Below are 144179 nucleotides of genomic sequence, written 5' to 3'. Positions count from 1 at the left end.
TTAGAATCGATGGCGACAAATTGTAAGATAGTCACAGATGTGGTGTTCGTTTTCTGAAGTATCATTTTTATGCTTTATGGCATTTTGCAAAAGCCGATAAAGATTTTACGTAAATTGAATATTTACGACTGAAAAGTTTTCACTGATATTGTATTGATGAGTGCCAACACAAACTTTTATAATTATCAGTAGCGTAATTTTTATAATATGACAATTTAAAAATTGCGATTATTTGGCACATTTTTCGATCGCGCGCAAATAAGTCAGTTGTACGTGACAGCAGCCGCCGCGCGGACGTCGTTCATGGCCGCCGTCCGGACGGCATATGAAATTTGTGGCAGTGTAGCCGCTACTCGGAAGTCGGCGACCTCTGCTGACTTTAGCTGAACTTCGGTTCGGACAACTTCCAGAGAGTGTAGTGCAAGCATAACAGGTTTTCTGTATTTTTCCTTCAATATTTTTATACTAACGTATAATTTTATTTTATTACTATTTTTTTTTATCGTATAACTTTATAATAAAAAATAATATAAGAACTAGCTTGACATTTTTTGCTATAAATAACACTGTAAATATTTCTCTAAATATAAAAAGTAATTTTATTAAATACTTTAATACTTTTAGACAAAAATTTAAATTTTTATAACCATATTTTTTATATAATATATTTTTTTCGTTGGCAAAAATTTTATATTGCTTTTAAAATATATTATTGTATAACACTAGATTGAACATGCATTATTCACATATTCGTAGTCATTTAATATTCCAAATTTGGGGGTTCACAAGTAAATTTAAATCGAGATTATTTAAAATAGTGCTATAAAAAAACTTCAGGCAAAAAAATAGTGCAAATAAAAAACAATGAGAAGTTTTTTTTATTTTTTCTAGTCCACCATACATTTAATCCATCTATTTAAAATGTTTGAAGCTCCTAATCAATAGCATTCAAATATGTGATATTTTTTGTTGTTGTATAGATATAAGATATTCTCTATAAACCGAAGTAGCTCATGATTATAGAATTTTCAATACCTTATATGTGAAATTGGTAAAATTTAGGTAAGCTTATAATATATTGTGGTACATTGAAATTATTATTATATAATTATAGCTAATTTTTCTCTCTCACACACAATAGAAATTAAAATACACTTAGGTCCATATGTGATTTAAACCCAAGGCTCTCAGGTTAATAGTCAGCAACCTATACCACTTGTCTATTAAACAATTTCAACTTTTACATGTTAAAGAATTGTTTTGACTATTAAGTTTAGCTTTATTATTAGTGATAACTTTTCTGATTTATAACAATTACACGATTGATATATTGTTATTACTTGTAGTACATGTAGTAAATAATCAGAAGCGTATTTCAGTGCATCGATCGTCATAAACGTAATCCAAAAACCGCAGCCGACCGTTTGGAATGTGACAGGCGGCTAACAAAAGAACAGCTGAATTGCATGCTCCAATCTCTCTGGCACACTATAGCCAGCGACCAATCGCATGGACTTAATCCAAACTTTAACATAGGGCATTGGAAACGATCCATAAAGGTTTCATTACAAATGCCGTTTCGCAACAATACGAGAGGACATCGTAATCTGTATACGAATTGATTACACGTTCAAATCGACGTCAAAGTAAGGGTCAAATTTGAACTAGTTGACAATGTATTTATAATACTAAAAAATAAATGATTAATATGTTTAAGATAAATATATGTTTAAATGCAAATGTTAATAAGCTACGCAATTTATTTTTTAGACAATGATGAAAAATAATAAAATAAATTTCATTCAAGTAGTGGTGGTAGATAGATTGGTATTCTTATCTAGTTTAGAAAAATATTTACTATTGTATTTATTTGCATCTATTTTTTGAAATTAATATTATGACGTCGGTGGTTCGGCGCCAACGTAAACCAACGATCTAATTTTTGATCGTTTACGCCGCCATCGAATCGTTTTAAACTCATTAAAAACGGAAGACGTTGCTTATAAAACGAGAAAAGGCATGTAAATATTTACGCACAAAGCACGCTCCGGCGAGAATCATAAACGTTTAATTCGGGGTGTTATGTTGACGTGTTCATGCGTGATTCCTTTTGAAAGCGTTTTTGTGTTCCCTCGTGCTGTCTTTTAAAATACGATCTTAAATTTATACTAATTACTAATGCCACGTTCACACGAGTCAGTTTTTGTCATCAATTCGTCTGTCAACTGACTGGTCGAGCTGCCTAGTAAATTGATTTATTGAACTCCGCTTTTATTTATTTTTCTGTTCATTTTTAAATGTAAAAATCAATATTTCACATCGCTATTTATATTAGGGAACGTATCTCATTTGTCTGTATGTCCACGATCGTTTAAAAAATAATAAGAAGCATTCCTTACTGTATTTTATAATTTATGTATATGTAAAAAATATTTTAGTAACTAAATAATTATCCGTTTATTTAAAATAACTGAAACTTGTTTCATTGTTCCGAAGTCAATGGCAATAAAACATATGCCGAAAATATTTTTTTTATTATTAATATTATATATTCATATAAATTATCACAGATATTTGAAGAAACGTAGATGTTGCATTAAATGGTTGAGTTGAAATAAAAGGTCTTGGAAGTCGGAGAATATTCGCTGGCGCGTCGAGTTGTATTATTGTCGGCTGTGATTTCTGTAAAATGGCTGGGATTGTCGTGATTGCGGTGCTCTTTGGACGATCCGCTTATATATTTCGTATCGATGTGGTCTATTGGCTCGTTTTTGCTGCTGTGATTTCATAGTATATCTTATTGCTTAACATCTGCGTCTTTCACCGCGTCTTTGCTTCTGTGACATGAATTGAATGAATAAAATATGAATTGGGTTAAAACCACTGACTGAGAAACGATGGTAATGAAATAATATAGCTCAAATTAAAAATTATAAAATAAATAAATTATTCCTTAGTTTTATATTCAAAGGAGCAGCCAAAATTAAAAAAAAACTGTTTTGATTTAAATTTCTTTAATATTTATCTTTTTGTGTTTTTATATTTTTATATATGCGTTGCTCTGTTTTGTCGTTGCGCCGTTTTTTTTGCGCTATTTGTAGCTGCGCCTTTTTGTCCGTGCTCTTTTGTCTGCGCTATTTTGTCTTGCGCTTTTTTTATAGTTCTTAAAAAATAACCAATGCTATGAGCATAATTGAAACAATAAAAGTTGAAGCATAGGAAATTATTATTAAATAAAAACTTAAAAAATAAACAAGAATTAAAAATATTTCTGTGTATACAATTTTGTTTTATATATATTGACATTTTCATTTTCAAGAGGGTTATGATTTTTTTATTTAAAAAATATAATTTAAATTTCATTCAAATTTATATTGATAAATATTTATACCCTCTACTTTTTTCTATATATTATTTTTACTGAAACTTCAACTTTTTTTTTATTAGTTGTCATTTTTAAGTAAGGTCATTAACAAAGCAATTGATATAAAGATATTGAGAAAATCTGTTTTTAAAATAAATTTTATGTCGATTTATTTTAAACTAAATCAGTTATAGTTCCTATTTCATTAGATCACAGATTATTATAAAAAAATATTAAAAATTATTTTCTATTGAAAAACATTTTTTTATCTTGATACATTTTTTTCTATGTTATTTTTACGTTAAGTTATGAAATACAAAATGTTTTAAATAGCCGCCACTATAAAACACTATCGAACTGGCTGAAAACCTTAGTTGAAATTATCGCAAAATCAATTTTTAAATCAAATTTTATGGCAATGCGATTAAAAATACCAAACAAATGTTAATTTTTCTTATGTCACTTGTTTATTCTAATTATTAATAGACATTAAAATAAAATAGTTAAATTAAATTTTATGAAAAAAAAAATATTATGTATATTTCATTAAATACCACGCTTCACGTAGTATCCATATCGTCTTAAAGATCGGGTTGTACTCTTTGTATTCAGATAACTGCTTAGATAGACTTATTGAGTCAGGTGAATTACAGTCGATTAGGCATAGGTTTGCTTAGTGCGGGCTTCGATTCCAAATCGGGAGCAAAGTGGTAAAGTTTCTGAGTGAAGATCCTGATGTAAGCGTAATTAACTTTAATCTCGAAAATGTTGCCTACTATGATTTTGAGAAAATAAATCATTTAAATTTCTGATCGCTTAAAGTTGGAGTCAGACTATTTGTGATTAAAAAAGATCTTGTAGGACTGTATCTGTATTTGGTTAATAGAAATTAAAAAAAATATAAAATTAGCAATGTCTTGATTTTATGGAATGTGAAATTTTGAGTTCAGATGCCTAAGAAATATGTAATGTTTTGTATTTGGCATCGACATATTTGGCTTTGGTCACGTATTTTTGGGTTAAGGCTGGTAATAAATATACTGTCTAATGACCGCTTAGATATGCAATCGTTTCTTTTACGCTGATGAAAAAATTATGAAAGTCCAAAATACACTAAATAAATCAATCGAATAGTTTCTTAGAAACAATTACGCGTGATGTAAAAATAGTCTTAAAATATAAATTAGGGCAAAGTTACTAAAAAAAATTAATTCGGTTAAATACAATATTTAAAATTGATTTTTAGTATATTCATATTATTTTTTGTTGTACAAAAAATGACGGCAGTATTAAGATCGCATGCCACGCCAAGACTGATCTGAGATTTTATGTATTATGGCTTCACCCGCTAGCTGCATAAAAACATTGAATTTTCGATAAAAAAATATGATAACATTAGTACGAGATAATTTTTTTTAATATATTTTTTTGATTTATCTCCGGCACATATAGCAGAAGCATAAGCTATTTTACTCACTGTGAATTGTATATACACAGATGTATAATATATATATTATATATATAAATACAATATTTTTATATTAATTATTATATATAAAGAATACTCCTATCGAACCATACAATAATTATACGTAGAAGCAAACCGAACGTCGACTAAGTGCCGTGTAAACGAGAATAATTCGGTTGTTTTTGGCACAGAAGCTTCTGCCGTCCACCGATGTTTTTCTTCCGCATGCTACATGGAACAATTCCGTCGGTATTTTTTTTCTCTTTTTCTTCTTACCCGCCAAGAATAGATTTCGGGCAATATTCGCGATCCATTTTATCACCCGCGTTACGCCCTTTAAAGTCTCGGCAAAATTTTTCCCTCGACTCGGAAATTGCCATTGCCCCAAGACCGAGCGATCAAATTGACAACGGTGATTTACATACATATATAATATATTTTATTGGGTTGAGTAATAAGTAGACGCGTTTTTCTCTCAACTCCCTTGAGGTTTACCAATACCGGAAATTTCTTTTACTAGTCCCCGTCGATTTCTTAAATAAAAATAAATACAAATTTTATCTGCGCTGCTGAATCATACCCGATAGTTTATTGCCATAATAGCAGATTTGAAATAAAGTATCAACTCCAAATATTTTTTTTTATGTTATCTTATAATAAATATATTATTAAAACAGATCGCTAACAAATTTCGATACTCTTCTTTAGCAATATTAACTTTAGGTTTAAAATTACCTTAACGGATCAATCGAATTTGATGCTGATGCAATACAATTTAAAAACCAAATTTTAGAATGCAAATACAGACATAAAAACGCTATTGTTTAACTTGCAAAAGAATTTCGGTCTTACGGTATTATTATATAAATTATATTTATTTTTATAATATACTATTGATTTTATATACAATTCTCATATTCTACACTTAATCAAAATCTTTGATTTATTCTACGTAGCAATAAACATTGGGATCATATTATTGCGTTAAAAATGCTTGTAATTATTTTTGATTTCTTCAGTAGTTCCATAAGCACCTGTTTTGTAATTAAATCATACTTCGAGGGTTTTTTTAAGGAAAAGGTTATTTTTAATTATTAAGCTATTATTTTCTTCAAAGAGAAGTCGAATCAAAAATTACTATTTTTGACGACGACGATGCTGGAAGAAGTTAAAAAACTTTTCTTAGGTGTTTATGGTTTTTATTATTTCTTGCCTATTTTATTTTCTTTAGTTTAATGTGTGGTATATGCATATGTGATTGTGGAATTCTTTTGTTTCCTTGCAGAGAGAATAACTTGTATGTTTAGTTGAAGCTAAATTTTTCAGGTACTCTTTTGATTGATTCTTTATGGCAGCAAATAAAATGGTCAGATTTTAAATCAAATAACGCCAGAATAGATCAAATGGATATAATAAAAAAGCATACTGTCAGAATTAAAATAGTGAGTGGCCATAATTATATTATTCAAGGTTAGAATAAGTATAAAATGGATAGAAAAAATAAAATAATAAAAAACGATGGTTTGGGTGCAAATAAATATTAAAAAAATATAAATATAAATGGGCAATAAATTATATATTTTAGAAATATCTTGAATTAAATGTATTCATTTCTGAGCGAGTCAGAAACGAATATATTTAATTGTAGCTAAGACGCGAAGGTATTTAAAGCGACAAACGAAGCGGGAATAACGACAGAGCGGCAATGGAGAGCACGCCTGGTTTGTTGTGTGGATATATGATTATGTTGCGAGGTTAAACAAACAATTTCTTAATAAAACACCTTAATATTGGGCATGTATTATTATTCTGATCATCTGTCATAATAAAGCTGACCTTGAGGTTAAAATACAGAGCATATAATATAAATACTGACTGAAAAAAAAAAAATTATTCATTTGTAAAAACAATTCCCACTATTTAATATAAATTCCGACTAATTAGTATGACTGCTGTTTTTCTGACCGATGTTTTCTGACTTTTTAATATAAATTTTGACCCGTGTTATATAAATTCTGACCACAACCGTGACTGACTCGAAAAATACGAGCCATTCTTTATGTCACTTAGGAGTTGTTTTAACTCTTTCGTTGATTTATTTCGTGAGGTTTTAATTTGCGGTTTCCATGTTAGTTTTTTAAAGACTCATACACAAAATAAAATTGAATCAGATTTTTCATAATTAGGTCTCGTTGAAATTCAATCCTCACAAAATATTTATTTTGACAGTTATCTGCCACTTTAACGCTCATCTTTTTAAACTTATGAAATCATAGCTGATTATTATTAGTTTATAGTATTAATACCATAAACTTCGCAAATGTTGTCTTAGTCGCATTTATTCCATTTTAAAAATATAAATAAAATGTTTCTTAATGACAATTAAACCCATTTATAAAGCTACCTTTTTTTTTTCTACATAAAAAATAAGTAAAACAGAATTATAGGCCTGTGGTATTTTACAGCACTAGCCAATGTATTCGAAATCATTTACTTTAATATGTATGCTTCAAACCATATCAAAGGATACTTGATTTATTGATCAACAGCATGGTTTTCTTTTATCGAGATCTGTAGCAGTGAAATTTTTATCGAAAAATAATAATATAGGCAATTAATTAAATGTTATATACGTTGATTTTGATAAGGCTATAAAGATAAAGTTTGCCATGCCTTAAGTCTTAAAAATATGTATAGGTTTAGGTTCTCTCATGTCATACATTTTCAATATGGGCAAAACAAGGTCTTACCATTATTGTATACAATTTAATCTGTGATCAGACCAAATGTACCAAAATATACAATCACTTAGTACTCAATTTTTTGTTGCAATTTATTGAGTCTATATACAAAGACAGATCTAAACTTTCGCTCATATTCATTTTTGCAGTTTCGGCGATGAGGTCAAGATTGACCCAGAGCTTCGGCCGAGTACCGCAGCTATTTCAGGAATGCCATATCCCGACCAACAGTCACTTTCCGTTTCGAATAGTTGGCAGCCGATGGCAACTGTCCCCGCTCTTGAAATGTCAGCGAGGATTACATGTGCCACTCGTTCGATTATTTCTATACCTCGCTGATTGAATCTGACTTCGCGGCCAAGGCGCGGGGTTTTCGGCTCTTTACCGCGTAGATTAGATTAATCTGGAAAATAAGTAAAATAATACGTCAAATTTTCGCGACGGGCCAAGTTTTTATTTTATTATGTATGAGTATGTCTGCTTTAAATAAATCATAGGTATGCGAGCTAGGAGCACAATGGAACGAGAGCGTCTTCAGAATGCTTCTGGCGCAAGCTCTATGAGAGATTTAAAAGTGGAAAATAACATTATTATATTGCTACATAAGTCCTATTTTTTGTTTGGGTATTTTATTTTTAGACAATAGTATTTTTGAAATGCCACAGCAGCATTATAACATACAAAGTTATTCTTTCCATTAGTAATAAAGTATTTAAATTAATAAATTAAAAATATATTAAGATAAAATCATAATGTTATAGTAGAGCATTTTCAATCGATTTAAAGATAATAAATATACCAACAAATTATAAATGTTTTAGTTTAATCTAATTTAGTTAGTCTGTAATATTTAGCTGCTCGCTTATCATAGTTTGAGTACATAAAAAAATAGTTCATCGTGAAAGGCATTGACGTACATCCTTAACTTATCTTTGGATCAGGGAGTTTATTTTGTTACGGGTAAAAAATTAGTTATTGTTATTATTTAATGCATTGGGCAACAATTAGTAGATGCTCTCTGATGATGCATCCGCAGGCTACTAACGTTTCCAAAGTGGATTTGCTCTGAATTACAGAAATCAGAGTGGACAAGTAAATGCGAAGAGAGAAGCGGCGGCGTCTGCAATCTTCGATGGCTTAAAATTGCGTCGGTCTCTTCTTGATTAAATTCCAGGTTGAATAGCTTTTAAAATTAGGATGCCTTAAGCTATGAAATGAAAGTTTAAGTGTTTATACTAGTGAAATAAGTATTTTTGAAAGTCTTATACGAGGTGTTTAACCCTTTAAGTATTTGTTAGTATACAGCCGGTAATGATTTAGTTAATTTTAAGTATTTTTCCAAAATTATTACTGATTTTATTTATTTAATATTGTTTTATATTGCATTGCAAAAATCTGTGCTTCCCAACGATTAATTGCTTTAATCTCTTTTTTTGTATTAGTATTTTATGATAATTTATTTTAACAGATTTTTATTATTCAATTTCGTTCGGCTTTTGTGTATTTTTTTATCAAATCAGAGGCTTTCAATATTTTATATGAAATTATTATAAAATATTTTTTGTTATGTTCATTTATTTCGTACTCTATAATTTATTGGAATTATTATTTAAAAAAATCATATTCGGCAAATCAAATAAAAAATTGTTATATAATTGATTTTATTTATTTAGTTATATATGTAAATATATACTATCAGGGGTACCTCAAAACAGTAAAAGATCGACCGCCGTACATGTACGGCGATACCGCTCAAAGTGACTCTTGGTTGTCTTGTTGTGTTTTTGTATTTATATCCGCTCTTTTATGATGAAACAACCAATCGCAGAATAGTGACGTTTATTTAAAACAAATTACCATTAGCCTCTAAAGCAGATTAAGAACGGCAATTTTAAGAGCAAACCCGAATGCACACGCTATTTTTCTTAACATACATCTCAGTTTGACCGGAACTGTTCCGGTATCAAAGTATGGTCCCAGTGTCCTGGTCAGTTTGGTAGCAATTATATACGCAACACTAAAAGTAAGGCCGACACTCCGCTTCATTGAAACTTTTAAGACCTAATATAGATCGCGTCGCGAATTTGATACTTAAGGGGAAAGAAAAACGAAACTGTTGCAAAAATCAATGTATTCAAAAAAATTGTTTATTAAAGTAGTGAGTGGAAAAGTTTTTTGGTCAACAAAATATGACACTTGATAAATACAAATTGCGAAAAAAATGGATACAATTAAGAGTTATTTAAAAGTATTACTACGTAATTATTGATTTTGGTTAATTTCACTTTTATTGGAACAAAATTTTTGGAGTCCAATATAGCTTTAAAAAATAGTTAAAAGTATAATATTAAAGAAATCAGAAATTATAGGTATAAGTTAATAGTTTTACGATGGTTTTATAATTAAAAAAAAAATAAAAAACGAAAAAAAAATTTAAAGTAAAAATAGTTACTTACGGTGTACCACAGGGGTTCAAATTGGAACCATTATTTTTTTAATATATACTATTGATATAAAATGTAAAATACATATGTTTGCACACGATATTTTTATTTATTGCATAAGTAATGATGTTAAAAAAGTTGTAGATAATTTAAATAACGAGTTAAGTATCACAGAAAGATGGTTAAAAATAGTGTGTTTAAACTAAATTAGAATAAAATTAAATATATGATTAGGAATTTTATAGATATGTTAAATATTAATTTAAAAATAGCTGATAATTTGAAATATTTAAGAGTTATTTTAGTTACAAAAATTAATTTTATTGATCATTATAATTAATTAATAATTATAATAAGTACTTACATAACTTTTTTTATAATAAATATTTATTGATATTATTTTATTGAAATAAACATTATTTGTGTTTTAGCTATATATAATCTGTATATTCTGAATCGATAAAATATATATATAGTACAAAATAAGTGGAAGAGGGTTGTTTTTATTGTCACTAACCTTTAAGTGAAATTGATTGGCGATAATATGTCAGATCTCGAAGATTTTTCTGTCTAGAATATAAATACATAAATACAATAAAAAAAGCAGACGTCCAAATCACTAATACCACAATAGAGTAAAACGTAACACAAATAAATGCCACGAGTAATTTTGCCATCAACATTAAATAAAACATGTGAAATGCAAACCTTTGCATATGCTAAAGTGAATATTTATTTTTCAGTGAAATTATATTTTCACTAGCAATAAAAAAAATTTATTAGCTTGACCAGTAAAAATAAAACAAACAAATAATTTGTTTCATTTGTAGATTATATTTATATACGTTAAACTAAATATGTTTTTTTTTTTTATTATTAACTGCCGAAAAAAGCACACATTTTCAAGATATTTGTTCAATTATCAAATTTGGTTAAAAAGCATTTTTGAGGGTTTAAGAAAATTAGGGGTACAGCCCGTCCAAGATATGAACGCTCATCGTCATAGTATTGGTGAGAGAATATAATATGTGAAATTACAAGTACAAATATTTTTTACTTTTTTAATTTAATTTGTTGAGGAAAGTGTAAAATATCACTTTCTTACTTTTTTTGTTTATTTATATACATATTTAACTCAATAACATGAAAGCAGTTTTGGTATCACTCTCCAGGTTGAATATCTGTTCAATATAATATTTTTTAAAATACCAATAGAATATTACAGGAATTGTTTTATTGTTTACAAAATACCACAACATGACAATAATTTATAATATAAATATAACACATTATAATTTTTAATTCAATTTTCAACGTATGGTCACCCTACCCTTAAAAAAGCCCTGATTTCGTATTTGTAACGTTCTCCTATCGGTTTAAACAAATTCGCGGAAAACTATGTATGTATGCATGCATGTGTACACGCACCTTTATTTACAATACAACGATGATGAGCGTTAACATCTTGGACGGGCTATACATGCTATATGCTATGCTATATGAATGAGACTCAAGGTGAACTCTAGTTAGAATTTTTATGGGATTGTAACGAGGTTTGGGTGGTCCAAAATCCTTTACGCTATTGTGTTGTTTCCTTGTGATGAATGCTTATTTTGGTCACAGTAAAAAACCGTAAGTTTTGAGTCAACTGTGTGTCCTTAATAGACAGTTAAATATATATTTTTAAAACTAAATAACCTGTGAAAATAATAATATATGTAGGAAAGATGCTACTCTGTGAAAAATATATATTTTAGTAACCAATGAAAGATGTAAACTTTCATTAAGAAAATCTTTTGTTTATTAATTTTTTGTTCTGTCACGTGCGGCGCTTCGTCTATAACGCTTAAGGTTTGCCGGACAGATATCCTGTGTGGATGACTCGAAGCCTGCAAAGCGGTTAACTTATATTAAGCCCGAGGGTAAACGATGCTTGGTACACTATAACTATGATTAGATGCCTTTATAAAGATTTTTAAATGCTTGCCAGTATAGCCCATTAAAAACTTAATCAAAAAGAAATGTTTTTGTTAAACAGTTGAACTGTCAAATCGGCAATGTTTATAGATAAATCTATTTTTTTTAATAAAAACGGTAATTTTTAAAATATCAGTTAGCATGAGGATGAGCTGTATACCTGTATATAATGTATGTTTATTGATACATATATATTTGTATATAGTTAATAATTATATACATACACATTTAAGCTTTCTGATAGAAGTGAAAAACACAATATATCGCTACGACGTTGTCTATATTTTGAGTCCCAAAGAGAAAATATATGTATATAATAGTAGCATGTATAAAGTAAATACGCGAATAACGTTTCGAAGCGACGATCGTGTTGCAAGAAGATTCTTATGCGCCATTTAATCGCCCAGTAAATATACTCGAAGCGCCATTATCATAACGCATTCGTATTTCCGTTTCCGCGAAAGACCCCCGGCTCGTTTGCACGAAGCAAACAAATTCGTTTATCTCGGGCGGACGTGAAATAATTTTAATTCTGTACAAAAACAACAATTTAACCTTCTGCACTTGAGCATTTTTTATAAATTTCAACAATCATCCAAACATTACACAAACTCATCAATGATAACAAATCGACTCAATGAATTTCTCCTCTTACGAAAGAGTAACAAATCGTCTCAATCGAAGCTAAACATCCGAGTTTGCTAATGTCCATTTCGGCAATTAATTACCGCCAGATTTTGGCCGGTCAGATTTTCGGTCCAATTAATCCGTAGGCAGTTAATAATCAAAGGACCGCATCGCCCGGAATCGAGCCGCGGTTTGGCAACATCTAAACACGCACTCTATATTGTCAACGCTGCCGATGGTATATGTCCGCGTTGCTGACTAATTGCCGGCAATTTTAGACATGTCGGCCTGGCCTTTCTAAGAAATTAACTACGTCTAAAGAAACTTTCGGACCGATGAAAAACCCTCGCGGGAATCGGAAATCGATGAATCTAGTCCATTACTCAATGACGAAGCCATAGTATATTTTTTATATTGGAATGAATATGAGAGAAAATAATTGTAGAATAACAAAAAAACTAAAAATAATATACTTGAACTTCATTTAAATAAATTATAAAAATGTATGTATAATATTAAATGAAGTGCATGGATTACAATCACCTTAAAGAGCTTATTTTCAGGTCAATAAAATTGGTATATTAGAAAGATTACTGTCAAATAAAATAGAAATAAAAACTTAACAATATTTAAATTTAAATTTATTTCTAAAAAAAATATTTCACAAATTCATACCCTGTTTTAGATAAAAAGTTGTTTTTAAACCTGTGAAAGAGCAAAAATTTTTGATTAAAAATTTTTTAATTTATAGTTTGCTTTAAATGAAAAGTCAAGCTTACTTTTATTTAAAAATTCCTGAACTACATGAAACATAGTATAAGGCTGAATATTTCTGACTTTTCACAAATTTATGGAGTAAAAAAATGTCAAATTCATAGATATTTATATTGGTTTTTGAGCTTTTAATCTAAAACATTTTTACCTCTATATATGAGTTTCTGAGGTATAGATTTTTGTAAATGAGTGTATTAAAATGATTTTATAACTATACTATACCCTAATGATACTTTGTCCTATAAAAATGGCCACAACTAATAGGAAAAAAATTAAACATATATAAAATATTGATATATCTAATTGTACTATTTTATTTTATAGCATTAGAACGATGTCAGCACAAAAAGGTTAAATTAATTTTAGTAAACAAATTTTCAGATTTTAATCCGAGTAACTGGATTACATAAAACATCAGTAATAGGCTGAACATTTCTGACTCTTTACAAATTTATAGAGTGAAAAAATCTCAAACATTTATTTAAATTGATTTTTGAGCTTTTAATCTAAAACATTTCCACCTCTATATGTGAGTTTCTGAGGTGTAGATTTTAAAAAATTAGTATAGTAAAGGATTTTAGAATTAAAATATCTGAATGATAGTGATATTTTAATATAATACTTACATATATCAAATTTTGATACATCTGATTCTATTATTTTATTTTATGGCTTTAAAACGATATCAGCACAAATAGATATTTTGGGTCTAAGCAATGTACAAAATAAATATATTTTACACATGTTCTAATCGACAATTTTATCGGGTGTATGGTTTTTGAAATTTATAATAACAAATTTTCAGTTTTTCACGCGTTTAAAACTTAAAAATATGTGGATTAAAAAAAATCTGATTCTTATATTTTGAAAAATAAAAATTTGCAGTCAGAAAAAATAATTTATTAAAGCTAGTTTACAACAAAATTAATTTTTTTAAAACCTTGTAAAAGGCTGAAAGTGTACATTTAGAAAAATTTCTGATTTTCTACATATTAATAGTCCGTTTAAAGTAATAAAATAGACAAATGTTTCGAGGAAAAAACCTCTTTTAATAAAGGCTGAAAATTTTGTGTTTCTGATTCAATGGCTCAAAATCTAAAAATTTTAACGAAATGTGTAGCCTGTTTCAGATAAATTGTTAAAAATATATAAAAAAAAATGCTAATTCTTTCTCGGCTTTAAAAGGTTAATACTTTTTTGGCAAACAAATTTCTCACAAACGCATAATCTGTCTTCATCAGATTATTCAGAAAAATATTGTTTATTTTAGATTAACGGATTTTTTACCATTTTTTACAATTTTTGAAGAAAAGGATTCTCTATGTAAACAAACAAAATATTTTCAACAATGTATGTATGGAATTTTTTATCCTCTGGCATAAATCTATGATTCGAGCAAAAAACACATAATAAAGGTTAAAAATTTTTAGATTTGAAGGCTAAACATTTTTTACACAGAACTTTTCTTGGTTTTTCAAAAATGTTAAGCTTGTTTTAAATACATTTTAAAAAATATATTTTCTAAGCATTCCAAAAATATTTTTTAAAACAGAATTTTAGAAAAAAAAATTTTTTTGCTAAACAATTTAAAAAAAAAAAAAATATTTTCAATTTAAAATAAACTCTAAATTAGTTAAAAATCTTAAATATATCCAAGACTACAAAGTTGCATCTTTTTGCAGGTGTTTTGAATCTAAAAAGATGGATTTTTAAAATTGAAATTTTTCAAATCATATAATCTGTTTTAAGCAAAAAAAATAATTGAAAATTAAAAATTTTAAAATACGTCTAAACCTACTAACAAATATGTAAAATAAACAATCAGATTATTTAGAAATTTACGGCAGATTTTTTTAAATGTCTGTGAACTATATTAAAAAAAATGTAATCTACATTTAAAAAAACTATATTTATTTTTGAATTTTGCAAAAATATTATTTGGTTTATATAAAAAATAATATAATATCAACTTTAATATTTTTTTTGATAAAAATTGAAAAAACTTTTTTTTTAACCAGTATAAAAGCGAAATATTTGACTTAGTATTTAATTTTAGACTATAACTATCTGTAAAAGCAAAAAGTACTAAATTTTTTAGCTTTTGACATGTATTTCAAGCCCAAAAAATGTAGAAGACTGAATTTCAGTCAAATTTATAACTTATTTTAAACAAGCAATTATTCTTAAAACACATGTAAGTGACTAATACTATTTCGACGATAAAATTTTGCTTTCTCACTAATGTTTAGTCTGTTTTAGATGTAACAATAGAATTATATTAGTGCTAAAAATATTTTCAGCTCAAAAAATAAACTATAAATTAAAACCAAATATTATACATAATTTTTTAGTAATATATCTGCTGTCTTATTAAAAAAAATATTGCCTTCTAATATTTTAATATCATTGATAAGTTAATTTAAATATATTAAATTAACACAATTTGATAATATAATTATATATTTATAATTATATTTTGATCTTATAGACACAATAGAAAATAAAAATACTAGGGTTATTATGGGATTGGAACAAAGGTCTTTTATGTAGTATAGTCAGCGACTGTACCACATGTTAATCGTTTTGATATGGTTGTTCGTAACTAAACACACGTTAAGCTTAAGAGTTTTAAACGCTATGACTGGCATTTAGTTTATTAAAATAACATTGTTTGCCTAAAATTGGTTGAATTTTAATAGATAATTATTTTGTTGATTCTGCTCAAAAGTATGATTTTTATTATTATTAACAAGTAATAAAATTCATAAAATATTTGGAATAGAACTATGATAATTATAATATCATGTCAGTATAAATGGTAAATATATAGTATGCGTACAATTTTGTTAAACTGTATTTAAAAAAAAAAATTGTGATATTTTTAATGTTGATTTTTATTTTATTAATGATCTGATCTAACAAGGTTCGTGAATATTTTAAAATTAAATAAAAAATGTGCATACAGATTTTTTTTCAATAATCCAAAATTAATTATTTATGAGTGGATACTAAATTTACTTTCTTTTAAAATATTATTAATCGTCCGGGAGAGTTCGTAAGCGGCGAGGCACCTAGGCGGCTCTCGACAGAATATTTTTGCATAGATCAAAATTAAATTATTCCCTAGGCCGGATGTTGGGCTGAAAGGTTCGGAACACTTCCGCCGGAGCAAATTGAATTGTACCGCGGAGCCAATTAACGGATTTCGCCGCCTCAATCTCTATAAAGCCTGGGAAATTCTTACTAGGGTCTCTAAACGCTTTGCACAATATCGACCCAGAGGGGCAAAGGACACAAAGTGTGGCCGAGGCCACTTATTTTAGATTTGTTTTCTTATACAATGATAGCGATTTTACTAGTGCCAATTTATAAAAAAATAATACAGAAACCTAATATGCTATGTCGGACTTCGGAGTGTATTTTAAGATTGACTTATAATTACCTTAGAACATTTTTTTCATAGTAATTATACAATTATAAAATAATTTTACGGACAATTATCGTGATTACATATAATTATAATACACAAAAAATGACATAAAATACAAAGTTTTACTACAACCGTATTATTATTTTGTAACTGGACAAACAGAAGCCATAAAATTGAACCATCTGAGTAAATTAATCAAACATAATACATACAAGTAAGTATTAACCACCATAATAAAAGCTTGGGAATCGATAACATTTATATTATAAAATATTTATTCGATCATAATTAGAGGGAATCGATGACATCAATATAATTAATTTATTGATTTTTTTTATTGTTATTTAAATTTAATTGATTATTTTAAAAAATAAAACATAGCCAATAATTGAATAAAGTTTCATATTAAACAAATTAAAATATTCATTTTTTATGTGTTACTAACTAAAAACGTTACACATGGATCTGCGCGTTTTTAGTAATCGTTAAAATAAACTAGTCATGTATCAAAATACACATTTGAAACACGGTGTAGTTTGACAATTAAATTTCATTGATTTACGCGTATTGTTCGCTCGTATAAAAAAACTAAAATATTTTTTTTTTATCAAGTATATAAATTAAAGAAACGACATTTTTGGATTGCATGTATGTATATGGAATAAATGATACAAAATTTAATTTTTTTAAAATAAACATATAATCTTATTATTAAATAAATAAACGAATAACTGAAGAGAGCTTCGTTAAAATATACGATTATATCATATGTATATATTAAAAATTAGAAAATATAAAAATAAAAATAATATAAATTATATTTACCTCGCAAAATAAGGTTTTCATCGCTTTTCTTTTATTATACATGACGACCCATTTCTTACTATACGTGAAGATATTTATAATGGAAATAGTGGCATCGTCACGATATATTATGTCGTTTCGAGTCGTATGATATTTTTATTGTTCCTAAAGGAATCTTGAACGTGACACTTGCAATAAAATATTTTAATACCAACTTATCACATTACATATTAAATAATAACAAAAAAAATAGTCAACGGTAATATATGTGAAGAAAATGTTTACATAACCTTATAAGTAGGCGTTTGATGTTTGTTTTTTATATTGCGAGAGACCACTTGAAGTAAAGTGGACGTTGAGTCGTTTTCATCCACTTGAATTTTTTAGAAATAAAAAATATATAATGATCGCTTGACTGTCGTAATTCGAGAATATTTTTCGCTTGTATATATTGTACATAATTGCTTTGATGATACGAAGCGCTTGGGTCGCGATGGTTTAGCCCCCCTGACGACCATCAATTGGACACTTTCGACCCCACGTCCAGTGTCGGATTAGAGAGGATCATTACCAAAGTGAAAATATTATTTTTCCGTCCGTTTCATGCGGTCACTCTCGGACATTTGTCAAACACAGGGACAAACCATTATTGCTATTTATTTTATGTATGAACTCCACACATACATATATGTATGTACGTTTAATAATTTTGTCTTTGCAATTATATAAAAGCAGTATATGTGTATATAGTAATGTGGATAGCATTTTATTTACCCTGTGCAAGGCTTTGTTTTTAGATCCTTTGATCTAATTTTAACAAATGTTCCATTATTTACAAACAAAAAAATTGTCCTGACTGGTGTGTCAGGATGATTATTTTTACAGAAGGTAAAGCATATTCGTTAAATATATTTTTATTGTGCAACAATTTCGATACAGAACACGTACTTTGAATAGTTGAAAATAATAAATAAAATATAAGACATTTATATCAATACAATTTAGTGAAATCGACTAATATATAAAATATGTTAATATATAAACTTAATTGAAATGCCTTTTTGACGACTAAATTATTTCAAAAATACTTCATTAAAACTTTTAATCGTCTTGCTATTGACAAAATATATTTAAGTAACCATGTAAAAAATGGATATTAAATTCTATGTTAGTCTTGCCTCTGTTGCGCTTTTATAATAAATGTATTGCTTATTTATTTTATTAAATTTACTTTATGATACCTATTTTAAATGTGATATATTAGATTTAACTTATAATTCCCGACAGACCCGTCAGATTTTTTCCATCCAAAATCTCGTATATTATCCTAGCGTCGTAAACTTTCGCGGCTTTACGCTCGTGATAAAGGAAGCTTTTGATAAACTTGAATTAAACACTGGGTACGTATAAGTGGAACTTTGTCAGTTTATAAACAAATTTTGCCTATTTTGGAACGACGTGCCCAGAATATTGTCTACAAAGTGTCCTAAGCTAGACTTACAGGAATATGCAAATTATTCGTTATACGCGCGCGTGTGTGTGTTTATTATACAATATATAATATATAGGGAAAGGGGGAAATGGGTTAAAACGCGTGTGTTTATCTTTCTTACTCTATTCATATTGTATAGTTTGTATTAATGTTCTACATGCTGTCTAAAACTCGGCCTGCGGCACAATTTTGTGTGTCCCGGCTGACTTATGCTTTTCTTAAGGTAACCAAACGTACCGAATTACGCGGGACTATTTAAGATCCATCATTAGAAAATGGCCTATGAAAATCTCGAATAGGCAAAATTTCTTGGATTAGTCTCGGATTTTAAAGGCTTTAAAAGAAAAGTCTAGGTTGGTCTAAAACTCATTTCTAGTAACTTTAATCCTAGTATAAACTAATTGCTAATGGTAATACTAGACCATTATAGGGCGTAGACTACAGAGTAAATTTAGTGTTCTGATTAATCTCTGATGACTACTAGGCTCTCGATTGCATTTGAAGATAATTGTTGAACTGCTGCTGAGCTACCGAAGTTAAAATATCCTCTCTTAAGTAAAGTACTTGCTTTGACTCCTATAAAAATGAACGAAGAGACTGTTTAGTCAGTGTCCTTTGCGTGGTCAATTGAGCTGATAAAGGAGTGTTATATATATATATATATATATATATATATATATATATTTTAAGGAAGAAGCAGCTTAATCGATATCGTATGCTAATTTCTATGGGGCTTATAAATAAATTTTTCTTTTTGACCTGTGGAATGCAATTGGAATTCGTCCATTGGCGTAATCTTTTGCACCTTTAGTAAACTTGCTAATGGAATGCGAACCTTTTGATTCATGTGCCAATGTAATTTATTTTTCGATAGAAACTATTGTATTTCTGTGACCCTATAACGTACCTATTGCGGCTCTTATATATCGGGAATTGTATACGAGCATATGCTATTGCGATGTTGTAATATTTTCATTGATGTAATTTCTTATACCTTATCTATGTATTTTCTTTAAATAAAATGAACCTTTATTCAAGCGTTATGCATTTTTAAATCAGCAACATTAATGTTTTCGGGCTATTAGGCAGTGGAGTTAAAATGGCAGGTTTTGAAAATCAGAAAGTCTTTCCTGGAGTGTCGAGTTGTATTTTTGTCAGGTGTGATTTTTTTGAAGTGGGTGGAACTATTGATGCGGTCTTTTGTGACTCCGTGGCATCTTAGATGTAGTCTTTATTTTGCGTCTCTCTCTTTCTCTCTCTTTGTGATTTAGTTTTATATATATTTTGTTGCTGGTTTTAGACAGCTCTATCTAATCGCAGATGAGTACGTTTGCGGGTCAACTGCACCGCTAATTAGAAACACCCACAAAATATGTTCACGCCTTAAAAATAAACGGTCTAAATGGCCACTCCGGCGATCAGTAACAGAGAAGTAGAAAAACAATAGTAATATGTGCATCCTTTCCAAGCAAAGAGTGATTAACGTCTTGGAATGGATTTGCTATTTTGTGGTCCATGTAATATTTTCTATTATTAATGCAATTGTTTTGTCAAAAAATCAATCTTCCATTGTTGTAGATATACTGTTGTGGCCCAAATTTCGAGACTCTTGCCCTCTGAATCATAAAAAATATGGTTCCAAAATATGGTTCCATTATCTGGAATCCAAGCAAAGCAAAGTACTCCTTGCATTTCACTGCATTCTCTGTGTAGCATCTACTCAATGAAACACTAGCTTTAATGTGCCCTAAAGAATCGCGATCGCGTCCCTTATTCATGCCTGTTGCGGCCAGGACGTCTCTTCTTGCACAAGCCATATAGCTTTTTAACTAATATTTTTTAGGTGTGCGACGAAACATATGTTTTTTTAATCTTTAATTGTGTAATTATAGTTTGTTAAAAATATGAAACCTTTGCTAATTAAACTATGACGGCAAACTTTTTACTATTGCATTGAATTGCGTTTGAGAAATTCCATTAAAGAATCAACATTTTTTTCTTGCTATTTATTAGACTTTAACAAGTGCTTGTATTATTTACGTAATTGCTAAGAACAGAGCTCAATAAAAAGTATATCCTACAGGGCGACCGACCGATCACAGGGAAGAATTTTATTCGCAATTGATCACGTGTCTAACGATGGCTTATTTTTTGTCGACGAGCTAATATTTGTATCGTAAAATTGTTCATAAATTCATAAGCGTGTATATTGTTAATCTGTCATATATTTTTTTGTCTTTAACAATAGTTTTAATTTTCATTTCAGTCACTTTTACCAAAAAAATAGTGTCAAAATCACAAAAACGAGAAAGAATATATAATTTTAATAATATTAAAGTATTTTTTTTCATATATATAAACGTTAAAATATTAATATTATTATTTTACCTGTTGTTATTTATTATAAAAAATATTGTATTTTGTTTAAAAATCATTTTATTGAAGAATTTTGGTCAACGACATTAGTCATCCTTTTTAAATTCGTCTATTTTATTAATTCCCTCAAAGAAGTTATTTGTGACTTTTATGAAACGAAAACCTTTTTGGCTCTTGTGTCTTATTTATATAATTCTTAGAACCGTTACAAAGAGGCAATTAGAGCGTTGTTTTAGATTGCTTTCGCGGTATTTTTTTTTTTCATGACGAAATGAAAGATCCTTCGTTGCGAGGCAATATTTTCGAAATATAATAACAATCTTTTGCAAACTCACACCACAGCCCCCTTGTAATATCGAGTGTGTTTCTTGTAAAAATATTTCGCTTTCCTGAAACGAGCTCCTATAAAAGATGGTTTGGAATTTTTGAAAAGATGGGATGGATGTGACAAATACTAACACATTATATTGTGTTCTTAAACTTCGCATAAGATAAAAAGCCAACTAACATTTAAAAAAATCTTATAATGTTTGGACCTTGTAAAATAATATATTATCTGAAAAATAGCAATTTCTATTCAATCAAAACACAGTAAAAAATATTGATCATTAAAAATATTTTTTTATCCTTACTATATATTCTTTATCGCATTTTAAGTTTTAGTAAAAAAGTTTAAGATAATATATTTAATCACAGTACGACATTATGTAATAATATTTCATTAAAAATTTCATATGTGTAATAAAGTTACTCGCATAATAAGCTTACGAAGTAAGCGGTCGAACTTAGTCGAGCACATGAACCCACGGTCCATTGTTTCTGACTGAACTTAGAAGTGATCTGTAAACAAGGGCTCGTCATTTGAGGACATTTACCCTTGAGGTGATATAATTATTCCGAGTCTTGTTTACTCTTCACTCTTTCGCCCCTTGAAAGGCGCCATAATTCACTTTGAATGAAGTCATAATTTTTTGGGTAAACGTTTGCGAAAGGTGTGTTCCAATTGGCCGTAAACACGGTAAAATCTATAGGTAATGTTTACAATGGGATAAGGGTGAATGGGCATACACCTAATATTAGTTATGTTATGATATAAATACCTCTATGTTATATACCGTTATGAGCCTTATATATTAACACTTGAAGGTTTACTCAATTCCGGTCAACAAATTAAGAAGTTATACATAATTAAATTTATCCGAGAGCAAAATAATATATAATAATATACTAAACAATTTCAAACTTAATTAATAAAGTAATATTTAGAATGGTTTATATTATTTATTTTATATTGATAATAATATTAAAATTTACTGTATGTATTAAACATTCTTGAACATCGTCATTGGATTTGGATCTTTTTAATAAGAATTACTTGTTTAGTTTTAGTGGAAAATATTAACTTTTTTATTGTTATTAATAAAATATTCCATAGTAATAATAAGGTATTAATTTTCTGTAGTTTTATTATAATTTAAATTTTGACTAAAATATTTTAAATATAATTGTATATTTTTTGGCATTAAATAAATATTTTAAATTATTAAAATATTATTAATACGTATATAATTTTCACTAAACAATCAATATACATATCTTATACGAAAAGTCTTCAATTAATAATAATATTTATAAGTCATATAATTGCAAATGTTGTATTGTTTAATTTCGTTTCGCTTTGATCTTTTCGCCCGTAGCTATCAGGAAATTATTCTCATGGATGACTTTGCGCTTGATATTACCGTACATTATTATATATTTTATTATCTTTACTCGTTTTTAATGTGGTATAAATCATTATTAAATTAAATATGATTACAAAGTATCTAATAAAATATTGTAATTATCAAACTTTTCATATAAATATTTTAATTATATTTTTTTTTCATTCTAACACAACGCACATAAATGCGCGTTGGAATTTTATGCGCCTTTCGATATTGTTTAGTAACAAATATTATTATCTAAATATATTCACACATGTTGTTATTGTGTAATTGAAGAATGTGAGTTAACCCATTAATGTTTTAGTTGTAATAAAAACAATAATATAAAATAAACCTAAATATCATTCACTCATCGCTGTATTCAAATATATACAGCACCGAAAGATCTTCACGTATGTTCGTGAAAAAAAAGTTATCGATCACACACACTTACCTTATGGACTTTTTCTCGAGTTAATTCTATCTTGAGAAGCTTTTCGGGATTTTTCTCAACAGCGACCCACTTGCACATGGCTGCTACCAGAGAACTGGCCCCGTTCTTGGGCGGCGCCCCTATTATAGCGCCCCCGTTGCGCTCCTTATTATGTAAAATGCCTCATTCAGTGCTTCCACGTGCCGTAACCCTCCGGCCATTTTTTCGGGCTTGGGCAAACACAAAAAAGCGAAAAGAAACACAACTGGTTGCAACTAGGAATTCTATATCGAATTTTCTTAACCGAGATTTCCCGGAAAATTTTGTAAAAAAAAAAAAAATAGCTTAAAAATATTTTTTTAGTCACTTGTATTTTAGTGATTAAAAAATTCGGTTATTTCGATTTTAAGATGAAAAATAAGCAAATATGAATTTTTTTTATTATAAGCTTAGAACGAGTAGTAATGTAACAGAAACTACACGTAAAATAAATTATGTTTATATTGCTAAAAAACGTACTTATATAAAATATTATAAAAAAAATTAAAACGATAAAATAAATATGTCGTTTTTTAATTACATTATACATTTAAATTTCTGTTTTATAAATATTTTATATAAATATATAAAATCATTTTATTTACATATTTAAGAACCAGAGTTTAAACGGTAAAAAAAATTTGCATTAAACAAATATTGGAATTACTAAATTGCATTTAAGTGAAGCATTGTATGTATTATAAAGTAAATTAATCACATTTAGTCACACAGAAAATGTGTTATAAATGTTTATAATTATATTAAATTATTAATGAATACAATATTATAACATACAATTGATAAATATTAAATGCGCATTTTTAAATCTTTGAGAATGTACATTGTTCCAAATCTATCAAGAAAATATTATTTGTCATTGAAACCATGCCAATAAATGTTTTATACCAAAGCCAAATACCCATCTACGTTCAATTTTAGACAACAATATTTATTTACTTTTAGTTAAATTGTACTACAAAATATATTTTATGCATAAGCGATAGATATATACTTATATAATAAAGTTTTTCTATGTCATATTACTTTCTAGAATGCAAATACACTTTGTGAAAATTGCACAACTTTGAGCACTTATTAGCAATGCACTTCAATTGGAAATTTCACTAAATAAACGATTATATAAAAGGTTTGGTGACTTAATCTCAAACTTTAATATGAGGTTCTAAAGTTATATGTATATATTTATCATAAAAACATATTTAAAAAAAAATTAATAATGACTTCATAAGATATAAAAATTACATTTTAATATAATAAAATAAGTGGTTATAAGCTTGTGATTTTATTTAAATTTTTATATATTTGAGAATCGCTGTCACCAACCACTCATCATATTAATGAATCGGTAATGAAATAAAAACCAGTTATTTTGACATACGAAAAATAATACCGACGCTAATCATTCGTAGTTAATTCATCACAGTGATAGGTCTTATTCATTAATGTTTCTCAAATGTTACAACTCTATCCCTACGTCAAGTACACGATCGAAAATGCTCACGTTACAATTGGAGCGTTGTCTATTGGTGTCATATTGAGGCATGTTAAAAACAAACAGTTACGAAAATGGATTTGTACAATTTTTGGAATTTCATCGCTTGCTATGATGTATGGTCAACATTTTTGGCACGCCTTTATGGTATATATAATGACCATTGTACTAATTTTATATTCTGGACCAAAGTAAGTTTTGAGTATGTTTATACTATTATCATATTATACAATACATATGTTTTTATTTTTATTAGAAAGTGTCACATTGTTACTTTAATCATAACTTTGACATACATATCATCATTTCGAATGATCTATTCCAAAGAAATATCTGGAAAATATTTTGAAATCACTCTATTATTGATGTTATATATGGCTAAAATGACAGGTGTAGCATTTGATATACATTTTACATACAAAAATAAAGTGATGGAAAAGAAAGATAAAATCAAAAATAATAGTGGAGATTATGATACTGAACCATCATTTTGGGATCTATTCCATTTTACTTTTTTTCACATCGAATTGGTTTCAGGTGAGATTATTTAATTTTTATTATTATTTATCATGTGATAAAATCATCTTTAGTTACCTTTTTATTATAGGATTGTTTTATAGATACAGAACTTACGAAGATTACATAAGAAGTGATTTTTCTAAATATTTTAAAAACTATCGCCTTATATTTAATAGAATTTGTATGACTGGATCGTTTTTAATATTATATTTATTAATACATGGAAGATATTTTCCTATTGAAGTAAGTAGCACTGTATTATATTTCTCATATATAAGTTCTGAAGTTGTTATTTCTTAAAAAAAAATATTTACAATAAAGTAGTAATTATTTTGCGGTCAAAGTATTTTGGGTCGACCTTTATCAATCCGTCCAATCTGACGCACAAAACATTCGATTGTTGTATCAAAGTTTGTAGGTCAAACCTCTTTTGTTACAATTTGAAAGTCAAATTTACATCCTCTCACCCTTTTGTGCAGTACGTATCGACGGAAGAGTTTAAGGGCGAAACTTTTTGGTACATTTCCGCATACGGAATGATGCAAGGGCTCGCCTCCAGAATTTGGATGATATATCTGTTTGCCCTCGGGGAGTTGGTGTGCGCCGTTTCGGGATTCGGAGCTTATCCCGTTCAAGGAGAGAACAAACAAGGACACGGACCTTCGAGACGTTACGACAAACTAATCCGCATGTATGTAAAATGACTTATATCAGAGATTCATAAAAATGGCCTTCAAAACAACATATATGTATATATGTATTACTTCAAAAACTAGCCGTATAAATAAAGTAGCTTTGGGTTACATCAAAAAGTAGGATTTTTTTTTTAAAATAAAGTTCAAAGAAAAATTAAGCTCGCTAAGATTTTATTTACAAGATTTTATCGTATCAAGAAAGCAAAGAAAAACGACAACCTGTAAGCTTTAAATTGTCTTATTATTTATATATTCTATATTATGTAAAACTTAACTAAAACCCTTATTTAATTTCTACATATCTAATATATTCAATTTAAATTCACCTGAATTACTATTTCTGCTTCAAAATATATTTTAGAAAGTTTATTATATTTTTATTGAAAAATTCATATTTATATATATTTTGCTCTAAAGTTATTCTAATTACTTGTATTGTATAATTACTTAAATAAAATTACAAACAAATTTATATTGCTATCTTCCCTTACATTTATATTATTTTCACAAACAATTTAATGAATTTAAGGAATAGCACAATGGCTGAGAAAGAAGAATACGATCTGAAGACAGTTCAAAACGTTTATCTGTATCAGCTTTTCACAACTTCGTGGGTCAGGGATATGATCAAAGCTTGGAATATGACTTTTCAGTATTGGGTCTCTAATATGATACAAAAGAGTGTTCTTTCTTATGTGGAGAAACCTGATTTAGCGTGAGTTTTTATTTATTAATAATTATTTATATTATTAGTTTATATAAAAAAGGTATATATTGATAGTATGTAATAGTTTCCTAATAGAAGTATTTAAATGCATATATTTTAAATATATTATCATTTTTCTTAACCTTGTCCTTTAACATAAATAGAACCCGAGAATTTGACCCCTTGAATTTTACTAGATTATAAAAGCAAAATAGTACAGATGTATATATTGATACAATGCAGTAATTTTCTTAATAAACCCCAAGTATTTAAATACATCTAATCTATATAAATATAATTTATTATTACGAGAATATATTTTTCTAAGCCTTGTTAATTACCTTAAATAGTCGTCAGTCGTCATATCGTCAGAATATATTTTTCAATCCCTAACAAAGAATTTTCTACCTGAATTCCAATAATGTATAAAAACATAAAATTTATAATACATCTAAAAATAATTAGTATACATATACTTCAACATCACTTAATAAAAGCGGCTCTGGAATTTTTTTTTTATATTTTAAAATGTATAAATGTTAATTTTATCTATGTAAATAAAAAATATATAGTATTTAAATATAACTTGATGTGTCAATATATATTTAAAGAAGTTATTCGTATAATATCTCTTTACAATAATTTCGTTCTTTTCGCCACAATATAATATTGATGTGTATATAATCAGTTTTATAGATATTGGCAACAAATCAAATGATCAGTCATAATTATGATATTTATCAAGCTAGATAGTAATTAGATTTTTTTATCTTTAGCAATTTTATTAAATATTTAATAAAATAATTTAAAATTGAAATAAAGTTTTATGCCACAATATAACTTAAAAATATATATTTTTACTTATAAAGTTATTAAAATGTTTCTGTTAAATTAACATATTTCTTTTTTAATATTCATATTGTATAAATGTAAATTTAAAAAAATTAATAAAATATAATCTGTAAGTATAATATATGACTTCATGCAACAAATAACATCAAAAGTTATTCATGGAATATCATCTAACAAAATATTCGTTATTGTTGCCACAAATTAAGATTGATGTGTGAAATTAGGGGCATAAATATTTGCAACAAATTAAATGATACAGTCTGACTTATTATCGTTTAAGGAAAGATAATATTTATTTTTTGCTATGTGGTTAGAAAATATTTGCAATGTGGTGAGCAAAATAAAAATGCAATTTTTATGTGAAAATTTCTGACTTTTTATATAAAAAGTCAGAAATGTTTTTTTTTATAAAAATTAATAAATGTATTATAATACTAACCGTTTTTAAGCTGACCATTCTTTTCAAGTTACTGACTAAATAATAAGACTACTGACTGTTCAATTAAATAACTAGCAATAAATTTAAACTATATTTTTTTCTTTAAAATTATCAAGTTTTTTTGTAAATCTTCGATGTTTGCGTTTTTTTTAAAATGTATCATAAGTAATAAATATTTTTTATATAAAGTACATAGTAAATTTATTCAAACATAAAATATGAAAAAATATAAAATAAATGTATAAAAAAATTAAAATTTATATTTATAAAAATTATTTCACATTTCATATTTACTAAAAATTATATTATTAATTTAAATAAAATTTTATATGTACAATAAATTAAAGTCACATTTATAAAATTATTTAAATATTATAATAATAATACAAATAGTAGTATTTTCTCGCAAAAAAGAGAATGAGTGCAAAGTAAAAAATGCAAATTATCACAAAACTATCCGTAAATAGTTATTTTATCAGCGTGAAAAAAATATTTCTATAGTATCCTTAAAATTAAACAAAACTATAATTTAATTATAGTTGGATACAATATTTTTATACAAATAAATTTACATTTTATATTCAAAGCCTTAAACTTAACTTTTATTTGTTTCAAAATCAATATAAAAAATATAAAAATAATACTTGTATTTTATTAATTTGAGCAGAAGGTGAAAATAAAAACGTAAGACATTTAAAAGTAGCTCTAAACGTGTAATAATTAAAAATATGTAATTAATTGTTATTAAGTATTGAATTTTTTTCGTAGTGATCTATATACTATTTTTTTGCATATTTTAAATAAAAAAATTATAAAAGATTTTCACTTGAATTTATGAACAAATATTGTTGCTACTTCTTATTATATAATATATCTTTACTGCTCATTAAACATAACATACGAAATTGTTTAACTGTAATTTTAGATCTAACATTAGTTTTATTGTAAAAAAAATCGAAATTAAATACATAATATAAATAATATAATCTGTTATTATTGCTAGTTGACTATTTATTTTTATCTATTTTTTAAAGTTTTCTCATCACAATGATAATAGACACACTATGGCATGGTGTTAATCCTGGATTTATGTTTGCTTCTTCAATGATGGTTATATTCATGATATCGATGAAGCACTACTGGAAAATTTATCAATATACAGAAGGATGGGTTTGTATCATACCTATATTAATATTTAGCATAATAAAAATATTTGATCTAACAAGAATCAACATTTTAGGTATCAACCGTCTACCTAATAATCATGTGGCTGCTGCGGGAGTGTTACTGTTTGTTTTTCTCATTATCCTGTATGTTATACCACGTGGAAGACATACATTCGTATTTCAGTCTGATATATTATACTCCTGTATTTTTTGTTATTTTGTTGTATTTCGTAGGCGCTGTCGCTTCGTATTTTATTAAAAAATAATTCTTATTTATAAAAGTGTTGTATTTAAAATATTTATGTTCAGTTTGATTGACGCGAGACGTTCAATAATTCTTGGATTAAAACGTCGAAAGTTTGACGCAAAATTTACGTTTATTTTCATTATTGACGTTTTGTTATAAACATGATCCGTCGGTTTATATTGAAAATATAAAAATTCTGCTCTTAAATATTACAATACAATTTTATATTATAAGCAAATAATTGTTACTGTAACAGGGGTATTTATTAAGGAATACTTCAACATTGCCATGACAATATTCGCTCATTTGGAATACATCACTCTGCGTCATATGAGTATCTTTTATTACTAAACAAAAATAAAACGAGTAAGGGTGTTAAAATTTGAATACAATATTTTGTTATTCCCAGACCTAGGGTTATAAAAAGAGTAGTAGTTGTGAACCTTTTAAAAATATTTGTAAAATTTTTATTCTATATAATAAAAAATGATTTATAATATTTCTCTATATGACATTTTGGTCGAGAAACTCGAGAAATAATTTTTGAAAAGAAATACTAATCACAAAAAGTGCCAGCTGCTTCATAAAATCGCAGCCGAGAATAATACTACTCGATACTCCAGCAAAGACGCCAACTTCCAAGATTACCGCCTGATATGATTCGATTTTCAAGCATTTATTTGGAAAGTCACATCATTTTGCCATTAAAACCCGAAAGTTTCATTAACCTGCATTAGCAATAATATTTTTTTGTATCATTTAAAAACAACTATTATTTAGTTTTGTAGAAATCATAAATTTTCATGTGCTCTATAATTTATACGTTAGCGTGATTTTTCTCTACACTTTTTTCTTACGAATATTTACAGGCACATAGGGAGAAAGAGAATTTTGCATAAAGCATGCAAATATCATTGAATTTGCCTAAACGTTCCCTTTATTATGGCCGTTTGTAGATACAGCTGCGATTTGAAAACCAAAATACAGTCGGAAAACCTTATTTTTTTCTGTTGCCAACCAAAATAAAACACACAAAATAAATATTAAATAATTCATGACCATTGTCCGAACCGTATTAAAGTTTCGCATGGAAAAACTCTATTGTTATTTTGAATTAAAAAATAAGCAAAACTCTGCAATCCGACTATTTTTTTAACGTTCATTTTTTTAAAAGATCTTCGTAAATATTATGTATTAGTTTAATCACAGAAAGACTGAACCTAAAAATTCCCTATGTCGTATTTAAAAACTTTTTGTTGACTTGCCAATTTGTTCGAGGTCAAAATTAGGTTTCTTCTTACAAAACCAATAAGCGAATCCTGGAAAGAGTGAAATAAGTGCGAAAATCCATTCAAAAGATCCTTGCGCAATTTCACATATCAATATATATTATATATTTCTATCTACGTGTATGAGCTTTCGCTGTTTTCTTTGCGCTTCAAGATAAATATAACAATATTTTTTTTAGAAAACGGCTCACTCTTGCCAATTTTATTTTGTAGCCTGCGGTCAAATAAATAACTAGACATGCGAAGATAATGCTGCATAAATATTGTCATCTATTTCATGATAATTGAATAAAGGATATTACGGTACTGTATAAATGAACTCTAATATTATTAAAGTGTAATTATTTTAAGCCTTAAGAACAGTTTTTATGTTATTTTTTATATTTTATTTCTCAAATTTAACTCCAGAAAATACATTAGTCTTTAACTTAGAATATATTCCAAGAACTTTTCTACCTGAATTTCTCACCATAAAATAATATAAACATAATTTAATTAGCACACTTTTAGTATATGAAGTATATTTTTCATCCTTTGTAGCAGAATTTTCATGGGTGAAACAAAGGCCACCGACCTACATTTTTCACATGGTAAACCTAATCCAGAAATATATTTGACACTAATACACACACACATACATACCCATCATGGCTACATGTTTTCAGCTTGTTGCATCGCCTAACAAAGAGAGATGAGCTCCAGAGCAGCATTTTTTCACCCTTCTTCCGGGGCATTAAGGGACAAAGCCGCACTTAAGCGATAAGTTCCAACCGCTTTTTGCTTGTCGTTCTTTCTAACTTTTGCCTTATTTTTTTCTTAAAAAAACTTATTTTCTTTCACAGTTCCGAAAACCACGCCAGTAAAACAGTGTAATAGAAAAAATCAAAGTATTTATTACTAATCTGGCAAACCAAAAAACTAAGAGACAAAGACATGATGATAACATATAAAACTACCTTGGAAGGATCTTTTATAAGATATTTCTAAAATAAATAGTTTATTGCTCAATTATAATCCGACCTTTTTTTTTTAAAAATAGGGCGCCGGAACTAACATCTTGTCAAGATTTTTACTAAAACAATTATATTCAAATAGCATTTAAATTCAATTTAACGCCATTTTCCTATGCCACGAAACACATAAAAAAATAAATAAAATTTATGTAAGAGAATTATTTATTTCATAATTTATTGATGTGAGAGTATTGGGCAAAATATATTCAAATCGAATTTTGGTCAATAGGAGGGCGCAAAAACAATTATCTCTTCTCAGGAGTCAAAAATTCACGTCAAAAGCAATAAAATCGTGTCGGCGCCGTCGCAGTGGGAACGCTCGGCAACGAGCGTTCCCACGCTCGTTGCCGAGCGTTCCCACTGCGACGGCGACGGCACGATTTTATTGCTTTTGACGTGAATTTTTGACTTCTGAGGAGAGATAATTGTTTTTTGCGCTCTCCTATTGGTCAAAATTCGGTTTAGATGTTCTTCATTCGATTTTCACTCATTGAAAATTGTAAGAAATGTAATATATTGTAAGAAAATCGCTTCTTATCAAGTATCTATACTTTCCATAGCTCCTTATCATAACAATATTGCAATATTGTTATTGTTTTGGTCTTTTTTAGTGAAACCGATGGTTAAGAAGTATAATTTTTAAACTCGAGATTGAAATTTTACACTTAAAAATAAATAAAACGAAAATAATGACGTCATATATATGTACAAATAAATAAATGAAATGTTACGCAAATTGTCAATGCTTTTTAAACAACATTAAAAATACTGTAAAAAAAGTGCCGGAACGCCGTTCCACCTCGTTACGTGACAAAAAAGCCCTATTTATAATACTTTTTTTTATTCCCATGAATATTTTAATTCTGATTGTTTTATATTTTTAAACTGACCATATTCTATTTTTATTCTTAGCATTTAACTGACTGTTAATAACATTATGCTCAGGATTTAATTTTTATTCTGACCATTTCTATGTACCAATTTTTTTTAAATATCAATAAACTCACTCATAAATATTGTTATGAATAATTAAAAATTGCTTCATCATAAGCGCTTTAGTGATCATAAAAAGTGCCCAAATTTAGAGCAAAATAAAATCGAGCTAGCTTGGCAAGAAATTACTTATGATGTTCACTACTTAATTGATTGTTTTTGATTGTGTTTTTCATTATAAATGTTGGTAGAAAATATTTACATTAAATAAATACATCTAAGTGTTATTTGTTTTGCTTTGCTTTTTCTTTTTCTTATCTGCTAGCGGTATTTTTTAGGAAACAAAATGGTATACAATAAAATAAAACAAGTTTTGATAATTGTATTTTTTTTTATTTCATCATCATCATTATCATCGTCGTTTTATTATATAAAACTTTATGGTGTGTAACATGTTTATGTACTTAAGGGAACTAATAACACACTTAAAAAATTAACGATATAAAACGATTCTTAAACCTAAACGTTAACATGTATAATAATATATATAATATATTATAGGTGTATAACAAGATCTAGGATCTTTTTACATCATTTTAAACATATTCATAATTTAAATCAATATTTTATTTAGTTATAATGTTTGGCCACTTTATATTAATATTTTAAATTTCGTATGCGAAATTTACATTCAATCGTAGAACACATTTTTATACGCTGATATGTGGATATTGCACAAAATTAACATGTCATCATGATTGGCTCGAATTTGATTTATACTGCTTATGAAAGTCATATTTTATTTGAAGATTTCATTTCATAAATGAAATCCCTTCGCCTTTGTCACTTACTCGTAATAAAACAAGGCACTGTCGTTAAATTTCAGATGCCGAATGAGTGCAAGTCATTCGAAGATGTATAATTCGTTCCTTAGAATTTCGATATTCGAGAAAGGGACAAAGACGAATTCCTCGTCTTCATTTTAACTTTACAAGTCGACTGTATATTTTTCGCTGAATTTGTAATCGAAATGTAATAATAACGCATCATAATTTTATTATTGTTGTACTGAGCATCCGAATCAAATTCGAGCACGAATAGTTGAAATAAAGCCTAATCGAATATGCATAATCAGCCTTTATTTAATTAAAATTTATTTATTATTTTAATTATTGTATCAACAACAAAAAAAATGTTTGATATTCACTATTTATGTACATACAATAAAGCTGTTGACGTAAATCAGGCACGGAAATTAAAAAATCTCACGATTCTCAGAATTATGCTTCGTTATTATCATATTATTTTCGAATCCGAAAATAAATATAAATCTGCAAACTGGAAGATATGTTCTATCGTGCCTGATGTAATTTTCCTGTTCTTTATTTTGACTAAATATTTATATTTTAGAGGTAGGATTTGTATTTGAATACATTTGTTATCTCTACGATGCAAATTAAAACGGATTCTATTTATTACATATGGGTTACACCAGTGTCGGTTATAATTATATTTTTATTTGTGATATTTACAGTATAAAAGTGAAAAAAATGATTTTAGAAAATCACTGACATATTGAATATATACTATAAATTATGATATTAAACTTTAAAATTTATTTATGATTTTTTTGGTTCATATTAAAAAGTCCACATTATGTATCATGCTTATTACATTTTTAAAATGAAATACAGCTTCATTACAAATTATTTTAATTGAAGTTAAAAAAATATTATCTTAAAGTTTTTAATTTACTTATGAGTAGTTAAAAATTTTAAATTAACTTTAACAAAAATAATTAATATGCTATATATTAGATAATCCCGAAATTATTGAAACTAAAAATCATTTTAAAATGTTTTTTTTATATAATTTTATTTGACAGAACTTTTCAATTATTTTTTTAATATCATTAAAAAAACAGCCTTGCTTTAAAATATACCATCAACCCTCTGTTTTTTATATGCAATTTATATTTTTTTTTCTATCTAAGAAGTGTTGCGTCTATTGAAAGAAATAGTATTCAGAAGGAGCAATGTCTGGATAAAGTAAATTTTGCCACATGCATACTGTCGTATTGTAGAACTATTTTATTGTCTTCTTGAAAGTGAAAACTTTTAAAAAATTTGAGTAATTAAAAAAAATAAGTCTGAAATGCTTAAGCATTTCAGACTTATTTTTTTTAAAACGGAGATAATGAGCTTAAGTTACTAAGCAAATATATTTTTGCAACACATATAAAATAATGTTTAATGAAATTCACAAAAGGACGTTCCAAGCGTTTTTGTTATTGAAAATTTTATTTTTGATATAATGCTAATCTAAATAGTATTTTTGTAGTTATTGCATGTTTTCTATTTTTCTTGTAATTTTTTTTTATTATTTAAATACTTATATGTGACATATGGATGTATTATTAGATTCATACAATATTATTTTTTTCACTAAGATTTGATAATTGTACATTGAATAAAATATTCAACATACTTGTTTGTGTGTGACTTTTTAATATGAACTTTAACATACCATAAATATACTTTAACGTCTAATGTTATAATTTGTAGTAAGCTTAAAAAATGCATAGTCAAAAATTATTAATTTTATACAAAACTTTTTAGAAAAAAATCAACGTTTAAGTTTATATTTGTGTAACAAATATTTTGTATGTTTTTATTATTTGTATTTTTTTAGTGTTTCAGTTATAATTAAAATTAAAATTAAGAGGTTCAATTTTTATTGCATAGTGTTTATTTTAAGTATTTTTTATAATACTTTTCGAATCCTATGTTTGAACGAAATCTTTATTACTTGAATTATACAAATTAAAAAAATTAGAATAACCATTGATTGATGTTTTTACTGCCCGACACTGGGTTTATTTTATTCTTACTATAATTAATTGACAAAGTCTTTGTTAATGTTACGTCAACAGATCGCTATTGCATTCGAATGGATTCGATCAAAATTTTTAATTACTAACTACTATCACTTCCATGTTGTTAATGTTATTTATTTATGCGTCAGATTCAGATTCTTAGTAATTTTAGATCTGTTCCGACACGGCTAATTTTTACACAGGGGTCGTTCTTCGCAATTTTTCAGTACCCGTTCCGAAGTCTTTCTTGGTTGGCTGCAAGCCAATACCCTGTGCCACGGTCGGCCTCAATTCTATAGGTCTATCTAGATTAAACGTTACAAATTCACCCTCTCTGGGCGTATTTGTTGAAAAGTCTTCCGAAAATACCGGCCCAGAAGCAGTTTCATTGAACCCAAAGTCGTCAGGGTTCATAACGTCGACGGTAGTAGAAACAGTGTTTGTGGTTGCATCTCTGGGAATCGAATGAAGCGATTTAGTGCTTCCAGAATTGACCGCATAAGAATCGCTTCTGAACGTTGATATTTTAGACATATCTGAGTAACCGTTTACGTATGGATCACCGTACGAAGTGGAAGCTAAAGCAGGCGGGGGTAAGGGAAACTCGTAAGAAGAAGAAACGTCCCTTAGAGACGTCGAAACGTAAACACTCCTATTCCGATGCAAACTACAAGACGGAGAAACAGGAGGAAGGGATTCTTTGTCAAAATAGTATCTACGCTGTTTAGACGTAGGACTTAAATAAGCACTCGAAGTCGAAGGCTCGCAAGCAGCTCCTATAGGCTGAGTCCTTTGAACGGCGTATGCTTGCGGATGCTTCTTGCAAGGATACACCGAGCCTTGATCTAAATTTGTGTAACTTATATTTGAATCGCTGCTTGGAGAGTACTTTTCTAACGCTTTCTCCTTCATGCTCAACAACCAGTCTTTCTGATACCAATATATATACAAAAACACCGCTGAAGTGCCGGCCATCTCTATAGTTATAAACCCAGAAACGTACAATATAAACGAATAACCATATCTATATGTAAATATTGGCGGTTGACTAAAGGACGGCTGTCTCAATTTATATCCTATCTCTGCTTTAAACACCGAGATGTACATCACTAATCCAACAAGCATCAGAAGACCTGTAACAAAAAAATCAATAGCTTAGTTATGTGAAGATTTTTTGAAAAACGCCATACTTCAGAAAATGATTAAGAAGGACCGGGAAGCGGACGGAGGAAATAGAATATTCAATGTGTGGGTATTTCATCTTAGGAAAAGGGAAAAACGAAGCGAGGGAGGAGGACTAAAAAAGCAGACATTATTACGTCAACGTATGAAGTGGAGGCAAAAAAATATATGTACATGAGAAAATATATTGCAAAGTGCTGGAAATCCTTTACATAAATCTTTTGAGTAATAATATCGCGTGCCTATGCTGCTAGCGAATGGAATTATTAAATAGTTAGACATGGTATATAAAATAAATATTGCCAATATAAATTGGAATTTTATTTATTAGAATATAATATATTTTAATAATATTTTCTTTTCGTTATACTATAAAGTTATAAAATTTTGATATATAATATGATTTCTTAAGTATTTCGAAGACTTAAAAAATCTGAATTGTTTAATGACTATTGATAGTATCAATTAATTAATTGTTTGTCAAACATATAACATTTTTTTTCAAAAAAAAACTATTTTTAATATATAATATATTAAAATAAAAAAATGAGAATAACAATATTTTTAAATGGTTTTTTAGTAGTATATTATATTTTAGTCAAATATTAAATTAAAATTGATATATTTATATCAGCACAATAAAGTGGTATAAGTAGCTGACTAATATATTAAAAGATCGTATTTTTAATTTCTATCGTGTCTGGGAAATATATCATCACATATAAGGTTTATATAGATTTTTTAATCTCACAGATGAACATCATGTTAAGTGTTGATTAATTTAAATCGAACTTATTCGTACATATATATTATTAAAAATGTATTTCTAAAATATACATATGTATGCTCAATACCATACAGACATACTAAATGCACAATACTGGTTCATAACTATTTCCATTGCTTACCATTTTATCCGTAACTATGATTAGGGTTAAGAAAAAATACGTAAAATTAAAAAAAAATTTGGGAAGAGAGAATTAAAATAAAAATAAATGTGTGAAATAAAACACCTTTATAAAATTATATAGACCTAGACAAAAAGCCCTGAAACCAATAATACTATAATAAGCTTAACTGCATCAAACAAATGAATACATATTACATTGAGAGCATAGAAGAAATTGTGAATTCAATACCAAGGCTTAGTAATTTAGTACAATATAATAATAAAGCAATAATTGTAAAATTTAGTAAATTTAAATCAGTATCATTAGATGAAATTCATAACATATAATGTAAATTTAAAAAAGGAACTAGTACTGATGAACTAGATATAAATATAAATAAAAAAACATGGGAAATAATAGGAACTAAATTAAATTATTTAATAAATAAAGCACTCTCCTTAGGAGAAATGCCTGAAAATTTAAAGATTGCTACTATTGTACCTATACTTAAAATAAAAAATAGTAAAAAAGTTGAAGAAATGAGACCAATCAACATGCTATCGTGTATAGAAAAAATAATAGAAGAAGTAGTAATCAAACAATTAAAGGAATTTATTACTTCTCAAAACATAATATGTGAACAACAATCGGGATTCAGAGAAAAGCATTCCACTGAAACTGCATTAAAAGTAGTGATAAATGATTGGCTGTTGGCTAAGGATCATTGAAGCAGTTTTCTTCGATTTCAAGAGAGCCTTCGAAACAATAGACAGAAAAATAATGTTAAAGAAATTGGAGAGTATAGGTATAAGTAATATAGTTTTAAGATGGTTTAATAATTACTTACATAAAAGAAAACAAAAAGTTAAAATAAATAATGTATATTCTGAAAAGAAATTAGTGTCTTATGGAGTACCACAAGGGTCTAAATTGGGACCATTGTTATTTGTTTTGTATATTAATGATATAGTTAATAACGTGAAAAAATGTAAAATTCATCTATTTGCGGATGACACATATATATGTATATTAGAAATATGGTTAAAGAATAATGTACTTAAATTAAATGAGAATAAAACTAAATGTATGTTTATTAATTATAAAAATGTGTTAGATGATAGTACCAAAATAGTAATAAATAACTCTAGTATAGACATAGTGGATAATATAAAATATTTAGGAGTAATTGTTGATACAAAATTAAATTTTAAAGAACATTGCAATTACATATTAAAAAAAATAGTAGAAAAATAAGTTTATTATCTAGATTAAGAAATTTATTAAGTATAAATACAAAAAAATAATTTACAATAGTATAATATTGCCCCATTTTAATTATTGTGCAACAATATTAAATATGTTAAATAAATTAGACAAACAAATTTTGCAAAAATTACAAAATAGGGCAATGAGAGTAATCTTAAATAAAAATAGATTAACTAATTGTAAAAGTATGATTGATAGATTAGATTGGTTGAATGTTCAAGAAATATTGAGTATGAATGCTTAAATATTCATATATAAGTTAGAAAATAATATGTTACCAGAATATTTTAATAAGTATTTAATAAGAAATAGAGATGTACATAAATATAATACTAGAAATAAAGAAAATTTAAAGATAGATAAGTATAAGAAAACGAGTACGGCTAGGGGAGTTATGTACGGAGGTTTTGATTTATATAATAGTGTTCCAAGAATAGTCCGAAAAAGCAAAAATATAACGGGTTTCATAAATGGAATTAAAAAACACCTTCGTACATATAGAAATAAATTATAATATTAAGTCTTATTAGTGTATATTTTTTATTTTCTATTGTTTATTTTTTATATATGTTTATATACTTAAAGTTGTTTGATGTAAAGATTAGCTATTAAGCTAAATAAATTAATAAATAAATAAATAAATAAATATGTGCGCTGTCATCTTTCACCACAAATATAGAAATCAAAGTATTTGGGACTGCATTTGGATTAAAGGCTAACATGATGAAAGCACATCTTGGAATCAAACTTCAAATGAGACATATTCAAACAGACTGGTAATTCGACTACTATATTTTAAGTCTGATGACATACCAAAAGCACATAAACCATTAGACAATACAAATTAATTTAGAAAATATATTCAATACTCTTTCATCAATTTTATTTGAATTTTGTTATCCAACGAACTGCGTTTTTACATGGCAATACAAGTGTTAAAAAATACTTATTATCAATAATTGCTGGATTGTAAATATAGAATTAATAAAATAATATTTATTAAAATAAACAATCTCTCAAGAAAGAAAACAATCAGCTCCTGATTTTTTTTTACAAATTTTTCTATAAATAATTATAATGTAATTATAATATTACCAAACTTTAAATGTGGCTTTAAAAAGGTATTGATTTGTGTCGTAATAAATAATTATAAAAAATATATTAAAGCTTTATTATTTTATAGTAATAAAATATAGTTTCGATCACGTGTCTACCCGTTTAAAAATATCGCATATCTTCAACGTCCCGTCGTCGTAACGTGATATGCGAAATTCGCATACATATGTACCTACATAGCAAAAGGTTATACCCATCTATTACATTCCTCAAAACGTTCACGTCTAACCTAACGAAATATTCCCATTTCCACGTCCGCCTTCAGCTTCTGCTACACATACCGAGAGATAGAAGCGATATTCACTTTTTGAATTCTTTCATTACCTGTGGAAGTTGAAAATGGAGTCTGCGTCTCGGTGGTAGTACCCGGTACATTTTCCCCAAGGGACGGTATATATTATTTTAGCGGGTTAACGTAGCTCCCACGGGGAAGTCTGCAGTTCTTCCTGCCTGTGCAAATAAAACGGTAGAAGTCACGAGCTATTGACTCCGACCAAATAAATTGAATTCGGACTGCAGAAGCACACACAGAGCGACTGCTACGTATTCAGTCAGCTGAGCTCTCAATATATGTATTGGAATTATATAGATAGTTAATATGGAACCACTCGACATTAAAATATTGAATTATGAGATAAGGTTCGTAGCTTTCAAATATTTAAAAGCACCCTTAACATATACAGCTACGGAAAGCAAATTTTATCCTTGTTCATGTTTGTACGGTTTATTTTTGAGATATGCATCAAATTATTTTCTATTGCTCTTAATAATAACATTTTTTTAACATATTCAGGTTATTACAAAAAAACATACATAGGCACATATTTATTAAATGCGTGATTTTTCCAAGTAACTTATAAATTCATCGGCCAGTAATATTATCTATATTGATAGTAACATAATATTTATTATGGGTCAGTAACTTTTTGATTGAAAAATTCCAAATATATAAAGTTATTTTAGATAACAAGCATATCATCTTATAAAGCGTGTTGTTTTCATTTTTAATATCTATATTTGGTCAAAATATAACTAATTTTTAATTCAAAAATATTAAATATATAAAATATAAATCATAAATAATTTCTTGCAATTTATTGAAAATATTAACTATTTTAAATAATGATTATGTCTGTTATGATATTATTATAATTTCATTGAAAATCTTGTTTTTTTTTATTAAATCATATTTTGGAAAATTTCTGGTGTAATTAATCGTTATTTTATGTTTTGCTTATCATATTTGTTGAAATTGTTATAATTATTTTTTACTTTTATTTTTAATTTAATATATTTCTTTCGTATAAAATTAAGAATAATTTTTATATTAATACATATTTTTATTTTTATTTATGATAATTTTAAGTTTATAAAATTTTATTTTCAAGCCTTAAAATCAGCTTAAAGTAAATGTATATTAATATTTCAAAAGAAAATTGAAACCATACTTTAGCAATTTATTCAAAAGTTTAAAACATCAAAAAATCGTCGCAAAAAGTTATCTTATCTTTGTAATAATAATTTTGGTTTACAGCGTAATTTAAATTATATTACATGCACGACTAATTTAAATTTCGTCTAAAAAAGAAATAGCATTTTTAAGAATATAATTAGGTATTTAATATTTTTTGTAAATATATTTTGGCATAAAATTTAGCTTTCGTATTTTATTTTAAATATGCAATTAATAAATAAATAGTTTTTTGTTGCAATAATCAAAGGGGTTAGCCCAATACATTACAGCGGAATAAACACAACTATTAAATTAGTAGTGAGCTGCGAGACCTAAATCAGTATATTTTATCTATTTTAAATAATTAAAAACTATTTTTATATCTCACAATAAAAACTCTAGCTTGATTTATTAAAATTATATATCTGTAAGATAAGGAAAATTATAGAAAACATAAGCTGTGATGATCAATCGGTATTATAATTATATTAAAACAGAAAAAAAAATAGAAAATAAAATGCAAGTAGTCACAATTTAAGTGAAATCAGCTGAAAACATCTTACAATTTAAGTTGAAATAATAAGAAATCACTGATTAAATGCTAATTTAAGCATATTTGTACTTGCTTCAAGATCTAGAACCATTGAAATATATTTGTCTGCCTCAACAGTATTTGGTTAAGCAATATTAAAATTGTGCTTACATTTTATTTTAATTTTTTTGCTACATTTAATTTATTGTTTTTTTTTGTGCTAGTTTTTAGTATAAATAAAGTGTTTTTTAAAATCAAATTTTGTATGATTAGTAATAAATATTATTTTTAAAATTTATTTTCAATAATTTGGGATAAAGTTTTATACTACTGATGTTACTCCACCCCGAGCAAGCATATGACACAATGAATCTGTTTAATTGTTTGTATATTATAATTTTATTTTTTGTGCTAGGCGTGCTCTTTTTAATACAAATTAGTTGGTTTGCAACTACTAAATTTTTTTGATATATTTTTAATTTATGTGTTTGTTAAAATGTTTCAATAAATTTATATTTAACATTTAAACTTTTATCTTATAAAATAGCAATTATTAAAGCAAGTTGTTCTTCTAGTATCATTTTATTATTTCCGGCCAGTGATTTGTTTGACATTTTTGTTAAGTAATTTATGCGAATTCCGGGAATGCGTTATGTAATCTATCAATTTTAAAAGTTTTAATAACACCTAAAATCCTTATGAACTTATATAATATTTTGTTATCTATTTCAGATGTTTTTATTATATTTATTGACATAGTAAACTTATCTGTTTTTGTATGTTAATAAGTTTAAGTGAGCTTATATTATTGAGAAAATCTCATACAATCATTACACCGTATATATAAAGCATTGTTTAGCTTACGAGCATTTTTAGCTTCACAACCAATTTTAAAGTTATAAAAAAAATATACTTAAAATAGAGTAATGAAAAAGCAAAAATAAAGCATTTTAAATTTATGTTCATTAAAAATAAATTAAGAACAGCAATTATTTAACTAGTAAGCTATTAATAATACATATGTATCTATTATATATTTTCACAAATATATAGGCAAAATAGACACCATTAACAAAAGGTGAGTCATTTTTATTCCGAGTGCCATTTCTGGTTCCGCAAGACGGTGAAGAGGAAGCGTTTCTGGCGGTGGCAGGAAATGAACCTCAAAACAGATTTATGACTTTTCATAAGCGCACCTATTCGAAAGCCAGAACCTCTCTGTGTGTGCTTTGCAACTATCATTTTTTAATAAAACGGAACCGCATCACATTTCGCATATATTCGCAAGCACATTCTCTTACCTCAATAATACACTTTATGGTTATGCTCTCCTATCTTATATAACCCAATATGTTATAACGTACACCCATCTGAATGTCGAGCAAGAAATTTAATTTTACTGAGTTTTTTCTCAGTGAATCTGTGTTTCTTGTTTGTGTAATGTGAAAAGTTAAATTAAAATTAATTTTAAGCCTAGCTCACATACACGCTGGTAATGCTGATTGATAATGTGATTCGTGAAAATGGAAAAGTAGGCCTTAAACGGGAAAAGTTGGCCCGTCAACGCCGTCTGTCATCATCAGAGAGATTATTCGTTTCTCTTTGGGTTTCGCCGCACGTTATTGTATCATATATCATAATTAATAATTATGTGTGCTTAGAAAGCGCTAATATAATAGGAAAAATATACAAAAATAATATCATCCCAAATTACACGGATATATCTACTAGAAAACGGTTGTTTTTTTTCAAGAACAAATTAAGTGTGTTGCTCAGTATTTATTTTACGCGCAATTGCGCAGTGTAGAAGTAGATTAAAAAAATGCTACCAGCGAATTTAAGAAAATTTAATAAAAATTCAATACATATCTAGATATATGTTTTGTTTATTTAAATAATAAATTTTAGATTAATATTTCCAGAAAAAAATAGATTGACTTATTGCCTATATTTTATAATATATTTTAGGCAATACTTTGATCTTATATATACGTGCTATGTTTTCAAGTCGTATCAAAGATCAAGTTGAACTCTTAAAGATTCATAGTCATTGCTTAGCTAAACCAGATCTTTAATTTTCTTCATGGTCGATGCGGCGTAAGCTCTGGTTATAAGCAGTCAAGTTTCGTTTAAATATTAATATACTAAGTATTTAATACAATACACGTGTACTAATGATAATTAATTATTAATGAAAAACACGTGTAAATAATTATTTACATAAAATTTAAATAATTTGTCACAAATACTTACAGGTCGGAATAAAAAAGGCACAATAAAAACAACATTTCGTTTATGGCGCTTTTAACACGTATTATGCGACAAAAAATTATCGGTATATGTTAGTTTTATACTTTCTTAACAAAAACACAAAAATTGTAAAATAATGTATAAAACCTTATTTAAATAAATATTAGGGTATTTCACGTATCATAATTTTAATATACAATATATGAAGATTTTTAGCTTAATAATACCGGTATTTAATGTACCATTAATAAAAGCCACACTCTTATTTTGATATTTTTATGAAAATTATTAGGGTTTCTCAATAGAAAGATTTTTACTTATAATACATACAACAACACATCACGCTTATGTCTTTAAAAATACTTTTCGCAAATACGTGCTAAAAGTAAGCTACATATTTAAAAAAAATTAATGCGATTATTTTAGAAATACTGATTTTACTTACTTTTTTAACAGTAAAGTCTTAGGTTAGGTTATATTAGTTTAAGCTTATTTTTATAAAAATATCATATTAATTAGTAAAGATGCTTTTAGTAACATTTAGCGTAAAAAAAACTTGATAAAACTGTAATCAATTACTTTGATATTAGTATTTGCAACTATATAAACAAGTGTATTCGTGACGCCGATCTGAGATTTAAAAACATTAAATAAATAAACTGGTGTTTTCACATATACATAGAAATATTTTATCGTATTGACAAGTGCCGATAGTCTTTTAAATGTGCTATCAGGGTTACATGTGCCGCATGGCGTTGCCAAATCTCAAGCTATTAAAATTACCACCATTCTAAAATTGTAGCTTTGGCCTGATCGCATTTTACCCATTTATAAAAGTTTACATAAGCGCGTTTATACAGTATGTCAGAACTTTCACAAGATACTTCACAACAAGCGGAGCTACGCCGAGCATCGACCGATATCTAGAAAAGCAAGAAGCCGCTTTTTACTTAACGTCAATCGTAGTCCAGTTACGAAGCCCGAAATCTATAGTGAATTCGATCTACGGAGACGACTAAATTATGCAGATACAAAATATAATAAGTACACAATTTATTTGTAATATAAAATGTGCGATTTTTTAATTCAAATTTTACTACTTTTGTACATTTTAATATTTACTACAAAATATTTTTTTTTTAATTGCGATTTAATTCTTAATACTGTCAAGCTAATTAGTTGAACCACTATTACCACACAATTAGAGACTGTTAAGATATAAAAATGCCAGTTTGGCTAGTGATAAAGCATTTTAACCGTATAAGAAAAAATATTTCTTTGTTAAAAATGTGATGCAACCGTAAAAAGCTTCTGACAGCTTAAGTCATAAGGTACAGAGAAAAGATAACCGTGCATTTTGTAATTTATTTATTGACCAACGGAATTTGTTCAAAAAAAACTCGCCTTTCTGCATTATTTGGTCATACCACTAAAAAGGGGCGTAGAATAAAATCTCTTTGAGAGCCATGGATTTGTGTACGGAAAACTAAGAATCACTTCACTGACAATAAACATCCACTTCAGAGTTCAAGGAATCTGAACTTTAGGAGCCTCTCTAACTTAAACAATAACCAAGAAGAGGCCGACTTAACTTTATAGACCAGCATAGATCACAAAATCCGCCGCTTCTCTCTTCGTATCCACTGGTCCAATTTAAGGTTCGGAATCCAGAGCAATCCCACTTCAGAGAACCTGCAGACTCTTTTAAATTATTGCACTACATATTGAATTTATTAATAGAAATCTTTATCCTAAAAAAATAATAGCAGGAGATTACATCGCTGTATAGTGTGTGTAAAATAGTAATTGTATATGATTTTTATTTTAGTATAGTAATATTTTACATATTTTGAATATTTTTCGAATTACTTATATTCCAGGAGCTTAGCTAAAATCACACACTAACGAAGCAACATTAGTAACCGAGCAAGCGCTGTTAATAGTCTAACTTAAAACTATAAATTCACACCGCGAAGCAATAAAATTTGGAAAACAATGCCCATTGTTTGCTTATTCAGCAACTTTATTGCTGAGAGCCCTTACGCGGTTTTTGTCCGAATAGTGGCCACCATTTGCAGAAATTCCTGTTAACAAGTCAAAGTTATACCCAAAGAAAGTGTTTATAAATTGAAGTTTAAAACACATATATATTTTTACTTACACATTTTTAACAATGCCATTATTTTTTTAATCTCCCCTATATATTTACAGACTGTTTAAGAATCCGTTAGGAAATGGCAATGAAAAATAAGAATATCTGTAATATGATCATCTAGTGCTAGTATTGTATTACATAAAAACAAACACACAACAGAGAAGATAGGTTAGACCTCGCTAGGGACCTCGTAATGAAGTTACCCTCGTATCGGCTGATGTATGTGCGTTAATGGAATTTAAACGATTTCTTCGGCGAAAGCTCGTTTAATACAATAAAACACGTTGTATACGTATGTGTGCGTATATATTATATACATAGACTGTGGGAATTATTTAGTTATTCTCCCAAAGAAGGAAGTAGGCTCTGTCAATTGCGCCGGAAGAAGTTGCTCCGGAGAGCGTGACCGTCTGCAGCTGGAACATTGCCAAACTCGTTATATTGGATTTTTTCTACCATTGTCTTAAATATGAAGTATAAATCAAGTTAATATATGTGTAACGATTACACAAGCGAATAATAATAATGCGCTTATGCCCGAGTATTAATATTAACGACCCCTTTCCATACATGGAAATCTTGTACCATATTTTCAATGAAAGACGTATCAAGTTTGTTTATGATAATAAATAAAGTTTCGGATTAACTGTCTTATAACATGGCATTAGAAACTAATTTTTTGATTATTTTTTTTTAATGATCAGCATTGCAGTAAAGGCATGATCGCGATTGATTAATCATAAATTTGTGTATTAATTGTAAAAACGTAAATCTTTTGTTTCTAGCACTTAAACGCGTTAATTCATTGCTTTGTGTGGGTTTAACGTACACGTGATCGCCGATAGCGAAGTTTGCTCCGCAAATTTCTAATTGTAATGCGCAAATTTGTTGGTACAATAATTTTCCATGCAACGCCACTTGGGCAGAACGAATAATTCGATTTATATCTCGTTGTCAGAAAGTTGGACCGCTAAGTTAAACGAGTAACGTGTGGAGTTAAACGTGTGCACGTGTATTTATACATGTGTATTTCATACGGTACACGTAAGAATAGGGGGTGTGGATAAAATATATTATATATAGAAATTTATGCTAACCGTACACGGAAAGTTTTGGGCTTTTTGCCCTCAGCAATTTTCAACTATTCGACGATTGAATGAGGGGAAATGCAAAGAGTTGAGAAGGAGCCAACGGAGCTACTTAATGAATGTCGTAAAAAAATTAAATGCATAATTCTATCCTTTCATAATGATGTACGTATGTTTACGTAATTTGAAAAAATTACACAGATTTCCACAACATCAAATTTAAGTACGGCTTATAAAAATGTAATATATCTGAAAAGCTTTTAGTATAAATTCAATTTAGTAAAAAAATGTTTTTTAACCTTAGCATAGATAAAAAAAATCGTTAAAAATATATAAGCAAATTTATTCACTTATAAATATTCATATTAAAATAAGATATAGAATTACCACAATAGATTAATTTTAGTCGCTCATGGACACAAAATAAATGGGTTGGAATTCCAAATAAACTCTAATTTTTATTATTTTTATTTTAAGGATTAATGGCTAAGTAATATGAAAGATTTGCTTAATGCACATATTATTGCACACTAATATATGTATAATAAAAATGCAGAAAAATAAGGAAGAATCGTGAAACATTGCAGTTGTCAAAATATAATCAGTCTGGTTCCTTGTTTGTCATCTGAATCGAGTTCGTGTCAAAAGTACAAAAGTGATTCTCGTCCGAGTGATTATAAATAAATAGGAAAAAATACTAATTTTCCACTTCTATAGTATTAGCCTAACTTTCAAGGTATCCATTTTAGCTGACCTAAGTCATAAGTGCAATAATGCTTATAGCAATTCAGTGGGAGGCCATAAGTTGTTTTATATGTGTCACAGAGGTTATGAAAAAAGGGTTTAGAAAGTTTTTGTATGCTTTGAATGTTCCGAAATGACGATTTAATTGAAGTGTGTAAAATGAAGGTTATCCTATTTATCTTATAAAAATTAACATATTAAAAATATATATTAACTAGCAATATTGCTTTTAATGTTCTAATGTCATTGTAAAAAAATATAAATTAAATTAAATATTTTTTTAATGTATAAAAAATCCTCAAATAAATATAAAAAATGTATAATAGATATCAAAATAATTTTAAATTTAAATTATAAACTTTTTTACACGTTTTTATATATAGAAATCCACTTAGTTCTTGCGATATTTTCCGGACGGAATTTTCATATATTAAATACAAAGTATTTCCATAAAAAAAATCCATGATTAGGTAAGTCTAAAAATACATTGAGTGGTTTTGAAATGGAGCAAATGATAATATTTTATGTGCCGAATATTTGATACAGCAAAATATTTAATATCAAATAATAAAACTTAATGATTGATGCACTTACAAGGAAAAATAATTTGTGTAATCTCATTTTGGTGGTTTTGCATTGTCTTGGTAAAAGACAATGCCTTTTTTTAGCAGATATATTTTTCAGTTTGCTCAATTTTGAGCAGTATTTAATGGATCTATTTGGTGGCAGTAGCTGTCAATCTCACTAGATATACAACATGACCTTCTTTGATGTAATCAAACTTTTGTGATTATGTTTTAGCTCAATTACCATTATTGTGCTTAATTACTCTATCATTGTCAGTAATTCACTAAAAAATTGTAAGCATAAGATTCAGGCAGTAATTTTTTTCTATTTATGTTTTAAAGACTGATAATCTGTATCCAATGTATTAATTATATAAGGTTTGTAATGAGAGTTGAAATATCTATTGATACTAGATATATTTGGAAAATGTTCAAAAAATCGATGTTTTATCAATAAGAGGAAAAAGTAATTATTATTTCAGGAATAAAAGAACAGATTAATTAGACTCAATTTTACTTAAAATATTTTTCATACACTGAAAGCTGATAAGATCAAGTTAAAAATATAATTAAGGCTAAGCTATGAGAAAGCATTAAAGTCATTAAATTCACGTGATGCAACAACTAGAGTTGTCATTGGTTGTCAGGGTTTCTTTAAAAAATTTCGGTCGACTTTATATATTAAAAATGTTTACATTGATATAAAATAGTCTGTCTATTCAATTTTGTTTTTACAATAAAAATGCACAAAATTATCATTAAAAAAGCAGATACAATTACTAGGAAGGGAATTGAGTAGGGCATCTTAGAGCTATACGGCCATCGTCACGGCAGCGGGAGTCTTATTTGCTTGGCGACGCAACGGGAGGACGTCTGCCGATCAGCGCTCACTGATCTAATGCCATTAGTTCACTAAATCAACACCGATAATCTATTGCGAGTCTAGATCTAAAGATCTAAGGAATGATACGTTCTAAGAAAGGCAGCTAAGCAGCATTTACCTTCAATTGTCAGATTTGTATTTAGAGTCTTCGCTTTTGAGCGGTTAAGAGTTACTTTAAAAAACTGTTTTATAAATTTTTAAATGCAATTTTAAATAAAATAAAAAAATGTGCTAATAATAAATTAATTTATTATGACTAATAAAAAATGTTTTTAATTCAAAGAAAATTGAGCATATCAATAAAAATATCAATATATTAAAAAATATACTTTTAATTTTATTTTCTGCTAAATCTTATCCATAATATGTATACAAAATATCTCAATGAGTAAATACCATAGCAGACATTGTATCTAAAATTTCAACACACCGCGCCAATGTCCTCAATAAATACAGCCGACATTTTTGGACTACACTTCCGGCAATATTATAGTATCTACTACAGACTTCCTTACAAACGTTCCCAAATTTGGGGTCCCCTCATTTCCTATATCGCTGTACCTCGGCGGGTGGGTGTGTGCAATAATAATATCTGGCGCTTTGTTTATGTGACAAACATAATAAATTCCCGATAGTTATTCGGCGTTAAATATGGAGCACGGCGACTTGCACCCGTTTCCCAGGCCCCAACTGTCACCGCCATAAACAATGGCTTTCAGCGATATTACCCATTCCCCGGCTGCTGCCACTTGCGTTATCCCGAGCCCAGACCATTAATATTTATGCATTAATGGCCGCCTTCTTATGTGTTTCAAAATTATTTATACACTGTGGTTTCTAACGCCGTGGAAGATCAATGGATGAGACCTTAGTTAAATTAGTAATTTTAGTGGATAGTAGGATTTATAGGAAAATCATATTAAGATATTATACAGAACCTAATTTGTATATCTAAATATTTACATATATTAAATTGGTCTAACTACCAAAAATTCAGATACAAATAGCTTATTCTTTACACATTATATATAACGTAACATCAGCAAATAAAATAGGATGGAGTATATCAAATCAATTATTTTAAAATCAGGTTTTATAGTCAAAGAAACAGCAACATAATAAGTATAGGGATTTAGGCCATTTTACGAGAGATTTGAGAAAAAATTGACCCAGTAACATCTAATGAACTAGAAATTATTATTTAGCGAAACCGATTGCTATTAAATACATTTTAAATGTAATACACCTGTTTCTATCCGGGCTATTTTATTACGGTGTGAAAGTAAGCAGACGTAATAGTTCTTCATAAACCGGGTACGGACCTTCTGCTTTTCTCTGGTTACAGGACTATATTTAAACTACATGTCGTAAGTGAAATTTATATAAAAATATAAATATATAGCCCGTTGAACAATTTGGCTTAAGACGCTCTCATTCCGCTACTGACCAACAACACAGAGTTGTAAAATATATTCAAGAGTTAGACATTGATTAGATTTTCACTGCGTTTGAAACGCAGGTTTATTAAACTTAAGTTAAAATAATTAACGTGTATTAAACCTGGAGAATATTTCGAATTTTAATTGGAAATAATTTATAATTATATGTAGTATAAAATGTTATCTTATGGAAATATTTAGTTGTAAACCTATTTTTAAATGAATTATAAATGTAAAGTAGTTTTTTTAATAGATTCAACCATTTTGACTATCATTGAAAATTCTAAATATTCATCTATGAAGTGCGCAAATTAACGCAGTAACGCGATTACAGTAAAAAATGCACTGGGATCAATCGCATATCTCTCGGACGCGCACGTGCGATATCTTTCCGTTTATATTGTAAACACACAGCTACACAATGGTTTTAATATCTTATTTAAGCCATTAAATTTTAAAATTGAGTAAAAATATTCAAAAATAATATTTAAAACCCAAAAAATTGATGGTCCGGTATTCGTACATTCGCTAGCTTCGGTACCTCATGACAGTGAAGTACTGACAGTATGTATAAAAAATGGCTCAAGGAACTTATACCTGAAATACATCAGTATTTAGGTACATCTCAAACAACTGTAGTTTAGTTTAGATTCATTATTTAAGGTCGGTTTTTAGTTTTTTTTAAATAAATTCTTCTATGATTTTTTCTATAGTTGGGTCTTTCAAGGAGAACGGGCCCTGGAAATTAGTCCCCTTTCCTCCTTCTCTCGGCAGGCCTGCTAATAACCTTGTCGTTAGTAGCACAAACAAAGAAACTTGCGAAGTTCTAGATAGCAATAGATGTAACAAAATATATCATATATTACTATCAAAGAAAAGGACAAGAGTTATACAAGATTTTAGAGTATATGTAAGTGTTTACTGTAACTCAGATCATTACTTTGTAAAAAGAATAAATAAATAAATATTACAAAATACAAGCTAAATTATTGCAAACAAGAAAATAAAAACAGATTAATCAGTATATAATAAATGGAATAAAATGACAATGCCTAAATATTATTATAAGTCTAGAATCATAGTCCAACTACTTAAAGGTGATAAAATAAAATGTGAAAACTAAAACAGAAGAACCTTATTTAATGCAGCTTACAATGTATAATCAGCAGGCTTTGAAATTATGATTAGAGAGCTAAGAATGAAAAGATTGAGCGAATATTAAATAAAATATTAGCAAAGCAAATTTAATTTTTTTAATTATTTCATAAAGATAATATTATTAAATAAATAAATAGTAAAAAAAAAAATAATAAATTTGTATTTATTAAATTGTAAATATATTTACATTTAGTAAAGTATTTATAAAGGATAGATTAATATTTAATTATATAGCCCTAAAACTCCTATTGTTAATCAGATTAGCGTACAAGCAAATTCGACGCAATTCTTGTGCGATTATCTTATTAAGCGGTAACTTAGTCGCTAATGTACCTAGAAATAATTGTCTTAATTGTCCTAAGAATAAGCTCCAAATGATGAGGGTTAAAGCTTTAAAGATTTAAGCTTTCGAACAATGCTTTTCAACATGTCGAAAAGGTCACATTTACATAGATTTCGCTTGCGGCCGGAAAACCATTATTGGGTGTCAGTTCTGAAGATTTAATATACATATAACGTGCATGCTGCGTGAAATAAAAAATATATTTTTAGTATGCTTTTTGGCATTCTTCTAATACTAGTAAAGTTCATCCAAGTTTGAAGTTGAACAAATGGAAAAAGTTATTTCTATTGCCGCTGCACCATTTGCTTTTTGCTTACTCAGCCATAACATGTTGTTAAGGTCAATTCAGCGTTACGAAATCATAAATAGCTTTCTGATTTTCTATGGCAACATTCGAGATTTTTTATTGTGTAAGAGTAAAACCAATACTTTAAGAATTCATTGACATTATATTTTACATTTTGATAGATAATTATAGTATAATAAACATAAGTTGAATAAAAGAAGTTATTCTTCGAAGTAATAAAAAACATATTTTTATCTTAAAACCATAGGAATTTTTAAGAAAAGCGTTTAGCATAATATTTTTTATATATTGTTATAATGCAATAAAGATAATATTTTAATTTAATCTGAGTGACACATAATACAAATATTCAAAAAATCGTTTTTTTAAATAAAATTTAAAATACATATATGTATATGAGTTGTTTCTGAATGTGGCTCTGTATTGTAGAATCTCCAGACCGATAACTCTTAGGGAGTCAGAGGTAACGATTGGGCTGAACCAAAACTTGCGATCAAAGTGGAAAGGCTGCTTTCTTCAGATAATAATATTGTCAGTATTTATTAAAATAATAAATGTAAAATTTAGACTTAGATAGTTTTTATGTAATTAAAAACATAATATAATAATAATAGATGATGATAATTAAATAATAAGTTTTAGGCTCATGCTCATTCGTCTGTTTTGATTTGTTTTAAGCTCAAGGTATAAGTCGTTTCTGTATTAGTATCATAGTGCATGATTGATAGGAGCGTTGGAATACAATTTATTGCATTCTAAATGTAGCGTCTACTTAATAGACGGAAGTTAATAGGGGGCGGTGTCGACAATCGTCCTACGCTCGGCAACTTTGAGTTTCGAGCTTTAGAGTGCTCTAGAGTCGTGTATTATTGACCGTTGCGAGCAAAACGTTAGCTCTTGAGAATTCTTCTCTTGCACGAGCCATATAGTTTCTTAATAGGCGATAACTACGAGAAGCTAAACATATAGATAAGGCTTATCTATTTTAGGTGTGCATTGTATATTTTTTTAATATTTATTACTGTAAATTTCGTTTGTTTAAGAGACAGCATTGGAAGTACTTGTCAAGTGATGATGATCAGATTTTTAATAAAAAATTTAAAAATATATACTTCTGAAATTATTAAATGGTGGTGTCAATTTTTTGACAATGCTCAGCTAGCTTTAGTTGTGAGACAGATCAGTGCTACTCAAACATTTTCAATATCCGTCCAATATATATTTTTCAATATCAACTAGGGATTAGATAAAATATTTTAGCGAATAAAAACAACTTTAAATTTTAATATAAGCAATAACGCTAAAGCAAATATTGCCGTAAAGACTAAAAAACACATTTAACCCTTTAAACAGTATCGCCGTACATGTACGGCGGTCGATCTTTTGCTGTTTTGAGGTACACTAGCTAGTTATATAATTACATATGTAACTTAAAATAATAATAAATTTAAATTATTAATTTTTTTTCAATTCAATTTAATGTAAATGATTTTTATAAAAAATAATACTAATAAATTAAAGAGTACCTACGATATAAATGATATAAATGATTTTTATAATTTAATTAAAAATATTGAGAGTATCTGAATTAATCTATTTTTTTTTACAAAATCGTAATATTATATAAAAAATATGTCAAATAAATTTACGAAATGTAATAATAGAAAATTGTTAATTTTTTTTTTTAAAAACATACTAATACAAAAAAGTAGTAGATTAAATCAAAGCAATAATTTACTATAAAGCAATATAAATTAATATTAAATAAATAAACAACATAAATAATTACGGAAAAATACGTAATGATTTGTATATTAACAAACCAACAAATGTGTATAAATTTACTCACTACTCAAAGGGTTAAATAAGTTCAAATCTTCGGCTAAATATACTTACATTAGCACTTAATGCAAAGTGTTTTATCTCTTTTTTTCACTTAAATTGAAAGAGTTTTGTAGCTAATATTTAACTGTAAAAATGAAAATAGCTATAAGCCAATAAAATGTATTGTATTTATATTATATATGTAAAATTTATTATTGAACAAAAAAATACTAATGTTATTATCAACGTTTTAATATCGTTATAAAAATAACAAAATTATATTTTTAATGATCATGTACGAGCTTGGTTAATAAAATCTGAACTGGCCTTAAATAGACATGTCTTCTTATATGAAATAAGCAAATTAAAGATATTTTTTATCTTTATTTTATAAGTTAAGCAGTTTAAAAAACATTTCAACGGGTCATCGAGGCAGAGACGATATTTCATCGTCAAAACTGAAATTTATCGCGCAAAAACGAAATTAATCGTGTTTATTCAACGGTAATATCGCTAGCAAATCTCCAGGAGCGAAAACAAGATTTTGACGATTGCATAACTGAGAAGCTTTTTTCACCACTAACGACCTTTTAAAAGCTCGCGATAACGATCGCTTTCGCCGCGATCTCGCGTTTAATTTCGCCTTATGAAAAAAATCGTACTCTCCTCCTTGTCGGGAATAATGGAAAAAAATGGGAACGAAGGGATAAATAACGGCTGCGATTGTTGAACGGACACAATATCGGGGCTACTCTCTCGACACAATGCCATAGTACAAAGGGCGACGATTTTAAATTTTCCCCTTCTCGCTTAATGCCCGACGAGATTACCCGCGATCTTTATACTCCAAATTCTCTGGAATTAGAAGAAAAAACGGAGGAAAACGTGTTTTCCTTGGGCAAGATCGACGATGCTCTGCGGCATAAGGTCGACGCGAGAGGTTAATCCGGTGAGGGGGTTAGGGTAACAAAAATTGCTACCCCCGATATTACAAATTTAATAAAATTTGCAAATATCGCCGCGCCTGGTGAAAGGGTTCATTTACTCCTTTATTGGCGGTGTAAGCTTGTATTTTTTATTGTCGGCAAGGTGTGCCTTGAAATCCTGATCGCCTGTAACTGGTAAGAATACTAGAAAGTTTGCAACTTAAGATTTTCTTATTTACAATAAAATTCTAATAAGTTTTTTACAGTTTTTACTATTGAAGAAGTGATGGTTAATTACTTATAAGCAGTCAATTTGTTTGGAATATATATTTTATTTCTCAAGATTCTTATTTATTTTGTAAATATCCTTTACGTGAAATAAGAATGCATTATATATTTATTTATTGTATTTTGAAATATAATTATTAGCCCCATTTTCGCCATTTAATCAAAACACGATAACTACTAGAATTATGAAATCGACACAAGTAAATTTTTCAGTTTTTTTTTATATCATAATAAGCAATTTGTCAAACATAAACAAAATAATTCCCCTAATCAAAATACGTGGTTAAAAAAATTGTGTAATGTCATGCTCAAACAGAAAACTATTATGTTGCAAGCTTAATATTAAAATAATTTATTAATGTAAATTACAGTGAATTTATTGAAATTTTTATATTAAATTAAAATCATACCGTAGAGATATATAATCAATATTTGCTCTAATGATCCTAAATATCTATGAATTAGTAGCGTATCAATAGTCCCAAGTTTTTTAAGACAAAAAAACAGTTGATCAAGAATATTTGTGGCATATCTTAACAACAAATTCTCAATAGTTGGGTTACAAAAAAATGATTTAAAAATTATTTTTTTTATTTAAAAAACTTTCTATGACGTTATTTTATCCTTTTGACTTCGGAAAATGTTTTTAATTTTTGAATGAACTAAGTAATTGTATTATTTTGTGATATTTAAAAAAAAAAAATATTTCAGGGAATGTATTAAATTGATTAAAGCGAGGTTAATCTAATGCAATCTAAAGGAAAAAGTCTTCTGCAAAATGAGCTATGTTTAAATCTAGTAATTTACTATACTATTACATTGATTATAAAGGACATAATCAATAAGCACATATCTTATAATACAAATTAAGGTAATTTCAAAGATATTATCATTATTTAAGGTATGACAATGTAATGATTTTTTGATATTCCATTAATATTAAGTATGAAAGCAACTGATTATTTCAGGGATACGTTAATAAAATATCGTATTAAATCAAATCTACTATTTGCTATCTCAAAGTAAATCCATTAATAATATAACAATAAATTGTAAAATATATAATACTACTTTATTGTTTGTCTAAATTACATTTTTAATAATAATAGTAAATAAATTAATCTTCATTATCAGTATAAATGTTTAAATAATTTAAAATAAAACGTAGGAAATTTTTATATAAAAGTATTATAAAAAGATCGAATTTTTAAAATTATTACTGAAAATGATTGTTTTCTATAACTTATTATTTCATTAGGCAAAGAGCTGATTTTGAAAAAAAGAATTTTAAAGCAAATTAACAAACCTCTTTAGACAGCAGTTCGTTAATTTATTATTATTAGCAAAAAAAAATTTACGGAAAAAATATAATCATTGCAAAATGTTACGTTATTATTTTTAACTACATGGTAACCATGGAACAGTATTTGATAAAAATAATATTAAGATTAATATAAATTTAGACACAAATATATTCAGAAAATTTTTTTTTTAATAAACCTCTAAATAATAATAAATATAAAAATTATTTTTGACTTGTAATATTAACTATAAAAAATAAGATTCACCTTAACCCAAAATTATTCAAATTATACAGTACAATTTTTATATTTATTTCTTCAAAGCCATTGTAATTAATATTCAATGTAATTTTGCTTAATTGTTAAAAAAATCTTAATTTTTATGAAATAATTTTAAATAAGTAATCAAATACATTTTTGATATTCTAAAAAGTGTGAATAGTCAAAAATTTTAGCTGTACATATATTAATGTATAATGCTTTTATTAAAAAATTATTATGCTTTATTTTTAATAAATTATGCTAACCACTTAAGATATTTAAATTATAAGAATTTGCTATTTTTTATAAATATAAGAGACTAATCCAATAAGTAAAATACTAATATATTCAGTATGTTTTTAACTATTTTAGTTTTTGTGCATATTTGTAGTGAACCAATTTTTTTTAAACATTAAGAACTGACTATTAAAAATACGTTAATAGAAATTACTACTTAAAAAAATTTCATGCTATTGTCACCAAAGATCTTTCAATATATTTTCTAGCTTTTTTCAATTATTTTTTTTTTTAAATTGTCCAAGTACTCCAAATAAAATGTTTTTATTTTGTATGTTCTAAAAACATCAAAAACATTTTTTTATCAAGCAAAACTATTATATTTAGTCATAGCCATAATAGCTTTAAGATGTCAATAAACAAAATAACAAAAAAAACACTTTTGTAACTGCCGAAATTCTAGAAATTGAGTATATATTTCATAGATGATATTGTATAGCTGTGGTATTTCTTGAAGTAGCGTATATTTTTTAAAACTTTTTGAAGTGAGTAAAATAATGAAAACTTAAAAGTCTGTCTGTAATAATTTATTACAGATATATTTTTTTAGCATAACGAGTTGTAATATTTTTGTTCTTTAGTCATTTTAATTGCTTTTTTAATACCAAAATTTGTATGTGTAATAAGCAATATTTATTATTCAATGCTTATGAATATTAAAATCTTTAATCGTTTACTATTCGATATCCAAATAGTTAAAAATAACTGAAATTTGGAATCTCTTAAAAATGCAACGGTATGCTTTGGGGCGATTTTTACAAAAAATCAGTGCCTTTATATTAAACAGCTGTTTAATATTGTATTGAAATAGTAATAAAAAATAGTATTTATAACAGCCAGTGAAGTACGTGCTAATTGTGCTAATTTTTCCTATGAAATAACATAGACTAAGTGGCATATATATATTTGCTACCTCGCACAAATACTGTTAAGTAATCGAAGAGTATATAAAATAATAAAATAATAAAAAAAATAATTATGATTAGAAAAATCTATGCTTGAACAATTTTTTATTTTTACGCTGAAGTTACGATACATATTAAATTATTTGATATATACTGTATAAATTCTCGTAGGATATAATCCGTATTTTTTCCTTAATCTAAATATATATTAAAAATATTCCATAATTATTTTATATAATTTAAAATCTAGATAAGGTCTAGTTTCGAGAAATCTATTCACTAAGTAATTACAGATCTTAAATTATTAATACTAACAGAGATAATTTTTGCTTATTAATTTTGAATTTTTAGTTGCAACATTACAAGTGGTAAGCAATAAAAATGGGTTACCATAATCGACAACTACTAAGTTAGTAGTAAGACACCAGACTGATATCAAAATCCGTGACATATATTTTACTAATTTAAATTTGTTTTTATTGTTTATAATCAATGGATGTTACTATGCACATTTATTTTAATTATTTCATATTTTTTCATGAACTTTGTAATAATCCATTCAGATTGAAATTATATAATTATTACTGATTTTGATTTTCCAAAAACAATATAAATTAAAAAATAAAAGGGTTCATATGGGACGTAAACTTAAATATTTTAGGTATTAGTCACTGAATTATAATACTGGTTTATGGAGCTGAATATGAGAAATTATTATATCTTAAGTTTTAATTTATATGGTTTTGTTATTTATTATTGTAAAATGTTTATTAAGGAACTATCGTATAAGATGAACAATTAATACCGGAGTTGCTCGGTGTATGTAGATATTAGTTTACAGAGTTGTCAAACGCCTCGGGATACTTTGGCGAGGCTAGCTCTGTAAGTTAGCGCGAAAATTCGCGAGGGTCGTCCTGTGGGTTTCGTGGCAAGTTCGACCAAACAGACCCCGGAGCCAAATTGCGCGAAAGTCGTTAAGATAATACATACGGCGAGTTTTCCACGAGGTGAAAATTTATATTATTCGGCTCAAGGTCGTTTTTTATCATATTTTACATTTTATATTAAATTATGTGTATTAATTTAATAAAGAGACACATAAAAAATATATAAATTATTTAATAAAAAACAATCGAAGAAAATTTTTTTAAGATAATTTAATACTATTTTTTTTTATTTATTTACGGCTGCAAAATAGTTGAACCACCCCTTCTGCAAGTTCATGAGAGTACATCGTAAAATTTAGAGCAGAGCAATTTTAAAAGAAATTGACGCATTGACAATAAGAACAAACCCTCAAATTAGGAGTGGCATAAAACAATTTATTATTATATTCACACCAGTGCGGACCATACGTGACAATAGTCTAAATAAACTAAAGGCATCGAAATAGTCATTAATCTCAGCACTTTGATATTCAAAAGAAACAGATCAGAAGGGTGCCGTATCTCACACTTATTTATATATTTACCGACCGTTTTTAACCTGTTAAGATGCCAGGTTCCAATCTGTTTTAACTCAAACGCAACGGTCATAAAGGTATAGTAAGTGAATGAGATTATCTAAATACACTCCTAGCTCATTGTAATTGGTTGTGGCAGAGATAAGTTAGTGAGCACTATCTCAGGCTAGTCAAGTATACAAAATCGTTTGAAACTTGCTTCCGACAACACATCAATAATTTTCATATGTGCTCTCCAATTTGTACACAAAAGAGCTCATACGAAATTTAACGAACAGAAGCCGCTGATTATAAACATATGAATTAAGAAAGCAGCCGCTTCCCTCTTCACGTCAACTGCCCCCGCTCGATGTATCAACTAGCTTTGCACCTATACATTTTTTAGAAATGAAGTTTTGCTGAACTTTATCAAAAGCCTTTTCGATATTTAATTGATTGCCTATGTCAAGAAGCTTAACCACAAAATTAGAATAACAAGGCAGATTCATTGCTAATCTTATCGAAACAAAAAAAATATGCTGCTTATCAAAAAAATATATTTTTCGATATTGAAGTAATTTGGTTGTTACTGTTAAAATCGACAATGGCTTTCAATTCTCTATCATAGTATGAAAGTCACTACTTTAATTTCCATACATCGCAAAAATACATATTTGTTTTTAACAAAAAGCTTGAAACAAATAAAAGCGGATGTGCAAAAACGTCCTGCATTTATTTAAGCATACTAAGGCCTACTGATGTTTTCACTTACACTTATGTAATATTTCAAACATTAGAAAATAATACGGAAACGGATGTGCAATAGATTTCTGTATTTATTTTAACATTCCAGCTTAAAAGAAATATCAACTATAAATTTATTTGAAATAAATAAAAAAATATTTTAATTTAGTTACATTTAAAATTTATTGTAAAACTGATATTGTGCGGAAAACTATATTAGCCCACATTTATTCGGCTGTAAGAAAATGTGCGAATAATAACTATGGGGCTCCCTTGTTTATGAAAGCAATTAGTAATAGAACGCCTTTCTTCCTTTTGGGTACTTTTGATTATATTACATTTATATGATTACATACTTCTATGCTGTTTTTGATAAATGTCGTTCTATGAAAAAAGATAAACTTAAGAAAAGGGTATATCAGAAATTGTTTTCAAAGGAAACATATTATCTTTAAAAAATAGTATAAGGAAAGTGAAAAAACAATAAAACAATTCTAAACTATCTTAATTTAAAATGTAAGCAATTTATTGCTGTCAAATAGTGTTTATTTATTCTTAATTATTATTATTGCTTTATTTTAAAACAAGACCTTCTAAGAAAATATCAAGTTGCGTATATGGCAAAACATATTAAAATATGTGATAAACATTCTACGGATCTTTAATTACAATATAATATATAATAGTGTATACATATGTACATCTAATATTCAGTATATAAATATAGACATGTTTACAATTATTATTATTATTATTATTAACCGTATCACCCTTTCACTTTTCTCAGAACAACCATTTGCTAATAAGACCGAACTCGCATATCCCATGTTTAAAGCCGAGATTAATTACCGTACGTGGGATCGAATTAATCACAGGCGGATTATTAATGTAATAGTTGGATCGTATATCAGATCGGGCGATAGCGGAGTATAATAATTTGAGAGATGGTTTATGATGGCAAATTAGGTATCTACCTGAGACGATGAACATTACTCCCGACGAGAACGTGAAGATACGTCTGTGACGTGCGCAATGTCCGATGGTACAGCATATGTATCCGATGAACAATATTGCAGTCGCCAGCAGCAGGAAGAACGACGATTTGATAACTGCGTCTGAAACAATAAAAAAGATTTAATATAACTATATTTTTAACTCAAATTATCACACTAGAAAATTACTGTTTAAATTCAATGAATAAGTAATGTAGATTAATATAATATAAATTTGACTATTTAATTAAGACATGAAATATATAGTGAATCTATTTCTTTAAAAAACGCATTTATACTTTCATATTCATGCTTCACCATATCTTTGAAGTAGCAATACTGTTAATACTTTGTAAGCTGTATAAGTTGAGTTTTTTATTAGTGGTATTAAAATCCTAGACTTTATTATTTAGGCATAATCTCTTTATTCAATGGATTAAATACTGATTAAGGTTTTTTTCTGTTTGCATGAAATATTTTTTATTTTAATTAATATTAAGACTCCACTATATGTACTTTCAATATTGTATTATTTATCCTGCTCTTTACATAGGCTTTCTTCTTGATGATTGTTTAGTTTGAGCAATTTTTGATTATATATGTTTTCTCAATTATTTTTTTCCTGTTTCTGTCTTTAGATGTACTTAGTCTGAGTTAAAAGTTCAAGCTTTATTTTTGTTATTTATTGTTTTTTTTTTCTATTAATCCATTTTTTTAGAGCAGAGTTGCTGCTAGTCTATGTTTTTATTAGTACAGCTTTACCTGTTGGTGCATTTATTTCAACTCACATATTTTTTTCGCTTCGTTTTTTTGTGCAATCACTAGTCTACGTTCGTCACGGTAGCATTTAGGCGCGTCCTGTGAGATACTTTCCCTTTCGCTCGCTCGCGTGCTAAGTGACGCGAGCGAGCGAAAAGGAAAGTATCTCACCGTACGCTCCTGGTACCAAATTTTGACTTAAGCGTACAGGTATCACTTTATGTAGTCACTTTGATAGATCTTTGATTACACTGGTATACTTCTTAGTCGAAACCTGTTTTTGACATGATTTTTAGGTGTAATACTATTTCATAATATTAAGTACCTAACCTAAGTTACTACCTCAATCTACAAAATTTTCAGTTTCTTAAAATTATTATCCATATCCAGATTATTAGGCTAATTATTAATAGAGGAAAAGTTGACAAAAAACGTATTTGCTGATCTGTTATTTTTAATTTAATAGTTACCAATCATATTAATTTTGACAAATTATTGAAAAAGATTTTAAATACTGTCAGAACCAACCAGTTAACTGCATATTTTTTTATACGCATGTTACAAATTAATTAAATTGTTTGTAATTAATTATTTACACGTGTTTCTACTTGATAATTATTATCATTAGTACACGTGTATCGTATTAAATATTTGGTATAAACATGGAGCGATTAACATAAATAAAGGGCATTAACCAGTCATCGCAACGACACAGGATCATCTACGCCTCACTTATACCTGGCTTCCGTCACTACAGCCCCCCCTTGAAGAGCTGGCGCTAAAATGGTGACCTACCGACGTGATATGAACACGCAACCGTCTGATACCGACAAAACCGCTTACGCTCTTCACCTATTGCCCCTTGCCTTTACAAGCAACAGTACATGCCAACGCCGACCACCGTTAGTCGCCCGTCGGTCTAAAATAATCTAGCAACTGACAATTGTCAGCAATGAAACATCGTTTGTGGACGCACAAAGAGAGATTCTAGCTCCGGCAGCATCATCAGCATCAGTTCCAGCAGCAATCTCTTACCAAAAATGTTCTCTTGGCTTTTGTAAAAATATTTCACAACTCAATGTAATTTGTCAGTGGTAGAATGAGAACATTTCGAGCAAGATATTATTATTTTCAACACGTTCGAGTACTTTCTTTTCAATTATTTTTTAAGGATAATAAACTTATTGGTCTGTTTTTAGAAAAAAGCGTTAGGACCGTAACTGGTGAATATAAAACTATTACACGGTTGGAAAATATAGACAAGAAAAAAACGAGTTTTTAAAATATGCAATGGCAATTGGTTTAGGAATTTTAAAGACTTTTTTAGGAATACAGACATATTTGGAAAAACGAAACGATAATATAATAGTTCATTTATTATTAAGGTTCAATTTCTTAGTTTTAATTTCCAAACGTTGTGACTATATAACCGTTTTAAGTAACCGACTGTAATAGAGTGTAATTAAGTTTTTTTATGTATCTTAATCAAATTATTTTTTTTTAATAAAAGCATACAAATATTTTTTTATTGATTGGATTTATTAATATTCGTAAGCTTTAGTTAATAAGATTGAATTATACGTATACTAAATGACAACAAATACTATAAACAATTTTATAAAATTAATTATGATGCCAATAATTGAGAATAGACCGATTCTAAAAGTTAAGAATAAACATCTAAGATTACTAAGCCTAAACATAGTGACTGACTCAATACTCTATGTTGTTAATAATCAGTGAATAACACGTGTTACCACTTATCACACATTATTAACAGTGATAAATACTTTAAGAGCTTTGAGGGCGCCGCCGTGGAATTAATATTAATCATGAGATTTAAATACAACCCACGCTGCTTATGCATTCTCCGTAGATATCCATGGTCCAGCATCCCGATGGAATCCGCAATTAAGATGAACGAAGGCTCTAATGGACCGCAAATGATTCGCGTGACGTCACGTAAAACATTACCGACGTCGTAAAAGTTTAACAACTCTCAAAACGTGATTTCGTTTTAATTATAAATTTAACACCCCTGCAGAGAGACATGATCAAGAAATATTTTATTGGATGATTCAAATTTGATCTCTATTTCAATGCGTAAAGATATATCATTATAATATAAATGATATAAGACAGATTCCCATTAAGTATTTTATATATTTTTTTTATCAGCGTTTCTTAAATTAAATATCAGTAAACCTTAAGATTTTGCAAAAAAAATATATTAGTTATTTCCATTATTCACTTTCACACACATAATAGAAAAAAAATATTTTAAAAGAATTATTTTTAATAGAATACAAAATGTAACGTTAGTTCTATATGATGGTGAATCGAAATGTATCATATTCATTGGATTCTCGGCATAGCATCTATTCAATCAAGCAATTTTTAAAGTTGCTCAGGGGTGGTGTCGGCAACCCATCAATGCTCTTTAGAGTGGCCCAGTGTCACGATCGCATTCCTAATTCTTCCACTTCAGCGCTTTATAACCCTTATTGCATGAGTCATCTACTTCTTAACTAGCTTTTCAAATACAATGATATTTTTTGCGATATTTATGAGGAGCTGGAAAAATATATTTGGTATGGTGCTTATCTATTTTAGGCGTACACTATAATTTTTTTATTTTTTTTTAATATTAAATTATGTGATTATGGTTTTTTTAATATGTATACGTAAAACTGTCTAGTTATGCTCATCATATATCAGATTTAAAATAAAAATAAATAAATACACCATACTATTATTATGAGAATTGTTCGAATGTCTTGAGAAAAGTGCGACAAATTGAAAATGCTCCCATCTTGTCGCATTATGTCGCTTAATTAATTTCGACAAATAATAATAAAGGTGGCGATTTTATTAATTCAATAATGGAACTTATTAATGGAATAATCAAATAACGCTAAACGACCAGCCGCAGGATAAAAGGCGTCGAAATTTTCAATTTAATTTTCCTATCAAAGGTTACGAGGAGCGCTTGAGGATCCTCGAAATAAAAACAAAGGGATAAAGAGGAATCAAACATTTTTTCCTCTAGAAAGGGTACGATGAATTTTAGCAAATCACGTTTTGAGACTTAGTAAACTTTTACTTATAGAAATCAGTTTAGCATTTCCAAATTTAAATCAGATAATATATTTATAATGTCAAATATATTTTTAGTAAAATGATATTTTTCTTTCCTGTAAAAATATCTTTAAATATAATTATAATTTTAAAATATAAAATTAGAAATGATAAATATTTATTTGTATACATTTTAATTTGATCAAATTATGTATAATAAAATTTGCTTCGTATATTGCAAATTATATTTTAGATTAGTAAAAAATATTCCACATTCGTCCATAAAAGCTTTGTAAGCATATTTCCTATATATATTATATAATACTAAAATGGGTATTTATACACATATATATGGAAAAAAATAGGTTAAGGGACAAATAATCTTGTTTTGGTAAGTGATTGGGTATCTTATCTAATGAATTACGTATATTAAATTAATTATGTTTCTTTTGAAACGATAAAAACAAACAATTTTATTGGAAATATTTCTTATTATTGAATTTATTTTAGGATACTTATATAAGTTAATACATTGAATAAATTATAAAAAATTATCCTTATTACATTCTCATTAATTGTTTGTTTTCATTATTTATGAAGCTTTAACGCTTAATATTTTTTTTAAATAATTAAAAACTAAAACTCGAGCTAAATAAATGATACTATAAAAAAATATAAATACAATTACTGTTACAAATTTACTAAAATTGAAAAATCGGTAAAAAAACAACAATGAGTAACAGCTTCAATAGTGCAAAAAAACTTAAAATTCAAGAACGACGAAAATTAATTTGTTTATATTAAAAGTATGAGAATAGTAAAGAAAGAGAAGATATCTGTTAAATATTAGGAGATTCTAAAAAAAGATGACGTCTTTAAATGAGCATTTGCTCCTACGACAATTATTTTTTTAATCCATAGATCCTAATTGTCGTTCTGACGTTGCTGAAAAACTTATCCATTTTAATTGTCCACGATAATTGTATATTTTTTTATTTTTTCATTGTTTATAATTTGACGATGACGAACAAAGTAAGCAGGGCCAAAGTGTGGGGGTGGGGTTTTTTGGCCGTCAAAAGCTGGGTGCCCGCCCATTAGGGTTGGACTCGCATGGCCCTAGTACTGGTAACGGCAGTGGCGCACGCAAGGGATAACACATAGCTATACTTCTGTTAAGATTCTAAAAAGCAGGTGGTTGTCAATTACGTGTATTAATAAAAGCAAAGCTTAAGCATTTAAAAGTACATAAATTAAACCGTCAAAAGTATTTTCGATGTCCAAAAGAAGCAAACTTGTGATAATAACAAAATAACTTTTTATATTAATAGCATAAAAATAACATTTACAAAAACAATAGGATATTGTATAAATTATATGACACTTGGGTATTAAATATATAGTTTTTTTTAATGGATTAAATATATTTTACAAAAATATGATTTAGGAGCAGTAATGTTTTAAGACTAAACTTAACAAAGCACTTTGAGCGTATGGTGTCGAATATAAACATCATCCCTTTAGCGTCGAATTTAATAGAATAATCATATTCTTTTGGCGCAGGACTCGTGATTGTTGGTGACCTTTTTTTACCCCAAAGAAAATCCAACAAATACTGTCGATAAAAACCAACCGTGTCGAAGTGGGAAATTCGTCGTATTTAACCAAGACTGAAATAGCAAAAAATTCTCAGACCTTCTACGAGTCGTTAACATTTTTTTGTCCCTTCGTTTTTATTCTGATCTCGCACAGTCGCACACTACAAAAGGCTTTCATTTTCCCCTCGAAAAATGAAAAAAACTGAGTCCACTTACGACTAGAAGAAGAGGAAAAAGCTTGGCATAGATCATTACTTATTCTCAGGGCATTTTATTTATGACGCGGCACTTTGGTCAACAGCCGAGGAAAAAATAAAATATATTGTAAAGGAGCCGGCCGATAAATTACTATCAAAATATTTCGTTCGAGTGGACCTGTGCGAAATATGACAGTCCACTAGAAAGTTGTACGTCACAAAGCTGGGGTAATAATTCACGAGGGAATGAAGTAGTGAGCAACGCAGAAAATAGCGTAGTACTAAATCACGGTGATGATAAAATAATAGTCTTCGTTATTCATCTTTAAATTATCGCGGGTACGTGACTGCGTGGTCTACTCTATATATTCGTAAAGTTAGAGATAAGTTTGGCGAGAAAGCTCTCGACGACTTTTTGAAGTTGTTTAAAAACGCTTGAAAATTGTCACCCAAATAATATATGGAATCGTTGTGCCAAATATACTGAGATATTATTAAAAAGTTTTACAAATTTATAATTTCAGAGCATTTTAAAATTAATGCTATAAATATTTTGAAGCAGCAAATATAATTATTTTAATATCATATAACATTATTTACTCACATGGTATCGCCATTGTTGAATCGTTAGGATCCGGCGAATATTCTTCTTTCGGGAAATAATCTATCTTGTGGCACTCGAAATTTTTCTCGCCGGCTGAAAATAAAAAAATAAAACATGTATTCATTTTATTTTTCACATGTGTAATTTCTAGCAAAAAATAAATTAAATTTTTAAACACAGTTAAATGTGTAAATTATTTTTTTATACACAACATAAATAAAAAATAAAATATAACACATACACAAAGGCGTTTCTCATTTTGACACTGGAACCCTTTTTTTGTTAAAAAATAATTTCTGTCGGAATGCGTGTAAATATTTGCTCTCACAGTAGAAAAAAGCTCTCTAAATATTTAACTGGACCTTTTACGGTGACGATAGACTTTTCCGATAGGTTAACTTTTGCCTTTCATTAAATTCTCTTACGATCGAATAAAGATAATGTTTAATTTAAAAACACAGTAACTAATAACATCACTTTCTTAAAGAAAATATTTACCCAACTTGAACTGGGTTTGAACCGAAAGCCTAATAATAGTCAGGATATTACAATAACCATTCGGCCAAACTATTCACTAATTCGTATATAATTTTGTGTTACACAGTAGGGGACAGGATAATTATTCCCATCTCATTAACCCAAACCGTTCAAGGGAAGATAGTGTCCTGTGGAATTGCCAAGGGTTTTAGATTCGCAATTAATTTCAATAAAACATCATAACGTGTTAATTATTTTCTTAATAATATAATTTAATAACAAGGAATGATTTTTATCAACGGAAATAATAATATTTATATTACAAGAAAATATGTCATTTCAGATTTTATTAAAAATGTTTCTTAAAAGCAGACTGAATAATATTTGTAGAATGCTTTGTAAAATTCATATAATTTTTTAATATAATAAATACCATTTTTTTATTAATCGTGATACAATAAGACAAAAATGTTTCTTAACATTACATCACAAATATTTTTGGTATTGATTTTTTAGAGCTTTTGCTAAACATAAAAATTTTAATTTTATGTTTAAATGTAAGTGATAAGATAGTTATAAAAATATATGTAGACTTTTGAGGAAAGTATACAATTTACATAATTAATTGCTTATTAAATACAAAAAGATGCCTTAGTAATTGTAATTATGTTTTTATTAATAATATTAGTGCAAAATTGAATTAATATTCATTTTTTATTTTATATGTATAAATAAACTAAAAATATGGTACACTTTTTGTAATAAATATATTATCAAATCACAGTAGATATCACTTTTGCAGTTAAGGCTGGTTTTTATTATTTAAAAAACCCGTAGCATTATAAAAAATATGAGTTAAAAATTTTATATATAAAAAATAATGGATTTAATTTGGGTTAAGAACTGTTTTTAATAAACAATTATTTTCCTTAAATGTCAAGTTTTTATACATTTGATAACCATATCTATTTACACCGAAAATTTTCTTTAAAATAAAGATATTGTTACAAATTTTCCAAGATTCAAGATTATTTTTTAATAAAACCTTAATTTAAAAATCCTAAGACTGAATTTTTGTATAATATTATATATAGATAAATAATATTCTTAATAGTAATGTGAAAATATTAATAATATTTAATCATTAGCATTATTTAATATTATTTTTTAAAAGCAGTCACACAAAGCTTTTAAAAGCATATAAATTTTAAAAAATACTGAATAAAATTAATAAAAGTGAAGTAATTAGGTGATAAAAATATATATTTAAATTAGTTCTGCTGTAGATACTTATTAGTTCATTAGTAAAATAAGAACTTTATTTTGATTGCTTGGCGACTTTCGGATGCTATGTTTGGTTAACATAAAGGGTTGCGATTGCGTCCCTTATTCTTGCCCGTTAAGGTCTGGACGTTCCTCTTGCACGAGCCATTCAGCTTTTCAAACAGATTGGTAAACACAAGGATATTTTTGCCGATAGCTATAAGGGGGTAGAAAAAAGATTGAGAATGGTGTTTATCTATTTTAGGTGTGCATTACTACTGTTTTTATATTTTTTAAATTTATTAATATAATTATTGTTTGCATTAAAAAAACCTGTCAAGTCAGATTTAAAAATTTAAAAATAAAAAAATGTCATATTTTGAATGAATGTAAAATATGCATTACAAAAAAATCGATTCTTTAATTGAGAAAAGCTCTTAGAATAAAAGAGCATTTGTGTAGATTATTAATATACAATAAAATTTTGTATAAATAAAATTTATATTAATGAAAAACGACACCTTAAAATATGTAAACTCGCTACACGACTTTTACTAGCTACTCATAATTTTTGTCTGAATAGTTTAAAAAAATATGTATGTGCCTTTTTAGCTCTCAACTAAAACTTGACGAGCATCGATAGATTGTTGACACCACCCTCAGAATCGTTAAAAAGTACTTTATCGTTTTACAATAAATACATTTTATACGTTGTATAATAATAACATAAAATTCATAAACAAGATATATATTACACATAACTAGTAGGTAGAAGAATACAGACTTAGAGGCTTTAAAATCCTAATATTATGTTATTCGATCATAAACATGTGATTTATAAAAACGAGTTTTAAACGTATAAGAAAAAAGAGCTTTGACTTGAACATCCACTTCGAAGTTTAAAGCATAAGAACTTTAAAAAGTACCTTAAGCTTTACTCATTAAGTTAATAAGAACTTTGACCAAGAGAAAGCTGATCTAACTTTAGATCATCGAAGATCGCAGAAACCGCCGCTTCTCTCTTTGCATCTCCTAGTATGGCTCAATGTCCGGAATCATCTGAACAGACCCATTTATAAAAATAAATCTTTATGTATAATTATACGCGATAATCTATATTGCTGTCAAAATTTGTCTCAATAAAATCAACATCCCTGACAAAAAGATCTAGATATTACTAACGTAAATATGTTTCTACATATTTTGTGCATTATTATAAATTATACTTCACATAAACGTATGAATATATACTTTATACACATCTATACTACATACAAAAATATGTATAAAGTAAAACATAATGACCCACATATTTTTTTATAATACACATATCCAGTGATTTATTACCTCCTCTACTGATAAAATTTATACGAGAGAGTGAGTAAATTCAACGCATATACATTATCAAAATTTACAGATTACAACATCATCACAATAATTCAAAATATATAGGATAACATTTAAAAATATTATATGTATTACATATATAGAGATCGCCTGGGCCGTTATAAAAAGTTCCACATCAGCACCAGGGCCGAATTGGATTTAAAAGATGACAAATGTCAGCCGATTCTTGCTGTTAACCCTAATACCGCAATCGGGGTAACGGCCGTTACCGCCGGTTAATGGGCAACGGTTAATGGCTAACGGCCAGCCCAAATCGGACGTTATCAAGCGTCGTGGAAAAAATGAACACACACTTGAACAGGGTCGTATCAGGATTTTTTCTAAGGATCTTGAAAAAATAATAAGAAAATATGGATATGCTCTATCTAACTCGTTTAAAAAGGCTTAAAAATATTTTGTATGATTTTCTTTCGACGAATTTTAGGATAAACAGTTTTTGAAATCGTTCATAATAAAACAAGAATTACCCAATGAGTTATTTTTAGTTACAATGGACATACTATTCAGCTTAAAAGTCTATTCCTTAATAAGATATGGCTATGTTTTGAATCGGGAGTTAAAAATGGTAGATTCATATTATATTTTTAATCTTACATTGCTATATAATTGGCATTATCCCAAATATAATTTTAAATTTAATTTACAATCAATAGATGTCACTTTTGTAAATATTTCGTTGCAACATAACATGCGTTAGCTAAATAAATGCATCACAACGAGATCAACACAACCAATGACTACTAAATAAATAGTAAGACACCATACCGATATAAAAGACTAAATCAAAGACATATTTATAATCAATTACAAATTATTAATATATCTCATAATCTATCTCGATTTTATTTTAATTATTTATCATTATATGAATTTGTGAGATTTTGTAATAAAAATTAATTAAAAAATAATTGCTAATTATAATCCTACAGACATAATAGAAATTAAATAATAATAAGGTCCATATAAGATTCGAAACAAGATTCCACATTAACCTCTATCTTCATACGTACTAAGTATATACTACATGTTTAAAACGTACCTGGTTCAGTCAAATCTAACGTATATGTGCATTAAATCGGAAGCAATGATAATGTTTATGTACTATGAAAGAAAAAACTCACATTTCGTCCTCGGAGCCCGTCGACGAGAATTCAAAATTTGAAGATTGTTTTATGGTTGTTTATCTAGTTTAATCAATGTTTTCTTATAATCCTTACACATATTATGTATATATTTCATTTTCATAGTTATAACATACCTAGTTAATTTGCAATCCGAATATTTATATTCACTCAAATCGAACAACGCCCATGAGGAATTAATGAAAATTATTATCGCGTAGCAAAATTTCACTAATAAATAATACTTATTTAAAACTGTTGTCACGGTAATGTCGGCCATCTTGTTTTATATTTGAATGCTTATTTTTTATTGGTCGACAACAAAATAATACATTAGCGGAGGCTTGAAAGTCGCAAAACCATAAATAAAAAAACAAAATGTTGCAGTTATTATTTTAAAAGTTAAAATATAATATAAAATAAAATCTTTTATTGTAATAACTAAATTAGTGATAAGAATAAGTATTTTTTTATTTATATACAATTTCGATTGGCCACCTTAAATAAGATTATCCTAGTTTTTCTTCATCTTATGTATAAATATATAAGTAATTAATTTAAATCGCTTTAGAGTTGATGACAATAATTGCAATAAACAATCAAAATGCTAATGGTAAATTAAAAATTTAAACAATACCTCTATCTAAAATATTCTTTGTATAATTTATGTTTCGATGAAAATACAATTTATTCTAAATATATTTTCTGAAACTCCGTCAGCATATGGATTATGCTGTACTTCGTTCCCTTAAACTATTTATGTTACAAAGTAAGTAATTTACTACCTGACTGCATTTCAAGAATTAATACATTTACGATATAATTTTGACAAACTACAATACAAACAAACTACAAGAAAATATGTTAAATTATTCATTTGCATCTATTTTTTTTAACTATTTTTAGGGAGTTTTTAAGATTTAAAAAATATTATTATAATATTACAAAATCATTGTTGAGTTCACCCTTAATATTCTTTATGCTTTATATGAATTATATTTTAGAAGAAAACTAAAAAAACAGTTTGATTTCTTTTCTATAATAAAAATAATAATATTTTAATAATTTCGCTATTTTAGTAAAATATTGTTCAATGTATAACAAAGTCAAAAAACTTACAGTAAAGTCAGTAGTTACTTCAACCTAGTGCTTTATCGAAATATATAATTGAACTTTAAATCAAGGAGACACATACGTGAAAAAAAAAAATTCAATAATGTTTCAAGCCGGTAAGATAAGGGATGACTTATCGATGCTAAATCTAGTCATTAAAAAAAATCTAAAATTTTTTTTTACAAAATTCAGAAAGTCAAATATAAAATTTTAGTTTATTTTGAAAACAAACTAAGCGGTCAAGCTCACCGCCCTTGATCGTTCAAGCCCTCAATAGGCTAAAATGGCTCTTAAAAATTGCTCACCATCCGCAAAGATTACACAAGTCTTCAGAAAACTGTATCTTAAAATGGGCCCCTAAACCTCTGCTCTACTATTAAAAATGTACTCTCGTGTCTCATAGTTTGAAAATAACTGATGAAAGTTTATAATATTTTTTTTAGCAGAAATTATCGATTACATCTGTAATACGCTATGGATGCGTTTATATACGATTTTATAAATAGGGTAGATGCCTTTGCTCTTTTATATTAGATGTTTGGGCAAATGCTACGATTTAGGGGCGGGAACAGATTGTTTCTGTCAGTAGCCTTTTTGGAAACGCCGTTATAAAGTATTTATAATTAAAGTCTGCACATTTAGTAGCTAATTTGAACTTGTTAATATATTAAAATATGTCTTTGTTATCTTAACACACTGACAGATCTATATTTGTAATTTTATCTTACGCATCCAAATCGTACGTCGGCGTAACTAATACACTTGTTCGTTAGTTGCACATTATGATAACAATTTTATATACTACGTATTATCTCATGCTCAAATTAATAGTCTCACAATAATTATGTAATAAAAAAATATGAGTAAAAAGCCTACTTTAACACAGGTTACATTTAATATTTATATTCAAAATAATTTAAATAATTATAATATAGTATCTAAAAATCTGAGTTAAACTCTTGTAATTTTTGTACATAAGGTAAAAACAATATTATTGAAAATATCTCAAAAAGATATAAAGTTGTGAAAAGCTGCTACCGGAATAAAAACGACTTGTTTGTATGTGACATTTATATAAAAGTTTAATCTTAATTTTTTTTATCTCATTTGAATACATAGTTTGTTTGGGATAACTTTTTAAATCACGATGGTCTTAATTTATATAAATTAAATAAAAATAAATTGTGTTGTGGTTGCAAATAACTGCTTTGCTATTCAAGTAGTTTATTATACTTATTTTTAATATGTTTATTTTTTATATCTACTGTTAAAGTATAACAGATGCTAGTTTATGATGTTAACAGTGTGCTTAATAATAATATATACCATTTGTTATGGTGTTATGTTGATATTTGTTTTTATTATAATTTCATTTAAAATAAATACTTATAACAGATAATTTTTAGGGTATTTAAATGTATTTATATGAAATCTTGTGTAGGCGTGATTTAAATACAAATTTTTAATATATATATATAATATATATAAATATGTAAAAAAATAGTTATTGTAGCCTTATGCGTTTAAAAATAATATAGTAAGAATAAACTGTTGATTTTTAGATAAAAGCCTTACCTAATAACTTAAAGTGACTATTGTTGAACGAGAAAGCTGCGAGATGAATGGAGGTAGTAAAACAGATTTATTTTTTAGTTGTTTCACTCAACACATTGGTTTTAGGTTATTTACGTTCGAATGAAAGTATCTTCTATCAATAACAATGTATATTTAAACCTTTGCAATTAAAAAATAATAGAAGCACATTCTTTAATCGACCGTTTTATTACGTTTGTAGATATCAAATTATATTTGCATATCAAAAATCAATTAAAGCTTACATTATGCTACACCTTTTATGTCCACACCACACAATTTGCTACGTTAGTTTTTGAGCGAAATGTAATTACTAAAATAATCACATCTCGAAAATTTCAATTTATAATATTTTCCCTGCAGTTTTATCTCGACTCCTTTCAAGGCTATCGTTCCTCGCTTTCACCTTAATAAAAAACGACCCTGCACATAAATATATGTGTGTGTACATAACCAAAATTTACAACATTTCTGGCGTTACAGGAACAGAAATTTATACGTAGCGGCCGTTCAGGAAACAAATTTATCATACCGTGGCATGGAGACGCAGAAGATTTAAAACGATACTAAAAATTGAACGGGACAGTTGCTTTAAAAAGCTTACGGGTAGTAGATACCTCTGCCAGGATCGAATGTCATTTCGTGACCGTTTCGCGTTTTTATGACTTTTATGTTATACGATGCGGATGTTCCGAATAAATAGGTATCCATATATACATAGGTATTTTTTATCTTAGCAGACGTTCTATAAGCGCTTTCCGTTTGTGCAACGATGCAGAATAGTCCTAAAAGTGGTATTGAACGAACGTATATGATAGGCAAGGTATGATTTATAGTAATGTTCGATCTGGTTTATGATATTTTTATAGCTTCAGGCATGAGAAACGCAGTTTTTCGAAAAAATAATGTTGTAAGAAAGACTGGCACAATAAAAGCAATGATAATATTTGCATGAAAATTGTGTTTGATGTATGCACAAACGTTTTAGGTTTTGGGCGTCCTGTTCAGAGTAGTCATAATGGAAAGTCGCTCCTAACAAGTCCTTGAAAAATTGGTGTCTTTAAAAACTTTAATACAAAAAAAAACTTTAATACATGCTCTTACAGAAACATTGAGAAAACAATAAAGACTTATTTAGACCAATTAAGCTGTAAGGTCAAACTCTACGTCTTCTCTAAAAAAGCATTACTTATGGTTGACTGTTAAAAAAATAAATTATTGTGCTTGCTCACCTGTAGCCACAAAAGCACAAGAATAAGAATAGCTATTTGTTAAGCGAAACAATGCCATTGTTTCAACTTGGGTTTAAAAGCGCGTTTTGACGATTACTTAATATTATATATTACGGATCTTAAGTGTTCTAATATGACATTTCTCTTGAGGGTTTGTTTGTAAGACGCCTTAGTTAAAATTCCAGACCTAATCTTTCCTACTGATATTTTAAATAGAAAATCATATCTGACATTAGTCATAATAAGTGCATTGTTATTTTTGTAAATTTACAATTAAAATAAATATAGGAAAAAATATAAACATATAAGCTCAAGCCATAAGTGAGTAAAGATCCAATTATTTTGCTTACCCACCATCTAGATTAAAAACCTTCATATACAAAGTAATAAACTTTGGAAGGTAATGCAAAAAATTATATTAAACACAATAATTAGACATGCGAAGTTAAAATGCACTGTAATAAATAGTTATATATAATAACGGCATTTAATTTATTAAACACACATTAAAGGTAGTTAACTATTGCTTATCGATATTTTTTTGTACGCGTTTTTTCCCTAAATTTTTATATAATAATGAACTGACTGCAGGAGAGTAGCTTTTCAGACAAAATAAATGCCGGAAACAGCTGGTTATATTTATTGTTAAGTTGTACATTTTACCACAGCGAAATAATGTAGAATCTGGTGAGAGCCCCAGGGGATCACTCTCGTGTTTGTTGTTGTTTGTTCACGTTCTCGGTCTGGTTGTCTACCGTTTTAATTCGCGTGATCATCTGCTGTGTGAAAAAGTGTCAGATCATTTACACTTTTGATTCTAGTCGTCTCTGACGAACGAAATATATTCACACTTTGAATAAGTAAAATTGCGAGGTGAACAAATTCTGACGGTCGTTAATGCAATTTGTAGATTACAAAAGCGGTTTTTGCATTGGATAGACGCATTGTATTTTGCTTATTTTACAAACAAATGGGTAATTTTTATGGTCCTCAAAAAACGGTTAATGGACAGATGCTCACAGGGAATAAAAATCTTTGATAATTACTGTTTAAATTGTGGTAATAAAAATTAATACGACTGTATTTAATTTTATTCTAATCACTCATTTATAGTAAAAATATAATTTGATACATGTATAAACAATTAAATATAATTTTATTAATGCGTAACACATGTAAATATTGATATATAATATTTTTTTGTGTCACTCATACACATTATTTTTAATTAATTTACGAATATTAATTTATTTATTGCAATGCGAATTTATTTTTATTGAAATAAAGTAAGGTTATTAAACCAGATCATTAGAGGTAGTTTATTTGTTGGCCCTAACAATACTCCTCCCCTAGCAAATTACAATAGCTAGAAAAAAATAAACAGGGATAGAACTCTTGCAGTCATAAAAAATTGTACTGAATCAGCTGCAGTAGTTGTTGTTGGTGTTGGAGCTGTGAAATGCTTTATTTTAATGATAATTAATAACCGAATTAAATTTTAGCTAAAAAAAATATTTTGATCCTAAAAATTATTAGACTTTTGTCAAAACGCGTTGCTATTTCTTCTTTATGAGTTCGAAATTGTCGTTTGAATGTTATTAGCTTTAAATAGGTCACTGGGTGGACCTCACACAAGCCCTATTAATTAAACATATATTTACACAATTAAATTTAAATATATAGTACATAAATATTATTATCAATTTACACAAAAAAAATAGATGGTGAATATATATTTATTAAAAATCAAATCAAAATAAATAATTTTGTTAAATAAGTGCCTAATTAAAATAATAATAAAACACATTTAAATTCAGTCAAGTTTTCACATTCGATAACACTGATTTATTGTACAATGTTTTAAGACATATATAAGCTAATTTATTATACAGGTCAAATGCAGCCATATTAAATTTAGTTTAATGCTTTCTGGTTCAATAATAATATATTTTAGATATTTTTTTTTCTATTCAAATACAACTCAACATTTAAATTCTTATTTAGCCTATTTTAGTTTTTTACTTTAATAATTTATAAGTAAACGTATCTCGAAACGTATCAAGTCGTAAAATACATCGAAAACTAAAGTGATTCTTAAATTACCGACTCTTCCTTTGTATGTTATAAATCTCTAAGTGCCCAACATACATTCATGATTTTATCGTACTCTTTTAACTGCCATTATTTATTTACGCAAATTATGCACGACACTTGTGTCACATAGCACCCATTCTCATAGCCTACCCTTTTATATATTATAATACACCGACGGTCGTTATCGCATTATTTCGACACAAGCATATCGCACACACCGTCGCGCGTGTTATTACCCGAAAATTGCCAGAAAAATAACTTATTGACAGTGCCGCCAGCAGCGACGCATTACAATATACCCCGAGGAGAAGAGAAAAAAACAATAACTCTAACCGCCGCGTTTGAATACAAATAAGCTCACGGGGGTGGCCGTTGAAATATTCATGCGGACTCGTGCCGAAGATGACACGCAAATGTGGCAGAGCGAGATGGGCGAAGATGGGAAATGGGCTTGTCATCCGAAGGTGATCGATCACCGTGTTGGAAATAAAGATGGGGAATGCTCCGAACAACGTAAATATTATGTGGGGTAAAAAGAGTAACGTGTACCTACATGATCGAAGTTGACGAGTTTTCGACTTTAATTTGAATATCGTCTATCACTTGTGTGTCAAGATTTATAAATATAATAGCATCGTTTTTTAATAAACCTTACGATAATAACAGCCATTTTCAATGATACATCAAAAATAAACCTGTAAAAATATTTTGCAAATAATTGTGATGATGCCATCCAAAAATAACTATCAATCAATTTTTATTGACGATGCGTACTTTATTTGCCAGAATTTTGAAGAAATATTTGGTTACTTAGAGAGTCTAAATTATAGATACTAATTTAAAAATAATGCGATATTAAATCTTATATCATAAAAGACACAAAAAACTGACAGATAATCAAAGTTAAAGATATTCCTCATAATAAAGCTGAACACAAAAAATTGATTCCAAGATCTTTGGTAAAACAGATCCGACTGTCATAAATCAGATCAGGAAAATGATATAATATGGCTTTTTCCGACTAGAAGAAAAAAATTAAAGACCTAATTAACTATCTGGTTAAATGGTTAAAATGTGCAAATATATAAACAAATACAACAAATTGATACATCGATCAAAATAAGATTAATAAATACAATAGAACTCAAAAGCAGATCAGTTGAACTAACTAGTTAAATTAAACCATGTTTTCTGCTATAAAAATAAATTATTTGCGTAACGCATCGTTCATAATAATTTTGCATAAAGATGAAAAAAGATGCCGAAAGAAATTTTTGACGAAACGTCGAGAGAGAAAAACACAACGAAACACGAAGAAAAATTCGTAATTTTTCATTTATTTATTAATTTACCTTGAAACTTAACCCAAATAACAGCTATGAACTGTATATAAATATGTGCGTTATAATCTTATATTTTCACAAAAAAAATAATAGCATAATTGCATAAAACTTATACTTATACAACTAATCTGTTGCATTCTTTTTTATTAGTTTTTTTTAACGGTGCTTTTTGATAATAAAAAAGGCTCGTCGCTTAAACTATTATTGTGTAAAAATAAATAATGATGCCGAAAGACATTTTTGGTGAAAAAATTATGCATGCAATCGTTTTATTGTTTTATTAGTATTAACCAAATTATTTGTTAATGCTAGTTTCCTTAAACCGATTTTTTAATTTAATAAATCTAATATTTTTAAAATGCGCTATTATTACTAATGTTGTGCCAAGATAAGTCAGTTGCCAAGGTTATTCTCCTGAGAATGCCGAAAAATATTTTTTGGCAAAACGTCGAAAGAAAAACACAATGAAGCGATAAAAATACTATGTAACATATATGAACGGCTTACTTTTATGTACGCAATCGTCTTAATTGTTTTTTAACAAAGAAGCACGTAAAACCATAATATTGTTCACATAACCGTTGAGAAGATTTTTATATTTGTAGAGACTAGTTTTGTATAAGCATGTTTTTTTTTATTATAAAAAAGTTTTTTTTTCGAAGCACGTTGCTTATACTAATATTGTGCAAAGATAAATAAGGTGCTCCAAAGTTTTAAAATACATGTTTGGCGAAACGTTGAAAAAAATCAGTAGGATTCGCGGATAATAAAACGTAATTATATATGTAAATATTTAATAAAACCTGCGTTAAAAAATATTAGAAAAATATTATTTATCACCAATGAATTGTATAAATTTATTTATGATTGTCTTTAATGTTTTTTTAATAAGAATTATTTAATTTCACTTACAATGCATAAGAATATATAGCTTAAAGAAAATACACACCTAACCCATGTAAGAACACAATATTTTTTACTAAATTTACTTTTCTGAAAATGCCAAAAAATAATTTTAACGAAACGGTGAAAAAAAAAACCGTAGAGAAAAATTTATAAATGTAAAAGAAATTAATAAATCTAATTTAAAACATATTACTTTTAATCAGCAACAAACTGTATAGAATTTCGTTTGCAATTTTAAGATTTTTATAACAATAAAAATATGAATCTATTGAGCTCGTCAATATAAGCAAACTAATAAATCCATTTACGCTGTAAAGTCAGTATTTATATTTTAGAGGCACCGTTATCTAGTATGTATTTCATAAAAAAAATATTGTATTTAACCTACGATGTCTTTATTAAAATAATAATAAAAACATCATATCAGTAAAATAAAATACTTTTTGTAAATTTTTTAAATAAATAACATCCATCCAAAGTTTATTCTTCTCAACCGCAAATACTTCCTGTCATAACATTAATACTAAAAATGGCACAAAGGCTTTTCGCTGTTGTATCTCTCAATTAAATTTAGTTAATTAACCGATTTTTGTTGACGTCAACACAGCAAACACAAACGGCGTGCATTTAATTAAAATCTCAAAATGGTAACTTACTTCGGGGCAAATTGGATTTCATCCCTAGTTTGTTTTCCTTGTTTCTTTTTTTATTCTTTTGCTTGTTATACACTTCTTGGATGTTGATTTTCCCCTCTTTCTATGGAAAAAAAAAACAAATCGGTGGCTGTGCGATTTTAATATTCATGAGCGCTAATGCAATACGTTTTCGGCCCAATTTCACTTCTGAATACATTATTTGGTTTTTGATAAAAATCGATCGAAGAATGTTTGTTTATGGAATTTATAGCTTATTAGATATATTTTTAATGATCAAATTCAATCCATTAATAGCTTTGTCTGCAAGTCATAATTCATTGACGCTGTTTTAAAATTTGTTCATTGAAACAATGGGAAATTGATGGTTTGTTATGATTAATTAGTCCATTATATTTTTATTCAACAGACGACAAAACAACTTGCGTTGATTTAGTTTATAATTATAAATTTGATCGCAATAAAAAATATACGTTTTTAAAAAATCAGGCATTTTAAATAAAAAAATATGTAAAAAAGCTGTGTAGATTTTCATACGAATTTTTATTTTATATACTAAAATGTAAACGATTTCTAAGAATTTTTTATGTGATTGAAAATATTTTAATTATAATTTAATTAATTATTGCTTCTTTATATCAAATGGTAAATTAGTATATTAAGGCATATTTGCGGTTTGTTTTAATAATACCAAAGACCTGCAAAAACCGTTGCTATGAAACGTGACAGGTAATTATTTAGATACATGTAAATACATTTGAATAACAACAAATAGGCTATTGTTAGTCAGAACACAAAGAAACAGGTACGTAAGATTATTATATTATATTATATCAATTCGAAGCAATAAAAGTATAATATAGAACATATACAATGAATCCTAATAAATATTTCTTTATTTATGGCGATTGGCTATGTTTTTATTTAATAACCTTTACTTAGAGCTTTTATGTACACTTTTCTTATATACAGCAAAAACTTTGCCATATTCCGAATTCGCACAACTCTCGAAGGAAGAAACAATTCATCTTGCCAAGGGAATATCTTGACGTAAGCATATTCATGAAATTGCTTGAGATGACTCGAGTTATGAACCGTGTCCAATATATCATCACTACAAAGCATTATTTATTCGTATGTATAGCAATATTAAAAAAAGCAATGATAAACATAAATAATTCGATTTTCTGTCTCAAGAAGTCGTAATATATGTAAATTTTGTTATTGTTGCAAAGTTTCTAGCATCGAGTTTTCGATCAATCTAATTTCTTACCAAGAGAGGCTTACTTTTAATCCCAACATCAATATTAAGACGATATTTTGACGCAAAATTAATAAATTGTATACATATACTCCTGATTGAGCAGCGTTACTTTAAAACTTTTGTTTATGTTTTGTTTCTCTGTCATTCAAATTTCTTATGAATGATTTATTATCTACAGATTTTTACATAATTTTGGATATATGAATATTTTATTTACTGAAAAGTATGGATTAAAAATATTTTTAATACTTTATTATACAATATTTGTATATTAGTAATTTAATATATAAAAACTAAAACTGATTTATATAACTCAAATGCATAAAAAATATTTTCAGAATAACTTTATTCTACTCTCAAAATAATTATATTTCTAGGGTACTTGTATAATATTAAAAATGAGTTGCTACTAAAAAATTACTATTAAAAACGCTACAAAGATTCTTAAATATTTGTGAAATAGTGTCAATAGTAGTGTGGCGACTGGCGGCCACCATGAATAGCAACAGATAAAGAAGGGCAATTGTCTCATTGTTAATGCCCATAACCAAGAATGTTCACCATTAACAATGAGACAAACATCATGGCAGAGACCAGACACCAGAGAGCGGAATCAGCGGCAATCGATCTATCAGCAGCCTTCCTGAGAAACCAGCTACGCGCCTCCACCTGACACTCCTGACACCTGTCGCATGCAGCTTGAGCCATCCTGAGCATCATCAACTGCACGAACTCCGACATCACGAGAAACGTCACGCCGTATTCGTCCATTAACAAACTTGTTAATATAAAACAATAAACTGTCTAATAGGATTCACCGAGGAGTCTCATTGGCCACGAGGTCAACCATCCCTAGGGTTACGCATCCCTAAAGTAGATTATAAATGTTTCAAAATTCCTAAAAATAAAAATGTAAGTTTTCGTCAATAAAATAATTTTTAAATAAATTTTCCGAATGTTTTTCTTATAAGATAATATTCTATAATACTGATTTATTTGTTGTCATTATTTGATCACATTTTATTTTAAAGCCTTTATTTTATTAGTAATCAGAGTCTTTTCAATGTTTAATACTGTACTAAAAATTAATAAGCAATTCTGATTCGTGACTTTTGTGTATCACCTTGAAACACAAAAAGGGTGATAAATACTTTATAAACAACTTTAGACTAGCCGCTTTTCTTTTGGCACCTGCTAAATTATTTACTATACTGAGTTATAAATATATCTTGAATCGTAAGTGGAACAGTAACATGGTTTTCGTCCACGTTGTGAAGTCACTGACCACATGTGCTTTTCCACTTTGAAAACATAATTATAAAGTCTCTCCTCTCAAACATAGTTTTTAGAAATTATGCAAATTTGATTCCTTGTATGTGAGCAATCCTTATTGTAAGAGAGAATCTAAAGACTATTTACAAAGAGTGTGATTCGAGTGCCATTTTTGCTAGGAGCGTTGAGATACAAATATTTTTTCTCTATGTATTAGGCATTCAACAAAATTGCTTAGAGGTGAAATCAGCCCTTTTTCGATGTAAGATGATTATCAGCTGTTAAACCTTTAATTAGTACAGTATTTAACATATTTTCAACTTTGCGTTATACATCATTATTATTTATAACATAATGAATTAAGTAATAATATTAATAAAATGTAGCAGTTATTTTTTCAAATTTTAATAAACTAGATTTAGATTAACCTATAAAAAATACTAATTATTCCCGACTTACAATAAATTAGTATATGCAGCTTAGCTCAAAGCTACAGGATGCCCAATTAATTTGCTAATTACAGGTATAAAGAAGCTTTCAGGTTCAAGCCCAACGTAGCTACTCTGACGCAGTATTTAAGCACTATTAAATTTTAGATTCTTTAAATATATATTTATATTTTTTATGAATATATATGTATGCAAGCTAATTTAAATTGTCACTTTATAATAATTATAAATTTACACAATTTAATTGTATAATATGCGACAAACAAGTCATGGATATTTTTATCCTACGCTCATACAGTAAAGCAAAAGCAATTAAGCTGAATACAAGAAAATAATTTTGAGTACAATATATTAACGAAATGAAGCTTGATTTTTTGCGCAATTAGCTCTCAAAAAATGATTATTTATCCTTTACCTGACACGTGTTTAAGTGTATAATAACTCAACATTTTAGAGAGCTTTTGAGATAGACGATTATTTTGCAGAAATATCATTAACAATCTTATAAAATAAAATTTTAGATTTTAGTATCGCTTAAATAAAAAAAAACGATGAAAACGCCAGAAAAAATAAGTGTCGATTTTCTCTTGTTTCTCCGATAGTAAATATATAAGGTAGAATGACTTATGATTGATGACTAGGAAATACACTTGATTAAAAAATTTGAACTCACTACCAGTGGAGTTGGCACGTAATTATCACAGATGATACAGCACCAGCTTAGACATATAAGCAAATAAATTTAAAGTCCAGATAAAGACTTTCCATGTTAATCGTCAGATCATTTAATAAAATCTAACTCACATTCAAAGATGTTTTTAATTTTTATTAAAAAAAACAAGTATGCTAAGCATTTAAATCACACATTATAAAATATTTTATTTTTAACAGTTAATTATTTTATAATTTATTTTTTGAGGAACACGTTTATGTAATTCATGTATCTATGTCTCCTTTCATGAAATATGAACTCCTGTTTGGTATTCAAATATACAGCCAACCGACTTTTGATTCAATATTGATACGAATAAAAAATACACCGTACATCATAAAAAGTAGTAAAAACAACTACCAGCCACCGAGTTCACTGAGGAAAATCAAAATGAGGAACTTTTTCGAACGCAAGTGTCGTGCGCTGCGAGAGCTTTGAGCGAAAGCTCGGCGGAAAAAAAATTACCACCAAAAAGCACACATCAAAGCGAGTGCATTTAATTAAAATGCATTCGAATGCTTTGCCACTTGTTTGGCAGTGAGATGTTTTTTTCCGGTTTGAGGCCAGATTAAAAGTGCATAATAAAATACCGTAGCCACTGAGGTTCGCTGTAAAGAAATTGAATGTATTTAATGATACCTTAATAAGTAATAAAAAAAATGATCTTTTAATAAAAATATAACTAGAAAAAATCTCTATTTTAATAACAGTATTTGGCAATGCTTATAAACTTTTAAGATAAAATATTTTATATCAATATCTTATAATCTGTATAACTGCGCATGTAAAAGAAAATAGGGTTCTTAAATATTTTTTTATATTTATTTACTATATTGAATTACACACAATTATGTACTTTTTGCTTACTTTACTTTATGGACAAACGATCTTTATAATAATATACCGGAATCCGACATTGCACAAAACTCCAAATACCAACCAAGTAGACCACACGATTTGGTACAATACGGTAATTGGGAGGTTCGTCGTCCAGTAAAACGAGCAAGCAAAAGGATGCACAAAACCGCAGCTTTAAAGCCAAGAGATACTAGCAGATGAAAACTGCAACGGATGCCGGGGATTCTGTAATCTGCGGAATCGCAGCCACCTAAATGCCACAATTAACGTTCGCTCCGAATTCGGACCCTCAGTAAAATTCATTCGCAATGTATTAAATTTGATAAATTGATATTGCCGCGGTACTAATCCGATCGGATATAATGCGGTGTAAAACATTTGCGAAATTTACGTGTTATCGGTAATATATTGGAGGTTATATAATGTGCGTGGGTTCCGTTTGTAATTTGTGTGGCTTGTCCCTTCATGTGAGTGATCTGCTATTGAATGTATGCATATACATGTAACATGAATTTCATTCGTTTTTATTAGTCTTTTGATAAGCTCTCGTCCTTGGCCAGACGTTCCCATCGAAGACTCCGCCTTATTTAAGCGGTTCTCCATCAAGGTCTTCTGCACACTGCATACTCCTTAAACTTAAATAACGCGTCTCCAAGAGTCTGCGCTCTTAAATAAAGTGCTCCAAAACCATGTCCCTAGTGGCGTGCCAAGTAGTTTTTATTTTTTCTAATATATATTTTTTTTGTATTTTTTAAACATAATTAATAAGTATTTTTAGCTGTATTGTAAATTATTTGAATGGCGTCTGATCCACAGGCATCCAATAGGCGGCACTAAACACATATTACATTTTTGTTTAATCAATGGTTTATTTTTATTACATTTTTTTAGAAGTCCATTCAAATATTTAAGTACCAGAATTTCAGTCCATAACCTATGTTTAATATATTTTCTGAAATGTCATATTTTTATAATGAAATTCCCAAAACGCCGATTACACAATTTCGTCACGTTGAAAGAACTTTTCTACCCGCAACTTTACACTTTTGACAACCGTTCACACCGCGGAATCATGCGATAAATGTTATTCCATGCCGCATAATACACATTACAATATATTGCCAAAGTTGCGAATGAATCGATAAAATATTTCATAACTTGTTCACATATCGGCATTCGCTCGGATGGAAATTGTGTCCTCAGATAGAATATAAATTTCGTGCGCGGAACCAAACTCCTTTTATTATTTTCGACATACTATGTGCGTAAAATATTAAACGCACATAGAGAAAAAAGTGTTTGAAAAATAGGACCGAAGTCGACTTTCTGACGTGCAATAAAATAAAACTTAGGTTGAACTGACAATAAACTAACCAAAAAAATATAAAGGAACTTATCTTATAAGTCAAAACAAACTTTGTGAAAATATGATAGCATTGATCCTTTATTGTTTATACTCTTTCTTTTTATGCTTTCTATTAGCTATAAACATTTTATATACTGAAGCTTGAAAGAGTTTATATAGATAATAATAAATTAGCATAAAGTTATTTTCAATTTGGCTTATTACTTATGTAAGATATTAAATTTATTATTAAAGATTAAATAATACGATTATATATTTTTATTTTAGTATATTTTTTTATTTATACGAGATGCTTCAAATTATTCATATTTTTTTAAAGCTAGAGTTATTTATTTGAACATAATTATATTCTCTACAATAGAATAGAAAATGATGTTCCAATATTGAAAATTTGTATAGGTTTTACTTATAATTTAATATTTTAAATTACTTATGTAGGAACATAGTGTATAAAACTATCTATGAATATATTGGAAATACGATTATCCCTACATCAAAAAAGGATCACTAGATCACGTATAGGTCACTGCTTATCAATTGAAAGGTCATGGGTTTAATCTCCACACAAGCCTCGGACATTTTAAATCCTTTTTCTGTACGTGAGATCAAAATTGAATTTGCAAATATTTATAAATAATTCTGATCGATCACTTTCACAAGATAAAATTTTACAAGTTACTGAAAGTTTAAATAAATTGAAAATCAAATTTATCAAGTAGATATTGACTTTTTATCTAATATTTAGAACGCTAAACTTATGTTATAAGTCTAATTTTAATTTGTTATTATTTTTTACTAAAAGACATAACTTTTTGAATTTTAAACGTTTTAATTAACTTACATAATATAATATTTTAAATCTTAGTTAAAGTGTTTTTTTTTTTTCATATATTTTTAAATGTTTTATTATAAATTGTTTCATTGATCCCCGTTACCTGATCGACCTTCATCAAAGGCATATCGACCACTATATTGCTTCTTGATCTATGGAATGATTATCAGGCATACTTTATTTTCGAGAACTTTTCCTGAAAAATTGATTCATTCTAAAGAATGTTCATCAAACCTTTTATTTCTCTGCCTTTCATATACAATTTTTATAGCTGGAATTGCATATTCTTTGGAAAATCACACACAATATGCATGCTTTCTTGGAAGTTTTGAATATAAGTCAGAAGTACGTGAATTGCAAAAAATTGTGTACGATTTTTTCGAGTACTTTAATCGATCTTATATATTCTTTTTTAATTAAGGAACTACAATCATAAAGAGACATATGAGAAACGACAGATTTCAAAAATTAACGGGGATTCCACGGAGTTACACCATATAATATACCTGTCAATAAACTTACCTCTTGTTGTTTCAATAACTCAAAGAGGTTTCCAAATCTTTTTCATTTCAAAATATTGCTTAAAATATTAAAAATATGTAATAGCAATAGCTGTTAATGACAGTTTTCTCTACAATTTGGATATAAATACAGGAGCTAAAATTTTTTTGGTACCTGAAATTATTTTTTTTCGATTATATATACATATATTATATATAAGTATATCGATTTGCTCTATTTTTTTAGTAAATCACATACATTATAACATCATCATTCTATTAAAGTTTGTTATCTTTCACAATCATACTATATTAATCAATAATATTTAGATATCCACAATAATATCTACTTTTTTAATATAACCACATATATTTTTTATTTATTAAAATATTTTGAGAAATCATAAATCAAAAATAAATATTCATATTTTTTTAACTAAAATAATTTATTAACATGCTATGTCATATATTTTTTATATATGAAATCTTTTAAATCCAAGTGAAGCGAAGTACTCGTTTTTATTTGTATCGTATTTGTATTTCTTTCCTACTGTCTTTTGCTAAGACCGTTGAGTTACAATTCATTACATTCTCAGCGTAGCATCTACTCTATGATTAACTTTTTAAAATTGCTAAGTGGCGATGTCGACAAACTAACGATGCTCGTTGAATTTTGGCTGCAAGCTTTAGAGAACCCAAGAGAGTTGCGATTGCGTCCCTTATTCTTACCAAGGCTACCAAGGCATCAACGCTCGAACACGAGCCATCTAGCTTCTAAACGAGCTTTTTTTGGCGATAGCTATAGGGAGCTGACAAAAAATATGTGGGATGGTGCTCATCTATTTTAGCTGTGCAATATATTTTTTTATATTAAATTGCATAATTATTTAATCTATAATAGCCATCATGATGCATTGGGAAAATTACGATGGTCAGATCTGTGATAAAAAATCAATAAAAATAAATATATGTATAATATATAAGTAGCTTTATATTATCGAGTTAACTGTGTCAAATTCCTATTTATGATTTTAATTATTACAACCATTTCTGAAGCCTTATTGATCTTGAGAAAAACACGTGGTCTTACTATGGTTTTATAGAAATGTAAGTACATTTTAATTAATTGGTGTTATCTAATCAGAAAATATTTTTACCCCTAAAGCATGGTTCACTAGTTTTGTTAGGTAGAAAACTATTTTTTTATATTGCTTTATGTTTTATAAACCTTTTAGAGATGTACATCTACAAAAGGTGTATCACATATCTCTTTCACATACCTACAAACATTGCTATTTAATGTAATAAAAAAATGTTTTTTATTCAGAATTGTTTGATTTAAAAAAGCATACGATTAACCCTTTTATGACCGCGTTTTTTTCAAATATTGGTTTTGACGTTAAAAAAAATATCAAAACACAACGCGAACACATCCGGGGTGCAAAATTATATTCCAATTACGGTCGATTTCCCTCGGCTCGAGTTTGTAATTGGAAAAGTCACGAGTGTTTATGGCCGAGTAGAAATATTTTCAGCGCAGAAAATCAAACGCAAACGGCCCGAGACGAGAGCTGGTCCCGCGAGGGTTGACCCGAATCATACTCTTCGGGTTTCTAAAGAAATTCCGGTTCGGGCTGGAGGTCACGGGTCGGGTCATAATTTCGAAACAGTCGTCTCGAAAGATATCGAACCCTCCGACCGCCCCCTATAACTATAAATAGGTCTTCCAGGGATCAATTCAGGACTTATCCGTATCCCGTTGCTGGCCGAGAGGTGAGTTCATTTGACGTTAAGTATCGCTTCGGTTAGTTTATTGTCAAACCGCAGTTTTTTTATTATTACTGAGTATAAATTTAGTAAAGCGATTCGATTTCTATATCAAGACCATTTTGATCATATGTAGTTGTAAGAACTTCTATGATAAAAATGTATTTATATATTTGTACAAAAGGGTTTTTATTTTTTCGCTCAAGTCATATATGATTAATTACTTGTTACATCTAAAAATTATCATTATTGTGATTTTGTTTGAAGCTTCTAAATACTCAATTACGCAAAATCTGCGGTGCATTTTTTGGGCGGTGCAGATATACTGTGGTGAGCTCTACTAGATCCTCACAGTAGTGATCGAAGATCTGTGAAGTTCTGAAGCGGCAGTGATTCATCATTATATGATTTTTTTAAGAAGTATAAAATTAAAATATATATTACATTTTGTAGATAATGGTCTTCAGTTTTGCTCAAGTTCTTTTGCTATTGACAGACAATGAAATTATTTATTGCTTGCTCTTCGTCAAATGTTTTTTTTTAGTCCATTTACAAGTAGTCTTAATCCGCCGAAAAATCTAATCATCACGCGCGCTTGTATACAGCGAAAGTAATAAATAAAATTGTTTTGCAACTCGCTTATAACTAAATCAACTAGTCTTACTTTAATTTTAATAAGTAATTGCGACAAATTTTTTCTAACGCTCAACGAATTGTTTTAATTGATTTTTGATATTTTTTTTTTTTAAAAAGACAACAATTTGGTTCACAGTCTATAATAAAATGATATATGTATTTTAATTTTTTTAAGTACTTATCGTACATTCATAGATTTTTAGAATGGTACTATATTATGGTTACAAAAATTGTTATTAAATAAATACAGCACAAAAAAAAGATTTTACAAAAAATTAAACAATTATACGTTTTTAATTTATTCAAAAATATATGTTGAATATATGAATAATTAAATTATTTAATTTATGAATTCAAAACATTTGAAATAAATAAAAAAAAAATCTGGCCCACAAATTGCAGATGATAATGTTGGCAAGACAATTTTTCAGTTTCTTGGATACGCATATGAAAAATTAATGGTCTAGATCAGGGGTCGGCAAAGTGCGGCTCCGGAGCCGCATGCGGCTCTTTGGCTCCTTGAGTGCGGCTCTGGCACAAATATCCACGGGCTCGGGCGCTAATTCTGGTCGAGTGTCCTTATGTCCTGATCTTCTGCTTCATATCATTCTGCTATTGCCAGAAATTGAAGCATTTCTCCTTGAGAAGGGTGTTCACTATCCAGAACTTACAGACAATCAGGATCCAAAACTTTCATTTCATGGTAGACGTTACGTCTCATCTAAATCAGCTTAACCGTAAGCTACAGGGGAAAGGAAACACAATTTTTTGGATGCTAAAAGAAGTCATTTTATTCGAAAACAAATTATCCCTTTTTGCTCAAGATTTTGAAAGGGAAACATTGTTTCACTTTCCGAGCCTGCTGAAGCATCGCCAAGAAAATAATTCCTCTATTGACAAACACCATTTCAAAACAACAATTTTAAATACGAGGGAAGCATTTTTCAGCAGGTTTTAGATGTTTAAAAACAGCAAAGCGACCTTAGCATTCGTCAAAAATCCTCTTAATGTTACAATAACTGAGTTGAAATTTTCTCCTTTTGGCATTGACATTGGTAACTTTGAAATATAATCGCAGGATTTAAAAAGCAAGGAAATATGGAGCTCTAAATTTCAACGTCTGTATTGATTTGGAAATATTGGAGAAGAACGAATGTGATCTTAGTTCACAACACAAGTGGTCTGCTTTGAAAGACCTGGAGAATGAAAACATGATCATTTTCAACGTCTGGAATAGTATTCCTGACTCTTACGATCAGCTGAAAAAACTTGCGTTTGCTGTTCTTTCCCTTTTTGGTTCTACATATTCATGCGAACAATCCTTTTCAAGCATGAACTTCATCAAGAGTAAACTGAGAAGTCTTCTTACTGACGAAAACCTGGAATCATGCCTAAAATTAAAAACAACAACATATAAACCTGACATACTGAAACTTTCCAAGGAGATCCAAGGACCTTGTTCGCATTAAGTGTTTGTCAGTCATTGTCATGATTTAAATTTATGGATACCTTACTTTCATATTATTGTTTATCAACTAAAATTATAATAAAGGTTTACTAAATTAAAAAACAGATTTGGCTCTCATAACTTATTTAAATCATTGTAATGTACATATTTGGCTCTTCGGCCAATAAGTTTGCCGACCACTGGTCTAGATAACCACTCCAGCGATCAGTAATCAATGGTAGAAGAACAATAGTATTATGCGCAAGGTAGAACGTTTTGTATAGCGCGCATCCTTTCCAAACAATGAGTAGTTTTAGCGGTGATTGACGTCTCATGATGAATATGCTATTGGTGGTCCATGCATTATTTTTAATTATTACTGCAAATGTTTGCTCACAAAATCCTGTGTGTGTGTGTACAGATTTGACTTTATAGGCATAAAATAATAAACAATTAGCTATTTATGACATCCATTATTTATTCTATAAATATATATACATACATATTTGAATATATTTTGGGATAGAATGTTATTTATAAACGATATTCGCATTAAAATGACACCGGGTCGTAATTGATGACATCCACCCACATCCCACCCGTTTGGAAGCCGCTATTTCCTGTCGGGGGCGAAAGAGACTTTCTCTTTGGGTAAGTTGTTGGCTTACCTGTCGACGACATAGTACGTGACATAATTTGTTTAGAGCCAAGGGAAATCATGTTACGAACAAAAAAGAGAAAAAAATCTGATCGAAGTCTAGAAATGCAACGTCTACGTGTCATCCTATAAATATTTTAAATATATTTAAAAGTCATAATATATATTATCATTGAAAAAATATGGTTTATTACACACATAAAATAGGAAATGTTAAACACGTACTTATGCTTATTTTTAAACTTCATACAAGAGATCTTCATGTAATGAGTCTAGAGTCTAGCCTAATTGGAGGGCCGTAAAGTTTCCAAGCTAATACCAACTCGTAAGCGAGAACGCACGATGCTACTTCTGTATATACTGATAAAATTTCAATTCAATCTCAAAGCATGTCTCCACATGTGACTAATTAAAACTTCCACGTACATGTTTGAATAAAATGTGTTACATTTTATTTCGTATGTACGTGGGCGAAGTGAAATCTTGGCGTTGAAATTTAGTAGTAGAAGCAAGAAGAACAGTGCCAAAGGATGTGGAAACTTGTTTAGGATACGTCTCTCAAAAGATGTGTAGACGTGCCTGAAATGATGACACGTGTGGCACTCACCCTAACATCCTTATACGACTGGGGTGTATCGGGTGGCTTAAAAAATGTCAAATATTCCATTACTACTGCTATGTACCATGGCCTTATATTTATTCTCTTCGGCTTTATAGAAATTTTGTATGGTTCATGTGTCAGATATGTCAAAATTGAATATAACAGGAAAAAATATATTTACATACATATAATAATTTTAATTTACTTTTAAAGTATTATAGAATTTATATATTCTATGCAGTGTCTATTAAGCAATCATAGCGTTGCTTATTATTTAAAAATAATATAGTTATAAATCTGATATTGGAATTTATAGTTTATTGAATATGAGTAGTGCCATACATAATTTAATAAAATATTTGCTAAAATAATAATAATAATAATAAAATGTAATTAATTTTATTATTAATATATATAATAAAATAAAAATTTGAATTAATTCTATGAATGATTTAAATTATTTTTAGATGACATAATATCTTCTTATAGTACAGTTGTCTAGTGTTTCGCAGTCCAACAAAGAATCAATAAATCTACATCGCGAGCAGCAGCATGAATCTACAAAGAATATCACTTCAGAGAACGAGAAGAAGGACTCTGAGAAACCCCTAATTTTAAATGGGATTAGATATATCTGTAAAATGCGGAAAACAATTTCAAATTCCGTGAAAAAGTACCACCCGAGTAAGGGTGTAGAAATTCTGCTATAAATATATTCAATGAGTTTCATTAAAATTTCCACTTAAAAGTATCACGATCAGTGATACATAGCAGTGATTCAGATATGAATAATAAATAACTACATATTAAATTTAAATAATAATAAAAAAACGTATATTTTCTATTAATTATTTTAATATAAATATTTTTGGTTTTGGAACAAATCAACTAAATTTTACGTTATTTAGTATAGGTAAATTTGCTTTGATATAAATATACTTTGAGTGTTTTGAAACACGAGCACGTTTCTGAAACAAATTGAAGTTCCACTGTATATTGTTATGTCTAATGAATAAACAATAGGTATTTGAGTTAGGTGTGAGTTTAATAAGTTTTGGATATTTAAATTATTTATTTTAAGATTTTGTGAGATTATTTTTTGCACAATTTTTTAAAAATATGCTAAAATATTATGTAGTTAGTTAACTGTTTGTGGTGATTTTATGCTAAAAATATTATAAATGTTTTTTTTCGTACAAAACTGCAGCTTCTACTTCAAAATTATTTTTTTATAGAGAGGAAATAAAAACATTCACTTAATATTAGATATATACTATGCTAACAAGTGGTTTTAGATGTTAATCTCAAGAATGTTGATATTCATTCGATGTCGTGCCACTAACGTTTGAGCAATTGCGAGAGTCCGCTTGTTTCGCGCGCTATATTGTTTGTCGCCAAACATCCCTCGGCGAAATCAACCCCTTCGTGCATATGCATGACGTTTGCCGCGCACTAAATTAATTATTTCGAAGCCCCGCCAACAACTTCGATACACTGCTGCGCCGAGATAATTCAACGGCAGCTTTTTGACTGCTATTTACTTTGGCTGTTGAACGTGAGCCGGTATCAAATTTTCCCAAACTAGGCTCGATAACGTGTTTACCCTGAACCATAATTAGGCAGCCGCTTAACGATTCCCTTTGACGTTGAGCGCTTGCCGAAATTAAGCAAAGTACAAAAACAACATCGCAGCAGTGTTTATAGAAGTTCATTGCGTATATTTTGTCTTATATATCGATACTGGCATCAGATTGTGAACCGACAACTTTTTCCAAGTTAAGATTCAAACGGACAAGAACAAACTTTTCAATCCCCAGACTCGAAAGTTAGGAGCACCCAGACATGAATTACTGGTGCTTATAATAATCCAAAATATATAAGGTGAATTTGATATTATATCTTCAGACAAATATTACCCATAAAAATCTTATGGAATACTTTAGATTTTAAAACCGAAAGGATGTGACTTTGCAGCCAAAATAAACACCGTAAAGGCTAATGATATTTTATTTGATTAAGTACAACTTTTAAAAAATATTTGAGAATGAATCATTAGAATGAATAAATCATGTTTTTTGGATCAAATGGATGATAAAGAGGAATATACGGAAGTGAATGAAAGAGCTATTAAAATATTGCTGCCATTCTAACCTATTCTTGTCAACAAATAAAAAATAAAAATAGAAATCTCATTCAATTAGAGACACCTCTTCGAATTGCATCATCTACAACTATGCCTAGAATTGAAGAAACAACTATTAATGATAAAACTTTTTTTCTGATGTGTGAAGTGGATATTGATTGATTATGTACAAAATTGAGTGGATTGTTTTATTTAATATTTCTTAGTAAATTTTTACAAATATAGTATTTTTACTTTCAACTTTATCTTCAATTTTTATTTTTTAAATGTAATTAATTGTTTTTTTAAATATACATATTTTTTGTAAATATATGTAAATGTATATCTATTATAGGTATATAATTTATATCACTATATAAAAAAAAAATTATAATACAATTCCTAAATAATATATTATACGCGTAACAATATTATTGACCCTTGCATACAATTTTTTAACCTAATAATAACCGTTATTGCAGCGCAGGTAGAAACAAAAACAGCACACAATCGTATTTTCGTGCAACGTATGCGCGAATGTATGTGTAAAAAATTGGAAGCCGTGGCGTTCGTTGCTCTACAGCAACATGTGCTTGTATTTAAATTTAATGTTGTTTTCATCATAGCCACCGATACACGAGATTAGTTGGTTAGAGTGGTTTCGCGAGATATTTTTTTCGAATACATTTCAGAAAATGATTATGTGTTGATAATCAGAATAAAACCATGTTTTATAAAACCAGCGATATTGAACTAAAATCTGGAAGCGATCTGTTCTATTCGTTACTTTCTTTATCCCACTCTCATTTTTTTTTATTTTCACATAAGACAACAAAACAATAGTTTTTAATTTAAAAAAAATTAAAAATAAAGAATTTTAATATTAAGTTTAAGAACGTACTATATCATGGTAGTAGTTTTATATTATAGTTTGCAATTATAAAAAGTCCGTCAACGCTAGGTATTTTCGCTAGCAATTCAATATTAATAGATCATATTGTTAGTGATATTCAATTATTAATAATTGCCTAAAATAACCCTGTAACATTTATCATTCTAGGCTAAGTAAAAAAGCATAATAATTATATTCTCTTAACTCATATTATTTTTATATATCAAATATTGGGGATCGCTGATGAAGCACTGGCCAGGCCTTTTCGCACAACGCGTGAATCTGGATATTTGCACATAAATCATATTATATGTGAGCCGAGGGATCCATTCGATAAGAATTAGATATGTGTATTAAGAAAATCCCTATGATAAGCGCACCGCCGTTTTGCTATAAAATAACCATTATAGTGTTTTATGAGCCAAGTTATAATATAATGTGTTTTATTGCTTACGGCCCTTTTATAATTTTTAATTTGTATTATATTCAATTTATTAAATAATAAATTAAGTCAATATTTATATTAAAAAAACTGCGAATTTTATATGATATTTAAACATTTACCACTATTGAGTACTTTTTTATTGTGAGTAAAATGTGTGCCATTCCGGCACTGGCTCTCTACAAATATATAAAATTTATTTGTATGGCATTTTACTTTATGCACGAATGTTGTCCTTTATTTGATTTATTGTGAACATCGTTTTTAATATTTACATATTTATTAATACATAGATGTATAGTGCGCTCTGTACAGAAAATAATGTTGTTATACTGAAAAATATATTTGAGTATAAATAAATGTGATAAATTTTAATATTTTATAAGTATTTTTTACTTATAAAATATAAAAAAATAATATGTTGTTTAACAAACTTAAAACGTCAGAAAATGCGCTGCTCCATGAACCACTGTTTTATATTCAAATGAATAAGCAGTAAGCATAATTATAATCACAGTTAAATCTCTTACACAGTATTAGCTCCAGATTATGCAAAATGGTGGAACACTTGAAATCATATACAATATAAACAAAAGTTTTAATATTATCAGTATGCCTTTGTACGTATTTTGTTTAAGAAAATACCTCATGGTTATTTTTACAAAGTTATTATTGACATTCTAGGTTTAAATATTAGAAGGGAAGGGGCAATATATAATTAATTTCGGCTTAGAAATTTCACATTACCTGAATATGTCATACATTATTTGCCAATAGGTAAATATATAACAATTAAAAGCCTTTATTGAAAGTATAACAAGCGTATCATTACTCTGATATTAGCCAATATGAATTATAAAAAAATAATATTCACTGTGAACACGAAGTTACAGATTACCTTTGATTATCTTCTATAAAGTAGAATTACTTTTTGGTTAAAATGTTACATTTTTGCTAATTAAATATATATATATATATATAGATAAATCAGATTTTATATATTAAAACATAAATTAAAATCTAATCATTGATCTTATACATATGTTGGGCAGTGGTTATAAGCCTTTTAAAAATATTCTTACAAATTTATTTTATATAATAAAAAATGCTTTATAAAAATTTTTTGAGAAGAAACATTACATATGTTACATTATGGAGAAATGCATTATGTCTGATATTGATATGCAATTTTATTTTACAAAATATATTTTTATATAAATAATAATTTTATTTTTGCATCTATACAATAAAAAAATTATGAAGCACATTCGCCTCCCAGACTATACATCGTCTCATTCTATACATCGTTTACTACATACACACATAACACACGCATTCGAAGAATTGGTTTTCAATTGAGAATATATTTATTTATTTTCAATGTGACAAAATATTGAATTTTCCGCAGAAAGCTCCATTGTACATTTATGCCGAATTTCCACGTCACACAATGCGATTTAATTAAATTTTCGCAAAGCCTTGACGCGGAGGCACGATAAAGGGTGGTTGACTCTCACACTACGTACGCACATCTACAGGAGTACAAAAGTCGACTGCGAATTTGCGATTTGTGCCAATGGACGTAATGAACGAATTATTTTGAACCGCCAGACCGTGTAACCGTGGTTAAGATTTCAATCTAACAAATATCACTGTCGTGGTGCGGCACATTCAATGCTTTTTTAGTTAACCGTGGCATTTAATTAAATTAATTTTGTGTAAGGTTTAATTAGGAATGCCAAAAAGTTTCGATTCAATATTAAAGCGAGCGTCGAAACTATTATCTTCATTGACTTCAGATAAACATCTTGAGTTGGGCGTTGAATAATTTAACAAATATTGTGCTTAACAGAAATATTAGCTTGAAGTAAAGGAATAACACAAAATAATTTTGTTAAGTGAGCAAAATTAATAAATAAAACACATTTAAATGAAACGGTTTTATTTATCATATATTGCTACATCAGTACTGATTTTACTTTATAAAAAAAAATGTCTTTAAGCTCTGTTAAAAATTACTTCTTTCTGCTATTTTTTGATATATTACTTTCTTTATTTACAATCTGCATTTTTTTTATATAATCTTTAATTACAGGCTAATAATACTTCATTATCATGTTTTTAACATTTTTGCAACTAAACAAAATTTGACACGTTTTCTACTAAAGCTAAACCAATATTTAAAAAAAAGCTTTTCACCTAATATACATTTAATTCAATATTTTTTATAGCTTTTTTATTTTCTGTTGTGTTTTCAACATTATTTATTGCTCTACGATATTTCCAGTACTATTCTCAAATATGTGAGGACCTTTTAGTTGCTGTTCTATATATATAACACTTTAACACTGATGTAAAACATTCTGGAATCTTGTAAAAACTTGTATGCCATATTTACTTTTTTTTAATGTGAGATTTTTTATGCATAAAGCATTTTTTGTTTCTCTTCAAAGTACATTTTATTAAATTAATAGAAATAACATATAATAATATTAGTACAAGTTTGTATAGGAGAGGCGATTCTTTAAAAAAAAAAGTTTGTACCTTCCTAGAATTATGACACATGTTGGGTTTCAGATAAATAAACTGACTCATTGGATCCAACGCTATTAGGAATGTTAAAAAAATATTTGTAAACAAAAATATTTTGTGTACAAATAATACTTTTAACATTAGCAACAGCGCTGGGCCCATTTCATTCCATATTAACCCTTTGAGTAGTGGGAAATGAGTTAATTTTACGTATTTTTCCGTAATTATTATTGTTGTTATTTATTTATTATTATTAATATTGCATTTATAGTAAATTATAGTGTATAAAAATCAGTGTTTCTCAGTGTTTAATTTCTTTGATTGATTTTACTATTTTTTTGTATTAGCGTGTTTTAATAAATTATTTTAACATTTTTCTAATGTTAAATTTCGGTAATTTATTTTTCATATTTTTTTATATATTTTTCGGCATTTTTGGATTTTTTTTTATTTAAATTCAGAGGCTCTCAATATTTTTTTATAAAACTAATATAACATACTTTTTGTTATTTAATTAAAAAAAACAATATTAAATAAATATATTATATTTTTTATTAATTATTTCTTTAGTGGACTACCCCAGATAGTTATATGTAAATATATACCTATCTGGGGTATCTCAAAACAGTGAAATATTGACAGCCGTACATGTACGGCGATATCACTCAAAGAGTTAAGGTCCGAATAACGCAGTCCGCAAAGTTTCAGACTAGTAACCTTGAGGCTTCGGGTTCGAGCTACGGCAACAATACTCAAATTTTCTCTCTATTAATACTTACATATTTTTATTATAAATTAAATAACACACAATAATAATTTATAATTATTAATATGGATACCACCGATTTTGTGGTTAAAATTTACTTACTCAGTTGGTACAGATTAACCCTGATGTAATGCATAAGGCTTGCGTATGTTAGATTACAACTGAATATTATAAAAAAATGTATGTTTTTAACATAATATGTAACATAATATGAAAACACTGCGTAGATTTAACATATTTTTTTGAAATGTATAATATTTTTTAGAAAGCTCTGCTTGTCCTACATTAAGTTTTTATAATATATGTTCTATATACATATATTATAAAAACGCTGTGGATTGATATACCAAGCTCTTAAACAGCAGAGTTAAATACTCATATTTCATGTAAATATTGAAGTGGTTAAAAAGAAACCGTTCTTATTTTATGTGTGTATTACATAAGAATTAAAAAATGTTTTTTCTAACTAATTTTCTAATAAGGTTAGATAATAATTATATAGTAATTCATGTACATTTATAGCTGCTTAATTTTTTTATTTTATATAGGATCTATATATGTATATATATCTTTTTTTATTTTTCGATGTCGTTCTGATCGTGTTAAATTCACATATTTGCGTTTTTGTGGGGTTTCACTTATCCTATGGTTACTGTCAGTTTTTTGCGGCTCAAGTCTTTTTTGACGTATGTCTCGGTTTTTCCATTATTGTTTCATCATATTACCTCCTGATCTACATACTTCGCATGTTTTTTGACATTTCACTTTATATTATGCCTACTTGTCGACTAGCTTTTGTTTGATGTTTGTGCTAACGTTGCTTCTTTAAAAAAACACATATAATACTAGATTACTTCTTAATTGTAATGTAATTATATTGAAAACATTTAACATGTTTTATTTTATTTTACATTTTTCTCTGATTAATATATTAAATAAACTATAAAACATTTGCCACAAAAGTACAATATATATAAAATATAATATAACAAATTATTTCAACAGTAAGTATTTAAACATCAGACTGTTTTAAAAATATACACTATTATGTAACGTCTTTTTAATAATAACGTATTTTTTTAAAATAAAGCTGCAAAGATATAAGTCAATGGTCTCATAGTCATCAGTCTAGGATCAGTCATTAGAAAAAAATATAAATTTTAACTATTCACTGTCACTGCTATACATGCTTTTTATTTGTATTCCAAAATACACACAAAAATGTTTAAAGACACATTTTTATACAATAACTATTATAAATAATATTAATAAATATAAGTCAAAATCAATTGAAAGCATTACAACAATCACATTATTTTATTATATGATTGTATAAAATATTAATTAAATAATATTATTAATTAAACAGTTTTGGTTAAATGAGGTGAAAAAAATATAAAAAAACATTTGCTTTAAGCAAAAATTGATTGCAAAAATGTAATACACACTATAACAGTTATTTGAAGGGTTTCAAAATATTACAAAAAAATAAATATTGTGCAAAAATGTATGAATCGCATTGCACAGGCAGATACTGAACATAAAAAAATTAAGCACGTCTTACTTAGATCTTATAGTTGGAAAAATCATAATCATCCATCTTTGTCAGATTTATCAAATTAACCAAGAAGTATTAATACACCTTTTAAAACTTTAGTAGCTATAAATTTGTCATGAATTTCTTACATTTTTAAAATTTATCTAAATATATACTTTTTTAAGCACAGAACAAAGCACCATTAACCAGATTGCACAGCCACAATGTCCTCCACCAAATCAATCCAAACAAGTTAAATCTAGTGCATCATGCAAATTGAGGAAGAGCACTCTGCTGCACAAGTCCTTTTACCGCCTTTGTGCCAGAGGCCCGGCTGCCGGCTGCTACGTTGTGAAAACATTTTTGTGCCGCTAAGCCATTTTCCGACTGACAAAGCCCAAACGAGAGTGGCCGGGAAAATGGAAAAGGGCGCAAAAGTTTATCTCGTGTTCTTGTTGTTGTGGCGGGCCGCCTTCGGATAACTTTATCTCCTCCGTGGCGAAAGCTCGGTCGAAGTCAAGGTGGCCGCATATATACAGTTGCGGGCCCGCGGAAAAGTTCGCCCCGGGCAAACCCGCCGGGAGCGTCCTGGCGGAAAACATAACCCGTAATAAAAATTTGATGCGCCGCGCCAGGCCTTTTCGCTTTTTATTTTTTAGGTACTCGCCTAAATATATTACGTGTGTGGATGTGTAAATAAAATATGACGCGTGTACAGAGCCGGCTTTGGGCATCGATGAATTGTTAATACCTATACACACATCGCCTACGATGTATAACAAGGTTGTTGGATTCGTCGCATATACTACATTAAATATTATTCGACAGACTGAACGTCAAATTCGCAGTAATTAAATCTTGGTTTATATAATTTTAAATATTAAAATAGATATGTTTTATTAAATTTATTTAACCTTTATATATTATTAAATTTATTTAACCTTTAACTCATGATATAACATTTATTATTCATGAATTTACACAATAGTTTCACTGAGCACATTAGTTTCACTGAATTGCTTAAATCAATGTTACAAGTAGGAGTGAGATAAACAGAGACAAACTTTGTCGAATGCTTTTTGAAAATTAGTATAAAGTACTTCGTTCTGGATTTCATTAACGAGGAACTTTGTCACCGCAATCAAAAAACATAAGAGGTTTGTGTCCGTAAGACGCAGATGAAAACCATCTTGCTGATCCACAAAAGCTTGTAGACAGTGTTTATGAATATACATGTGAATAATTATTTCAAATAACTAAGTGGGTGTCAAAGATCCTATAAATTTTAAGATTTTATAAATAAGATAAATGTTTTATTTATTTTTTATTGACTCTAATAAAGTATATATATATATATATATATATATATATATATATATATATATATATATATATATATATATATATATATATATATATATTATGTATGCATAATTAAAGTTGTTATATTTTATTAAAAAATAATATTTATTCTAACGATTTTTACTAAAATTCCAGAAGATTATATAACAGAATTGCATTTCATTACGTCTGTTAAAGCTTGTATAATATCAACCTTAAGATTGCATTAAAGCAATGACGTCATAATGGTTTTAGTACTCTTTATCAAAGATATTATGACTTTCTCAACTTCCTGTCAAACCATTGCATCATTCATCAACAGGGGCGTTATTGGGGGGGGGGGCAGGTAGGAAAGTATATTACTTTATCTGTGCCAATCAAAAAATGTTCTAATATTGTAATCAAAAATAAATAAAAATTAACGTATGGAAATATCTAAATTATGATAAATCTGAAATCACTAAATATATTTATTTGCACATATTTTATATTAATACGGTTTTTTATTAAAAAATAGTTGCAAAATAATTTAAATGTAATTTTAGAGAGAAAATACCGGTAAAAACAACTCTTTATTTGGGAAAGATGTGCGACGGATAATGCGTTCTACTTCAATAAAAATTACTATTGTTATTTTCACCACTTTGTTAACGATTGACGAAAGTGACCATCTGGCAGTTTTACTTTTACATGTGTAAGAAAAAACGATGCAATTGGACAACAAACATCCTCAACTACGATTCGCCAGAGCTGTTTGAAGCAGCAATATAAAATATGTGACACTTTATCACAGGGAGGTGGGGCAGTTGAGCAAACGGATTATGCAATGCATTTTATATTTAAAATCTGTGCCTTTTTCTGATTACAAATATTTTTTCTCGATTCGTTGTTGGTTGTAACTTAAACTCAAACACAATTTGTGAAGAAAATTAAAAATAAAAATATACACAATTAGTATTAGTATTTTTAAAAAGCGAATTTTTATATTCACTCAAGCGTGACGCAATAACACAAAATTGAATATAGCGTACCAGTGCGGCCCTTCTCGCGCGTGCACAGCGCCGCAGTGGTGGTGATAGTGTAAAAGCAATTTCCCGTCGCTTTTTTATTGACGCCGACAACATTGAAAACTCATTACGAATTTTTCCGCACAACGGAAGCCGTTGTTTACATTATGTGTGTATCGCAAATTTTCATTGCCCGGCAACGCATTTACAGATATTTCGCCCTTACGAAACCCGGGATGACGTGTAAACTGTCCCAGGACGCGAGATTTATTAGGTTAATTTTCACGCTGAATTTCATAACCTAGTAGATTTGCTAATTGACAGTTTATTAGTTATGAAACTTGAGTGCTATTAAATTCTAAAATTAATAAGCGATAGAGTTATTAAATTTTATGATTTTCAATTAGAATTTTTTTCGGGGATAAATTGAAAATTCGTTATATTGTGAATTTCGTTATTTCTGTATTCGTTACGAAAAGATTTAACTGTACTTGTGAGTGATAATTTGATAATGCTGTAGGATATGTACGACAATACTATTATATTTGATAAAAAGGAAAAAGTATTGCTTCTAGACGTATGTCTGAAAGTTGTGGTATTCGTGGATATTGTGAGTCAACTTGGATGCTTCAACATGATAATTTTTTGTGATGTGTTAGGGATATTTTTGAAACAGGTACAAATTATTATATAATTTTAATTTAGATTTTTTTAATACAATATATAATAAATAAACTAGCTGTAGATTCTTCACTGTCGCGAAGTACCGCAGAGAATAGGGGTGTGGGTACTGGATGCTTCACGTTTTGCCTTATAAATATTATCTTGTACAATTAAAACTTTAAGGGTAGTAAATCAAATAATTTACATATAATCTAACTAACAAGCTTTATTAGTAAATATGTGAATAAAACCTATGACTTAGTAATAACGCGTATACTTTATCTGATTCAGAACTTATTATTTTATTTTATTTTGATTCGCTTTACTTATATTTATATAACTATTTTTTTATTTTTTAGTTAGCGGCAATTCAAAAACCTGTATCTTGAAAGACTAAGAGTTTTATATGAGTTACCTGAAAATCTCATACATTTGATTTATTTAGATGCTTTTTTTGGGTCGATAAATTTTTAAACAAAAAACATGCGATTTACATTCATACTCAACAAAACACTTAGTTTTTATATACACAATATCAGTTTATAACTGAAAAAGTTGTGTGAGCTAATATATATACAATATACGTATATGTATAATGGAATAAAAAAGGATTACTTTATTTTGGACTCTTAGTCTCTAAAATTTATTGGACCGCATTAGAGCATTAATCAAGAAAGGGTTAGGATTGGTAAATCGCAATAGCTAAGCAAAAAACATGATTATTTATTACTAAGTCCAATATTGTAACGTTTCCAACTACTAATTTAAATCATTTAGATGTGGACACCACCCAAATTAAACATTCAAGTAGCGTAGGTCAAATTGCCCTTATATATTGCAAATTTACAACGCTTTTAAGGTACAGAATAGCGATGGGTCGGCCCACCGGTAATACTCTTCGGGCCGTAATCGTGATGATCGGCCGTAAACGTCGCACGATGATTATAATCCAAAAGTCCCGTCGCGACAATGAAATTTTTTATGGCCCCGTATAAAATCCGCTCTAATTAATAAAAGCGCGACGAGCAATTTTAACTTTATTAGTTTTTCCGCGTCGGCGATTTCCGGCTTTCCCTTTACGACTCGCTTCGTTTGACCCTCAACGTGAAGGGACCCTAATATATTTTCAATGGGCTCCTCGTTGCTGTGTGCAGTTTGAGCATCGCAAATACTCAGATAAGTGCCACTTAGAAATACCTCGTGGGGACTTAAATCGAAAATCGCCTCCGCATTCCGCATTATATTGTATTATTATACGGAGAACGAAAGAAAATACATCCCTTAGGGCTAGTGGTTAAAATATTTCAATATCGGACTGAACGTGTGTCTAATGTTTATTTCGAAAATATTGTCATAAATATTGCTTTCGTTTGGTGAGAGTAAATAGCCTGTAAGGAATGGAGATACGCGAGGCAACAAAGCGATTACTCATTCAAATAAAGAGTTGGGTGAAACTTTAACATTGATTATAAAAATGGGAAAATATGTTTGCCCTACAGATGATTGTTACAACAGACTACACCATATGGATAATTTAAAGAAAAAATCCTAAAATTAGTCATACATTAATGCACAAAGTATATATTTTAATGCACATATCTCTAAAAAATGATTCCACACACAAAATTTACTTTTAATAACAATATATTATTCGACTTTGATTTGATTTAAAAAATTGTTCGACAAAATAAATCGTTCTATTTTTTCGCTTTTAACCGACAAGCATCGCCAAATAAATGTTTTGATCTTCCGTAATAAAAGTGTTAAATATCAGCAAAAGATAAAATAAACATTTGTTCTATATTAAAAAATCAACATTTCTTTGGTGTAATGAAAATAAGACATAATCTTATGTACGTCAGATGTCTTATATCAGATTTCGAGATTTAATGTAGAAAAATAAAGACAGTTTAACATGAGTTAGACCAGTAAACATCGGGGCTTTGTTGTTCAAGCGTTTTATGAGTAAACTTTAACGTAAATCTAACGTAAAGCTCCCTGTTATAACGATACAGAGAGCTTTGCGTTCACATTTCGCGCTTAATACTAATTAAAAAGTGTTTTTCTGTGAATATCTAATATTCGGGAAAATGGATTTACGCTGAAATGCAAACCTAAGACCGCTAGAACGCCATAAAGGTAAAAGCAGCAAGAACAGTCAAGATGTTAAGAAATATTTAAAACGCTTTTCTTGCAAAATGATATTGGCAACCACAGAGCCCTAAGTGCTGAAATTATTTTAAGTATCAATAGGGCTCTCTTTATCATTAGTAAAACACATGTGACTTTTTAATTCGGGACTACTTAAAAAATAAGATTAAAAAAATTGTGCTTATTCTCAAAGGGATTTTAGGAAAAGAATCAGACAGAAAATCATGTCATTACGTCTTAGATGATCCGGAGAGTGATTGAGAAATTTCAGGAACATCTTTAGCAATATATTATAGACGATGAGCCAATTGTCTTATATGATTTTAAAAATCAATTAAAACAAAATTATTTTAAGAAATATCTATAATTTGTTACTATCTATGGTTATTTTTTTTAATTCTTCCAAATTGTAGGATATCTTTATGCAATAACCTGGTAATCCATTTTTTTATTAGAAATTATCTCCTTTCAAAAATTCTGATTATAAATTATATCCTAGCAAAAGATGTCTAAACTAACCTAAAATAAGTCAAAAACATCGTTGACTTTGGCAAGCTGGATAGCTCATGCAAGAGAAGCGTTCGCAAGACCGCCATGAACAAGAGTAAGTGACGCAATCTAAAAAAGGACGGATTGTCAACACCTCCCTTTGGCAACTTTTAAAAGTGTTTCATTAAGTAGATGCTACGCCAAAAAATCACTGAATTGCAAATAAACGCTTCTATATTTGCCAAATTCAACCCACATTTCCTCTTATAATGATGTTTGAGATATTTTTTTCATATATTTGAGAATATTAAAATTTAAATAACAAATGGTTTAGAATCTAGTCCAAGTTGAAAAAATTAAATTATTGTGTATTAGCAAAATATCTGTCGGTTAAAATATTTATTTTTTTAAATAAATGAACTAGTTTCTACAAAATACAAGTCCACTGATGAAACGAAAATATAAAGAACTACATTTGCTGACGATCAAGTGTTATAAAAAATGTATAAAACTTATGTACAACTTTATTGGCTTAAAAAAGGGGCTTCTAACGAGTATAAAATGGCTAATAGATATTACATGGATGGTTTTGGATTAAAAAAGAGTGATGATTTCTAATGAAAGTAAAATAATTATATAAGGATCAGATAGGGCGCATTACGTTCGTCGTCAAGGTGAGCAAATACATAGTGAAAAAAAAGTGAATTGTCCTGGGGGTGCTTCTTATTATCCGGAATGGAATGTATATATTTTTTCGACGAAACAGTGAAAGCTGAGGATTATAAAACTATCCTTCAATATCGCTTGATTTTAAATTTGAACTGTAATTTAATGAATTTTTTCCACCCTGTTATCAGCTGAAAAAAGTCAGTAATGTTTATTATTTAAACAATGCAGTGCAGATAAAATTTAAAAAAACTATGGACTGTCGCTGAAATAGTTTTAAATTTAACTAAATAAACATCTTTATGCTATACTTGCGACGAAAAAGCGATTGCATAACTCAGCAAGGATACAAAAAATCATAAAAGGGATCGAAAGAGTTTGTCGCGGTGAATGAGAATGAGCTCATTGAATCGTTGATTAATTCCATACTTCTCTATGTTGATCGCTAATTTCAAGGCTAAAGTCGGTAAAATAAAAAATAAAATTAACCTGTTTATTGGTGGTTATTAATGATTATATATTACCTGTTTTTTCACTACATTATTAATTTAAAATTTAGGTTTTTTTCTAAGTATTGCTCAAATTGTATTGTTTTATCATTTTTGTTTACGATATGTTTTTATCTATGTCAACTAATATTGTATATATATATATATATATATATATATATATATATATATATATATATATATATATATATATATATATATATATATATATATATATATATATATATATATATATAATATAAATTAAATTTCTTTCTACCCTTCTGCAAGATTAACCGTGCCGTCTGCGTCTCGAATGTTATTTATGATATATTTTTCTGCTGAAATGTATTCTTTCCGTTTTCCATCCAAGAGAACTCTCATTTGATGGATTAGCTTAGTAATAATCCCCGTATCGCTTATCTCCGAACAAATATTCCACCATAATCGAATATTATACTAACAAATACACATACAATACGAGAACGGAACCAATCATCCCCTTCGCAGTTTTGACATGAGCCGCCTCGGCAATAAACCACAACATTAACTACGAATTCCGTCCATATGCGTTGAACGAGCTTAATGGCGCGTTTAACTGAGCTAATTTCGAGTTACTTTTTACAAGTTACTACTATCTCTGTATAACGACGGATCCATCCGCGGTCGAGTGCACCTCATCCGCAAAATGGAACCGGAATTTTATACGCATGGCGTTTATTTCGCGTCGTAAAATAAAAAAAAGTTTGGATCAATGGGTTAAGGATTGCCTCATACACTTTATGCCCGGACATAAAAAGACAGGGGTGGATTAAGTGAAACCGTAAAGCAGACGTTAAACTACATCGGCCCTAAAAACTTTGTGTATTTTTGCCGAGCATTTAATGCGCGCAAATAAATTTCCAGTGCCCTTAACGAGTCCATGCAGACGGACAGTCGTTGTGCGGCATTTAATGGGTTTTGTTTCGTCTTATCAAAAGTTGATGGCATAATTGTTATGCTAGTTTTATTATTATAATGGCTTGTGTAAGAACTATTATATTCACTTTAAAAATATAAATTGCTGACAAGTGAAATTTGAACCATTTCTTTGTACTGTTATTTTTTTGGTTTAATGTTAACAATATGAATTTAACCAATATTCGACTAAGAGAACAATTATTTATTAATAAAGTGCTAAAAATCAACAATTATAATCAAGTGTTTTGTGCTTCAAGCAATGAAGAATATACAAACAAGAAAATAAATATTTTTGATCTAAATTATAGTAGGAAAAGTTAGCTGTTTGACAATGAATAGAAAACTTTTTTTAATATGAACAAATGTTACAAGAATAATAATGCATTAAAAATAAATAGAAGTTGCCGGTTTATAAATATTTTTTTAATTAAGCAAAGTTAGTAAATTTAAAGCAACAAAAATATAAGATATAATAAAGAAAAAATACAAAAACCTTATAAATAAAATAAAAACATACATTATTTAAATATTTAAAGCTACTAGATTACTAATTTTTTTATAGTGTAATTATTATATTGCTTAGCACTAGCACGATAGACGAGTTATACAAGTCGGAAAATCTGGACTTAAAACTCATATGGACCTTAGTGTTTTTCAAATACTAATATGAAATTAATTAGAAATATAAAAATAAATTCCGATCGATGAGTACATGTAAGGTTTATCTAGATTTTCCTAATCTCACAGTTGAATATCGATATGAATAATTAAAAGTGAGCTCAGTCGTACATATTAGATATTATAAATTCTCTAATAATTAGTAATTTAAAAATGTATATAAAAATTACCAGAACGAATTAAAAATAAAAATTAAAACCTAAGTGTTGAAGGCCCTTTGGTTACACATATTCGCTATCTGCGGTATCTCACGATAGTGGAAGTCCGACAGCTAGTTAAATAAAAATGCAGTAAAGTTTTGTAAACTATCAATAATACACAAACATTCAGAAACTAAAAAGATTAATTAAAGTCTAATATTAGTAAACTTGACGCATGATGTTAATATTAAACATTAAACCGTTTTCTCTCAGGGTTTATGATACATAAACAAGTCTTATAATGTGTTAAATAGTTTCATGTTGAATGTTCAAAACGAGTTCATTTAACATTTAGTATTAACACTATGTAACTAAAACTAAATTCATTATGAATATATAAATTAGATTCACAAAATACATTATAACAATGTAAAACTCAAATATCACATGTGAAAATTCCATTTAATCCTTGAATGCCTGCAAAAACTTTTTCTATAACATACATATGTATTATATACAACCTGAAACAATAACACAGCCATTTAGCTTCTTTCCATTGCACGCATTTTTACGTAAGAATCGTAAATCTTTACGTGACACACTCCGTTTTAAATCCCCAAAAAATGTATACGTTCTGTCAGACTCACGAATGATATACAACCGAAAAACTCGAGGTTGCCTTTTTGAGACTTTTTCCCAAAAAGAATTTTTGTAAAATACATAATTATGTTTCAAGGAAAAATAAGTATACTCACGATTCGTGTAGCAGATCTTCCATAATCCAGAAACGGTCAGTTTCGACAGATAATCTCTATCACCGGTACCGTTATAAGCAGGGTTGCTCATTTTCTCTTCAGTGTGCATCCACTGGTTTGTCGTGATTGCAACTAAAACTATCACAGCACTTAACGTGGCAGTTAACGGAGTTAAGATCCAGAGGCAAGTCACTGTAGCGTCTAGTTGAGCACTCGAAGGCAAAATTGGCACAGATTGGATTGATTCTACGGGGGTTGAAGGTCCGTAAGAGGAATTCAGATTAGAGACCCTAGGTCCCGGCGAAATGTTAGTATTCCTTTGCGGAAATGGCTCAATCCCATCTGTCGCTTCGAAGGTCCTGTTGTTGCCCCTGTAGCTGTCGTATCCCAGAGTGTAAAAGGTCGGAGGACTGACCGTTGAATTCCCGACGGTCCTCCTGTCTAAAGTCGCGCTCAGAGTCGGAGGAGGGTGCTGTATTTTGATGTGAGTCGAAGACGACGGAGTCGTGTGGTCTACTTGACGATAGTACAGATCGCGCTGATCCAAATCGTGAACGGTGCGGTGCATAGTTTTTTTGGGGATTATGTGCTGACATGCACGCTACTCCACTGATTCATTAGGAATACATTAAAAATAAATAAAAATCACCTCACGTTTAAAACAAATAACACAAAACTAAATTTGATTGATAATAATTGAGCACTCATTGCGGCGATGCCAGTATCTGAAACAATAAATAAAATTATGATTATTCTCTTATCATGATATTAGTAACAAGGAATCGCCCCCAAGGGTGTGTTCTTGTACGTAATAGAGTAGAATGGTATTCGCGCTAAATATAATTTATATAATATATGAATAAGTGGTTATCTAGTTGGTCTTAATATTTTTTTCGAGCGGAAATTGAAGCTGTCTTCCGACCTTTTTGCGGATTAGGGTTCAAAAAAGATTAAAGGATCAACAATAAATAAAAGCAGTAACATGTTATGTAATAAAGAGTGGGCGATAAGTTTTTGCACTTTTGAAAATTCAATAAAAAAAAACAGTTCGTATGATAATAAATGTTTATTTCACTGAAATAACACAATTAGGAAAATAATATCCACTATTCCGGTGCTTGCATTACTCGAATATGATATAGAAATTTGGAAGTGCTTAAAATTTCTGCTAAAAAATATATTTTTAATAATAAATCTGTGGCTTAGTCCTTAAAGGTCCAACAGTAAAAATTAAAAAAAAATATGTTAATGATATTTTACTTGAGCTTTTGTGTTTGGTTAATTTATTGACAATATTTTTTTTAATTTTCATATTGGGACAAACAATCTTAGGCGAGCGGTGGTAGAGAAGGTGGCGGAGAGATGATGTCCGAGTAAGATCTTCAGAGGCCTTGTAGATGAGGCAGCGATAGTGTAGTAGACGTTGGTCCCTCTTTTGCAGTCGTGCATGATGGATGACCGTATAATCCTCGTCTACGGGCCGTATCTCAGCGTATCTCCTGTCAGGCCATATCTGTGTGTCTGCCGTGTCTCTGTCCTCTCCTCATTGGAAACCAGTATTAAACTCGCTGACGAATCACAATCATGCAGCGATCATCCAACCAATTGTTGCACTTATTTCTTAGAATAACGAAATATGTATACGTTTCTAGAAAGTGACATCAGCTTGATGTACATCTTTCCTGGGTCGAATTGTGCAATGAAAATATTGTAGCCTTACGGTGTTTTTTGTCTTCCGGTGATATATCGTTTCCCGTGACCGTTTCTCAACAAAGAAATATTCTTTCAATGCATCGGAGAATATTTGCATGTTATTTATGTGAACCCTTTTTTATAGACGTAACGGGGGCTTTTGTGTGGTCCCATCCATATTATTACGAATGATTTTTTCTTTTTCTTTCCCTAATAAAATAAAGAGGAAGTAAAATTAAGGAAGGAAGGAAAAATATCGATAACCAGGTAAATAGTTTCATTCCAAGGAACTGGGATATAAAATAACGCGAGTTTCAAGAGTAACACCCCACACTATATTAATTGTGTACTACAAAATAAACATTTATATTGTTATGTAAATTAAAAAATAAATCAAGAAAAAAATTTACCTAAATTCATTTTAGATTTAAAAATAATAATGCTTTGTAATAATTGCGATGAAAGGGAATCATCAAACATACTTGTCAGTGACACCTGCTACGATTGAAGTTCGTAGAATTAGTTTGTCACAATCTCAGAAATATGTATTAAAATAGTTAATAAAAATCAATATATTTTACAAAATTATTAAAAAAAATCTTTTTAGTATTTTATTAGAGGTATCTTCAAACCTAATTCTAAAACATTACACGTTTCCTAAACCCGAAATTTCATATTCAATCAATTTTTATCTGAATTCTACCGGACACAATTTTAATCGTTATGGGCCAGAGGTGCTAAATCGCTACGCCCCAACGCACTTTAAGGTCATTAACGGCTATCAGTAGGACCTCAATTGGATTTTATTGAATTCCTTCCGTTCATACGTAGGAACACAAATATAAAGGGGCCGGGGGCAATAATGATGATTCGGTGCGCGCGTGCGGCCCACGGATACTGAGCGCTGATTGCTTTCGTTTTGGTGCTCCGATAATATTAGCGTCGATAAAATAAAAACAATAATAGCGAATCGTATCATTCCAATTGAAAGCGGCGGCAGCGGTCCCTTTTGTGATTTTATACGGCAATTTGTGCCCAAACTCCAGCCCACGGTTTTTCCTCTAGCCACAAATAAAGCGGGATGGCGGCCGCAATCGCAGTCGGATACAATATATATAAAAACAAACGGGCGTGTGTATGTGTAATACGTTTCAGGGTTGGCAAATTGCTATAAAAGCCAATTAAAATTATAATATTTTATGACTTTTAAGCACTTAACTAAAGATAAGAGTTAGACATCATACTCGCTAAAGTGTAACAAGATAAAACTAAAACATCTCTGTACCATTTTAAAATAAATAACTGCGCTTAGGCAAGTGCAGAGTTTAATAAAATAAAAATCATTTAAAAATAAAACTTATTGACATGAACTAGACAAACTCTTATCTAACATTAAATATATAAAATTTTCATGCCAACGTATAAAGAATATCAGAAGATGATGCGATCTGAACTCGCGTAAATATTCCGAAACATGGATTTCAAATTTGGAATAACTTGTATTGTCAACAGAACTTAGTTGACAATACAACTATTCTTAAGTTCACTAGTTTGAAGAAATGCTTAGCGACGTACAACTTTTTGCGTTAACTAAGCTAATCATATAACAACGGTCGTTAAAAAGGCGCTGGGATATAAAATGGATTTTAATCTATATAATACTTATATAAAGGTATTCTAAAACATTTTAAATTATGAAAATATAATAGTATTTAGTTATTCAGGCATTTCAAATTATAGAATTAATAGTGTCATAAAGAACAAGTATAACTGACGGAATAGTTCAAAGTCAAGTTTAGACCATTGAAAAAGGGGTAAAATATTGTTTTACTAATCAGCCGCCATTTGTTATGAATTATCTACGATCGCTTAAATAATTCAAGGAATATAAAGTTAGATCACCTGAGCAAACAAGAGTAATTTTTTTAATAATATCCCATGACATACATTTTGGAAGATCTTCTTAAAAATATACAGCGTGTATTTGTATTCCCGCATCAATATATGTAGTTAGTGTTTTAATAAAAGTCATAAAGTTAGTGGCAGTTGCGGGGTTTTATTCTTAAAACTCACGTTAATTTACTGTGACTTAAATGATCATTCCTCAACAAGGAAACAATACAATAGCGTAAAAGATTGGGACCACACAATAGCCTTCGATACGACTAGAAAAAATGCAAGTGTTTTTACTGTAAATATTCTTCAGCATTGAAAAAATATTTCTTTGTTGCGAGACCGATAAATTCCTAAATCCACAAGAATCCACAACAATGCCTATCAAACAAATGTCGCTTTCTAAAGGCGTCTACCTATTTCTCTGTTCTAAGAAACGATTGTTTCTATCGGCTGGATGATCACTTCATGATTGTGATTGCCTGGATTCCGATGAGGAGAGGGCAGTCACAAGCAGATACTCGAACAGGCCGGCAGATACTAGCCGCCCGCGGACTACATACGATCATGGACGGGCACATCCCGCCGCCAACTTCTCCACCACCGCTCGAAGAATATACTGTCACTACCACACCAATCAGAACTCTGAGAATCGTCCACTGACATCAATCCTTCGCCAGCTTCTCCACCACCGCTCAAAGAAAACATCTCGCCATTTATCATTTGTCGCAACACAACAAAAACAATACGACACATATATAATATTTTAAGAACGCTTAGAAAAAATTATCTACAATAATAGCTGTACCATATTGCGTTTATTAACTACGAGTACCTAAATGGACACAAATTAAAATTATCCAAGAGGTTATTAAAAAGCTTTTCTTGTTTAGCAGCAATAAAGGTTTAAAGATTGAAAAAATAAACTATAAAATAACTTAAATAAGATATTAAACAAAAATCACTTACTAACTGAATTATATACATAAAATATTAAACACAGGAACATTAATTTGATCCTGAAAGGGCTACAGAAACCTGAGCCATGTCAATTGAAATTGTATATATTCACAACCAAAATTTAAAAATATGTTTTTTAGTATACTCGTCGACGCGAATTGAAGAAATCATATTCCATACAGAAACTTTTAGTGGGAGAGTTCCTACATGTTATTTTTTTTCAAAAAGGAGAAAAATAAAATATAATAATATTTCATAAGAATTGCTAATTGTACAATTAGACAGATACATTTTATTATTAATAATAAAAAATCAAACATATTTCGTTCTGAAATATAATTTCGAATACTTTAGCTGGTACTGATAAAGTCAATCCTAGTCTATAATTAAATACCATAAATTCGTTTTTAATTTTATATAACAAAGTCACTCCCTTAATTGTTCATACATCGGATAATGTATTTGTTTTTAACGACAGGCTCAAAAAAAAACAGCGTTCTTTTTAAAGCCGTTTGGAAGATAAAAACTCTTAATTTTCTTGTTGGTTAATACTAAAAATTGTGTAAAAAAAAGCGGAAAGCTACTGAGCAGCAGAATTGAAATATTGCGCAACGTTTTAGTCCATTCATCAGCTGATTAACATACACTGCATTAGTAGGTTAGGAGTAGCTTCATTTGTAGACCGTAGAGGGTTTTCTTTGGTGATAAATGGGGATATATATACACAAAAAATGTCGTAAAAAACATATAGAAAAAATGTGAAGGCAACCCTAGTGCTAAATGTGTATATATAGACGTGCGTACTTTTGTTGGGCTGCTGATAAAAAAGGGCCGGCCCTATCATGTTTCGCCATCTATAAATATTAGTAAGGGGTTGAACGTGTTTCACGTTTTAATGCGGCGATTTTGAAACTTATCACGGTCGGAGATTTTAATTTGCGAAACGGCCGCCGGTCTTTGTTCGGCGCTAACGAATTTCTGCGTAATCTTTCGACGGTTAAGCGCACAAAACGCCCGGTTAATTTTGAACCGTGCATTAAGGTTCGCGGCGTTATTGCAGCAATTCGCGCTAACGGTTCTAGGCGTATACCCACTAGGCTTTTTTTGTAATGAGAATTTATTAATATGATATTTATACCGACATTCTGGCTGTAAAACAAAGATAAATTTAACCATACTTACAGAAATGTCTACCATTTTTAATTTGGAAAAGAGTAGCTGAATTTCATTAGGTATGTACTGTTATTATAATTTTTAAAAAGTCAGGTTACAAACATATATTGAATGGCTAAAGCAAAATAATATATACAATTTAAAATAATTATTTTAATTTAATTATTGTATATTTTTTTAATGCTACTAAGTAAACACAATCAACAACTACTACGTAAGTGGTGTTATACCAGAATGGTTTGTAAATCGTATCATTTATTTATTCAATAACAAACTTAAAATCAATATATATCTTTATGAAAGACCTGGATCGTTTCTTTAACACGTTTATAAAATAAAAATATAAATAATCTTACAAACATATTAATTTTATATCATATATATGTTATTGATATTACTACCTTTTTATTGATAAGATTTGGATAAAAATAGGAATATAAAATAAGATGCAGTTAATAACAAATTAAAGAAAAAACTAGAAACCCTTTATAATTTAAGCGAAAAAATAGAAATATAGGGAATATAGGGAATATATTTTCTGATGTGGCAGTATTTTTTAATGGTTGTTATTCGAAAGCTAATATGCGTTTTTTTAAGATTAATATAATAATGTGTATTGTATATTATTTTTATAGATTTATCTTCAATGACTTGTTTAGCAAAAATATAATAAAATATTACTAGTGGTATAATTGGATTAAATGGGTTTAAATATTTCTGCATAATTTTTTTTATTTTGTATAGTTAGCGCGCTCTTTTTAATAAATATTGATTTTAGGCCGCAATGGCGGCAAGCTCTTTCGAGCGAAGTTCTAGGATATGTTTATTAAATTTAAGCTTAGAGCTAGGTGTAAGTTCAGGTATTTAACGCTTGATTTTCATTTTACGTTACTGCATTATTCATATAGAAGAGATGGTGACAGCTTTTATTGTAATTATTCATTATCATATTCATTCGTGAGATTAAGAAAAGTTTTCCTAAACTTTATCTTCAATGATAGACTAAAATTATAATTATAAATTATTTACTAATTTCTATCTTCCAGAAAAAATTAAAATTATAAAAACAGTAGAGTCTATATGAGATTCTAGCAAATTTACTTCATGTATTAGTCCATTAGTCTAATTTATTGGTTTTTATTAAATTCAAAGACTTAAGGGTCATGTCTAAATCTAGCTGCCACCTGAATTAATGCGTTAAAGCAGATACTGGTAAGTAGTCTTTTGGTGAAGATTTTTTTTCTGAACATCTTTAAAAAGATGTTTTATTTGCACATGCGACAAAATGAAAAAATCCATTATTTAATTCAAATATCAAATTTGGCAAGAAATATTATTTGAAATAAGCTATTTGTTGAGCCGTATTGAATAACCTTGACCTCAATTGTATAAGCGTATTATGTAAGAGAAATAATTATGAATTTAATTTGCACTTAATGTCGAACGCTTATTCAATATCAAATTATAGCATTACCTTGTTTTTTAACGTTAAATTAATGGAAAGTCAATTAAAATTTAATAATTAATCACGTTAAAACTGGGTTTATTTAGTTGAACCTACGTTCTCACGGTATATTTATAGTAGAAAGGATTAACCCTCCTTCCCTTTTCTGAAATAGGGCCGTCCAATTAAGACAAGGGTCCGAGATAAACAACCGGCGAACGTAGGGCAAGAAGAATAAGGGAAAATATTTTTTCCGGCCACCTGTTGCTCGGTGGCCGTAAAAATCGACTGCATGAATTAGCCGAACCGAGAAGGTTGGCGACCGCTGCCCGCCGCGGCTATTAAATACTCGTTCGACTTTATTTTGGGATATAAAGTAGCCATTTGGTGATATGTTCCAAATCCACGAAGCTATTTGCACAGATTCAAGTTTCACCTACCTTGATCAAAAGCTTTCTAGGTTTTGGCTTTATCGCGGATCAATTATTGCGGATGACGGCTTTTGTCGAGTTCGTCAGGTATTTTGGGTCTTATTGTATGTATTGTACGTGCGGGGGCGAATGTCTCAATTATTTTGCAATGATTCAATAAATGGTGATTGCGCGGTGTTAGTTTGGAATTGAATGTGAAAACTTTTTGAATTAGTATTTAATATGGATTTTGGTTCAAGGTTCTCTTTATAATTCCTAGGATCTAAACTCAATTTTGATGATCTCAACAGTTTCTATAATCAAAGATTTAAGCATACATATTAAATTGGATGTATTTTTAACTTATTTTGCTCGACATAATTTATCATTCAAATTTTGTGCAATAAAATTATATTAAGGTAAAAATACGTTATGGATCGTTTATTTCAACCTAAATGTCTAAAATCGTACGAGATTTATCGTGAACTTCACTGGTAGTGAGCACGAGGCGGAACACAGTGGCGTTTTCGTTTACATATTTTATTATAAATAACTGGATAAAAACACTTCTTAAATTTATAATTTTATAAGATAGCTTTAGCAGTATAATAATAATTTTTATAAAATATAGAACTATTTTGGCAAGGTTTTGCTACCTACTCCAGAAACCGTTTTTCTACAAAACGGTATATTTTCTTTTTTTTCAAAATATTTAATCTATATAATTTGTTTTTAAAATAGATAAGATTTAAGATCTTAAGATTTTTTGAGAATAAGCAATTAAATTTGAAGGTAATAAAATATTAATTTTATATTAAAAAAAAAATATCTGTATAATTATTTTTTAATTTTTGCACGTAAAAGTTTTTGTTATTGCGTTTAATTATAAAATAATAAAAAATATTAATATATTTTATTGTTCATTTTCACTAACAATAAAATATACAAAATAAAACACATTAAAATCCTAACTTTTTTACATATATTAGATAATTAATAGAGTTAAACCGTGCAAGGACAAAATAAATTTCGTTTTAAAGACGTTATTTGCATCAGAAAGGACATTTTAGCGTCATATCGCGGTTCATAATTTGCAACATATTATATTCCTACTACTATTATTAATGTCATGAGCTTTATGGATTGTCATTATAATTTAATTACAATACGACAATTTAGAAAAAAATTTACACATTTAAAATTTAATAAAAAACGGCAACGACAAAAGGAATTCGCTAAAAGCTAACATCATAATCGACAAAAAAATTTTTGAAATTGCAAACACAAAAAATGCCAGAAGCGCACAAAAAATTAAAAAACTTGTAGTTAAATTTTCAACAAAAATTACTTATTTTTTGTTAAAATTTCTATATAAAAAGTATTTAAAATAGTATAATATATACTTTAGTTTACAGATGCACAATCTTTAAAAAAAACACTGCAAAAATAACACGAAAAAATTAATTTTGTAATACAATTTTTTTAGTACAGTTATGTTTTAATACAATGTAATTATCACTTATTTTAAATAATTTAAGTTTTTTATAATAAAATGTTAATAAATATTTATCAACATAATATTATTATTATTATTTTAAAAAATCATACATTTCAATAATAATAATAAATACAAATCGCTATTTATTATATTTTAGCCAAAAAACAACTTTAAACTGTTATTATGTAATTATTTTACATATATAAATAAAATTTTATATGGAAAAAGTTTTATACCAAAAAGGGTATTAAATCAAATTTAAAATCTTTAGATAAATCAACAAAATTAAAAAAAACGAACAATTTTGTTTTATAAATCGAAAAGCGCGTTTTTTATATGATTATAATAAACCTAAAAAAAATGTAAGAAAAAATAAAAAGTAATGACGTAATAACATTTACAAAAAATATTGTTTTAAATAATTGCGTCTAAGAGTAAATTTAAGCATCATACTACAGTTCATTAATCTTAATATTTCATTCTCAAAATAATTTACATCGATATACAATTAATTTGTCATTTAAATAAATTAACCGTGCTAAAGTACAAAAAATAATTTTAAACGTTAATTGTGTCATTAAATAAATTTTAGCGTCATATCGCGGGTCATTGTTCTCGAAATATTTATATCTGGCATAAATTTTACTGCAATATATAATACAAATACTAAAGTAAATCTATAAAAAATAGCTATTTTTAAATATACATATATACATATATCTTTTTTTTTACCTAATATATTATACTAAAATATATATATATCAATTAATTATATGATTATTGCGCAAATGAAAATTGTGCACAAAAAAATCCATACAGTAAAAATTACATAAATGATTACACTCACTTAAATTTCGCAAATTAACATGAGTTTTTAAACTTAATATATATGTACACATAAATTGAATATATATTTTATGCGTAGAATTTTCGTGTTCCAAGTTTTTGTGTGAGCAATTTTTGTTTGTGTGATAATTCGGTCATTGCGTATCATATAATAAAGACAGGCAGTACACTATACTACACTCCACAAACCACGCTCCTGACCGATGTAACAAAGTCGCTCACTCCAATAAAAAATAAATCACTTTTAAGGAATATTTCACGCTTTTAAAAAAATAATACATATTTTACACTGCATCAATTTAACGTCTTATTTATTTTCATTGCAATTCCATTATAAATTTATAGCTTAAAATAGCATTATTTATAAAGAATGAACTATCGTTATTTATAAAAAAGATTAACTTTGTTAAAAACATTAAATAGAGCAGGTATGGGACTTCTACAACGTTTGAATCAAAATGATTACAAAATACATTTAAGTTTGCTAAAAAATAAATTTAAGCCTTTTAAAAGTATTAAAAGTCAATCTCAGAATAAAATGCTTAGAAAATATTCCTTGGACTTTGCGTAAATCCTTAGTACAATCCATAAACCTTTTAATTCGATTAAAAACTATTTTAAATGCTTATTACATATCTTTGTTTCAATACGTTAAGTCTGTAAAAACATAGAAGGCGATGAATAAGATACGCGATGATTACGCGTCAATGTTTGAATAGTTTTGATTAAATCATAGTCCCTCAGGATTATCCAGCCGGCCTTTCGATATATGAACATGCATAGGTATCTACATATATGCATAATATAAATGCGGATTTTTCCGGTTGATTTTCCTTTCCCGAAAATTTTCCCTAATCCCGTGGGGGAGACGGTGTGCCGGTCGTGAACTTAACCCACGGGCCTGAATAATTCAGCGTTCCGGCCCGCGGGCCCGAAAGGTTCTCCTTCGCTGATAAACCTAATAAATTCACCATCGCCGGTGATTTCGTTTTTCCAGTTTTTCCCTCACCGATAATAACGGCCGAAGGGGAAATATTTGAATAAACAATTTTCACGGACCATTTTCGCGGTCGCACGCGCCGCCCCATGCCCAGACTAATTTTACAGTTCAATATTGACTTTTTTCATAAAGTGATAATGTAAGCATGGTGTTTTATATCTGATCGTTTTTTCACTGATATGATTTTAAATTATTTTTCAATGTTTATATTTGATGTTCAAAAATATAATGCAAATTCTAATCCAAAAACGAAAAATGCAATTTTTATTTTTTAATGAAAATCCATAAGCTAATTACTTTTTTATATAAATAAATACATATGTATTCAATGTAGCTTTTTTAAAAGCAAAAACAAAAATAAAAGAACTAGTGTATTTTTTAGTTGTTCAGTCCATAGAAAAAGATACTGACGTGCTCAAGAATCAGCAGACACATAGCATATACTAAGTAGTTATCGATAAACAGAAAAAAATACATTAAATATACAATATGTACACAATGACTTATATGATTAAGATATTGAAATAAAAATGTTTACAAACGGTATAATTTATAGCAAACTGCTTACACAGGTTGTGCCATAAGTTTTTTGCATTTTTAAATCACTTCTATTCGGGAACCGCGCGAAGCAGTTACAATGCGCGAGATTTTGCTCCTTGGAAATTTAGTCACAATGGATAGCTTCGCGGGGGAACTAAGTTTCGTTCTGCGTAAAAGAGTTTTAACAAAATAACGATTTTTATATGATCGGTAATATTATACAATCTATATTAATTTTTAATTTTTAAAAGTACAAAAACAAAAATAGTTCAATAATACTTAATTTATTAATATATAATACTAAATACCTTTTGTTATACATTTAAATTTTAAATATTACTGTTTCATCTCAATGCATTTATTTAAACAATAAATTTCCTCTTTATTTTGCAAAAATGAATAATGGACCATACTATCAAATTGCTTGGAAATTAATCACAGATTCGACTAATGGCATTGGCGTCAAATTGCACACGGTGCATGATCAATACTTCCTTTGATTTAATATCTAATATACTGTCGAACATTACACTCCATTTGTTCTACTCTAGTTCAGATGCAATTAACTAACGTCATGTCTATTTTGACACTCTCAAACCAATTATGCGTCAATGGACATATAATGTACAACTCCAAGCGAATACTATTATCTAAATTATATAATAGAATTATCAATAATGATTTTATCTTTTCATTGCAAATACATGTAAATATTTTCATATAAATAACGTAGCTCCACTACTTTCTCAAAAATTTAGTGCGGTTCGTATCATAATATTGTATTTTTTATCATACTTATAATATGAAATATTTTTTACTGACGAAAATTAATTTATTTAATTAGTATCATATTTAATTTCATTATTTATCAAATATATTCATATATTTAATTTATTTAATATAAATAAATAAATCACAATAATATCAATTAAAAAAATATTTTAAAGAAAACTTTACGTACCAATGGGTTAAAACTGTGACCTATTTTTTTGCGCACGAAAATACGCTGAGAGAGCTGGCTTTCTTTAATGGTGCATGCCAGAGACACAAGAATTGTATAAAAAAATTGTATTGGTCTATAAAATTTTCACGGATGTAATTTTATATGCTATTTCCGAAAAAGATCGTCAGTGTATGATTGCTACATCGATGTAATAAAAACTTACAATAATAAAATGAAAATACTACTGACTTTCCGACATTTATATCTCCCTTGAAACCATACTAGTTATATATAGATGTGCTTAAAATTTTTATTTCGATGTATTAATGAAAATTTTCAATAAGTCAAACCGCTCAATGGATATGGCAATCAATTATGTCGATGTTGAGTGTGTAACTATGTAAACACTCGAGAATTAAGGTCCCTCGTCACGTAGTACCGATTTGATTGATGTATCCGACGGATTGATCATCTGCTTATAAATTCGATGTGAAGCCTAACAGAGAAACCCCCTGACCCTCTTACTAACCCAAATTCAGTAAACCACGACCGAAATGTCAATGTGTCGCTTTAGAAGTTTTGTAAGCATATACTATATTATTTCACGATTAATAAAACTTATACATTATATGATAAAATTTGTAGATTAAAGATTTTATCTTACATGTTTTGTGGTCATATTTTATTATTTAATAAGCTTTAACTAACGAGGGAAAACGTCAAGGCAAAGAAAAACAGACATGGAGAATATTGAGGTAGAGTAAAAATTAAACAGAGCATGAAATCTCTATAAGGATCGCTTTTGGATCGTATAATAATGAAAACAAGCAACAGCGATCAGTCGACCTTATTTTTAAATTGAAGAGACATAGACCTGTGTTTTTATCTGTATCAATATATGTGAAAAAAAATTTTAGTTGATTATGATATGATGTAAAAAACAAATTTAAAAAACACTGTTCTGATATCTTAATGTATATTTTAAATAATAAGGACTCGCGACTATCTAGGGCACTCTATAGCGTGCAGTCGAAAGTCACCGAGCATTAACGGATTGTCGACACCGTCCCTTAGCTACTTTAAAAAGTGCTTCAATAAGTAGACACTATTTAGTTATTATATCTGATAATAAACAAAGATACAAGTAAAAATATCGTGGTATATATTAACAATTCTCACTACTTTTGGAATGCTTGAAACGCAAAATTAAATACAATATATTCTCTCAAATAAGCATAGTACTTTTTGGGAATATGTGGACTAGGTTATTTTTAACGCTTTTATGATATTTACCCCAAATATGAAATGCAAATCTCAAACTCGCTCGTCACATATTCAGCCGAGGTTTACCTGTTTCCCACACGATTAAACTCCGTTGTTTAAATATGAACCGACATTTTAAACGGGTGCCGCTTCACCGCAAACATTTTCTATTAATGACGCACAAAGTTGCTTGAATACATTTTCGGGTCGCCCTGTAGATACGTGCATACCTACAAATAGGGCCAACTTTCTGTGAATAATTTCGCACCGTCAACCTGAACGCGTTCTCAATAGTTCGTTAGGACAAAAGCAACACGTCGAATATCCCACTCACTTGATTTATTTAAAGGTACTCACTTTTTCCTTTTTTGGCGTTGAGAAAGGAATGGTAGTAGTATGCCTTATCGTTTATTTGTCCCGAAACGTTGAGGTGTTCTGTTTGCACGCTTTGTGATAAATTTGTTCCGGGTCGGTGATTTATAGCCATGGACACAGACGTTGTCAAAATACGCAAATTCGGACTTTGCCAAGAATATTCGCCCTTTCCACTTAGGGAATTATAATATTAAATAACGTGATATTCTAATAAACAGAATGAAGTATAGCTAGTATTATATCAATAAACAAATACATTCAATATCTTAAAAATTATATTTAATAAATGATTAAAATAAAATCAATACCTTAATTAAGTTAGAGTGAAGTATGTTTACTAAAACTAAACTCGCCTTAATAAATCTGTTGTATGCGTTGAATACAAGTATTCAGGTGGTTTTACTAATTCAAAAAGTCTCAATTTTTTTAAGCGAATAAAATCACTCTTTACTGTCAAGAATCTCTGACTTAAAGTTGAATTTTAAGCAGCTTATTTTTCAGATATATATTTTTTTAATGAACAGATATACGCAAGTACGCAATCACAATTCACAAATTGAATCATCGACGACCACAATGAAGACTCTCAAGATGCGTCAATTTAACATTAATATTTTATTATAATCTCCTGTGCACACTTTTAGTAAAGTATATATTTTGTTTAAAAAAACTGTTCACACCCCTCGACCTTGAACACTTAAACGGTTAGGTCACTTGTTGATTGTTTTTTTTAAAGTAAGTGTATTTTTTAAAACAAATTAATTATTTATTTACAATTTTTTTTAATTAGTAAATATTATTGTACTAGTTTAATTTATTATTAAACCAATTATTTAATATTTATTTTTAGAAAGAGATACTGACGCGTGAAATGAAGTAACAGGTGACTCACTAATTAGTCGCTGGCATTTACAGGGTTAAAATCCAAACTTAAAAATTGGCTATACATCGATCAAATTATCACTTTTACAAAATTATGTATAAATAAATAAAGTGTAGAATAAAATTATGGAAGAAAAGCTCGATCTTTTAAATACAAAATAGTCTGCTTAGCAGAAGCTATTTTTTTAAAGGCTATACTTACAATCATATATACTTTTTATATAAATATAAATTTCATATTTAAATAATTAAAGAGGTATAATTCAATTAATATAATAATACTATTGTGTCATCGTTTTTTATATGAAACAATAAATAACTCTTAAAATAAAATAATAAAGATCAAAGCAAAAATTTCGTATTTAAGATAATTTGATTGATGTATTACATATATTCAAGTATTGGGAGCCAAAGAGTGTTTGTAGAAAATTAGACACCAGAAAAGCTAGTAAAATCTTATTTTACAAAACATATAATCCACCAATACCATGTACAAAAGAAGTTTAAAAAATTTGTCAAATTCGGAGCGTCTTCATTGTAGTCGTCGATGATTCAATTTAGGAATGGTGATTACCTTTTCATGAAATGTCTATGACAATAATTTATTTAGTTTAACAAACATGCCAACATAGATAAAAATAATTCATGTTACTGGTTTATACCCATAAAGTAAAAAATAAGAATATAAAATGAAACGTTGGTTTTAACCAGGACTTAAAGAAAATAATAAATAAAAAACTTTTAAATAATTGTTTCTATTATGAAGTTTTATTTATTGTGGAAAGAGCGCTTTTTTAATAAATATCAGTCCATGGGCCGCAATGGGTGCATGACCTTTAGAACAAAGTTCCTAAAAGCTAGATTTTTATTTACTTTGAATAGGCAGTGGTAAAGTTTATCAACGTTCCGTCAATATAATTGATTCTGGTTGATTTAAATTTTTGACCTCAAGAAATATTTATTTGAGTTTTTAAGATATTTTTGAGATTTATTTGCAATTGGTTTAAGACTGCAAGCACTTGTAAAAATAACTGTATTGTCAGCATACATGGATAGACCCGTATTTTCTTAATTTTAGTATATCGTTTGAGTACAATATAAAAAGAAATGGCTTAAGCAAACTTCCATGAGTAACTGGAATTTTACGCGGCATCGAGTGTGTATTATTAAGTAAAACAACATGACTTGTACTTGGTTTTTTATAAATTTAACCTTTTTTAAAAACATTGCAATTCATAGAATAGTTTTTTTTATAAATAATATAGGGATATAAAAGTTATGATATTATTAATTGCACGTTTTTTGAGATTAACTTTGTGAAGTATTAGGAGTTCGAATTAGTGACGACTGGTCGCCAAATAAAACAACGTTTAATGGAAATTATTTTTTACTGGGTTTTCAACGTTTCTCTACACCACTTAAAAACTAATTTTCAAAAGAGATAAGCCCTTTTTTAAGTGCTATTGATAGCAACCACAGGCCACGCTAAATAGTTTATTTTGCTGTCAAACCCAAGCTTTTCCTTAATAAATTAAATAAAACCAAACTTGATTTAATGGAAGTTCTAAAACTGACTATAGATTTTGCATTCTTATTATGTTAGATTTAATTTATTTTTAAAGTGTGAATCTCTGATCACGTGGAAATACGTTTGTAAATAAATACTTTTTAACTGACACTGAGCAGTGAAACTTTAAATCAATGGTTTGATGCATTTCAGATGGCTGAATTAGTGAACATATATGTCATCATGTTCACTAATTCATCACCAGACTCAAATCAAAATCTGTGAATCAGTGACTATATATTTACTTTTATTACAGCTTACGTATAATATATGCCATTATGCTTATTTCAGATAAATTATTTATTTGTTGGACTAGAAAAATTTAGTAAAACCTAATCTGTGATAATTGATTTATTAGAAATTTACAAAAATAGTAAGGTACATATAAGATTCAAACCCAGATCTTTCACATATAAGTAACTAATTTACACTGCAGGTCTAACGTGGTAATTAGCATCAATACATTACTTAGAAATATTTTTAAGATTACCTTATTTTATTTTTATGAATTGTTTTCGAACAAATATCGTTCTGACACACACTAAGATACCTATTTCCATGATTTTGTAATAATATTATTTCTATACGAGCGACCTGCGCGTGTATATAGCAATTAAATCGCGAGAGATTTTAATTATTGCTTTCAATCAAAAAGGCACCACCGTAACGGGGGTTTCGGTTACCTTCCGGAATCACCTGACAGCCACTTTGAATTTTTTTCTTCATGAAAAACACCGTCAAAACGAGTGGCTGAAAATTCGCATTGGAAGGCTTAATGAAGAAAATTTCTCGCAAAACTCTGCGTTCCAACGCTAAATGACACGACGGATGGAAAACTTTATACTTTAAAGGTTTCTTCACATTATCGACTGGCACTCTTCCGTCTTAATTATACAATTTCAACTCCAATTAAATCAAAAAGCCTTGCCCGCCACCCCCTCGGCCGTTTCGTAGATTCTTTTCGGCAAATTCGCTCGCACGGAGAAAAAGCTTTCGAAAGAAAAGTTTTTATACCCTTCACTTTTTATAGAAAGCCTTTTCGCGAGTTTTCGGTCCATTATCCGATCGGTATTGGTTTATTATGCGGACATTATCCAGGGATTTCCAAATAAAAACTGTTCAACAATTTTACTTCTACAAACAATAATAAAGTGTTTATGATGTCTCATAAAATCATACGTATATCTATTGAATAAAATTTATATAATTACTACTCGTTATAACTTTAATATGTGAGATTAATAAAAGCTAGGAAAATCTAAAATAATTAAGGTAAAGCGGTTAATCAAAATTATAATTATAATTAATAATTCTAGATTTCTAGATAGAGGATTAAAACTTATGCCTTTCAAAGGTATTAGTAACATTAAGATCATGTAATGGATATTTTCTATTCAATATTTTAACACGTGACATAATTCATAATAACTTATTGATTGTAGTATAGCTAGATATAATATTATTACAAAGGCAACGCCTCGCAACAGACGTAATTTAATCTTAAACCTATTTGCTTGATAAATCAATTTAATTTATTTCACTCGAATGATTACATAAATAATTATTTTAATATACTTAACAAACGTATAAATGAATTTATATATTGAATATTTTTATTCAAAAAAATGTACGTCTAATATTATTATTTCAAATAATTTGCTTTTAAACATATTTTCAATTGTTTTTTTTTATTACAAGAATTTATCGTATGCATTATAATAATTCTATAATCAAACATATTTATATATATAAATATATATAATAGTCTTATTATTATCATACCGATAACCTACAATATTTGTTTATGACAAATGTCAGAGCATAAGTTAAACAGTATATTGTAAAATTACATAAATTTTAACTTATCTGATATCGTGAAATTTAAACCATAAAACCTTTATGTCCTAATTGGAAAATAAACTGTGATCAACTTTTAATATAGTGTTATACATTAAAATTTATATAATAAAAGCCATGTGGCTTATGTCTATTCAGAAATATGTTCGAAAACTTTCGGATAAGGTAAAAATCTTTGAGTAATTGCCCTTAAAATATATATGAAAAGTCGAACGAAATAAAAAGTAACATAACAAGTCTTGAAAACAAAAATATCTTTTCGTGATAATTTTATCTGTGGTAAAAAGAAATGTGAGAAATTTGTGATACATTTCATATAAATTTCAAAATGTATTATATATAATTGAATTAATCTCTTAATAAAAGAATATTATAATAAGGTTTTTTTTTCCTAAAAAAACTCACATCTCTATAAAAATGAAGAGATGATATTTTTACTCGCATACCCTTAATATTTATATCGGTTAAAGAAATAAAATAAAATATTATTTACCTCGTGGAACTTCGTAAACACTCGACGCACAAAACATCACATATTCAATGCAAACTTTTATTAAAAATCGTCACTTAGATATCCACAACTGTCCTCGTGAAAAGTTGTCGCGCGCGTACCTCCCGGAAGTACGTGCTTCCGGCGGACGCCCGCCGGAGGTTCGAGCGTCGCGAGCGGCAGTCGACGCCCGTCTGTGGGCCGCACGGCCTCAACGCCCGCGGCCGACAGCCAAGGACTCGGCTCGGGCCGGCGACTGTGACCGAGCGAGGACGAAAAGCCTTCCCGCGAAAGCCTTTCTCCGATGCGAACTTTTCTCGTTAACATTGGGCGAGGATGTGAGATCTTGCGATTGTCGCCCTTTAAGGGTTGTTTGCGATTGTAAGGGTGCGTTTACACGTGGAGACTAAAATATTAAGCTTTGACTTGTGTGAATTTAAAATAAATTCCTTCTTTTTGTTGTGTACAACAAACCAATCAGTAAGCTTTAGTGGACCAGCAATATCATTTGATACAAAAATTCGGGTCGATGTAGTATTTTGTGGTGTGTGTGATTTCATAGTTTTGTGTTTTAATGTGTGTGATTTCGTAGCCTGAAAAACGCCATTGGAAACTAGTAATAATTTATTATATATTTCTAAGCTCGCTGACGAATCACTACCACGCAGCGACCATCCAGCCAATTGTTTCTTCAACAAACAAAATATGTATACGCCTCTAGAAAGTGACATCTTTCCGAGGTCAAATTGTGCAACGGGAATATTGTAGCTTTACTGTGCTTTTTGTCTTCCGATAATATATTGTTTCCAGTGACCGTTTTGCAACAAAGAAATATTCTTTCAATACATCGAAGTATATTTGCGTGTTATTTATGTAAATCCCGCTTTGTGTAGTACCATCCTTTACATTTTATTGTTTGATTTACCCTTATTATTACAAATTATCATCCTTGGTTACGATAATTATTGCGCGAATTTTAAGAAAAGAAAACACCACAATAGTATATCGACATCCTACTACTTTTCAGCATGGTTTTCTACCAATTTTCCAGATCTCCTAGCCTAGAGGAACACTCTTATAGATTAAGTGGAAGTATTTTAATGAGATTTTTTGGCATCAAGTATGCTCAATTTCGTTATACGGAGCGCGTGTCGATTTAACAATTTACTTGCAATTTTGGTTTTGTACCATACTCAAGTTAATTGCTTAATTGTTTAGAATAGCAGTAAAGCAAAGTATTTTTTATTTTTAGATGTTTCAGAAGAAATTATTTTTATATCTATATTTTAAGGCAGATTTGGCTAAACTTTTTTTTCTGCCACATTGTTCTTTTAATACTCTTTCTTCGTGAATCACTAAAAATTTTATCTCTTATATCGGCTTATGAGTAAAGTTTAATGTTTTTAAAGTTTTTTTATTATTTATTTGCAAAAAATATAAAGAAAGTACAACATTTCTAAATTTATTCGAGGATGGTATAATAAATATTACCTTGAAAGAAAGCTCGAAGATAAAAAATAAACTAAAAATTACATTTACCTGGTCAAAAAAATTGTCACATAAAAAACAAAGCACCCATTTTTTCTCACAAAAGTAAAAATTCTGAATTGTTGTCAAAATAAATATGCGAAGTTTATCTTTTAATGTGGTATTTTTTAAACTGTTTTACAAAAAGTCATCGCTTATAATTATTAACACACCTTCTGTAAAATAATAAAATAAATTAAATAAAAAGTTGTACAAATTTTAATCGTTGCTGGCAAAATTTGTGTCGTTTACGTTTAATAGAACAACCTTAAATATGCTTTTAATATGTGATTATTATCTACTATTTTATGTAATTCACAAATAAATATTTAAACAAACATAAAAATTGTATTTTAAAGATAAAATATAGCACTGAATAGTTTCGTTACAAAATCGAATAAAAACTTATGCTATACTTTATTTTTTTAAATTATAGTTATGCAAACTTAACATATTTTATCATTAAGCATATTAAAATAATTTAAGAAATATTTAAAATGACTTTTAATGCATTTGTTTTTAAAAAACAATGAGGTCCTTGTATTGATTTGTATTTAAGTGGCAATAAGAAATCTATCTTGACTTATAATTTATTGTACAATAAGAAACAACTAAAACTAAAATCATAAATCTATTTATCTTAAGGTTAGTTTATTAACCAATATTTAATTGATTAAATTCTTACATGCAATAATAATATATATTTAAGCAAAAAAAATTATGAATCCTAAATTTATTTAAATTTACATTTACATTAAATACGTTAAGCAATAAAGTATTCAATATCAATCAAATCAGTGCAATTAAAAAAAAAATATAATAAATTTTCTGTTATTACGCTACTAATTTATATATAAATATTAGCTTTATTTGTGTCAGCAGCAGCCTTAAATCTCCACAGTTAATTATTTGCAGTCGGTTCTTACCTTAAGTTAAAAGCGACCGCTTTAAATCCGCGTTCAACTAAATAGGATGACGGAAATGCAATCAAAAATTTCTCGCCTCAGCCCTATAGTTTATAATAAAGTGAAGTGAATCTTTAATTAATTTATCTTGTAATTGAAATTCTCATTTCTTAGCACAAAATACAGTTAAAAATATTTTTTTAAACTAATTACAAGTACCCAAATTTCAGATGTCAAAGCTTAGTAGTTATAAAAATCTATTTTCTTGTATTTTTCTTTTATATTGTAAAATGTTTTTTCAATTTTTCCCCATAAATTATAACCACAAACGTTTTGTTTCATATTCTTATTTATTATTAAATTGTAGTGCAGCCGCAGTCACTATTTCAGCTACGAAATTCAATAAACATGAATTTAAACTGATCTTTACCGAATAATACTCAAAACAACAAAAAGCAGACAATGCGTATTTATAATGTTGCATTTTATAATATCAATAAGCCGAGTAAGATTGTATAATTCTAGATTTAATTTATAATTCATGACTTATAAATTTAATAATAAATTGTATACGTATGTATATTAAAAAGTAACTCTTTTCACGTGCGGTGGCATTGTTTTCGCAGCAAATGACTTTTGCTTGTAGCACCCACAAGATATTCCAATATGATAACAAAAAGGGTTAGACAACGTTATGTACGCAGAGCTTTTAAAACACGCTTTCGCCATAGTCGTCGATCATAATCGCTTAGCTCGGAAAAGCTTTCAGTCTAAGCCCGGTCAACATCCAAGGATGCCTGTAGTAGACCTTCGGCAGGGTTCGATGTAAGTAGGAAATTAGGCCGAAGGGCGTTCATTGTGTGTGGACATTTCCCTTTCCACTCTCAATAGCCAACGGCACCCTTTGATAATTTATTTACAATTAGTTCAGAACTTTGTTGTATGAACATATATATTCTCATAAAATAAATTATATTTTTTGTCGAGTGAAAGCTATGTTAACATTTTTACGCTCTCGCGTCTCGGCAGTTGGTTTTAATTAAATTTTATATTCTGACAAAGAAAAATATCCTTTGGTTTAGTTTCATCAAGAACTGCATGTATTTGCGTTTAATTTAATAAATGTTTTTTTTCTTATAAGGGCTATTTGAATTTAAAAATCTAAAAACTGTTACAACCAGCTGTTCAAACTTTAATATATAATAATAAAATACTTTATTAGGTATCTAAAATGTAATATATATAAATAGACATAATCAATCGCAAAAAATAATTTACAATATATATACAAAGAGAAGAAATATATATAATATTTAAAAATCTAAAATGGTTCATTGAAAGAGACGGGGTGGGGTATCTGGGGTTGTGGTCATCAAAGCGCGCTCTGGCGTCGTTGTTCTTCTGGAAGACATAGTAGCCCTGGTTCATGAAGTAGGGTGGTCATCTAGGGCCTGATATTTGTAAATAATGTTTCTAAAGGCACTTATCGAGGCTCCTCTCTATAGATAAGAGTAGGGCCGACTGGTCAAGGGCAAAGCCCTAACACCAGGCTATATTATGTGAAGAAAATTATGGCGTAGCCCCTGCGCGAAGCCTGTACGTAATTTCTTGATTACGATTAAAATGTCATTATAGTGCCTCGAATCTAACAGATGAAAGAGGTTTATTTCAGAACCAAAATTTTTCATTGGTGATTTTTTTTTGAAAGCAGTTTCGCTAAAGAACACATACTTGTCACAGTTTTATTATTAAATTAATTCACAAACATACATGTTATTGTTTCCATAAATGTAAATTATTTTAAGGCCTTACGTTGAATGATTTCTTGTTTATTTTAAGTTAGTTACTGCTGTCACTCCACCCCGAGCAACAATGTGTTAAATAGTTCATATTATTTTTATATGCGCGGTAATTAAAATAATATTTTCTGTTTAATACTGAAAAAAATCATCTTACTTTTTAATATAAATCTAATTTTTATAACGAATCAAATCTTTAAATTCAGTCATTTCAATTCAATAAAAAAGATTTTTCATCAAATTATAACAAAAAAATGAAATACAAAATCAGCTATAATAAATAGTACACCAGTTTATTCTTAATTAAATTGCTGCTATAAAAAATAAATACAAAATTCAGACGCAATTTATTGCAGTACTAAAAAATATTGTAAAACTATAAATTTTATTTACTTTAGCTTAATTTTATTGTATAACTAATTGAATGATTTTTATTAATCTTATCAACATAAAAAATAAATGCCTTTACAAATGAATTTGATAGTTTTTAATATAAAAAAGCATATAAAAAATATTAATTCATGTTTCAAAACAAGCATACCAAATAACCTGTACAATAACATTAAAACATCATTATTATAGACCCTTTGGCGCTCTAGGCCCACAATATTTAGACCCCCTACATTTTGAGCAGACTGAGTACCAATACTGGCTATAAAATATAAAATAATTGGGAGATGAAACAATCTCTGTTATTACAAAAAGACATCTGATATTTACTAACATTGATTGATTTTAATTATTTATAAAAAAGGCTCTTTTAAAAGCGATATTTTAAGAATAACTGTTTTAGCAACAACAAAAATATATTATTTTATAAACCAGGGAAAAGCTGCATGTCAAGGATACTGCACACACAAGGCCCAAAATCCTGATTATATTTTCCAGTTTCTGATAATTCAATAAACTACTTTTACATCATGTAATTGGTTCTATTCAAAAATAATATATTTTATCATACATGCTGCAATGTTATTCCATTTATAAATACTTTCCAAACGCAAAGTAACTACATTGAAATTTCACAAATGAAAATCTTATTTAATTTATAAAATGCTTTACGTCATATTGCAGTAATTTTTTATTATGTATATTTTAAACGTCAGGCAAGCTAAGGATGTATATTTTAATATGTATACAAAATTGTCTTTTGAGGTAGAATAAAGTAGAAGAAGTGGAGCATTACGTGTTAACCGTTGCTTCTGGTCGACGCTTTGTCATACAAATTAGGTTCGTTAGGTATGATGGTGGATTTCCCAGATCCCTTTGCACATCCAAGACATTACCTACGAAAGTGCAACGTTCCCGACGGACTAGTCGCATCATGCCACTCATCCATTATTCAAGACATCTATCGTTGTGTGGTCGACTCGGTAACTTCTTGCTGAATCTGGGGCCTTCCGGGACAGAGCCGAGCTCCTCTTAAAGACCATAATCAAATATTAATAACTTTTACTTTGCAATTATTATAGCTCTTTTCTATGAATCCAACCGAAACCAAATAATAAATTGTGTTAGTTTTATATAAAATCAGTGCTTAGCATTCAACAATTTAATTTTGTGTCGTTTCGAAGCTTTAATTCCTGGCGATTTGGCGTGACTACCTGGCTAGACCAAATCTGAAGTTATACAACATTTATATTAGATGGTTCGTGATTTAGCGTAAACTCCACTAGTAGCGAGAAAGTTACTTTTGCAGCAACTTTAAACGAATTTATTTAATATTTTTGTAACACATGTCTTACTAACAAAATATCAAGAAATATTTTTGAAGTTACTTGTTTTACTGTATAAAGCTAGCAATTACGCAGTTAGCTTATTAGATAAAGGATAACAACATTATCTTTCAAATTGCTTTCTGCAATGATAAAAATAGATAGTTCAATGAATCTTTATTACAAAAATGTTGCTTTCTTTGAATAATTAGTTTTTAGCGTTCAATCCAAATTAATTTTATCACCTCCACAAAATCTAGATTAACTAAATTTGCGCTAATTGATCGGAATTGAAATTATTTGTATCACTGCTTTTGATTTTCTAAATACAATAAATATAAGTTACACAATCGTATTGAGTTCGAAGTCATGATGTTTAACCCTAGAAATTCAACTTTTTTTACTGTTTTACTAATAAATTAATAAAGAATATGAATATGAAGAAGTAATTAAAAAAAATTAATGCACTTAAACCAGTGCTATATATTTTAAATATATCAGAGCAATGGTAGCTGCGTAAATTAATTTTATGCAAAGTAATTAAAGCTGCAGCGTGTACGCAAAACGGTGTATATCAATCATGGAAGCACTATATATGCTAACAAAGGGTTTTAAATCTTGTAGGTAAACACAGGTTCCGGTTTCACCTGATATAGTGATTTCAGCTCTGTATTTGCATATCATAAGCAGATTTTCGCCGTTTCCTATGAGGGAAAATGCTCTCTCGTGCGAAAAACAACGGGAAAATGTAATACAAAAGTGTACACACCGACACTCTTCGCGACGACGACTCTCCCCTTTGGGGGCAAATAAGAGCGAGTCGACAGATTTCATGGAATATATGTATATATGTGAACCCTTTTTAATATAATAAGAATATTATTTATATAAATATCTACAGGATGAGCCAATGATATTTTGTATCAAGTCTTTTTGAAATAAAAGTGATTAGATGTTTAGGGTTATTTGGGCTTTCCATACTATATTTTTCATAATACTGGTATTACATGAAAATTTAATGTGTTCCGAAAAAAAATCACATGTTTGACCTTTAAGAAGAGAAATTTTTGCATAGCGCATTAAAGACATTGTATTGTTTTTGTTCAGGTGCCCGACCTCGACCAACGCAACAGCCGATTGACATTAGTCTGTTGACAGTTGCCAAGATCTATTGCCTGCGCTGACAAATTTGTTCAGAAACCTGAAAGGTAAATTTGCAATGAAATTAGCTTATCATTACAAGAAAAGTATTACATATAAGTACATTTATTGAGAGCTTATAATTCTTGATTTTTACAATTGAACAGAATAATGTTAATTGTTTTTTCGCTTCAAATAAATGTTTGAATTTATTTAATTTAAAAATACTCGAAGAAATTTCTGATGTATTTTTAGAGACATGACATAAAACCATTTTTGTGCAATATTTTTTGAAAACTAAAGAAGACGATTTCTGTGCTTAAAATCCCTTTTTCGTGACAGCTAAGCTTAAGTACAATTAATTTAAACCCCTACTTGATTAAATAAATGACTGATTTAAGACAGAAATACAAAAATTAGCCATTCAATATTTTCTGGGCGAATTTTCTGGGTGAGTAGCACCCTTGTTTATTAAAACAGGTTATTATTGTCATTACGTCATTAAGAATTTTATTCAGTTCTATTTAGTGTTGTTTTTTTTTAATTTATTTAATTTTGAGCATGTATTACCTGCTCTACAAAATAAACAAGGTGTTCCGATATTTTTTTAGTATTAACAAAGTGTTCTATTGCAGGAAAAATTTTGAAAACTTTTATATAATAAATTGCAAAAATAAGTCAGTCTTCGAAGAGACCGTCTCTCAAAACCAGGCAGAGGAGTCCCGATATTTGTGAATAAGTAAATAAAACATGCAAGCATAAACACTAACACAATTTAAATAGAAACCGACGCGATGCAAATTGAACATAAAAATAGAGTAATAATAATGGTAGCAAAGTGTAAATTAACCCGTTGCGATCTTAATGCTGTGCTTAGACTTGAAAATATTGTGATTTTAACCGAAGATCACATGCATTGGAGGGTAATGATATACAATGCATTCATGCTCTGTCCTCGGTTTCTTCCCGTATTTTTTACGCTCCAGGATATTCATAAAATTGTCTTTGATAAAAACAACCTGAAATTTAAATTTAATCACAAAATTTCAGAACACATATTGCCGTAGACTCTACAGTTTATATGCTAAATATAACATATCGATTTCTAATAAATGTACTGAAATCTTTTTTTTAATATTTTCTTTTTGCTTTTACTTAATTTGTATTTTTACACAATTACTTATGTTAATAAAATAAACGTTTATTATAAAAAATAATCCTATTTTGTTTTTAAATATATTTTTTAACTCTTCCTTTACTATTGGAAACTTAGCACAATTCCCTTGTTTGAAGTTTCGTCCATTTTTATGTACACACACAGCTCCCAAATATTTCGCCACATGCTGCCACTGAAATAATAACACAAGGCCCAGACCTAATTCGGTTTAACAATATTTTAAATTGGTGGCGTGAGAAAAAAGAATCCAATTTATAAACTTCAAAAAGCCTTTTGTGTGCCACGTGCAAACGCGGAGAGGCAGCTCGATCGCGTTCATTAGCGAGTTTGATATAAACGCAAATTACACAAAACTCGACCTGATGGCAAAATTTGACGGTAAGTTCCGAGCCGAAACTTGACGCTTAAATAATAATCCAATTACGTTAGATTGGTTTGGTGCAAAACTTATCAGTCTGTCGCGCGCGAGACTGATGATCCGAAAATCCGCTTGCACCATACGATATGGTTAATAATATTTAAACCACGTATCGAAATATTGATGTTTTAAAATGTTTAAAAATATTTTTTTAACTTTACTTCTATATACTAAGTTTACTACGTTTTATTTTTAAAATTGCGAAAGACCCTAAAAATTAGGCATGTAGGCGGCTCTTGTTTTAGGCACTCCTTATAACGTACGTACCCACGTATCGAGCACGTATCATACTATCATAACACGTAGGAGCTCCGGGCCGTAATGTGTTAAAAACACATCTGTGCTGCGGCTGCCAGGCGTGTGTTAAGGAGGAAACATAAAAGCGTGAGCCGAAAAAAGAGCTCTGCTCCTCCAGTATCCACCCTGAAGGACCATAAAGACCCAGTCAGCCATTTCCACCGTTTCCATTTGCGCTCAATGTAAACAAATGAATCGAAAAACCTTCGAGTGGCGAAGCCGCGAAACTTCCTCCGGAAAAAAGAGATGGAAAAACGGATATACGCCCAAGAGAATATATCTCATAAATAAGTTGGATTGAATTTCAAGCGCCACTCTCCATTCTGTATTTTTACCACCAACGCGGTTTTTCGCCGAGTTTTGTGTATATTAACAACGTTCAATAATATTTTTCTTCAAAGATAAGATATTAAACGCTGATTTCAATAAGCTAATGTATTTTTTAAATATATTGTTTATTTATTTTATTAATGTATTCAGCTAATATAGCTTATTTTTACACTAAACAAGTTTAAACAAAACGTACATATAAACATAAAAAAAAAAAAAAAAAAAATGTATGCACGAAGGTATTTTTTTATTCCATTTAGGAAGCCAACTACATTTTTATTTTTGCGGATTGTCCTAGGAATATTATTATTCAAATTCACACCTCCGTACAATATTCTCTATTTCTTGTATTGTCTCTATTTCTATACTATATTTGCGATAACACAGTCAGTTAGAGTGCTATCCATGTCATCATTATTCACAATTGACTAAGAGATGGCAGACTTGGGTTTATTTCCTACTATTTTCTCTAAAGAACACTATGTAGATATTACGTTCAACATATTTATCGTTACTCCGATTGATTGATAAATATAAAAAATATAACAATGGTTTCAATTTCTATAAATTTGTCCAAAATATAAACAAGAGTTGTGATAAATATATCGAACGTATATTCGTATCTTGTACTTTAGGGCTAATAGTAGGGGCATAAACTTGTCATCTATTTTTCAATTATGAACAATGGTGAAATAAATAGCTATCTAACTGACTGTGGTAACGCAAATAAAGTATAGTAATAAATTTATGTACATCTTAGATTTTTATTAAATACTAAATAATATGGTAACATACTATTTTATAACTTATTTATAAATACTCATAAAACATCAATATTAAATATTTCTTAAACATCCAACCATTCCAATCTATCTATCAATACCCCTCACAACATTAGATACTTATTTAATGTTGTGAGGGGTATCATTTAAACGATTATTTTAAATAAGAAAATTGTTTTGACAAAACACCGATTAACAATTAATTAATACTTAATATAATTGCGTAATTTTAGCACCCGAAAAACTATTGTTTAATACGTAAAGAAAGTGCGATTGACAATGCATCCTTCCGCCGTAAAAACCGCTATTAATATCTACCTTTTACAGTAATATTTTTTGAAAGTTCACCTTGTAGTAGAATATTCAAGCGATTCGAGACAAGACTGTGTCACGTAGATTGAATTAAACTCTTAGAATTTGGGTGACTGTTTATCTTGCCCAGATCAAAAGGTTGAAATTCCGGGTGCTTCTACGTACTTTGCTTGATACGAGTTTGTCTGTATCTCGTTTATTGGAATTAAAAAATGAATTTAAAGTGTCTAAAGGCAGTGTTCTCGCTCTTATATCTTTAAGTATATGGAAAAAGAACAACGCTTCTTTTAGTTATTGATAATGATTTAGAGTGGAACCAGACTAAATATTATTGTCTAATCCATATATTATTAAACTCTTTCGTGGTAAAAACAGGACAACTGTTAATTTTAAATTGGCAAAAAGAAGGGCAGAAAGTTTATAATTTCTTCTCTCAAAAAACTGTATAAATGTTTAAGCATTTTAATGCTTTGTTCTAGTAGCGCAGATTCCTTGTATTAAAGCAGACTTTTAAGGGAGCCTAAATTTGGAAACTAGTATTTTGAATGCTAACGGGAACCTTTCTGTGATAATCCTGACCAGCTAAGGGCAGAGCGCTAATGACGGGCCCTCTCTGGGGGTACACAAACCTGACGTCCGTTTTCGGCGATCGTAATGACTGTCATCTGATGGAGAAATAAGTTGTAAAAACTTAATTTTTATATAGCACTCTATCGATGAGTCACTCCTTATCCCGCTGTGCTTAAAACATACCAAACTGAAGCAGATTAAAAAAAAGATTAAATAAAATTAGCACCATTAAAACTAAAACATAACTTAGAAACTTTATATTGAATAGCTAACAATGTTGATTTATATTATTGTGTAGTCTAGTATTTATTCAACGTCACTCATTTGTGAAATATTTTTGACACAATTTTATATTGAATATGTAAACTTTGTATTTTATTTTTTACAAAAGCTATGAAACGATGTTTTATTGAAAAAACTTATTATACATTTGGTGTAACTTTTCATATAAATCTAATAGCATGAAAGTGCAGAGGTTTTGTATAGTAAATTAAATAATTAATAGCTCTTTTAATATTTATTTTTATCGTATTATAACATATCATTATCAGGTTCTCTTTAAGATCTATATGCTTGTTTAAAATCTACATCAATAATTCAAAATATATTTATTTTTTACTTAAGCATGTATCGTGCTCTACATTCTCAATTGTGTATGATATAATCATCACGCGAGATGTGTTTGTTATTGAAAAAATCCAATTTAGCTCCAAGGTGCGAAATCCGTTACCGGGAAACTCATTAAGTCCGAAACTTTCCCGCTCGCCATATTTTGTCGGAATTGCTTAATAAGATGGTCGAAGTTGGTGGTGGAAGAAATACTTCAGGTGTGTCTTGGATCCGGACCCCTATCCGCACTGTCAATTCAGAACACCTGGGGTATGTGAGTTTGTATGTGTGTTGTGCGAAGTGCAAAACAAAAGGAGTTGGAACATCCTGTTTAGAAATTTTCATATATATTTACTTTTGACAAATTACCTAAATTACTTCAATATTGATAATAAAGATTTTTCGTCGATAAAAAACAACAAATAAATTTTGAATGCAAATTTAAGGCATTGTATGCTTCTAATGTTTTAGCATAATTGTAACAATCAGTTAAAAAAATAGTAGAAAAACTAGATCAAGGTGAGTAAAATATTTTTGTAAAGGCCGGATTGGAAATATTTTTAATTGGGCGGTACAGAAAACAAAATTTAATTTGTCCAAAATTCGCCAGCACAGGCTAATTTTCAAAACCATTCAGTATTCGATAATAGTAGCTCAGGGCGAGTTTTTTTTGTTAAAAACTATTTCAATCGCTCTTTTAACTGCTAAAATGTTATTAAAACAATACTATGACTAAGCTGTTAAACTGCAATGTAGAGCAAGTCAGAATATTCGGTATGTATTTATTATGAAACTGGTTCAATAACACATGATTGATTGAGATATTTTCTATGAAGTACCCGTTGGTTGAATAATATAATGAATAATGAGAGGTTTTCTTTAGCTTTCACTGTTGTATTGTCAAAAATGCAGTGGTCAGTGGAGTTATTTGCTATAGATACTAATTACCATCGGGGATATAATTGATTTTTATAATTCACCATAACCTGAATTATTTTTTGTTACTCAATATTCCACACGAATCGTCGCCTCTGGCCATCAACCTTTTTCACCAGTGTTCGCTAATCAAACGAAGCTTTATCCACACATTAGAACCCGATCCACCTGTTCAAGCAAGCCTTCGGTTGCGATTTCGTTTTTCTGAGCAACTCATCCGTGAACCCACTGCCCATGGGACCGTATGCACATTCTTTATCCGTCCACACCGCAAACCGTGCAAGAGAACTATCCACCATTAACGTGCCAACAATGGAATTAAGAACAAATGGGCTAGGATGAGGCTATGCTTGTGTATTGGTGTGAATTTATATCTGCGCATATATATGTGTGTATTTGGTCTTGTTTCACAGAAATGCACCAAAGATAAAGCATCTCCGGAAAGATATTTCGCTTTGTGCTCAGGCTATCCGGTACGTGTGCCAAACTTTATTATTACAGATCCGTTATATTACTTGCTCCTTGTGCTCGTAATTACATATTCGGATGCTCTTAAGTTAGCATTTAATTCTTTGGAACACTATTTTGAAATCAGTGAGCTTTCATTGGATATTTAATAAATAATTACAGATTGAGTGTGTATCTGTATTACTAGTAAAAAAATATTTTCACTGGCTAGTAAAAATACATAATTTATCTAACAGATGCTAATGCACTAAACTGTCATTTGACAGGCGTGAAACGTGAAAAAAAGCGACATAAGTACTGATCTTAAACTAACAGTTATGAACGAAAACAGCAAAATTTTGTTCCATAAAATATTTGTAAGGCGCATTACCAGTTAAACTGAAATTTTCTAAACGTATGTGTACTCGATCTTTCACGCAGTGAATAAACACAGTAATAATGTAATTGACCAATGAAATTTTAAATCAATTATATTTCACAAATATACACAAACACTGTAACTGTTGCAAAGCAGCAATTTGCTGTTGAAACCCAAATTTAAGCAAAATAAATTAACTTAATGAAAGGTCAAAAACAATAATTAGTCTTAAAACTTTTATTAGATCGAATTATGTTTGGTTAATTAAATTAAATTAGGTTTAAATATTAACATTAAGTTTAGT

The 144179-nt window shown here is 28.6% G+C and overlaps 2 protein-coding genes across 2 annotated transcripts; one reads left to right on the top strand and one right to left on the bottom strand.

The window, feature by feature from the left end:
- Positions 1 to 26199: 26199 nt before the first annotated feature.
- LOC148238711 (membrane-bound acylglycerophosphatidylinositol O-acyltransferase mboat7-like) lies at positions 26200 to 29846 on the top strand. The gene is made up of 4 exons (XM_088197382.1): positions 26200 to 26398; positions 26932 to 27117; positions 29434 to 29569; positions 29640 to 29846. Exons 1-4 carry the CDS (start codon positions 26244 to 26246, stop codon positions 29829 to 29831), a joined length of 669 nt encoding a protein of 222 aa, XP_088053508.1. The 5' UTR covers positions 26200 to 26243; the 3' UTR covers positions 29832 to 29846.
- A 5551-nt stretch (positions 29847 to 35397) lies between these two features.
- Positions 35398 to 130730, bottom strand: stg1 (stargazin-like protein). Its single transcript, XM_088187261.1, has 5 exons — positions 130536 to 130730; positions 111700 to 112424; positions 68507 to 68599; positions 62256 to 62396; positions 35398 to 37055 (listed from the first exon to the last, which is right to left on the bottom strand). The coding sequence occupies exons 2-5, from the start codon at positions 112265 to 112267 to the stop codon at positions 36118 to 36120; spliced, it is 1740 nt and encodes a 579-aa protein (XP_088043387.1). The 5' UTR covers positions 112268 to 112424; positions 130536 to 130730; the 3' UTR covers positions 35398 to 36117.
- Positions 130731 to 144179: the final 13449 nt, after the last annotated feature.

Source organism: Plectrocnemia conspersa, unplaced genomic scaffold, assembly GCF_051122295.1.
Source record: "Plectrocnemia conspersa isolate PC_06_02 unplaced genomic scaffold, ASM5112229v1 ptg000001l, whole genome shotgun sequence".
Taxonomy (NCBI): domain Eukaryota; kingdom Metazoa; phylum Arthropoda; class Insecta; order Trichoptera; family Polycentropodidae; genus Plectrocnemia; species Plectrocnemia conspersa.
The sequence above is the reverse complement of the archived record's forward strand: the minus strand, read 5'-3'. Positions and strand labels throughout refer to the sequence as shown.

Coding starts and splice junctions, on each gene's coding strand:
- stg1 (XM_088187261.1), bottom strand. CDS start 112,267: ATGCACCGCACCGTTCACGATTTGGATCAGCGCGATCTGTACTATCGT. Junction 68,600..111,699: donor GAAGATCTGCTACACGAATC/GTGAGTATACTT, acceptor TTTTATTTTCAG/CCGGCGAGAAAAATTTCGAG. Junction 37,056..62,255: donor AGTAATGTTCATCGTCTCAG/GTAGATACCTAA, acceptor TTTTTGTTACAG/GTCTTCTGATGCTTGTTGGA.
- LOC148238711 (XM_088197382.1), top strand. CDS start 26,244: ATGATGCAAGGGCTCGCCTCCAGAATTTGGATGATATATCTGTTTGCC. Junction 26,399..26,931: donor TACGACAAACTAATCCGCAT/GTATGTAAAATG, acceptor AATGAATTTAAG/GAATAGCACAATGGCTGAGA. Junction 27,118..29,433: donor GTGGAGAAACCTGATTTAGC/GTGAGTTTTTAT, acceptor TATTTTTTAAAG/TTTTCTCATCACAATGATAA.